Source organism: Culex pipiens, unplaced genomic scaffold (assembly GCF_016801865.2).
Source record: "Culex pipiens pallens isolate TS unplaced genomic scaffold, TS_CPP_V2 Cpp_Un0013, whole genome shotgun sequence".
NCBI lineage: Eukaryota > Metazoa > Arthropoda > Insecta > Diptera > Culicidae > Culex > Culex pipiens.
In genome coordinates this window covers 98,879-241,697 of record NW_026292830.1, presented here as the reverse complement: position 1 = coordinate 241,697, position 142,819 = coordinate 98,879, and the positions used below count along the sequence as shown (strand labels likewise).

The window sequence follows — 142,819 nt, the reverse complement described above, 5'->3', positions numbered from 1 at the left end:
AATTCAAGAAATTCAAGAAATTCAAGAAATTCAAGAAATTCAAGAAATTCAAGAAATTCAAGAAATTCAAGAAATTCAAGAAATTCAAGAAATTCAAGAAATTCAAGAAATTCAAGAAATTCAAGAAATTCAAGAAATTCAAGAAATTCAAGAAATTCAAGAAATTCAAGAAATTCAAGAAATTCAAGAAATTCAAGAAATTCAAGAAATTCAAGAAATTCAAGAAATTCAAGAAATTCAAGAAATTCAAGAAATTCAAGAAATTCAAGAAATTCAAGAAATTCAAGAAATTCAAGAAATTCAAGAAATTCAAGAAATTCAAGAAATTCAAAAAATTCAAGAAATTCAAGAAATTCAAGAAATTCAAGAAATTCAAGAAATTCAAGAAATTCAAGAAATTCAAGAAATTCAAGAAATTCAAGAAATTCAAGAAATTCAAGAAATTCAAGAAATTCAAGAAATTCAAGAAATTCAAGAAATTCAAGAAATTCAAGAAATTCAAGAAATTCAAGAAATTCAAGAAATTCAAGAAATTCAAGAAATTCAAGAAATTCAAGAAATTCAAGAAATTCAAGAAATTCAAGAAATTCAAGAAATTCAAGAAATTCAAGAAATTCAAGAAATTTAAGAAATTCAAGAAATTCAAGAAATTCAAGAAATTCAAGAAATTCAAGAAATTCAAGAAATTCAAGGAATTCAAGAAATTCAAGTTATTCAAGAAATTTAAGAAATTCGAAAAACCCATTCAACTCCAAATATTTATAAAAAAAATCAAGAAATTATGAAAAATAATGAAATTCAAATCAAAGTTCAAATTTAAAAAAATCAAAACAAAAATCAAGAAATACATTTTTTTTTTAATTCAGACCAACTGTTCCAAGGTTCATGAAATGCATGTGGTTCACTCTCGTTATTTGTAATTTTTTCACCAGCAAAATAGTAAAAAACGAGACAAACTTCAAGACTTGACGTCATTCAGCAAGTCATTCAGCGACATCGTCGTCGAGGACGGCTCCTTCCGGTTTCCCTTCTCCCTCTGCCACTGCTACCGCCACCGGGATGAATTATTCCAAGTCGTCAGCAAAGGAAGAGAGAGCGTCCGGAAACGCATCCGACGGATGGGTCTGGTCCGGGGGTCATCCGGGTTGGTCGCCGAGGGCAAAATGAATTATGCAATCATTATCTGGAATAATAAATAACAACGGCAGCGTCTTCGCAGGTCCTCAAGCTCTGGCGACCCTTGAATCCGGCCAGCTTGGGATGAAAGCGGGGGAAAATTTCCCATGACCTAGTGCGGTCAGTGCTGGCCAGTCATCATCCGGAGGAAAGTTTCCAAATGACGAGCGAACAGAACGAGCTGAAAAGTTTTTCGAAGCTTTTCTTCTTTTCTGCTTCAAGTAATAATATAAATAGCGAAAACTGCGAAGAAAAATGTTTTTCGAAATCAGAGGTGGTTGCTTTTGCCTTCTCATCAGAAACTTTGAAAGAATAACAGTTTATGAAGCACTATAATTTTATTCGCTGAATTTAACAGATTTTACTTAAATTGTAAAAATTTAACAGGTCAACTGTGATATTCTAGTCATTAGCGTCAATTGTGTTATCTTTCGTCAACCTGATCTGTTTCTCAACTCGCATTAACTTTATAACCACTCAAGTCATACTCAATATGTCATTTTGGGGAATCACCTTTGACAACTTATGGTACGTTCGTTTGAAGAGCCGGTGCGGCACTGAGTGCCGCACTCGTCGGTGCCAGTTTTGGTTCAATCGAACGTCATTTGTCAGTGTGCGTGGAACTCGCATGAAACTGAAAAAATATCGAGTGCGGCACTAGAGTTTCAGTTCCAAGATGGCGGCGAAACTCGTGCGGAACTAGCGCGAGTTTCTTCAAAGAAACACTTTGACAGCTCTGAGTGCGGCACTCAGTGTGGAACTAGCCATCAAACGAACGTACCATTAGTATCGATTTAAATTTGGCCAACTGTCATCGAAATCAACTGTGTTTTGTATCATTTAACATGGTTTATTTATGCAATTTGGTTAATCAACTGTGACAATGTTGTTATTGTTGTCTGTTTAGTCAACTGTGCTCAACGAAGATTTTTTTAAAGAAATATAAATTGGAAGATAAAAAACTTAAGAAAACAGTCGGCATCAATCCCAAAAACAAATCCCCGACTTTCATTTCTATTCATGACCCACAAACAACTTCCGAAGCTAAATTCCCGGCTCCATTAACAGGTGCTAACAGGTGGCCCGACTAATCATTTGCGGTTGATCCAGTCCCGAAATACTCCCTCCTCTCCTTCAAACCACTCCTGTGTCCATTTCCGCGAGCTTTCTGGTCTGGATTAGACCTCCCGTGCTCCAGGAAAGTTTTAATGGAAATCCTAAACTTGAATCCCACTTGCGCGCGCCTGCGAGGTATGCAATCCGCACGACACCGTCAAAAATTTCCTCTCCAAACTCCTGGCAAGGTATAATGACAAGTGATAAACAAATCAAAATCCGCTTAAGCCATCACGAGACAGAGAGAGAGAGACTCAAATTACGCAAAGGAAGAAGAATTTTGGGTGATCCAGTCACCAAACTCTACGCGGTAGAGTGAGACAGAGAATCGTTGTATGACACCGCAAAGCGGCTTAAACTGCCTCCTCGACGGTGACGTGAGATGACAACTTTTGGCCACACCCACGCATGGACGACCCACCGCGGCGCGGAGGGAAACGCTGGGAAAAACTTCATCAGCATGAGTAAATATTTGGAGATTAATTTTCGGGTGGAATTAATTCAATGATACGGACGATGCGTCCGACGGTGTGTGCTCTACAACGGTGGTCGTCGCCGGGAAAATCACGAGGTCGCATTTTCCGTGAAGAACAAGGGGAGGGGGCTTTGAAGTGATTTGGTGCAGAATTTTTGGTCCAATGGATCCGTGTCAGTGGTGGGTTGGACAGTGTGACTACTGACTTCTGATACGGACTTCAAACAGAACCTGAACAACGAACCTACTATAAAACTCAACAACCTCAACAACCTCATCAACCTCAACAACCTCAACAACCTCAACAACCTCAACAACCTCAACAACCTCAACAACCTCAACAACCTCAACAACCTCAACAACCTCAACAACCTCAACAACCTCAACAACCTCAACAACCTCAACAACCTCAACAACCTCAACAACCTCAACAACCTCAACAACCTCAACAACCTCAACAACCTCAACAACCTCAACAACCTCAACAACCTCAACAACCTCAACAACCTCAACAACCTCAACAACCTCAACAACCTCAACAACCTCAACAACCTCAACAACCTCAACAACCTCAACAACCTCAACAACCTCAACAACCTCAACAACCTCAACAACCTCAACAACCTAATCGCATTTCCTGAACCGTGTCGTCACCCTGTCCGGCAGCTGCACAGCCAGGGCGGCCGTGTTGAGTCCCCGTTTCGGATAATGCAAATGTTGAAACCAGACAATCTTCCCGGAGCTGGCCCGGCATGGCCCATCCCGGGCAGGTGGTACGGCACGAAACATTCATGTACTCGTATCTCGTTTATTTGCCGTGACGCAGGCCCCCGTTCTGCCGGCCCAAAACTGTGGGGACATAAATTTGCCACCAAATTGACAGGCGCAGCTCGCAATAACAAACTGTTCCACAACGACGACGACGAGTGTGAAGTGATGAGTCTACAAGTCTAGGCGCTGGCAAGTGTGCGCCGTGTTGTGGTGAAGATATGTTTTGGCAAGCGAATTTCGTCCCGGGTTTCGTCACGTCAAGTGCATCCCGGCGATGGAACCGTGTTGTGTGTGTGCTTGCTGGCTGGCAGTGCCACACTCTGAGGGAAGAGGTATCAATATCTGCTGCTGCCGAAACAAAATACCAATTTCACCGGCAGAATGCAGCAGCAGCATGTTGGTTTTCGCTTGTGTCAACGAAAATTTGATTAGAAATCGTTAGGACAGGGTTTTGGGCGGTGTAACGATGAATGTTGGAGAGTTTGCGCGAAAGTTGAGAATCGGACCGAGCGTATCGATTGCATGGGACGGTGACACTTGGAAAGCTTGGTGCAATTACAGCTGTTTGATCTGCTGCTGACCGGATGTTGGTTTCTGGTGCAGCAGATGGATTTTGGATTAGCATTGAGCCGAAATATTGAAGATTTTTGTTCTTCTTTCAATCAATGTTCTGTGATGTGTCATAACTAAACGAATAGCTACAAAACCTTCACTCGAATGAAATTTTTGCATAACTCACTAAATATATTGAAAAAAAAAAAAAAATACCAGAGATAAGAATGTTACTGTGTTGGCGATGATGACAAAATGTTCACAGTCAACCAATGTTTTGAAGCAGAAATAGAATACAAGGAACAGAATAAAATTGTTAAAAATTCTAAAAAAATGATTCAAGTTTTCGTTGTAGCATTTGTAAAAAAATGCATATTTATTTGACAAAATTATTACAGTTGACATAAATGTTTAAAATTTATGAATATTAAAAACTATCACCAATAAATCAAAAAAATTAAATCGAAAAAATAAGCAATTTTGACAAACTTGGTAATAAATTGGATCCTTAGGGGCTATCCATAAACCACGTGACAACTTTAGAGTGCGGAGAATTCGGCGATTGTCCACGCTTCAAACAAAATATTTTTGTATGGAAAATTTTCCACATGGAAAATTTCAAGAAAATTACCACGTGGTTTATGGATGGTCCTTTAAGACTAACGTCAATTTTAGCGTACAACTATAAAAGGCCTGTCTGAGAAAAAAATACATTTTCTTAATTTAATCACCATTTAATCAACTGTGGCTCACTGAAACAAGCTTTCCAACAAGATACTTTCTGTCAAATTATAACAGTTCAGTGAATATTCAAAGAAGATCATTTATTAATTAGTTGATCATACTGATCATTTTTACAACTATCCAAAGTAGACCAAATATATAAATTTATTTTTAATTAAAAAAAAGTATCAGCCTTGGCCTAGATACTTTTTGTTAAATTACCACAAATAATAGAATTTTTCAAGGAGATCATTTTAAAAAAACTAACTTAATCCACCTATGTGGTTGATGCCTTCCTTACTTTTTACCAAAAATGGGTAATATGAGTGGTTTCAGCTTTTTCTTTAGATCCAGAAAAAAAGAAAACAATATATAACTGATGTGGTGATAACTCGATACAGGGTTGTCAGTTCTTCAATGTTTTTAACTCATTGGAAAGGCCTTTCATTTACCTAACCAACGATGGGTCGGATGATGGATCCGGACATAGTTTACATACATTTAAGTGAGATCCGGCTTTAAAAAAGTACATAAATATCACTTAAGTGGTCATAACTCGAGACAGGGTTGCCAGATCTTCAATGTTTTGGACTCTTTGGAAAGGCCTTTCAATTACCGGATGATGGATCCGGACATAGTTTACATACATTTAAATGAGATCCAGCTTTTAAAAAAGTACATAAATATATATAGACATAGTTTACTTACATTTAAGTGAGATCCGGCTTCAAAAAAGTACGTAAATATCACTTAAGTGGTCATAACTCGAGCAGGGGTTGCCAGATCTTCAATGTTTTGGACTCATTGGAAAGGCCTTTCAATTACCTTACCAACGATGGGTCGGATGATGGATCCGGACATCGTTTACATGCATATAATTGAGATCCGGGTATTTGTGAAAACACATTTTTATACATAACTTTTGAACTACTTATCGAAACTTCAAACAATTCAATAGCGATGTATGGGACCCTAAACCAAGTCGAATGCAACTGGTTCGATCAAAATCGGTTCAGCCAGTGCTGAGAAAACTCAGTGAGAATTTTGGTCACATACATACATACACACACACATACACACCCACATACACACCCACATACACACACACATACACACACATACTCACACACATACACACACACACACACACACACACACAGACATTTGTTCAGTTTTCGATTCTGAGTCGATATGTATACATGAAGGTGGGTCTAGGAGCTTTTAATAAAAAGTTCATTTTCAGAGCAGGATTATAGCCTTACCTCAGTGAGGAAGGCAAAAAGTTAATTAAAAATGCAATGATCATAAATTTCACCACAGTTGACAAAGTATAAAAAGAAGTTAGAAACAAAAAAGTTAAAATAGGCAATAATCATACAAAGCAACAAACAGTTGACAAAATTATCACAGCTTTAAAAACTGAGGACTATACACTTCACATTAAATCACATTTGTATTACAAGCAAATCATCATTTTGGCATAGAACTACAGCCTGAAAAAGTCCATGCAATTCTACCGAAACGTGAAATAACGAAAATTGTTAATTTTTGGTGTCTTCAGAAGAGTTGTCTGAGCAAACCTTCAAAAATCAGTTTTTTTGAACGTAGCAATTCAGGGTTAAATTTAAGAGAAAAGTGATGTTTGGGATAATTTAAGAGCTTTAAAAAACAAACATTTTTATTTTCTTACAAATCAATTTGGATTTAATGGTCAAAAGTTACAGCCATTGTAAGGTAAACAATGTGCAGATTTTAAACTTTGATATCTCGAAAAGGCACCGGCCAAATTTCAAACGCCTAGTTGAATTCGAAAGGGAAGATCCAGCACTACAAACGCTGAAAAAATCCCAGGGGTATTTTTCTTGAAACTCGAGATATCTTCATTTTAAAATATTTAATTTACAAGGGAAAAGTGTATGGAACCACCCTAACGAAATTCAAAAAATGTCTTACTATGTGTTTCCCATGCAATTTTGCCTACTGAATCTGAATCTGCCCTCAGAATTTATCCAAATTGATAAAATATCGATTTTTGGTCATATTTTGGGTTTTCATGTAAAATTACCAAATAAATTTGCAATTTTGCGATCATACAAAATAAATATCTGAATAGGGATTTTTCGATCGATTTTTGTGTCTTCTGAAAAGTTGTAGATTTTATTGAGGACTAGCAGGAAAAAAAAAAACAATCCTAACAAATACTCATTCCTCATAAATCCTTATTTTACTAATAGTCGGATTTGCAATATAAGTATTTTTTAATTTTCGATTTTTTAATGGTTTTTTTTATAGGACTGAAAAGACATCTTAAAGTTACTTCCAGGTTGTGATTTACGCCAAAAATTGTAAAAAAAAATAATGAGGCAATATGACTTCTTTGACGTGAAATTATTTGGATGAAACTCAACAAAAGAGAGGATTTCTATGGAATTTCCCCAAATTTTTGTGAGCTTGGGTACAATTAGAGCATTGAAGACAATTTGTTTTTTTTTTAAGTGTCAATAAATTTATATATTTGGCAAATAAATTACACAAGGGTAATTCTCTACCAACTCACACGAAATCGGGAAAAGTTGCCCCGACCCCTCTTCGATTTGCGTGAAACTTTGTCCTAAGGGGTAACTTTTGTCCCTGATCACGAATCCGAGGTCCGTTTTTTGATATCTCGTGACGGAGGGGCGGTACGACCCCTTCCATTTTTGAACATGCGAAAAAAGAGGTGTTTTTCAATAATTTGCAGCCTAAAACGGTGATGAGATAGAAATTTGGTGTCAAAGGGACTTTTATGTAAAATTAGACGCCCGATTTGATGGCGTACTCAGAATTCCGAAAAAACGTATTTTTCATCGAAAAAAACACTAAAAAAGTTTTAAAAATTCTCTCATTTTCCGTTACTCGACTGTAAAAATTTTTGGAACATGTCATTTTATGGGAAATTTAATGTACTTTTCGAATCTACATTGTCCCAGAAGGGTCATTTTTTCATTTAGAACAAAATTTTTCATTTTAAAATTTCGTGTTTTTTCTAACTTTGCAGGGTTATTTTTTAGAGTGTAACAATGTTCTACAAAGTTGTAGAGCAGACAATTAAAAAAATTTTGATATATAGACATAAGGGGTTTGCTTATAAACATCACAAGTTATCGCGATTTTACGAAAAAAAGTTTTGAAAAAGTTACTTTTTGCGTTTCTCTTTGTTTCGTCGTCCGTGTCTGTCGCGGGTGACCATGAACGGCCATGATCGATGACGACCAACTCTTTCAAAACTTTTTTTCGTAAAATCGCGATAACTTGTGATGTTTATAAGCAAACCCCTTATGTCTATATATCAAAATTTTTGTAATTGTCTGCTCTACAACTTTGTAGAACATTGTTACACTTTAAAAAATAACCCTGCAAAGTAAGAAAAAACACGAAATTTTAAAATGAAAAATGTTGTTCTAAATGAAAAAATGACCCTTCTGGGACAATGTAGATTCGAAAAGTACATTAAATTTCCCATAAAATGACATGTTCCAAAATTTTTTACAGTCGAGTAACGGAAAATGGGAGAATTTTTAAAACTTTTTTAGTGTTTTTTTCGATGAAAAATACGTTTTTTCGGAATTCTGAGTACGCCATCAAATCGGGCGTCTAATTTTACATAAAAGTCCCTTTGACACCAAATTTCTATCTCATCACCGTTTCAGGCTGCAAATTATTGAAAAACACCTCTTTTTTCGCATGTTCAAAAATGGAAGGGGTCGTACCGCCCCTCCGTCACGAGATATCAAAAAACGGATCTCGGATTCGTGATCAGGGACAAAAGTTACCCCTTAGGACAAAGTTTCACGCAAATCGAAGATGGGTCGGGGCAACTGCTGTGTGAGTTGGCGGAGAATTACCCACAAGATAAGTTAGTTGATAAAAAAAGTTGTTTAAATTATAATACCAAATTTTTAACAGCAATTGACATAGTTTAAAAATCAAAACTTATGGAAAATTGATCGTTCCAAACTTTTTTGTGATTGTCCTTCAGAAACTGTCAATCCAATAAAGATATTTTAAAGTTTGTCAGTAAACTTCTCTAGCAAGTTCTGCAGACTTTTCCTCCACCAACTGACTCCTTTCTCGAACTGATAAATCTCCCCCACAGTTGACCCCACCATCTATCTATCTCACCATCATCGCTGTGTGACCTCCTCCAGAAAGCCCTTACACATTGATGCAGGTCGTCGTCGTCGTCGTCAAGTTGAAGGTGATAAATTTCCCGGCCCGCCCCGCTCTCGGAAGCCCAACTCTGTGTGGACAACGTCCGCAAATTATTGCCCGCAAGTTTTTCGGGCCAAACTTTTCCGCCCCGTCATCGGGTTTACACATTGACCGTCCAGGCAACCTGCCAAGTGGCATCCCCCCAGCCTTGAGGGAAAGTGGGATTTTCGGTGATTGGCCACCGTCGGCCAACCTGACAATGGGCCACCATCAATCATTGGGCTTGTTTATGCGGCATCACACGGTTGTGGCCAAGGTGTGTCCCTTTTCCCCCGGGGGGGGGGGGGGGGGGGGGATTTTACGGGTGATTGTGAGTAATATGTTTGCATTTTGGGGTTCTGGATTACAAGGGTGGGATAACCCTCAACTGTATTTTCTAGACTTCTTATCATTTTTTTTTTGCCGTTCCCACAGTTGACATCGTTGATAAAACGGCTAAAATTAGAAAAGCTGTGTCAAATGATCACAGTTGATACTTAAGAGTTGACACAGACGAATTGACTGTCACATTAAAAAAAGCTTTAAAATTTACCACAGTTTACAGATATCAATTATCATAGTTGATAATTTTATCTCAATTGACTAAAAATGGAACATTGAGAACAATTAAAGAAATACACAGTTGACAAAAACATAATTGATTTGCTGTCACAGTTGACTAAAATCAAACGACTGTGGGATTTTTTTTGGGTATTTAATATCACCACAGTTGATAAAATTTTCACAGTTGACAAAAAAATCGACTGTTTTTTAAAGGTAGCCAATAATAGAACGCCAAGGGTTAATGAAGCACCTTAGCACCGACCATTGGTGCCCTTTCGGACAACTTGTCGAACCACTTGTCGATAATCGTACATCGTTTGGGCGCACTCACACACAATTCTCTGGACCCTTATTCGTCCAGAAACTTTGGACGGTGCCAGAATAGTTCGAGATGCTCGCGCCGGAAACGGAAGCGAAAATACATTATTTATGGTGCATCCCTTGTTGCGAGTCGATGGGAGGGGGAGGCGGAAAACTTCGGATGACTAAACTGAGAACTTTGGGAAAAGTGCAGTTTCGAGACAAGTTTGGCGGCGTGGGAACAAATGGGACAAGTTTGCAAAATATGACATTTTACGGTTCGTTACGTTTCTTTTTCTGTTAATCAGCTTAAGTTAGCTTAGTTCGTTGAGTTTGTTGAGTAAGATTTTTTAAATTTAGATTTTTTAAACATTTACAAAGTTTTATCGAATTTATATGCAACAGCCAACTGATTTCAAAGATTTTTTATAGATTGCATCCTTTTCACAGAATATATATCCAAATTTGCCACAGTATATTTACATGCATTTTTTTTAAATTAAATTAATTGTTTTGGAAATCATTTGTTTACATTAAAAAATATTACTTTTTCAATTCTGCTGTTGTAAAATTGTTATGATATAGTATTCGAAGAAGCCTAGTTCTTAGTTCAGCTAAGAACTAGTAAAAAACGATTTCCCATACACCTGCAACAAGACACTTTTCCACTCCCAATCCTCAAACAACTTTTACCCAAAACCAGGTTCCGCCTCTTTGCCTGCGGTTGGCACTTCCTAGCTAGCCTCCTTGGCACTTAGCATGGTTTACCAGGCGGGGGCCAAATAGCACTAAATTAAGGCTAAATGTTGACGTCGTGCACTTTTGGCTTGTTTCGGTGGCGGTGAGTAAACTGAACAGTTTCTCTCGGGTTTCGGGTTTTGCGGGCTGAGAGCTTTCGAGGATGGGATGCTTCGTTTTCCCTGCGAGGAAATTAAGCCTTTTTCGGGCATGAATTGTGGGCAGGTTGGTAAATTTGTTGCCGGTTGCCGGGGTTTGTCTTGGTTGGGTTTGGGGAAATGTTGCCTAAATTAAGGCTTAATCAAGTTGAAAGACAAAACGAAACGAAACTATTGGCACTACGCCCCCCGGGGCATGGCCTTCCTCTAACGTGGGATTTCTGCTCCAGCGCCTCTGACGAGACAGGAGAAACCGGGACCGACGTTTTACTTCACCATCCGATAGAAGCTCAGTGGATAAGGCGGGAATCGAACCCGCGTCTCATAGCATCATCGGGATCGGCAGCCGAAGCCGCTACCCCTGCGCCACGAGACCCACAAGTTGAAAGACAGTGTGTTCTAAATTTGCTCTTCAATTACGGACTTCAAGAAGCATTTAGGCAGCATTAACAACTGTTGTTCGAAAGTAAGTGTTTAGTGTTCAAATGTTCAAGTGTACAAGTGTACAAGTGTTCATGTGTTCAAGTGTTCAAGTGTTCAAGTGTTCAAGTGTTCAAGTGTTCAAGTGTTCAAGTGTTCAAGTGTTCAAGTGTTCAAGTGTTCAAGTGTTCAAGAGTTCAAGTGTTCAAGTGTTCAAGAGTTCAAGTGTTCAAGTGTCAATTTAGTTAGAACTATAAGAACAAGTATGTCTAGTTCAAGCAAAACAACATGCTTCAAACAATTCCGGTTGAAAGTTCCCACGTCCTTTCAAGCGCAATTCCCGGTTGCACCCTTGAAAGTTTAATTCCACTCGATTTCTAAACTTTCCATTCAAAATACTTGTCATTTAACGTAAGCTCGCGCCACTACTCCAGAACTACAATCCAACAATCCATCGCCGAGCGACCCCAAGAAGGTCGTGCTGGCTCGAAAACATGAAGAATGGAAATCAATTCCAGCTCGAAAGTTGCAACCACTCAAGTGGCTCCGTGGAGCAAAAGTTCGCCAGGACTAGAGAATAATTGCTACCAAGTTGGTAATTGCACAAAGTTGCTGTGGGGGATTTCTCCCAGTGCGTGTGCAAAAGTTGCTCGTTTCCGACTCTCTCCGAAATGTCACAGTTCAAAAATGTTTCCGGTGCCAAAGTTGGAGGTTCCCGGGTTAGCGAGATTGATTCAAATTATTCGACACGGATTTTACACGGGTTTTTAGTTTGTGAGATGAGTAGCGCGTCCCCTTGAAAAGGGGTTCAGTTGTATATTTATGAGCCATCGAAGCTTTTGAACGAGGGCGACCGGGAGGATTTATGGACGAAGGACGGGCGTGGAAAACAATTGCAAGCTGAGCTTTTGCGCCGCGCGCGTGAAAATCTGTGCCCGTGTGTATGGAGGCAACGTGACAAACTTTTAATTAAACGACCGATCACACAAATAACAAACAGATTTGAGGGGAGTGGAGAAAGGGGTGTTTTTGCATAAATACTGGGCCGGGAGCGACCTAACGACCAGTCGTGCTGAAAGGATCCTTGTCAGGATCACGGAAGCAGCGCTGTATGGAGATGTAACCGGGATTAGGAAGGTTCAACAATCCAACTCTGCAACTTAACAACTCAACAAATAAACAACCTTAACAACCTCAATGACTTCAACAACCTCAACAAACTTAACAACCTCAATGACCTCAACAATCTTAACAACCTCAATGACCTCAATAACCTGAACAACCTAAACAGCCTCAATAGCCTCAACAACCTCAACAAGCTCAACGACCTAACCAACCTCAACAAATTTAACAACCTCAAAATAAATAAAAAATAAACTCAACAAGCTCAAAAACCTGAACAACCTCAACAACCTAAATGACCTCAACAACCTTAACAATCTCAATAACCTAAACAACATCAACAAGCTCAACGACCTAAACAACCTCAACAATCTTAACAACCTCAATGACCTTAATAACCTGATCAACCTCAACAGGTTCAACAACCTCAACGACCTAACCAACCTCAACAAATTTAACAACCTCAAAAAATAAAAAAATCTCAGCAAGCTCAAAAACCTGAACAACCTTAACAACCTCAACATCCTCAACAACCTTAACAAGCTCAACAAATTCATCCATCTCAACAACCTTAAATAACTCGATAATCACTGTTTAGATTGTTAATCGATAAAATTATCGTCGATAATATTATCGTCTGACAATAACGATAGTGGTTATCGTTATCGTTACTTCGATAATTCTATCGGCGATGATGTTATCGCCGATACTGGACGATAGCTAATTTTATAAAATCTTTCTTAAATAAATTTATTCAACCATATCATTTTAAATTTTCAATGCTTTCACCAAGAATATATATTTTTTTAAATCTAACAAGTTTCAAAGTAAAATATGTACTCAAAATTGTTCACAAAATTCCGTATTTTTTCGAAAATACTCAAATTTTCATAATTTGCAATATGGGTATCAAACGAAGCGAAATTTTGTATGCTTTTTCACTTTATTAGAGTTTTTTTTGAAAATACTGAAATTTTCACAAAATACCGTATTTTTTGAAAATACTCAAATTTTCATTATTTGCAATATGGGTATCAAACGAAGCGAAATTTTGTATGCTTTTTCAATATATTTCAGTTTTTTTGCTAATACTAAAATTTTTCTCAAAATACCGTATTTTTCGAAAATACTTAAATTTTCATAATTTGCAATATGGGTATCAAACGAAGCGAAATTTTGTATGCTTTTTCACTTTATTAGAGTTTTTTTAAATGCTAAAATTTTCACAAAATACCGTATTTTTCGAAAATACTCAAATTTTTAAAATATGCAATATGGGTATCAAACGAAACAGAATTTTTAATGCTTCATACATACATTCAAATTGTGTATGCATCATATCATACACAATTTTGCGTCGTTCGATACCCAGATTGCACATTTAGATAATTTGAGTATTTTCGAAAAAATACGGTAATTTGTGATATTTTTTCACTATCCAAAAAAAACTATATAAATATGAAAAAGCAAACCAAACTGTGATTCGTTTGATACCCATATTGCATATTTTGTAAATTTACATATTTTCGAAAAAATACGGTAATTGTGATTTTTTTCGCATTGTTGAGTACATATTTAACTTCAAAACTTTCCATATTTTCAAAAAATATGTTCTTAGTAAAAGCATTGAAAATTTAACATGATATCACTGACGAACTGACGTGCCACGAGCGAACCACTTTTGACCGCAATTGTCTTCTTCTTGATTGGCATTTTTTGCTTCTAGCGAACAATCTGTCAACCGATTTTTCTCTCTTCCCTCTCTTCACTAGATCTCTTTTCTTGCTTCGCGCCAATGTTTACATGCAATATATTGTTGAAGTCAGCATAAACTGTCACACGCTTTCGCCGAAAACGAACAGGGCGCTCCAAAATCGTTCTGAGCGCATACTTTTTTGAAACGACGCAGATTACAAATTGAAGCATAGCCACAATATCAAAAACACGTGTGGGAGAGAGAATTAGTTCAGCGAACCTGAAGGTAGATGGAGTTGGTGATCGCTGAAGAATTTGCGGTCAGAATTTTCTCAAAAATATGTATGGGGTGGCACGTCAGTTCGTCAGTGATGATATGGTTGAATTAATAAATTTAAGAAAGATTTTAAAAATGAGTTATCGTCCATATAATTATCGAAACAACGATAACGATAGAACTATCGATCGTTATCGAGCCTCGATAATTGTATCGTTAACAACCTTGGTCACTGTGATGAATTGTACCAGTTTGGAAGTTCTCATTTTTTTTAAGGGATATGAACTACTTTTCTAATACGGACTTCAAGTCACACTTAGGCAGGATGTTACCGAAGTGTTTTGAAGTGTTTTGGTGAGTGATTTGATTTTGTTAATATTCTGTTAAGGACAACAAGAAGTGACCATAGAAGTGAATACGACAAACTGTGCTTTCATCACTGTAAACTCTGTCACCCTCCGTGTTAAAGTCAGTCAACAAAGTGTACTCCGTCAACCATACAACTGTCATGCAGATCCGCTGGACCAGTCTAACGCCACAACCAACTAGTACGTACCCGAGTTACTGCCCATTAGGGGGTGCAAAAACCGACACCGCGAGACGTTGACGCTGGTTTTGTTAAACCCCATCCCGCAGGGATTCGCTTTTGCCGGAAGGACGTGGCTGCTGCCACGGCTTTAGTTGGATTTGAATTGGAAATTATTGTAATCGGAACAAAAACGTGTCCCACGTGGCCTCAAACGAGCGTTGGTGTGAAGTATGGTCGTCCCTCGGGATCTGTGGTGGAAGTTTTTGTGTTCCGGAAGTGTTGGTAGTGTTGGTAGTTGGGGTGGTCGGCAAAAAGCTCTCTGTCATTACTTGGTAGCGTGAACAGCGTATAATTATTTGCGAGCTGGTTGTGTTTTTCCCAGTAATGGAAAAGCATCTGCTGCTACTGCGGCTGCAGAGCGGAAACTAATCTGGTTCTGTAATTGGCGTTGAGATGTTGAAAACAATTGGTTCGATTGCGGAGTTCAAGTGGGTTGGCTGAAGTTTTTGCTAGAAATTGGCATATTGCTGAAAATTTAAATTTTGTCACGAATTACGACTATCAAAACGAGGTAATTTACGCAGATTTAAATAAACTAGAAATTGGTTCAATTTAAGGTCAAACCAGACATTTTGACGCTGAACTTAGGTTGGTTAGATAAATCTTTTTTTTTTTAAACTTAAACACCAACATTCCTCACATCCATAATTGGCCATCATTTACGCTTCGGAGCATTAACGATGACCCTTTCTCCATCATTCCGCTCGAGAGCTACCGAAAGGAATCCCACAATTTCCACCCGGAGGGGCAAATGAAAGCGCTCACCTAGACCAAAGTCCGGTGATAAAAATCAAAGGCAGAAAAAAACCCGAAGCAAATTCCATCACTTTCCTTTCAGGAGGTTGTGGTCACCATGCAAGACCGATGTCCTCCTTTTCGTCTGGAAGTCATCTCGAGATCATCGCCACCAAAAGACACACAAGAACGTACAAAAAGAGTGACGGAGGAGGTGCTGTGGTGCACGTTGCCTACCTTGCAGGCGAAATTCCCTTACTGAAAACAAGGCCTGAGAGTGACTTTTTCAGTGCCGAGTTTCATCCTGTCCTGTTTTCTGAATGGAATGTGTCCTCTGACACATGCACATGCTCCTTAAGTGTTGTATGAGCACGTGTGTGTGTGACTGCATTTCAAAGGGGCCACTTCCTGCAGGTTTGCCTTCCGCTTTATGATAAATGATGCTTGAGTTCTTACCACTTGTTCCGGCGAGGGCAGAGCTTTATTACCACGATGAATTCAAATATTCCAGATTTTTCACTCTCGTTCTTTCTCCTTTTCAACCAGAAACCACCTACATTTTTCCCTTCATTTTCACCCATCAGAGAGAGAGAGCAAAAAGTCTGCTCCAGCTTTTCTTCTTAGCGCACTGGTAGCGGTGGTGGTGGTGACAAACTTCCGGTTCCCGGTAATTACAATCCAATTACGGAACATGTCAAAACCACTATATTTTGTCGTGGAATTTTTTTTCCAGAATTTTTTCACTCAACTCTTCTCTCTTTTTTTGCCCCAGCTGCCATTCATCGACAGAAGCTCTGGTGCAGCTGCTCGAAGAGCGTGAGCTTTTGTTGGCAGCATAATAAGCGCGATGAAGAATACGCAAAGGACCACCCTGTCACTCGGGGGAAAGCGAGGAAAATAATAATCGCTTCTTTTTTTGCTGTGGAAAAAAAGCAGTGGCGGAACGATGGAATGATCTGGCCAATTTGTTTGTGTTTCTTATTACAACAATTTTCTCAGCAAAGAAAATTATGTTACAAAAATTGTACAAGAATTAATCTTAAACACTTTCAAAAAATGTCCACATTCTTTAAAGATTAATATAAAAAATAAAAATTAATGATGCAATGTGCAATGGCAATTTCACAAACTTTAAAACGATTAGAAATCCATAAACTAATAAAACAGCGTTTGATCTGAAGTTTTCATTTTTTTTTGTAAGAATAATGTATTTGATTATTTGTAACAATTAACAGCAATAAGTTTGGAAATTTAAAATGTTTCAAAATTGGTAATGCTAGGAATAATTGGATCCATTATTTCGAATGTTGAGGTGGTTAATTTGCAAAAGGACATTTTGCGACAAAAAAATCAAAACTCTAAACCGTATTTGAGTTTTCAGGTTTCTCGGGTTCACATAAGATGGTGAAAAATTTTAAAAGTGAAGAAATGTGTCACAAAAACAGGTTGATAAGCTGAAATTTCCGCCAAAAAAAAAAAGATTAATTGGCGGTGTTCGAGCCTTTGGATTGGCGAGAAATTTTGACAAGATTTCTAGGAATTTTAAGATTTATAAATATTGGTAACAACATACGATTATCTAAGACATTCGGAAACATTGCACTTCAGATAATCTATTCAAGAATAATTTGATTTTTGTTGTCTTTTTTGGGTCATTGAGCTCAAATATGAACCCCAAAATGTTCTGAAGTGATTTGGAAATTTTAAATCCAAGATGACGGTGAAGAAATATTGAAAAAAATGCATTAATTTGGTAATTTAAAGGCAATCACCATTCAAATTTGACTAAAATGAGGTTGAAGAACGGTAATTTGATGGTAAAATTTCTGAAATATTTGTTTTTTGTTCCTGATTTCATTATCCGAAGTCTAATCGGATAGTCAAAAACTTCGAGGTTCAACTGTTTTGAGAAAATAAATGTGGTAATAAAAAAGGCAATCAACCAATAACATTTGACTAAAATGGGGTAGCAGATTTAAAATTTTATGTTAAAATTAAGTAATAATAATAATTTGTAAATAATTTGCATAAAACAAAAATTAAGATATGTCTACCATTAAGCAAAAATCCCGATTTAAGAAAAAAATAATCAAAAAATTCACACATATAAAAAAAACATTTAGTAAGAGTATCTTTGCACGATCTTACAAGAAACCTTCTCATGAATCAAAAAAAAAAAAAGTTCAGTTTTGGGTCAAAAGAAACACTAGAACTGATTTTTTTTTTCAGATAAAGACAATTTTTTTTAGAAATTGGAATCCACAAGTAAGAATAGTAGGAATAATAATAATAAATCTCGGATTTAGGTTTTTTAATCAAAATTTAAATCACACATCTTATTTTTCAATATAAGACTAAAATTAACCCCCCCCCTCCCTTCAAATCGGTCTGGAAAATCAGGGTGCAAAACAATATTTTTTTTCAAAAAACTTCCAAATTTTAATGGAAATAGAAGTCTTATCAACAGAAAACAAATTGAAATGCATTTTCCTGTGTTTAAAATCGTACTTAGCATGTCTGCGATCGATCAAAAATATTTTGATTTTTTGTGAAATTCCGTAGCACTGTTATGCAAAAAGTTTTTTTTCAGCTAAAAAAAATGTTCGTCAATACTTAGATATTTTGAAAACTAATGATAGTAATACAACTGGGCAGATGTAAAATGCATTTTAAAACTCTTTTTTCATTAAAATGTTAATGCTATGGTTTGTTATTTCAATTTTTATTTTTTTAGCCCGCTCCCCTTGACTTTGGCCAGAGTCTAGGGACATAAACTTCAAAAAATATTTGCAACGGCCTAAAACTTGTATTGAATTATTGTTTATACCATTCTTTACTTTTCAGTTTTAAAATGTGTGATCGTCGATTTCTACTGTTAACGCCTCTAGCTTCAATCTCATAATTATAAAACAATTTTTCATCTTATAAACAGGAAATCTAGACTTTGTCTCAAGAATAAACTGTTAATTTATAAACAAATTTTCAGACCTGCCATACTTTATGCTGTGCCGATCTGGACAAGCTGTTGCTTAACCAGGAAGAAAAAACTTCAGAGGATTCAGAACAAAATTCTGAAAATGATTCTGAAACTTCTTCCCTGGTTCAGCACCAGTGAACTTCATCAATTAGCCGAAGTTGACACTTTGGATGTTATGTCCAATAAGATAATTGATGCATTTCGTCTTCAGCTGCATTGATCCGCTCTTTATATAGTTTATAAGTTAGTTTTCAGGTATCCCTTTTCCCTTTTGTACATGTAGGACCACCTACATTTGAAATCACTGAATAGCGAAAGCTACAATATTCATGAATAAATGAAAGTTGCTAGTATTTAAAATTGAGGTGAAAAGTCATCGATTGTGATTGGGCACTCATTAATATTTTAACTGAATGAATGTACATGGAAAAGAAAATCTGAATAAATATAAATTAAAAAAATGACCTTTTTACAATGTTTCAATGGATAAAAAATAGTCAGACTTGGTTTACCGGAGTATCATGATCGTGTCTAGATTTCATGATAGAAAATTTCAAATGGTTTTTTAATAGGGGAAAGTGGGGCAAGACGACCATACCATATTACAATTTTGATATTTCCAGTATGAGGAATTGTTGCTAGCAATGCAATTAGTTGATTCTACTACCACATAACCGCCAAAACGACGTAAACACCACGGGGTATAAGATTGTACGACATTTTTTTTCAAAACCTTTGTTTTCTTATAATATTTGGAAAGTACAAAATAAGGCTTAGGGTTCGTTTTAAGGCTCATTTTATCAAAATGAAATTTTTCCTAGATCAGTAGTGTCCCTACCAATGATTTTCACCTATTATAAAGTATGTTTTATCATTTCGTTGTTTTTGTTGAAGGCTTTAAAAAAACCTTTTTTAAGTGGGGCAAGTGTACCACATGGATTTTAAGTATGGGAAAAATTACGAATTGTTGCAAAAACATATTTTATTGGGATATTAATGCATAAAAATACTTAAAAATGATGATGAATTATTTAAAAAAAATCATGCAAAATATAGCGATAGAATTAAACATTACCATTTATCTACTACATTTTTTTTTAATATTATTATTTCATCTAAAAATGAAGAGAAAGTTTCAAATACATTGTAATCTGACGTCTCAAATTGATAACAGTTAAATTGTTAGCAAATTAACATGCTATTTCATGCATTGCTCCTCTTGCCCCAACGGGTTGTTCGTCTTGCCCCACTAGTTGAGTAGAACGTACTGAAAATCAATAATTTTAGGATTTAATTTTGATCTTGAAAAACAGGATTTTTTAGAAACTTGTTCTACCAAAGTTTTAGTCAAGATCTGGGATATGATAACTATCAAAAACTCCGACAGATTTTTTACGTGTTTAATGGGTTTTAACGAGCATTTCCTTATCTTGTTACATTTACCCCACTTTCCCCTACATTATTATATTTATTATATTTAAACTTCAGTACGTCACTGCACCCCAGTTTGGTCCCAAATCCCCTTCTCCCCGTCCCCCCTCAAAACGTGTTCACTGCATTCTTGCACGCCCCCACTTCAGGAAGTGAGAGAAACCTCTACCCTCGCCATCTGGCTGCGCTGGCCCTCCAGAGAGACTCCGGTTCCTGTCGACCGTCAGTCAACCAGTAGAGTTGATTCCCTCGTCTCCCCCCACAACACTTCTTTACACTGTGAATGCAGCCTTTTTTGTGTTGCAACTCTTTCCTGCTTCCTTTCTGGGGTGTGTTTGCAACACTGCATTCAGTGTTGAGATCTTTCGGTGCTTTCCTTGCCAGAAGCAGCCTTTTTTTCGTTTCGTTTGTTTCACCCGAGCACAACAATAAATGGAGTGCAAATGGTCGACGACTCCTTCATTTTACCACCGACTCCCACCCCCGAAAAAAGAACCATTTTCTTTACAATTTCCATACTGCTATGACGTCACGTCACCTTTTCCGCTGCAGCCCCTGAATGTATGCAGCACGAAAGGACCGAACTACAATGGCTGGCTGGCCCTCATATCACCACTGCTTTGGTGATTGTGTTGAAAATTATTATTCATGCAACTCTGCGGAAAATACTTTTGGAAACCTCCAAATCTCAAAAAGGGTGTTTGGAATTGGTGACATTTAGCAAAAATTGTGTTGATTAAATTAATTAATTCAAAAAACGTCTGTTTTTGAAAGTAAATAAAAACTCACTAAAATTACAATTTAAAATCCAATCCATTTTCAAAAGTGATCTCAATTTTAATTGGGCTTGAAATTTGAGCAAACGCATAAAAAAAATCTAGGTATTTTGATTATATTTTAAAAATTGCTTGAACTTAGTAAAAATACTATACAAGATTCTATCACGGGAAAAAATCGAAAGTTTACTCTGCAAACATTCATTTCTGGTATACACAATAATATGCTTAAAAAAATAAAAAAATAAAAAATCGATAGCAACAATAATCTCGAAAACAGTCTCAATCTGCTCCGAATAAAGATTGAACAATAAACATAATTTATTTGAAGAATTTTTGGTTTGAATTCTTTTCCTCTAATCTAGAGGAGAAGTTAAAAAATAATAATTTATTAACCAATTCAATCGTTTTGTGACAAACGAAGATTTAAACATAAATTTGTTTAAAAAGTTGCCCAATTTTATCCTCAAATATACATAATTGTACCATCTGTGATACATTCTTCTCTAAAGATAGTTATTTTTGCATTATTCTTAATTCTGGATGCATTTTTGGAGATTTCAAATATTTTTAAATGTCTGCATTTTTTTTTTGTGATTTTTATGTAGTGTTTAATGATTATTTACAAGAAGAAATAACTTACCCTCGAACGTCCTCGTGGTTGTGGATACTGTTTGCAGGGGAAAAAATGGACGAAAAAAGATGCAGCAATTAGTGACATTTTATGAAATGGATTGTTTGAGTTTTTGTTATTCTTTACAAACAAATGAAAAATGGAAACTGTATATATTTGGGTGGGAGATACGTGCCACACACACACACTTACATGTTTACAAACAGTTATGGTACATTTACAGTAACAGTGGAATTGGGTGCAGGAAATCAAACAAAAATTAAATTTGAGAAGCTTAAATAACAAAAAAAAACAAGATTGTTGAAGAAGGCAATAAAATACATCAAGACAAACACATTATATTATGAGCTTTGGGTTTGAAGCAAACAATATTTTATAAAACACGATCTTTTGGATTCTTTAAATTTTTAAATTGAAGTTTGAAATGGGGGTATGAAGGCAGATATTACAATAGAAATCATTTGAAACTGAATTAAAAAAGCTTGAATCATATAACTTCAAAAAAAAAAATCCCAAAAAAATGCCTTAAAATATTTCTTTAAAGTTCTTTCCAAACTTTAAATTCACACTTAAAACAATCTCACAGAGCAGACGTCTTTCCTCAGCCTCATTGGCTCACTTGCTCTTTACGGTTTTATGACACTTGCTCAAATTGCAGGAAAAGCCTTTTCGTCCCATTTTCCCCCCACATTTCATGCCCTCCCACCAACACACACGCCCATCACTTTTATTCGGAATGAATTGCACCCAAATTGACACTCGTCCTGGCGGCCTGGCGCGCTCGTAAAGCTTGCCTTTATCTTCCCTCTTCCAAAAAGTTTCCGAAAAGACGTGTGAATATGACCCAGAGACATCAGGAAGTGGCCCCGCACAGAAATGCATCGTTTTGACGTTTTATGGCACTCTTCCTCAAGCCATAACTACTTTTACCTTTCGACGACGAATTTTCCCCTACTTCATCGCGCACACGTAAAAGTTATTATTCGCCAACTTTCACGTGCCGTGTAATGACTGATAATTGATAATTTCCCCCACCCGTCTGCGTGGTTGCTGGTTGGTGACGTGGAAAACCACCCCCTCCCCAAAATAAGGTTTTCCACAAGTTTTTGCCTCCCCCCCCCCCTTGGCAAAGAAAAGCCACCAACGACGGAAAAACTTCTCCGCGGTGTGTGGTGGCGCCTTTTATGGTGAAAATTATTGATAAAAAAAGTTTACGACGCATCTTTTCACACCGGAGACATAAAAATAAATTCTGCTCTCTTGCTCGGCATAGTAACTGTCACAACAACAGCTTGCTTCTTAAGCCTCACTCTCTCTATTCAGAGAGCTGGTGGTTGTGTGGATCAGAAGAAAAGGTCTACAAAAAATTCTCCAGATTATGAAAGTTTTCTTTTTCAGATTGCACTGAATGTTTTTAAATAAGTTTCAAAATCCTAGACTTTTTTTATGAACTGAATTTATTTCCAAGGATCTAGAGTTGGAATCGAAGTAGTCAAATTCTGAGAAGTGCTAGTAGGAGTTTCGCCAACTCTGTAGCAGGAAGTTTTTGTTTGAGTCAGAGTCGGTGGATTCGTATCTATTAGTCTTTTATCTCAAAAAGCCGGAGTAGGAGTCGCTGAATCTCAAGAAGCCGGAAAGTGGAGTCGGAATCGCTTTAACAGAAACCTTACTCCACTGCCCTAAATATTATGAAAAGATTCCAAATTTGTTTTTCTACGTTTCATGAGCATTTATTAAATAGATCAAAATCACGAAAATGTTTACAATTTTTACAATGATGATCATATTTTTATTTAGGTTACCATTTCTTAGAAGTGTTATTGGTATGAATTTCTCAACAGAATTAGAAATTAATTCAAAAGTTTAATTCCTTTCAAATTTTCCGCACAATAAATTATATAATACTCACGTCTGTTCCTTGAAAAATATCATTTAATTAAAAATATATAATTTTCAAAAAAGAAACCATCAAACAAAAAAAAATATGTCAAAATCTTGTAAATATTCGAATCAGGGACGACAATATAGCTTTTTATTGTGAAATTTAAACTCCAGCGATAGCAATGAGGATTATCAGAGTTTTAATATTATCGTCAGTATTATCTATCAAACGACCATCTACGACAGGACTGCCCACGAAGCCATTTCCAAATGGCTCAATGATTAGCCGTTCATGAAATATTATTGAAATAAGTTGAGTGTCTAAATTAAAATATAAGGGTATTTCTCTACCAACTCACATGAAATCGGGAAAAGTTGCCCCAACCCCTCTTCAATTTGCGTGAAACTTTGTCCTGAGGGGTAACTTTTGTCCCTGATCACGAATTCATTTTTTGATATCTCGTGACGGAGGGGCGGTACGACCCCTTCCATTTTTGAACATGCGAACAAAGACGTGTTTTTCAATAATTTGCAGCCTGAAAAGGTGATGAGATGGAAATTTCGTTTCGAAGGGACTTTTATGTAAAATTGGATGGCGATGGCGATGATGGCGTACATAAAATTCCGAAAAACGTATTTTTCGTAAAAAAAATAAAAAAAGACAAAGTTTCTAAAACTCTGCCATTTACCGTTACTCGACTGTAATTTTTTTAACATGACATTTTAAGGGAAATTTAATGTAATTTTCGAATCTACATTAACCCAGAAGGGTCATTTTTTTATGTGAAAAAAAAAATAATTTAAAAAATTTAGTTTTTTTTAGCTCTGCAGGATTATTTTTTAGAGTGTAACAATGTTCTACAAAGTTGTAGAGCAGATAATTACAAAAATTTGATGTATAAACATAAGGGGTTTGCTTGTAACATCATGAGTTATCGCGATTTTACGAAAAAAAAGTTTTGAAAAAGTTATTTTTTGCGTTTCTCTTTGTTTCGTCGTCCGTTTCTGTCGCCTGTGACCATGAAAAGCCATGATCGACGACGACCAACTTTTTCAAAACTTTTTTTTCGTAAAATCGCGATAACTCGTGATGATTAAAAGCAAACCCCTTATGTTAACAAATCAATTTTTTTGTAACTGTCTACCCTACAACTTTGTAGAACATTGTTACATACTAAAAAATAATCCTGCAAAGTTAGAAAAAAACAAGAAATTTAAAAATGAAAACATTTTGATCTAAATGAAAGAATGACCCTTCTAGGTTAATGTAGATTCGAGAAGTTCATTAAATTTCCCTTAAAATGACATATTCCAATTTTTTTTAAAAGTTGAGTAACGGAAAATGGCAGAATTTTACAAACTTTTTTACTGATTTTTCAATGAAAAATACTTTTTTTTCAGAATTTTGAGTACGCTATCAAATCCCTTTAACACAAAATTTCCATCTCATCACCATTTCAGGCTGAATATTATTAAAAATCACGTCTTTTTTCACATGTTCAAAAATGGAAGGGATCGTACCGCCCCTCCGTCACGAGATATCAAAAAACGGATCTCGGATTCATGATCAGGGGCAAAAGTTACCCCTTAGGACAATGTTTCACGCAAATCGAAGAAAGGTGGGGCAACTGCTGTGTGAGTTGGTAGAGAATAACACATAAGCTTAAGATCAAATGTTAGAGCAGTATTAAAAAAATAATAACAAACATTTATTTGTTTTTTTTTTCTTATATTTCTATTGCTTGTGAAAAAAAAACTTGAATTTGTTGACTATAAATGTAAAGAAGAATCTTGTAATTACATTTTTAGCAGTTTGACTGTGTTTTCTTTAAATTCAAGTTTAAGAACATGCATGAAACTAATATTTAAAGAAAACCAGTAAGCAAGGCTGCTAAAAATGAAAAGTTTCAAATCAGGTAATAAAAATATTTTTTTTGTTGAACTTCAATAATTTATAGAAATTTGTAAAACAATGAATTTTAAATTGTAATTTTTTTGAAATCATTTTAAAAATGTTTAAATTAAGATGCACAGCACCGCAAACAATTGAGGTCCAATAAATCCTGAAAAAGTTAATATGCAGCGACCGCAGAAGTTTAAATTATTTTAATACATTAATGATTGCATGGTATTTTTTACAATTCAAAATTAAAGTAACTCGAAAAATGTTTTAAAAGTATTAATTGTCTTTGTTTGCAATACTTCTTTATTGTTATTTTTTTTAATTTTTATCAAGCATTATTACCGACCCACACCTTTTTTTGATTCGCACCCCTGATCTTCGAAAGATTCTTTTAGAAATTGAACATAATTTCCATTATAAAACGAAATAATTAAAACAAACCAATGTTACAATTAAAAGTTAAGACATTATTTTCCGTTTACCGAAAAATTTGTAGATAAAACGGGAGTTCCCTAAAATTCAAGCGGAAGCCTCCTTTTTTGATTTTTTTGCGCCGTGGTATTGATGTTGTGCAGAAAAAAATGATGGAACTAAATATGATTTAATTTAAATCAATTTACTATTCATGTTGAATTTATCAGATGGTCTAGAAAATTCAAGTCAAGCAAAACAAATTTTGCCTGATGAAAATAAACTATTAAATTTAGTTAAGCGTTTAAAAGATTTATTGGTGATATATCATTTAGAATGGTATCAACCCATTCCCGCCAAACGACAAAATTTAGATTTTTTTTTTTTCGTTTTTGCTCACCATGACCGAATGAGATGAAAATTGAATTGATATTTTTAAATAAATATCTTAAATAAGATTGTTTATGTAAAACAAGTTAGAGACCCGAGATATTGAAAAAAGCTTTGCTATTTTGTTCAAGAGCTCAAAACAGTAAGACACGCAGACATTTTAAATTTATTGTCCGATTAAACAGATAGCTTATAACATATTCTCATGAGATCGTATGATGTTTACATGCAGTCAAGCCATTAATTGATTCTCACACTTATTTTGACCATTAACGTTGCTCTCCTAAACAACTTTGTTTCAAAAAATTAGTCAAAGCCAAGAACAGAACAGTTGTCAATAATAATAAATATCAGGCTAATCCTGAATTTGCTAATAGTGTTGAACAGAGCTTATTTTGCGAAGATTTTTAAACCTCCACACAAATTATTATTTTCAATAAAATCCATGAATAGAGTTCTTTATTGCTCACCAATATCGTTTTTCAAGACAATTTACGCGTGTTCAAAACATATTTTATTTTGAAAAATATGAGTTAGTTATTCATTTATAATTTCAGCCTTTGTACAAAGATTAAAAACTTTGTGAACATCCATAAAATAAAACTGGTTTGTCCTAAACTATATCAGTTTAAAAAAAGACAGTGTAAATCATGATTCAAACATAAATAAAAGACTTATTACTTTTGGATTTGAAAAGAGCTGAGGTATTATACGGCATTTGAAAATTTGTGAAGTTTTCAAAATTCAAAGTCCTATAAACATATGAAAGACAATAGCTTATAGGTCCTGGATATTAAAAAGTACCTAAATACTGAAAACAAATCTTCAAGGATTTTTCTAGTTACATTTTTAAAATTAATTGCTTTTGTATAACTATTCTTTTGATTCATTGGTGGCAATTTAAAATAAATAGCTTCTAAATCCAGGAACCAATCAGATTAAGATAAAATTGTACAAAATGGAAAGTTAAACAACTAAACCTACTGAAAATCCAGGGTCTTACTTGACAAACCCAGGCCCATTCTCAATAACGCCACCTTAAGCACACAAACACTTGGCCCCGCCGATTTCCTTCCCGGGCATCCCTTCCGGAAGTTGATCTAACATAAATTATCAACCGTTTTACGCAAAGATGATTTAGGAGTTGGAGCGATATTCGCCACCCATATGCAAGTCGTTTGGCGGAAAGGTGTACCGACGAAGACGGAGCATGACTTTTGCAGAAGAGTCTCCGACTATGGTGGGGTGGGTCGAAAATAGGTCATAAATTATTGATATTCCTTCGTTGAGTTTTGGTACTTTGAAGCTGCGAAGCTTGCGAGCTTCTTGAAACTTGTTGTTGTTGCTGTTTGTTTCCCCCTTGGGGGAGAATTTTCTCTTTGTTTGAACAAACAACTTTGCCACGCAGTTGCAAGAAGTCGGGCTGCGATGGATTACTATTCCAAGCCGGTGATCTTCTTCTTGGGAGCTTTCGGGTTTTTTTTTTTAATTTATATTTATTTTGATTTTCTCTTCCATGTACATTCATTCAGTTAAAATATTATTGAGTGTCCAATCACAATCGATGACTTTTCACCTCAATTTTAAATACTAGCAACTTTCATTTATTCATGAAATATTCTAGCTTTCGCTATTCAGTGATTTCAAATGTAGGAGGTCCTACATGTACAAAAGGGAAAAGGGATACCTTAAAACTAACTTATAAACTATACAAAGAGCGGATCAATGCAGCTGAAGACTGCAATGATTTTTGTCGAAATGCATCAATTATCTTATTGGACATAACATCCAAAGTGTCAACTTCGGCTAATTGATGAAGTTCACTGGTGCTGAACCAGGGAGGAAGTTTCAGAATCATTTTCAGAATTTTGTTCTGAATCCTCTGAAGTTTTTTCTTCCTGGTTAAGCAACAGCTTGTCCAGATCGGCACAGCATAAAGCATGGCAGGTCTGAAAATTTGTTTATAAATTAACAGTTTATTCTTGAGACAAAGTCTAGAATTCCTGTTTATAAGTGGATACAAACATTTAATATATTTGTTACATTTAACCTGGATACTTTCAATGTGATCCTTGTAAGTAAGGTTTTTGTCAAAAGCAAGTCCAAGATATTTCACTTGATCCTCCCACTTTAAATTTACCTCATTCATCTTTATAATGTGATGACTTTTTGGTTTAAGAAAATCAGCCCTTGGTTTGTGAGGGAAAAAATAAGTTGAGTTTTTGCAGCATTTGGAGTAATTTTCCATTCTTTCAAATAAGAATTGAAAATATCCAAGCTTTTTTGTAATCTTCTTGTGATGACACGAATGCTTCTACCTTTGGCGGAGATGCTTGTATCATCAGCAAAAAGTGATTTCTGACATCCTGGGGGCAAATCAGGCAAGTCAGAAGTAAAAATGTTGTATAAAATTGGACCCAAAATGCTTCCTTGAGGGACGCCAGCACGTACAGGTAGTTGATCAGATTTGCTGTTCTGATAACATACCTGCAGAGTACGATCCGTCAAATAATTTTGAATAATTTTCACGATGTAAATCGGAAAATTAAACCTTTTCAATTTCGCAATCAAACCTTTATGCCAAACACTGTCAAATGCTTTTTCTATGTCTAGAAGAGCAGCGCCAGTAGAATAGCCCTCAGATTTGTTGCTTCGAATTAAATTTGAAACTCTCAACAACTGATGAGTAGTTGAATGCCCAAGGCGAAATCCAAACTGCTCATCAGCGAAAATTGAATTTTCATTAATGTGCGTCATCATTCTATTAAGAATTATTCTTTCGAATAATTTACTAATAGATGAAAGCAAACTAATGGGCCGATAGCTTGAGGCTTCAGCAGGATTTTTATCCGGTTTTAAAATCGGAACTACTTTGGCATTTTTCCAACTACTGGGAAAATATGCCAAATCAAAACATTTGTTGCAAATTTTGACCAAGCTACTTAAAGTTGCTTCAGGTAGTTTTTTAATTAAAATGTAAAAAATGCCATCCTCACCAGGAGCTTTCATATTTTTAAATTTTTTGATAGAGCAATTCCAGCCCAAAACAGGAATTTTTTAGGTACTTTTTTCTCGACCCTCTCCGATTTCAATGAAACTTTGTAGACATGTTATCCTAGGCATATATAAGCCATTTTTGTGTATATGGAGCCAGTAACACTCGATAATGACATTTGAGAAGGGCGTACGTGTTTTCAATATTTTTGTATTTCGTAATTTAAATATTGCTGTATCTCGAAGCCGTTGCATCGTATCAAAAAGTGGTCAAAGACAAACTTGTAGGAAATTTGACGGGCTTTCCGAAAAAAATACACTGAAAGAAAAAAACACTCAACTTTTATGAGATTTTTTGATTTTTAAGTTTAAAAGTTAAATTTGAAGGTGAGCCCACGATTTTTTTTCGCTCAAATTTTTTGTGAAAATAGCCTAAGATGTTACAAAAAGACTCACAAAAAATGCAGGATGGAGCAACTCACCTAAAAAAATACAAAAATCATTTACTGAAACTGTTTTTTTGAAAAGTGCTCTAAACGTCAAAATTTTCAAAAACCGAATACGGGAATCGATTCCTTAGACAATTTTACATTAAAGTCTCCATATTGACCATTGTCCTAAGTCCAATCCTTGTAAAGTTACAGCGGTTTTAAAAATAAATATGTTGAAAAAATAGGTTTTTTGATGGTTTTTGGCAATTTCTATATGACGGACTTGATTTTTCAGTTTCGAAAATATTTTTACCGAAAAGCTCGTCCAATTTCCCATAAGTTTGTCTTTGATCACATTTCAATTGGATGTATGGGCTTACAGATACAAGCTAATTTATTATCCAGGTTACTTTACTACACTGAAAAAATATTATGTTTTCAGTTATGAGCAATGTAATTAGCTTATATCTGTAAGCCCATACATCCAATTGAAATGTGGTCAAAGACAAACTTATGGGAAATTGGACGAGCTTTTCGGTAAAAATATTTTCGAAACTGAAAAATCAAGTCCGTCATATAGAAATTGCCAAAAACCATCAAAAAACCTATTTTTTCAACATTTTTATTTTTAAAACCGCTGTAACTTTACAAGGATTGGACTTAGGACAATGGTCAATATGGAGACTTCAATGTAAAATTGTCTGGGGAAACGATTCCCGTATTCGGTTTTTGAAAATTTTGACGTTTAGAGCACTTTTCAAAAAAACAGTTTCAGTAAATGATTTTTGTATTTTTTTAGGTGAGTTGCTCCATCCTGCATTTTTTGTGAGTCTTTTTGTAACATCTTAGGCTATTTTCACAAAAAATTTGAGCGAAAAAAAATCGTGGGCTCACCTTCAAATTTAACTTTTAAACTTAAAAATCAAAAAATCTCATAAAAGTTGAGTGTTTTTTTCTTTCAGTGTATTTTTTTCGGAAAGCCCGTCAAATTTCCTACAAGTTTGTCTTTGACCACTTTTTGATACGATGCAACGGCTTCGAGATACAGCAATATTTAATTTACGAAATACAAAAATATTTAAAACACTTACGCCCTTTTCAAATGTCATTATCGAGTGTTACTGGCTCCATATACACAAAAATGGCTTATATATGCCTAGGATAACATGTCTACAAAGTTTCATTGAAATCGGAGAGGGTCGGGTACAACCGATTCCCTATTTGACATGGAATTGCTCGATAATAGATTTTATTTCATTCAGATCCGTATTAAAAACATCATCTGATGAAAACTGTTGTTCAACAATATTCTGAAATTCTATTGAAATTTGATTTTCAATAGGACTCAAAACATTTAAGTTGAAATTATGAGCACTCTCAAACTGCTGAGCAAGTTTTTGAGCTTTCTCCCCATTAGTTAATAGAATATTATCACCATCTTTTAAAGAAGGGATTGGTTTTTGAGGTTTCTTAAGAACCTTTGAAAGTTTCCAAAAAGGTTTGGAATAAGGTTTAATTTGTTCGACATCTCTTGCGAACTTTTCATTTCGCAGGAGAGTGAATCTGTGGTCAATAACCTTTTGCAAATCTTTTTGAATTCGCTTCAGGGCAGGATCACGAGAACGTTGATACTTTCTTCGACGAACATTTTTCAGACGAATCAGAAGCTGAAGATCGTCATCAATAATGGGAGAATCAAATTTGACTTGGACTTTAGGAATAGCAATATTCCTAGCATCCAAAATTGCATTAGTTAAAGATTCCAAGGCTGTATCAATATCAGCTTTGGTTTCTAAAACAAAATCATGATTTAAATTGTTCTCAATATGATGCTGATACCTGTCCCAATTAGCTTTGTGGTAATTAAACACAGAACTATTGGGTCTGGTAACTGCTTCATGAGAAAGTGAAAAAGTTACTGGAAGGTGATCAGAATCAAAATCAGCATGAGTCACTAAAGGACCACAATACTGACTTTGATTTGTCAAAACCAAATCAATTGTTGATGGATTTCTAACAGAAGAAAAGCAAGTTGGCCCATTCGGGTATAAAACCGAATAAAGACCAGAAGTGCAATCTCTGAATAGAATTTTACCATTGGAATTTACTTTTGAATTATTCCAAGATTGGTGTTTGGCATTAAAATCACCGATGATCAACAATCGAGATCTATGCCGAGTAAGTTTATTCAAATCCCCTTTGAAATAATTTTTATTTTCCCCAGTGCATTGGAAAGGCAAATATGCAGCTGCAATCATAATTTTCCCAAAAGAAGTTTCAAGTTCAATACCCAAACTTTCAATAACTTTTAACTTAAAGTCACGTAACGTACTATAAGTCATACTACGGTGGATAACTATTGCAACTCCACCGCCATTTCGATTCATTCTGTTATTGATTATAACTTTATAATCTGGATCACTTTTCAAATAAGTGCCAGTTTTTAAAAATGTTTCGGTTATAACAGCAACATGCACGTTATGAACTCGTAAAAAGTTGAAAAATTCATTTTCTTTCGCTTTTAAAGAGCGAGCATTAAAATTCATAATATTGATGGAATTACTTAGATCCATGATTAAACTTCAGGGTAAGAACAACATCATTCGCAAATTTTAATCCAATCTGGATAGCTTCCATCATGGATGTAGCATTACTCATTGTTTGAATCAAACCAAACAGTGAGTTTTGCAAAAAAGTCATTTTTTCAAACGTAACATCGCCGAGATCAGAAGATCCCAAAGCGTTGCCAGCAGAAAAATTTTCAAATGAAATTTGAGGTACCTGCCCAATTTGAAAATTGGTAGAGGATTTAAAATTCGTGGATGAACCCGAACCCGAAACGACGTTGGCATAAGAAATGCCATTGCTGTTACCTAACTTTTCCACGGTAGGGGTATTTCTAGCATTGTTCGAGTGAGACAGTACGAACGTTTGATTTAAAGATGCAGGTACAACCTGACTTTGAGAAAATTTCGGTTTGGATTTCGGCTGATGCTTAGCACGAGAATCCAAAACCTTTTTTCTGATGGGGCAATCCCAGAAATTTGATTTGTGATTTCCATCACAATTTGCACATTTAAATTGGGTGACTTCTTTCACGGGACAATTGTCCTTGTCGTGAGAAGAATCCCCGCAAACCATGCATTTTGGAACCATGGCGCAATGATCAGTACCGTGACCGAATGCCTGGCAACGCCGGCACTGGGTCAGATTCTGGCCATTACCGCCATGTTTCTTAAAATGTTCCCACTTTACCCGTACATGGAACAAAAACTGAACTTTGTCCAAAAGTTTCAAATTGTTGATTTCATTTCTGTTGAAATTAATCAGATAAAATTGTGAAGTCAAACCAAAGCGAGAAATATTCCCGTTTGATTTTTTCTTCATTGGTATTACTTGGGATGGGGAAAACCAAGCAACACCTTAAGTTCGTTTTTGATCTCATCCACCGACAAGTCGTTGGAGAGACCTTTCAGGACCGCCTTGAATGGACGAGCATTCTTGGTCTCATACGTGTAGAAATTGTGTTTGTGGTTTTTCAAATAACCAACAAAAGTTTGGTGATCTTGTAAAGATTCCGTCAACAAGCGACATTCTCCTCTTCGACCAAGCTGGAACGAAACCTTCAAATTGCAAGTTTCCTTGCAATTCTTCAGTTGCGTTCGAAAGCTGGCCAAATCGGAGACGGAAGTCACTACAATTGGCGGAGCCTTTACTCGTTTCTCGACGGCAGTAGGCTCAGTACGAGGAGAAGGATCCTTGTCAACAGTTTCGGATAAAACACCGAAACTGTTTGCCAATGGAATTGGAGGATTGACCTCACTTTCAGAATCAGAATCAGACCTCGGATGAGGCTGTTTTCTTTTTCTGTTTCCGTTAGCCGATTTAGCGTTCAAACGCTTCACCGACGTAACGACCAAATCTTCAGAAGATTTGCGTTTACCTTTGTTTTGACGCATTTTGCAAGCAGAGTTCTCTTGAAAAGATGGCTTTGTTTGTAAAATACAACAAAATTTCAGGTGGGGTTAGTCTTGAAAAGACTGTTTAGAATTTTGGAAAATAATTCAGGTAGTCTTTAAAAAGACTGTGAATTTTTTTTTTGAAATAACTCTAAGCTTAGGTAGTAAAAAATACCGCAGCTCTAGTGTCCGTTCACCTCGAAGGTTCGCAAGACACTGAGCTTTCGGGGGTGTTAAATTGTTTTACACCATTAATGGCAGTTTTTCGACGTCGACGTCGAAGAAGAAGTTTTCGGGTTCAACCTTATGATGTATGGAGAGGTGGCGAAACTTGCTGCTTTATGGGACGGAATGGACGAAGGAGTCAATCAGTTGACCTGAAAATATGGCGACGAGTTGGGCAGGGTAAAGTGCTAAAATTGAGCACGTCTGGCTGGCGATTTATGACCATGCCGGGACGGTTAAGATTCTACTGGAGATAGAAGTGGCATTACATAAATTTCCAACTGTAACAATGTGTTTTGGTTTGGAAAATTGATAGCTTTTTACGAGGGTATCCCGTTGTTTAATGGGAAGTAATTATGAAACTGGAAGTCTCTCAAACTATTAGTCAACATTAGCCTTTCAACTTCATCAACACTGAGTTAAACTCTTAAAATCTGCTGAAGTTAAATGTTGTCAAAAGTTTAAAAACTCTTTGATACTTCTCTAATAAATATTTGTACAAAAACTTCGTCTGCTAACTCTTCAAAGTTGTTAAATTTGTTAAAAAATCTGCAATCCTAGAATATTTCAAAATAAGACTTTCAAAGTGCTTATTAACTGACTAACTGAATCTGTAAAACTTATACATTGCATTTTTATGAAAGCCTTCAAACTTTTAATGTTGCAAAAACTTCTCATTTTTTTCATTATTTTCTACATCATCAACTTTTTGGTCTTAGGTGATCGCAGCAATCCTTGGTCGCGGTTGGTTGACAAGAATTTGCGCTCCGCGTTTTTTTTGGTTTCTCCTCGTTTCGAATTTTTCATCGTGACGTTTTACGGTTCGCGATTTTTAGACTTTCCGGCGGGACAGTTCCGTGAGAAGTTCTTTCGGTAGTGTAGTGGTTTTGAGTAGTACCAGAATTCAGACGGATTTTTGCAGGTTTTCATGTGATTTGGGTGTTGTGAAGAAGTGACACTTTGATGAGAAATCTCGGTCACCGAACGGAGTTTTTTGAAGCCATTTGTTAAATTTTGGTCAGAAATTTCTGCCGATACAGGAGGTAGCCTTCAAGAGAAAAATGGGTGGATTTTCCAAGTTTTTATTGTTGTAAAGTTGTGAAAATTGCTGAGGAAAATGTTGAAGGAGTTGAGTAGTGAGTGAAGGGGGCGGGAGTAGGCAACGTTTGCTGAGATTGGCGGCTCGATTTCTGAGCGGCTCAAAATACAGGCGGCTCGAGAAGTCGCCGGATTCGTGACGAAATAGTGAATGTAATCGCTGCCGGTTTGGCGGATGATGCTGCTTTTCGGGTGAGAAACTTCTGATTGGAAATATGGAGCAGCCGTGACTGACTGGTTACGGTGTTCGCTTTGTAAGCGAATGATCCTGGGTTCGATTCCCATCTGCTCCAAAGGAGAAAGATCAGGAAATATGAATTTTTGAAACTCTAAACATGAACGAAACATCAAAGTCGCTCGAACCGGGGTTCGACCCCCGTCCTTTGGATTGGTAGAATTAGGAATACTACTACTACAAACTATATACGTGCTGGGTCTTTGTCCATTTGACAAGGACTCGGAAGTGCTAAATAACGTTTGAATCCGATTGATGCAAACGTTCTTTAGGGCGGGGCTTGTCGATTCAAGCTGAAGTACCTCGCGCACGGCTAGCCTGCGTAGAAATGGGTCACCGAAGCTCGGCAGAGCTAACACCTGCCAAATGCCTATGCGAGTTATTTGCATGTATAGGATTTAAAATCTAAAATACATGGAAACAACTCAATTTGTAAGAAGCGACTGCGTGGTCCCATTTGGTTGGTTGCACACACACACACACACACACACACACACACACACACACACACACACACACACACACACACACACACACACACACACACACACACACACACACACACACACACACACACATCAACTTTTTGGTCTTAGGTCTCATAATCTTGGAAAGTCTACACAGTTTAAATGTTTGTATTTTTCAACTCAACACATTTTTTTTTTTCAAAATTTGAGAGTTCCAAAATTTGTCAAGTCTTCACTGTCTCTCACCGCTCAAATGTCTCCAGTTTTCACCATTCATATAAATGGCATGACATGACAAACTACCACAAAAGAGGCCCGGAAAAGCTTCATTTTCCCACCCCCCTCGTCGTCGTCGCTGTCATCACTCCCACCCTGAACCTGCGCTCCATATGCTTTAATATAAATATTTCCCGTTGAGCCGTGGTGCCAATGACGAAAATGCATCATGCCAATCTCTTTTCCCCCGAAAAACGCAAAAAACATGCACCTGCTGCTACTCACGCAGCTTTTTTTTGTGTATTATTTTTATTTTGCTCACCACATACTCCGACCACGAGGATATTAAAATTAATTCGGGGAGTGTGGGATTCTTTCCGCGTTTTTTTATTTTGGAAGAACCCTGCTTTTAATTTAAAATTCTGGCACATTTTTTAACATTTAATTTTTTCTCAGCGATTTTCAGCAAGATATTTGTAGTCTTTGAAGAATTCTAAATGGAGATATTTCAAAACATGTCATACGAGATTTGATACATTCAGCGCATTCTGATCAAATGGGCAACTTTAAATAATTTTGATTTTTGAATATTAAATTTTTAACTATAATCATTTAAGGGGTTACATACATGTAGAAAATCACAAAATTTCATATTACAGAAAATTTATTGAATCCACTCAAAAGATGATTTTCAATCACTCCTGAAAGTTTCATGAAGATATTACTTGAGTAAACTGAGTAAGAGACAATTTTAACCTCAACATTTTGCCGTGCATAAAGCGGACTGTCAATCTTTCTGAGCGTTTTTCTCGAAACACCGAGTTGATAACGGGTGCCACGATATCTCGAGATGGGATGGACCAAATTGACTGAAATTTGGGGTGAAGACTCTCAAGACATATCCCGTGTGCATGACGAAGCCCGATTTTGAGATTTTGTTAAAAAAAAAATACGACAATCAAAAACTGTAGATTTTTTATATGAAAAAAAAACAAAAATATTTTTATCTTTTTTTTAAATAAGTTTTTTGAAACTACTGACTTCAAATAGCTATATCTCTGCAATGATACAACCAAATGTCTATAAATTTGTTTTGATAATAGATGAAAATGCATATTGTAATGCCCTGATAACAGATTTTAAATAAAATTAAGTGTGTGCTCACACCAACCTCTAACTTTTTTGTCGATTTACATGTATGTAACCCCTTTATCATAAAATCATAAACAGTGGTCCAAAGCGTCTCAAAAATGATAGAGGCCACAAGTTGGAATTCAGTGAATTAACGTCAAAAATAGATGTTTTGCGATTATTAGGCGATTTTTCATTATAAACTTTTTCATCAACGAAGATAGATCCCAGTGCAAATTTTGGATCGAGTGTCGTGTCGATTCAGGCTTGATATCGAACCAAAAATCTCAACGGGGAGGGGAAGTTCAAGCCAAAGTAAAACCTATACTTTACTTTAGCAAAAAGAAAACCTTTTGGAAATTGAAAGGTAATCCCAATTAATGTAAAATTTGTTTTAAATACTCGTTCATGGTCTGGACTATGGATAAAGAAAGAAATTTTGGATATATTTGGAATCGGAAAATGTTCGTGATGGTCGCAAAATGAGCTTTAATTTTTTTAAAGGGTAAGTATATTTACACGAATTGATTTTGTCAAAATTCAACCATTTTATCATCGAAAAATGTTGATATTCAAAATCTAAAAAAAACTATCAAATATTTGAAATTGAAGAATGAAATATTTCAATTCAAACAAAGATAGAAGTAATGTTTTCTTTGTTTAAGGGGTAACTTGACTTGTCACGCTGCCAATATTTTTTATGCTTTGATTTTTTAGATTATTTTTAATGATGGATATCAAAAATCCAAGAATGTAAGCTTGTTGTATACATGTTTGTGAATATTTGGTGAAAGTTCGATGCAATTTGGATGATTTTTAGGAAAACTGAGTGGTCCATAAACATTGTAGTTTTGAAATATTATTTTGCTTTTACAACGCAAGTTTCCCGTTATGAACCTAACAATATGGGTATCAAAATTTATGATTTTCAAGCACCAACTCAAAACTGGAGTTTGGGAACGCTTTGGTGGCCACTGGCAAACCCAGAACCGGTTCCGGAGAATTCCGGGGAACCTACGGAGTGGTCAATACTTTATCAAAAAAAAAAACAGCAAAACAGGATTCAAATTAAAGCGCATCCAAAATCATTCTCATTTATGATCACCAGAACCGATATTGGAACGATCTGGCCACTTTGAGACCGATTCCAGATACCCCGGTGGAACCCCGGAATACCACGCAGTTATTCCCAAATTATTTTTCTTCAAGCTATATGGGTGTCAAAGTTCACCTTTTTCAATATGGAGATCATTCATACAGTCCAAAATCATTTTTGGACCGACCTGGCCACTTTGGAACCGGTTCATGCAATGCTAAACGATCAAAACATCAAAATATTTGAGATCCAGCCTTGCATAGGTGTATAAATAACTTAATAACTTATGTTCCTATATTTTTTGATAGGGTTGTCAGATCTTCAATATTTTCTCGTTGGAAAGGTCTTTTAAATACCTTTCTTAAATTGTATTGCATGACATATTTTCTTACAAAAACCACCCTTTTAACAATCTTCCGGACTTAAGTCGAAATCGTTTTTAGCATAATTTTTGTAGTACTTTACAAGACTTGATAATTTTCTACAGCGACTTATAGGTCACCGAGACCGATCGAATCAGCCCAAAACCGACAATATCGGTTCAGCCAGTGCCGAGATAATCGAGTGACAATTTTTCGATCAACATCCTACCACACACACAGAAAATGATTCTGAGTCGAGAAATTTCTGTGATATCTAGCTTTTAGGTTTTGGTGCAAAATATGTTTGTACACCTTTCGAAAAATTAACATAAATAAAGTTATTTGTTGACAAATCACTATAAATCCAGTCTCCTAACTCCAAATAGGCATCCTTGACTGATTAAAAAAATAATTTGGATTGAAAATAAAGTTTACTAACTACGTAGTATTAAAGTTTGTATAACTCTGGAAATTCTATATAAAACTTATCTAAACTTAATTTTGCAAACTTTCAATTTAACTAAATGTCAATATATTACCATAGAATTGCTAAATAAACATTCTGGAGTGGGTATAACACCTTTTTAGGGGTCTTTGTATCGATAGAATAGATTTTTCGTTGGAATTTCGTACCAACCTGGAATTACGTCGTCGGAAAATCCGCCGGCATCCAATCCAGTCCACGATTCACAAGTCAACCTATGTGGCATCGGAAAGGGCATACAATTTACGATCTTTTGATACCCATACACCTAGGTTTTCTATTAAACCCACGTTTTTAAATACCTAGGCAAAAACGTTGTTATGGTTTAGTTTGAGCAACCTACCAAAAATGTATGGAATTTCGTAATTTTTGTTCTCGTGGATCAAACTTACTTTTTGCCCAGGTATTTAAAAACGTAGATTTTAAAGAAAACCTAGATGTTTGGGTATCAACAGATCGGAAATTGTATGACCTTTCCGATTCCTCATAGGTTGACTTGTGAACAGTGGACCGGTTCGGATGCCGGCATATTTTCCGACGTCGTAATTCCGGGTTGGTACGAAATTCCAACGAAAAATCTATTCTATCGATACAAATACCCCCAAAACGGTGTTATACCCACTCCAAAATGTTTATTTAGCAATTCTATGGTAATATATTGACATTTAGTTGAATTAAATGTTTGAAAAATTAAGTTTAGATAAGTTTTATATAGAATTTCCAGAGTTATATAAACTTTTATAATAAGTAGTAAATAAACTTCATATTCAATCCAAATTATTTTTTTAATCAGCCAAGGATGCCTATTTGGAGTTGGGAGACTGGATTTATGGTGATTTGTCAACAAATAACTTTATTTTTGTTAATTTTTTACAAACTTTTTTTTCACCTTTTTTGATTTTTGTAATAGTATTTGTTATATAATTTTTTATAGAAATCATCTTTTCATGAGTTTTTTTTTTGCAAAATGTTTGGCATGAGGTTCTGAACAAAACGTATTACAAAGTTTCTGTCAAACTTTAAATTTTTTACATGTTTCATCACAAAGTGTACATAGTGCCCAAGGGGTGTAAATACTTTTTTTACATACTGTAATAATGAGTTGAAACAAATATTTATTCCCAAACAACACAATTTCAACCCTTTTGCAAAGCGTTACTAATAGTTTCTAATTGTCGCTGACCAACTCATTGACACGAAAAAAAAGGGTTTGGCCATACTGCAACAAATAACTCTTCCCATACTCCCACACACAAACAAACACTGAGTTCCACTCTGACAGATTGATTAGTTTTAATGACATGTGAAAGCCGGCGGCAAAATTGCGTGAAATCCGCTCCAAATGGAAGCAGCTAAATTTTCAACACAACAAAAAAAGGTAATTTGCACCGACTGCTATGTTTGCACGAGTGTGTGTGTGTGTGTGTGTGAGCGGGCAAACAGAAAGCCAAACAAATTATGCGTTGTGGTTTAACGTGTTTTTTGTGCAAATACTGTCAAACCACACACTGTTGGATGCACCGTAGCGAACCTTACCTCCAATCAAGTTGAAAAAAGAGTGAAAACAATGGTTTATTATAAACTGTTGAAAGTTTATGAAAAAAATCGGTTGGGGTGTTCATCAGGTGAAAACTTATTTTTTAAAAATTGTTTAATTTTATTAATGCCTTAATCGCATTTCCGCCCAGTTGACATAATCCGACGCGGATTTGCCCAACTGACCCTTTTCCGCAATGTTCATGGCTAATACCCACATAAATCGCTGCCAAGCGCGTGGGGACGAGCTTCATCACGTGTGGTTGCGCTACTCAAATTTATGGTTCACGTGAACTTTTGATCTCACCTCCACTAATGAGCTAGTTCCAATCACAATGCGGTTCAGGTGTTTTGTTTTTGTTCCGCTCAACACGCTCATATATATTTTTTTCTGAATTTTCCATGATACTGCATAATGTTGCCCCAGCGTGCATCGAATTCCAATTAGAAATTCAGTGGCGTGTGAAAACCATTTTACACAGAATGCGTGCGGGATTCAAATGACCCCCCCCCCCCTCCCCTCCCGTTTGCCGCAGCAGCAAGTGATTACTTTTGTGTCAAACAATTTTGAAATTACACCAAACGGGTTCCATTATTGGGTCCGTGATCAAAGTGTGGTCAGCCTATTGTTTATTGCTTTTCCGGGATAACTGACCTTTGTGGTTTTGTGCTCGTAATTGTCAATTTGACCAACGGAGATTGCAATCACTTTTCATCATTTCAAAATAATCTTCTATGATTTCAATAGAGCAATTCTAACCCAAACCCGGAGTTTTCCAGGTATTTTGTACATGACCTCTCCGATTTCAATGAAACTTTGTAAACATGTTTTCCTAGGCTTACATAAGCCATTTTTGTGTATATGGAGCCAGATGCACTCGGAAATGACATTTTAGAAGGGCGTATGTTACTTAAATATTTTTGTATCTCGCAGCCGTTACATCGCATCAGAAAAGGTCAAAGAAAAGCTTGTAGCAAATTGGACGGGCTTTTTGAAAAAAATGAAAGAAAAAAAAACGCTACTTCTATTTTTTTTTTTATTTTTAGGTTAGAAATTTAAACTTTCAGGTGATGCCACGATTTTTTTTCGTTCGATTTTTTTGTAATATCCCCTAAGTATTACGAAAACCACTGTCCTAAGTCCAATCCTTGTTATGATACAGCGGTTTTAAAAATAAAAATGGCTGGACATTTTTATTTTGTGGTTTTGGACCAATTTTAAGTGACAAACTTGATTTTTCAGCCTCGTAAATATTTTTACCGAAAAGCTCGTCTAATTTTCCATAAGTTTAGGTAGCTAATTAAGTGACGCTTAGAGAAATTCATTTTCATCGGTTCGAATTACTTGTGAGGCTGTATCTCAGAAACTAATTGCCCGATTCTCAAAGTTCCAGAGAGAAAACTGTAGGAAGTTTTCACTTTTCTTCAAAAATATTTTCACTAGAGGTGCTTTTTTCAAATAAATATTTTTTTAAATAAAAAAAAATTAAGGAAGTGAAAAATAAATGACCAAAAGAGTTATAACTTGAGAACGGTAAATTTTATCAAAAAATTATAACAGTTCTATTCGGTTTGTAATTTCCAAAATCTCCAAAATATTTTCCAAAAACATTTTTTTCAAAAAATCAAATCTCTCCAAATCTCTCCGGTCCCGGTGGCATTTTTCGAGACGAGATTTGTCTGATCACGACTTCCGTCGGAAGGGAAGTAAATGTTGGCCCCGGACTAACCTAAAGGTTAGGTCGTTAGCTCAGTCCAGGTGTAGGAGTCGTCTCCCTGGGTCCTGTCTCGGTGGAGTCGCTTGTAGGCAGTTGGACTAACAATCCAAAGGTCGTCAGTTCGAATCCCGGGGTGGGTGGAAGCTATGGTGTAAAAAGAGGTTTGCAATTGCCTCAACAATCAAGCCTTCGGACACATAGTTTCGAGTAGGAATCTCGTTATCGAGAACGCCAAGGCAATGCTGTAGAGCGAATAATTTGATTTTTGATTTTGAATTTTGAAACAAAAATTCGGACTTTTTTCATATAGGTACCTATTAAAAGTGATTTTTAGTGTTTTTTGTTCATATTATTCATATTTTCAAAAAAAAAAAACACTGTTTAAAAAAAATATATCTCCTATATCAGCTTTTACACCACCGTGCAATATGGCTTAAAAGTTGTCATTTATAGTAGCCTTAAACAAATCAAATAAATAAAATAAAAATTTATTTTATATTATATAAATAGTGAATATAAATTAAATACAAAAATTAATAATTTTTTCTAAGTAACTATTTTTTCGAAAAGTTCAAATCATAACCTACAACTTTGTCCAAGACATCAAATCGATCAGAAAATGTCTTCTCAAGATACAGAATTTCGTAAACCTTCAATACCCAATCTGTACGACCAGCCCCCAAAATTGTATGGTGTCTTGTATGGAAATTAACTCGTGATGCAAAATGACTTCTTTTGACATAGGGAATGCATGTACAAAGTTTCATCCAAATCGAAAATTGAAAATTTGGAAAATCGAAGCTGGAACTATTTTATTTTTCAATCACTATTATTTTTTGATTTGAAACGTTAAAAGTGAAAAATTATTAAAAGATTCCGGTTAAAAAATATTTGTTTTTTTCAATAAATTATAAATACAATAGATTTTGTCAAACAGTTTGCCTATTTTTTAAATAATACAGTCCAGACTCGATTATACGAAGGCCCTGGTAACATTTCACTTCGGATAATCGAAACACAAAAAAATAACTTTCGTTGTCTTATTTTTCATTGTCGAGCTGAACTATGGCCCATTAACTATTCTAATTTAGAATTTTTAAATCCAAGATGGCAGCCAAAATTGCGATGATGAAATAGTGAAAAAATGTTTTTTTTTTATTCATAAGGCAATCAACCATTCAAATTTGACTAAAATGGGGCTGCAGAATTCGAATTTGATGCAATAAGCAAGAAAAATGATTCAGTTATCCAAAGTCCCATACAAACCTTTGGATAACCGAAGATTCGGATACTCGAGTCTGGATTGTGATACCAAGTGTTACAAAAATTATTATAAATTAAATTTTTTCGAATCTTTTTTTAAATAATTTATTCCCTTTTGCTAAAAATCAAGAAAACAGAAAAAAATACTGATTGGTTAGTGTGTCGTTTGCTGCGTGTTTGAGATATTTTAACAAAATATTCTAATATTTCAAAATTTCAGAAAACAAAGAATTTTTTTCCCAATTTTATTACAGATTTGGAAAGATAATTTATTTTCCTACATAGAAATGTCTTGTAGAATAAACAATATTGTACCTGTGCTTCCCCTGAATTTAAAATGTAGCGTGACGGGACAACATCGTAAAACTGGACTTTTAAAAGGCACATCAAAATAATCGCTACAGTTTTGCCAGTTTGATTTTTTTAAACTTTTGTGCTTCTTTGATAATTACAAATTGATAAATGAATCTTTTGCTACTTGAACTGAATGAATTGGTTGAAATTTGAGTTTTGCCAGACATTTCTTTGCGTGACGGGACAACGAAAGGAGCAGATTTATGAAAAAACTCCTCTCCCATTCAATGGCTTGCAGACCTTATTTGGTCAATATTTTTGGCTTTAAAGGTAAGAAAACGCATTTAAAGCACATTGCAATTATTGAATCATAATAAAAATGAAATCTTTCATTTAAAAAATCACATTGAAAATTGAAAAAAGTGACATTTTGGTGTAGCTTCGCTAAGAATCGGTCAAAAACAGTTTTTGGCATTCATATCAAGCTGATTCTAGAGTGCTGTGACATTGCCATAAATTTCCAATGTTTAAAGCATGAGCTGTGATCATAAAAAACAACAAATATTTCAAATAATTTGAAATTAGTATACAGTATTTTTTTTTCCAAAATCAAAATATTGTCAAAGGGTAAATTTTAATATCGACCCCGCTCAATTCCCTTCTGCACAAATATTTGTCCATTATCAATTGTGCCATACATTCCCGCGCACAACACAATGGTCGTCAAAATCCGGTTCATCCGACGTCCATTGAATTTTTTCTCCACTCAAAAACGAAAAAAATCCACTCAGTTTCGAATAACGCAATCCCAAACCAGAGCGCACAAACTCGAAAAGCTTTCGATGGATAAATAAAATGAAAGTTTATTATATTACAAAACAAAGCGTTTGCAAGTGGAGGGAAAAATGGGCCGAAAATATCGAAAATATAAAAAAGTTTCATATTTCAGGTGCATTCGTTGGTGGAAAAGGGAGAGCTGGTGGTGTTGCACCGGATGCAATTTCGGGCCATCATTTATCGCCGCTCCCTTGCCGAGTAACAAAAAAATATGCACAGTTCTGACTTATTGATGGTTGCCAGTTTTTTTTTTCTGCGGTGCCACTTCGTCATACATAGTTTCATGCACTATTATTTTTATTCTATCGCGTTTGGTGGCCGCTAGGTGGTGCTGCTGCACTCTGCACTCGGTGGTGTTAGTGTGTGGCGGCCAGATCGCATCGTTGCGTTCGGTAATAAAGTTTTAATTAAACTGGTAATTGATTTTTTACCCTGCTGCCTTTTTGTGCGTCCGTGTGACGTTCAAAAGTGCGGCTTTTATGAAACATGAGGACGACATTCTAGCTGCGATGCTCTGTGGTGGCTGAATATATATTGACAGTTTTTGTTGTGTGCGGTGGGAAATGAAAATCGATTTTGTGAAATATTGAGTGAATAGAAAAAGAATAAATTTTTTGTCTGCCAGAGATGCCAGATTTTTTTAACATTATCTTTTCCATTTGTTTTAAAATTAACTTTTAAAACTCAAAACGTTAGTAGCCTTTCAAACATTAAACAAATACAACAATCAGCACAACATCATCTTTCATTTTATATTTGTTTTCTCTTAACATTTAAATGACTCCATGTATCAATTTTCTGAAAAAATGCAATTATTGTATTTGTAATTATTGGTGTGTGTAAATTGAACAAATTGCGTTTATGACCAAACATCTCACCAAAGAAAAGGTAAAGGCATCATCACTTTCAAATTTTTTTAATGGCTTTACACCTTGCCCATAAAGCGTCCATTATGCATGACTGAAAAAAGCTCAACCTTCTCAAAACCCTGAAAAAAGCCAAGAAACCAAGTTAACGTGCACCCCTCCCCCGTCAAAGCTCGTCCCCGTAAATGTTTACTTGTTTGCACGCGTGTTCAAAAGCGAAGGGAGCCCCTTTGCAAGACATCCGACAAACACAACAGGAAAAAAAATGAATCCAGCCAGAAAATGGGCCCAGAAACGACCCTTAAATATCAGCGCCAATTTTCAATCTTCTCACACCAAACGACGCTTTGGGAGGAAAATGACGGCTACTGTTACAGAGAGAGGACACATATGGTCGGGAAAATAAACAAACTTTTGAGAGTTTTTTTTTTTTTCAGATGGAGACACTGTAGAATTAATGATTGAAGTATCAAATTGGAAAGATAGCTAAATAAAATTTAAAACTTTCTGAATATGAAATTAATTTTTTTAATGTCAAGAAAAAGTTGAAACTGTTTTTAGATTTTTGGAGACATTTGTTAAATTTCATTGTAAAGAATAAAAAAGATAAAATAGGAACTTTTTCGAGTTAGAGAAATATTTTTATGTGGAGACTTCGAGAAATTGTAGACATAATAAACATCTAGCAAATCTTTAAAAAATGATATGAAAAGGGGATTAAAACAATCAGTTTATCCTGATATTGCCTAGGATGTTTATACTCAGTACATGCTGGATGCACTGTTTGTTACAACCCTTTTTTGGTCCTTGATTTTTTTTGTGGATCTTATTTTGAGAAATTTTTGAAACTCTAAAGATTGGATTCTTTCTTGTGATCTTGTGACACGCTTCCTGTTAAAAGATAGGACGTTTCACAAATAGCACACAAGCGACGATATACTTTTTCGTTTAAAAGTGTAGGATAACTACCCAATCAAAATAATTACATGCTCTTGTTACAAGTTAGAAGTTTTAAGTATGAGAAGAGGGAATAAAGGTCAGTATTAAAATTCAATGTGTCAAAAGGTAAATAAAGGTTTTGTATGGTAATTAACTAATCTCTAACATCAAAATACCGGCTGAACCAGAGCTAAGACTTTGGAAATCATGATAATTAACAATTTCGATTACATTAATTCAATTCAATTCGGTTTTATTAGTGAATAATCAAGTTACAATGAGTTCATTTAGGTACATAACAGAGTTTTGGTGTTCCTTTCAGCTGTGTTTTACATCGTAATTCAATCGAAAAATTATTACTTATATCTATGGAATAGACAAGAGTAAAAAAAAGTTTTCGATCACATTAAAATTAATCAGAAATCCTGATAATTTTCCAAATATTTTTTCACAATTTATATCGAAAAATTGGCGATGTCGAAGATGCGTATTTTAATAACGAAAATTTTGGTACCATAACATGTATAGGTCATCGCTGAAATTTTTAAGTTATCGCAGTTTTAGTGAAAAAAGTTGATTTTTTGCCGATTTCGTCATTTTATGTTTTTGCGCGTGGCGCGTCGAAAAACTCAGTTTTTATTTTCAAAAAATCATATCTCGGAAACGTACGGTTCGACATCGCCAATTTTTCTATGTAAATTGTGAAATTTTCCGAGGAATCCGATAACAATATTTTCAGACATAGGCTCTTTGGTCCAGACACGGCCAAAACGCCATTTTAAGTTTTCATATGACTTTTTCAAATGTTAAGCTAGATTTTTGAAACTTCTTACTATTTTTCTCAAATAGTCAAACTAACCACCTTTTTTTGCGTCTAAGACAGCTAAAATCGGATGAAATGACGCGGAGGTATGATTTTTTGAAAAAAGAGGTTTTTGCGAAAAATGACGAAAATTGCCATTTTTCAGACCACCCTAACACGGCGTAGGTCACCCTAATGGCCAAACAAAAAAAAATACGGGTCTAATTATTTTGGCCAAGGAACCCCCAGAAAAATTTTGAGCCTGATCGGAAGACTTTTTTTTCGGTTTAGGCTCTTTTCAAATGGAATTGCTGTATAATTTGGTCTAAAATATGAGATGAGGAAAAATTTCTATTTTTAGACTTTTTCAACAATTAGGCATGATTTAAAAATTTAGTAATTATTTTCATTCATGTGACAATATTTTGAAAAAGTTTCAGTTTTAACATTGGAAATAGTTTCCGAAATATTTATCGTCAGTTGAAAATTGTAGGCTTATTAGGTGACCATTAGACAAATTAATTTTAATTCTTAGTTTCTTTGAAGAAAAAAATTTAATCTCAAAAAAGCTTGAAAATCGGAACCGGAAAAGCAGTAACTTTTAAAAAATACGTTTTTTGGGAATTCCAAAAATGTTTTTTTCTGTAAACCTATTTTTTCTGAAAAGTCCTAATCTGGGTGCTGAAAAGACAGAATGCGTAACGTGATTTTCGAATGCTCCCTACTGCTCCTCACTACTACAACTGCACCACAGCTGTAAACATAAACAAAGTAGAAGGCTATGTTCAAGCTCAAGCGTGACATATTTTTTGCTGCTGAAGTGAATTGTTTTGAAACATTTTGGATCTGTTGATGTTGATGTTTTCGATGAAAAATTAAGTGCATCCCACTTTTTTCTTCGTATACTAAACGATGGGCGGCCAAAAGAGGCCTTTTTTGTTTTCCACGTGATGAAAAATTGTGTCAAAAGTGGGTGGAAATTCCAGAACCAGAAGAGCAACCGAATGGAAGTTCCGAGATTATGTATCTTTGATGTGCAGTGATAATATCGGAGTAAGATTATCCAATATTATTTGGCAGGTACCATTCATAGTTATTGATAATTCGTCGCTAACATTTCAAAAAGCGTCATAAACATAGGTTTTGCGTGAGACATAGCGATTTTGAAATGTTAGCAACGAATCATGCCAATCTCGATTTCAACCCTCTTCTTAAGATGTTTTGACTTCGAATACCTTAATAGCTCGACGCCATCGACTTTTTTTATTCCTGACAAAATAAATTATAGATCGATCACAATACTTGCCACTTCTTGGTATTATTTTGCGAACAGTAAATTGGTTCCGCTTTGACAGTTCTAAATTGAGGCCGCTTTGCGGACAACTATTCTGCACCCAGGTCCTAATGATAACCTACAACTTTGCCGAAGACATCCAATCGAACAGAAAATCCTTTCTCATGATACAGAATTTCATACATTTACATACCCATTCTGTATGACGAGTCCCCAAAATTGTATAGAGGCTTGTATGGAAAAAATAATGATGCAATATGGCTTCTTTCGAATGAGAAATGCATGGACAAAGTAAACAAAAAAAAAAGTCGATATGCGAAATCGTAGAGATTTACTTCTGTTTGTCTTTGGCATCAATTAGTAAAATTATCGAAAGATTAATTTAATTTTTGTTAACTATCCGGGTATCCGAAGACAATGCTCGAGTCTGAACTTTTTTTTAAAGGTAGAGTTTGATAGCAGTTTTGTGTTTGTAATTTCTGCAATTTCAGAAGAACAATGCAATAAAAATAGTTAAATTAATTTAATTGGGTCTAAAATTCAGTTATTTTGCTGATTTGCAACTTGACATTTTTTACAACCACAAATACTAACCGTTAATTTTGAAACTACTTTTGAAAAGTTAAAATACTGTTCTTTAACAGCTTGTTCCAATCATCACAAAATTGTGACTTTCTGATTTACTTTTGTTTTACATCAAAAAAAGATATTACAAATAGTTCTTTAAAACAATCAAATTATTCGCTCTACAGCTTTGCCTTGGCGTTCTCGATTGCGAGATTCCAACTCGAATCTAGGTGTCCAAAGGCTTGATTATTGAAAAAAAAGTAATTTTTTCCCAGTTCCTGAGGGGAACACCCTTGAAGAGTATCGGGGCTGGCATTTACAAAGCGGATTCAGTGACAATGTTAACATGTTAAGGTTAATGTTAACATTCCATAGGTCGCCTCCCTAAGGTTAAGGTCCAGTTTGTGACGATACACTACCTTCCCTTTACTAAGCAATCGATTCCAGAAGGGAAAAGATCACCAGTTGTGTTGGTCCGAGCCGGGTTTGAACCCCGATCTACCGCTTACGAGGCGGAAGCGTTACCACTGGGCTCGGTCACTTGATTATTGAGGCAATTGCAAACCTCTTTTCACACCTTAGCTTCCCCGGGATTCGAACTGACAACCTTTGGATTGTGAGTCAAACTGCCTACGAGCTACTCCACTGAGGCAGGACCCAAGGAGACGACTCCTACACCTGGACTGAGTTAACGACCTAACCTCTAGGTTAGACCGAGGCCAACATTTACTTCCCCGTCCGGCAGAAGGCGTGATCAGACAAATCTCGTCTCAAAAAATGCCACCGGGACCCCATGGGATCGTACCACGCTTACGCCTACACCGCGGGTCCCGACAAAGATACAAAAATACACCCCTACACCACGAGTCCAGGCTAAATTATTTTATATTTAGTTCTAAGGAGTGCAATTGTACATAAGTATTAACATTGGGCAATTTATTTGATGCGTTTCGTCAAATTTTCCGATACATTGTCAAAATCATGGTACGGAAAACTAAAAAAAAACAAACTTCCTCTTGATTTTTGGAAATTCTTGAGAATGTTGCAATAACTTTGGGAAACGGGATGTATATTTTAACAATGAATTATTTTTTTCCCTGTGATATAAATTTCATCAGGTAGATTGGTTTAGAGTAAAATCTATTTTTGTTTGCTTATTCTGCTGATTATTTATTATTTATTTAAATTTTTATAATTATAAAAATGTTATGCTTTATCTGAAGTTTGTGTTCTGGAGAGTTTTTAAGCTTGTCGAAATTTGGGATTTGCATAACAAATCCCTTTGCGCCTAAGCGTATAACTTCACCTACCAAACACCCTCTCAAAACGACCTACGTGGTGACCCAAAATCGGGGCAGACCCCCGGAGGACAAATTTTCCCGGAGATGGCGCCTCGGAAGTCAGCGACCAGACCAGACCCACATGGCCACCCCGTAATGGCCGCACCGCCCCGCTCATTGCGTTGTGATATTTACGATTATGATTATTGTTATCGTTCGCGTTTTTTGTGCCGAAAATTGGAAGTTTCTAGCAGTGAAGTAAGAAAACACGTGTGGGACGAGCTCGAAGACAACGCCGGGGCACGTGTCGGAAGCTGGGGTGCGCCCCCCTAGTCGAGGGTCATGATTTATGAAAAATGATAATGGAATGTTGCGATAAAACGTGGCAAAGTCTTCGGGAGGAGATAGCGCGGTGGAGGTTCCGGTTTAGGAAGGGGGGGGTGAGAAGGTGGTCTCCAGATGGGTCGTTTTGAAGAATGTGATTTTTTTTGGTTACAGAGGGCGATGTTTACCAACTAGCTGGCAATTAGTTGGCGAAGTGATGTCTCAATCTGAGTTTGGAGATTTGGTCACAAAATCAATTGGTGAATTTACTGACCTACAATTTCAAGAGATTTTGTTTAAGCTTGAGATATTTCAAAGTAGAATAACTAAACTTAACAAGAGACTCCAATTCCTTTGTAGTAAAGTTGGTAACAGATGTCAGTAACTTGGTCATCACTGAATGACAGTGGATTCTGTTTTGGGTGTATGAAGATTGAAGTCTCCTAGAATATTTTGGAGACTTGGAAACTTTTTATAACTAGGAAACTTTGGGCGTACAAAAATTCTCTATTTTAGCTGATTGATTGTTTTGTTTTCTAGACAAAATCCCCACCCCAAAACAAACACCGGAAAAGCACCAAGTGTCAAATTTCCGACTCTTGATTTGCACAATAATTGTGCGTGCATGTGATCGTACTCCCCCTCCCGATGATAATGTTTAATAGTGGTGAGCAGCTTTCTTTTATGACAATGCGGGGGTCGTGAAATGTGAAAGTTATTGATGCGTGTGTTTCTCTTTTTTGCCGCTTTCTGTTTTTGTTTATTTTGCCAACTCATCTGGAAGGAACAATGAGACGAAGGGGAGTGGGGTGGGGAGAGCCCATCATCAGCATCGCCATGATTGGCGGTGGAGGAGAAGGAGAAAAAAAAACACAAAAAAATGTGGCCACAGGACACCCGTGTGAATCGGAGCAATGTGTTGTCCTCGGGGGTGGGAGGTGAGGGGGTGGGTGGCCACGTGGCCCCTTGATGAGGGGGCGTTAGTTGGATTTTGTTTCGCTGCCGTTGGGAAATAAAAATAAATTGGAATTAATTCAAATGCACGCGTGAGGAGCGGGGGATTTTCGTCGTAAAAATGGACAACAAAGTGCGAGCAATTGCGTGTTTGTGGGTAAGTTTGGGAGAGCGATATCGGACCCAGTGGTAACGCTCTGTAATGGTAATTGATGATTGTGAGGATGACCATTAAGGTTGGAATTAACATGAGATCGTATAATGAAATCATGGAAATTGTATAAAATAGTATGATTATAATTTTTATTTCAGCTTTTCAAAAATAATTTTATCTTAATTTTTTGTATCTTTTTTGGAATATTCTAAAATCTATTCATTTTGGGAGCCTAATTGATTCTTTATTTTACACAGTTACAAAGATACTATTTTACTTATTTTTCATAAATTATACACATTTTAAGAGAGTTTCCATTCCACTCGAAGATAGAAAAAGAGAAATTTGCATACATGAGATCTCAAAATTCAAACCATTCATCCAAAACTTCAAATCAAGATTATTAAATATTAGGTGATGACTAACGTCATGATTCGAAGTACAGACACTTAGTAGCATATCATTTTTGTTATAGCTGACAAAAAATCACGTAATAAGTTGGAAATGAAGAAATATCATCAGGATGTAGTATTAACAGTAAATTTTAAAAGAATGCAAGCAAAAAATGTCTTTTCTAACAATTTTTCATCAGAATTTGAAAGTTAAAATGACTTATTGTGCTTCGAATCCCGGACACTGATAAAAGCTGATTCGAAATCCGGACACTTTTGCTTCGAATTCCGGACACTCGTTTTTGCTTATGAATCGCACAAATTTGGACTGAAATGTTAGTGAATGGCATTCCTTAGGTCTCAAATAAGCTGTTAACGTCAAAACGATCGATATTTTATATAAAAATTACCTTGAATTTAAGGAAATCAAAACCATGAATTTCTGCTTTGCCTTCCCGGTGCTTCGGAGGCCTATGAAATATTTCACGTGAAATGTTTCACATTTGAACACATTTGAAAGACCCTGAAAAATGTATTCCAAATTACCAGGTTAATCTAATGATAAATGTTCAGAAAAACTTTTCATACTTTATTTCAAATTTTCCTTCAATCATTTAATAATTCAGCAATTCCCCACGAAAACAGCATGATTCGATAAAAAAGTTTTCCGATCGGGCTCAAAAAATTTCTGGAGGTTCCTTGGGCGAAATAATAAGACCCGTATTGTTTTGAATGTCCATTAGGGTGACCTACGCCGTGTTAGGGTGGCCCAAAAAATGTCATTTTCGTCGATTTTCGCAAAAAAAAAACACATTTTTCTAAAAATCAAAACTCCGCACCATTTCAACCGATTTTAGCTGTCTTGAAAGCAAACGAAAGGGTATTATATAGGATTTTAAGGAAAAAAAAAAGTAAGATGTTCCAAATATCTAGCCTAACATTTGAGAAGGTTGAATGAAAATTTAAAATGTTGTTTTAAAGGTCTGGGGACCAAACAGCATATGTCTGAAAATATTTTTATCGGATTCCTCAGCATAACATATCAAAAAAATGTGAAGTTATGTTTTCAATATTCCGAAATAAGATTTTTTGAAATACATAAAAACCGAGATTTTCGACTCGCCGCGCGCAAAAAAGGGAAAATTACGAAAATGAAAAAAAACACCTTTTTTACTTAAACTACGATAAATTTAAAATTCAAGCGGTGACTTATACAGGTTTGGGTACCAAAAGTAGCGTATTTCAATTACAATTAAAAAATAGAAATTTAATTAAAAATAAAAATATAAAAATGGAATAACGAGCTTTAGTCTCAATATTTGAATGCAAAAACTGTTTTGAAATGCATTTACACTAGACACTAGTTCAGTAGTGTGGCAATCAATACAGAAAATATAAGATTTACGCAAAAAAAAACTTTGTGGTACATCGAAAATTTCCAAAAAAAGGTGCAGGTGGTTATGTTCTACATGACCAATATGACAAAGAACTTTGTACAAAACTCCTAAAAAATATTCTATTTTATTTTATATTTTTAAAACATTGCCTATGTATTTAATCCTAAATAATTTATTCCTATAAAATGTTTTCAATCTTTGGCACCTCTGTGGAAATAAATTGCCAAAACACGAAAATATTGCCAAAACAAGTATGTTTCGGAAAATGTCCAATCAAAATGGTAATTTTCATGTCCAGTATCAAAAACCATGAATTTTGATTCCCATATTGCCCCAAGTTGAATAGTTCGATTAATGTCCCTCCGGTAGAACCTTCCTCCAAGGGAATGGCCACTCCGAGTGTGGCCAATCCAGTCAAAATGGCCATTTTCATTACAAGTTTCAAAAACCATGAATTTTGATACCCATATTGCCCCAAGTCGTATGGTTCGATTAATGTCCCCCCTGTAGAACCTTCCCGAGGGCACTGGCCACTCCGGGTGTGGCCAATCCAGTCAAAATGGTCATTTTCATTATCAGTTTCAAAAACCATGAATTTTGATACCTATATTGCCCCAAGTCGTATGGTTCGATTAATGTCCCCCCGGTAGAACCTTCCCGAGGGCACTGGCCACTCCGGGTGTGGCCAATATCCTATAAATGTGGTCCCAAGCCCATTGCCCCAAATCATTCTGGTCCGGTGACCGTCCTTACAATCTTCATAAGAACAGAATTCCTCCCAATTTAGTGCACAAACTGTGTCTTTCAATGTGTGCGTGTGTGTGTGTGAGCAATAAAATTACCACCGTGGATCCGCCTTTGTCGAAACCTCGTAAGGCACTGAAATTTTCTGAGGCTATCTGTTAGCTTAAATAGTTCGCATGAAATGTGGCAACAGTGGTGCAACATTCTCGCGTGACAGTTCCACGAAAACAGGAGAGGAGGCAAAATTTGCACCATGTTGCCACATTTCATGCGAACTATTTAAGCTAACAGATAGCCTCAGAAAAATTCAGTGCCTTACGAGGTTTCGACAAAAGCGGATCCACGGTGGTAATTTTATTGCTCACACACACACACACGCACACATTGAAAGACACAGTTTGTGCACTAAATTGGGAGGAATTCTGTTCTTATGAAGATTGTAAGGACGGTGCAGCGACCTCAAATTTAAATCATTAAATTTGTCCATTTTTCGATCCTCACCACAGTTCTGACCATGCGCGCTTACGCAAGCATAAATAATTTTACCCGTCGACTCGCGTTGCGCGACAAATAATTAAGCTTATGTACAGGTGTGGATCATGAGTCATCCTCACCTGAAAAGCCCTTTATTAAATTTCGCCAATTGTTAGGCAATCAAAAAAATGGTTAAGCTTTCAATTATGAATGTGCGATGTTATTACACAGGGGAAATTGAGGGTGTGGCTTAACCAAATTCATTGGCATGTTTGTTCAATGGAGAATTCGACCTTCTCATTATTGACCAACATTTTGAGAATGTTTTAGGAACATAATTTTGATATTCCAATAACATAATTTAAAGTTTCACGACAATGGTTCGAACCCATGACTTCCGATTTTGAGGTGTACTCACTACACCATACGGAAAGTCATGAAGAATTGCAGAGGTCTGCATAATTTAATTCATGAGGTTCATCGATGCTTCTCATCGAAACGGACCACTTTTAGTAGAACAAAATTTAGTAGAGTTTTCGGGGACTGACTATAAAAACCCCAAAATTCTTGAGGAGGGCAGTTAGTTCCAGTTAGTTCCAGTCAGTTCCAGCCAGTTCAAGCCCAGTCCAGTTCCAGATCCTGAAGAAGCCCCAGACCAGCCGGACCCGCCAGCAGCCACCAGTAGCAGAGGCCCCAGTCCAGCCGGACTTAGCGGTGGAGGCCGCAGTCCGCCGGGACTTAGCCGCTGGGAAGAGTCCGCCGGGACTTAGCCGCTGTGAAGAGTCCGCCGGGACTTAGCCGCTGTGAAGAGTCCGCCGGGACTTAGCCGCTGTGAAGAGTCCGCCGGGACTTAGCCGCTGGGAAGAGTCCGCCGGGACTTAGCCGCCGTGGAGTCAACCAGGGACGTAGCAGAGTTCGGGTCTGGCATGGCTCGGCGAAGAGGTCTGGAGGACAAGTCTGGCTTCAACGTAGAGAATTGGCTCGACGAAGGTCTTAATGAAATTAGCAACAAAAAGTTGAGTGATGTGATCGTGCGCGTAAAAGTTGAGAGTGTTACCGCAAAAAAATGTAATCTTTAAAAAAATGTAATATACAAATAAGTGAAGTTTACTGATCTGTTTTGGCTCTACAAGTAAATATCACAAAAATCCTGAAAGCCTAAACCGCTCGGGCCGTTCAGGTGGTGACTAGCGGAAAGCAACGCTGTGTGTGTTTGGACACGCCATTTTGATTGGACAAAACCGAGAGTTGAAAATGTGACTATGTGTGAAAATTAATGAACAAAATGATTTCGCGAAGTAACAAACAGTTAAAATAGTGTAAAAAAAAAACGTTAAATTGAAGAAAATGTTATGTGAGGAGTTCTAAGATGGAAGCAAATATGCAGAAGTACGAGATGGAACCAAAACGGGCTCGACCAATGGCAGAAGCATCGAAAATTTCAAAACCGGCCAACGATGGACAACACTAGGGATTCAACAATGACGAGATCATCTGGATCAACTGGAGACGAAATTCGGCCGCATCGGACACCCAAGAAGACGACCATGGAAATCTGGCAGTTTAGGGTGAGTAAACAAAAGTTATACCGAAATTTGATGTAAATAGTTAAAAACACGCTTAAAAGGGTGCACAGCAACCAAGGAAGTTGTTGTCTTCTTATGCCAAAATTGACAAACTTACGGACCCAATCCTGCACAAATCTGATTGTAAAAACAGGCAAATTTTGTTGTAAATCACTTAGTAGACAGTACTTTAGGGGATGAATAAAACATTATATCGATAGTTCCCGTAGTTTCGAAAATACTAAAATATCTGTAACAAAAATCTTGGTGCAAAAGCTCTTGTTGATGTGCACCGTTAAAGATGGCGAATTTGGAGATGACGGATTTAATCCAGCTTATTCCAGAATTTGATGGGTCATTAGACTCACTGGAGCAATTTTTAATATTAATAGAATATTATGCTGATCAAATTCCTGAAGGCGAAGATCAAAGTAAATTTTTAAATGTTGTTTTTATGAAACTAAAATTTAAAGCAGCAGCACGTATTAACCGAATTTATGCAAGCACTTGGGAAGAAACCAAGGCAAATTTAATTAGAGAGTTTGGTATCAAAACTACTTTTGGTAGTATAATTGAACAAATTGAAACTCTGAAACAAGGACGGGATGAATCATTTAAATCATATGCAGGAAGAGTTCTTGACATAAAATACGAAATCATAAAAATTGATCAAAGTTACAACGAAAATTCATTTACAGCTTATTGCTTAAAAAGCCACTTTATAGTTGGAATTATAAATAATGAAATCAAAGCAATTGCCACTAATAACCGTCATATGAAGTTGGAAAATTTGCTAGAATTTTTAGAAAATGAACGAATTGACAGAGAGTCTTTAAGAACTCTCGAACAAAGGTTACTTGCTAGTACTGAAAATTCAAACCTTAATTTTGACAGAAAATTCAGAAATTTCAGGAACAATAAAAATAAAAATTTTTATCAAAGAAATCATTATCAAGCTAACAAATTTTATGAATGTTATAAAACGAATACTGCAAAGAGCACTTTAAAACGAACTTATACAAATAGTCGACGCAATAAAAATCAAATTCCAAATAATTTTAAACTGCAATTTAACGAATACATTCCACCACATGAAACATTAAAAATCAATTTCAATAATGATTCAATATTTTATGCAAATATTGCTACCTTGGCAAATCCAACAAAATTTCACAAATTTATAATTGACTCCGCATCATGTAACAATTTTGTAAGATGGGATGTGGTTAGTAATATGCGTTTAACTAACATTGATTTCAACGATAGAATTTCCATTAGAGGGGTTCATGGAATAGCAGAAGATACAGTAGGATCTGTAAATATAATTTTATTGATAGGAAATTCAAAATACGAGGAAAAGTTTTACATTTTGAAGCATTTTGCTGATGTTGCAATTCTTGGAGCACATTTTCTAAGGAAATACACCTTATATATTAGTCAAAGTTTCGACAACATAGTTTTACGAACGCCTGACACAAATAATATGCAATATAATAATCATGAAATGACCAATTTATTTAGAATCAATGACATTGAAAATATAAACAAAGTAAATATGGCATGTATTGAAGCAAATAGTTATGACAATTTTAATACAAATTATGATGAAAATAATGGAAATAATTATGATAATGACAATGGCTGCAATGGCAGAATCCAACCGTGCATTGAAGAGTATTATGACGATCAAATTGAAATTGATGATGATAACCAAGATTACCCAAAAGAGATGAATTTAGAAAATGATCGGGATTATGATGTGATTGAAAACATGAAGCATGAGAAACTTACAGGCAATGAAAGAATGAGAAAAATTTATGAATTGGTTAAAACAGACCACTTGAAAGGCGATATCAATCAAGAAATTAATAATATTTTGAATGATTTTAATGAAATATTTTATTTAGAGGGTGACGAGTTGACTTATACCAATTTAACCATGCACGATATAGAAACAACAACTGATATTCCAATTAATAAAAGACAATATAGATTTCCTGAAGCTACCAAGAAACACGTTGAAGAACAAGTGGAAGAAATGCTAAAATTAGGGATAATACGCCCAAGTAAAAGTCCGTGGAATGCACCGGTATTATGCATCCCAAAGAAAGACTTAGACGCCGAAGGCAACAAACGCTACAGAATTGTAGTGGATTTTCGAGACCTAAATACAATTACTAAACCATTTGTGTATCCTATACCGCTTATTAGCGAAATTTTGGACAGTATTGGAGAAGCTCGACATTTCTCAACCATTGACTTGAAATCAGGATTTTATCAAATCCCAATTAACCCAAAGGATGCTGCGAAAACCGCTTTTTCAACTTTTTTAGGACATTATGAATTTTTAAGAATGCCAATGGGACTGAAAAATAGTCCATCAACATTTCAAAAATTTACATTCACACTTATTTATGAAATACAACCAGTTAATGCGTTTGTATATTTGGATGATATTATTGTATTCGGTAGAACTATCGAAGAACACAATGAAAATTTATATAAAGTTTTGAATGCATTACATGAACATAATTTAAAAGTTGAACCATCAAAATGTAAAATTTTACACAAAGAAGTCAGATATTTGGGTCATATTATTAATGAAGAAGGTATTCGACCAACTAGTGAAAATATTGATACAATCAAAAACATGAAAAGGCCGCAGACGATTAAAAATGTGAGATCATTTTTGGGAACTATTAATTTTTATGGAAAATTTATTCCAAACATTGCAGATAAACGTAAGCCACTTAATGCATTATTAAAGAAAAATGTGAAATTTATTTGGACACAAGAATGTGAAAATGCTTTCGAAGAATTAAAGAACTATTTAATTTCAGAACCAGTTTTAGTTAGACCGAACTACAATGACAAATTTGTTTTGACAACTGATGCTAGCGATTATGCTATCGGAGCAGTTCTTACTAATGAGAAGTCAAATGATCACCCCATCGCTTACGCAAGTCGTGCGCTTATCGGGGCAGAAAGAAATTATTTTACTATCGAGAAGGAACTACTAGCTATTGTTTGGGCAGTAGACCACTTCAAACATTTTATCTATAACCAAGATTTTATCGTTTACACAGATCATAGACCGTTGGTAGCTCTATGGCATTTGAAGGAAACATCACCAACTTTGACAAAACTTCGTTTGAAAATCCAAGGCATTGGATGTGAAATTCGTTACAAGCAAGGAAAGGACAATGTGGTTGCAGATTTTCTCTCACGTTTAAATAATGATGAAATTCATGCAGATGATAAACAGGCATCAAAATTAGTAGCAATTACAACTCGTCAACAAGCAAAACTAAATAGACAAAATATTTCAGATAATCAAAACTCAACAAATACTCAAAACAGACAGAATTCATCTAGAAACAATACTAATTGGAATAATAATATGAATAGACTTCAACAAATTGACATAAATTTAGATAACGACGATGATAGCAACGATAAAACATTTACCTACAAGGATTTCCAAGATACAGATATCGATTTTAACGTTTTAAAATTTTCTAAAAATATTATACCATTTGAACAAGCCGAAGCTACATTTATGATATTAAACAGTGTTACGGTACACAAAGAATTGAGTAAATACATTGACCTTCCACATGGTATTAAGGATTACACCAATGAAAATATATTTGTATTCCCGCAAAAGAAAATGTGGGGTTTAATTTTGAATGGAACATATCGTTCAGCAGTTAAGAATGAAGAATTTTTCGATGGTTTATTTAAAAGCTTTAAAGATTATCCTGATTTTGCTAAAGATGCATCAGTTATACAAATTATTTCTCATAGAATATTTAAAACAGAGTTGGAACTAAACTTATTACGATGTTTTGCAATGAAATTTTCAAAGTCATTTACACTGTATGCAACAGAAAATGAACGAATTTATGTAAAGCCAGAAGACAGAGATCAAGTGCTCAAAGATTTTCACGACGCACCGTTGGGTGGTCATGTTGGAGGTAAACGAATGATTAAAAGAATGAGTCCTCTATTTACATGGGAAAATATGCGAAGAGATGTTTTGAATTATGTAAAGCAATGTGATTCCTGTCAAAAGAATAAAATATGGCCAGCAAATAAAATGCCAATGAAAATTACGACAACATCGTATGAACCCTTTGATAAAATTTATATGGATGTGGTTATGTTACCAATTTCTAATAATGGAAACAATTGTGGACTTGTGATACAAGATGATTTAACAAGATTTTTGATTGTAGCTCCCATGGAAAACCAAGAAAGTACTACTGTTGCTAGAACTTTTGTTGAAAACTTTGTTTGTAAATTTGGAGCTCCTATGGAAGTTGTAACCGATCGAGGTACAAACTTTGTAAGCAAATTATTGCAGCATACATGCAAAATATTACACATTAAAAAGATCGTCACAAGTGCATATCATCCTCAAGCTAATTTAGTTGAGAGATCAAATAGAGAGTTAAAAATTTATTTACGAAATTTTATTGGCAAAGATCCACAATGTTGGGATGAATTAATACCATATTTTATGTTTGAATACAACACTACAGAAAATTCATCAACTGGATATTCTCCCTATGAACTTTTGTATGGAAGAAAAGCTACAATACCAAGCACAATTTATAAAATCAATGATTCAGATTTAAATTATGACGACTATATTTGTTCAATGAAAGATATATTCAAGGATGCTCATGAAACTGCTAGAAACAACTTAATATTGTCAAAAGAAAAGAGAAAGGAAATTTATGACAAAAAGACAAATGATTGGGTACCAATGTGGGGAGATAGAGTTTTGGTACAAATGGTACAAACAGGAATTGGTCAAAAGTTACAAAATAAGTGGCGAGGCCCGTACGATATCGTTAAATTTAACAGCGATCAAACGACCACTATTAAAAATGGTAACAAATTTGAAGATGTACATAATAATAGACTTAGAAAATATAATGATTAACATAACACTAAATGATAGTTCAGAATATACCCGTATGAAAATACATTTAACTTTTTTTTAACAATATATATTGAAAATACCTTGCAATTAAATACTCCAATACAAGATAAAATATTTTAAAATGACAATTACAGTACAATTAAATGGAATATAGATAAAAATTATGATGAATAAAATGAATGGCATAGTACAATAAACGATTAATATCAAAAGACTACAATGAATGAAAATATGTATTTTAAACACGGGATTATTTATGTATATTGAAAAAAATATATATAAAAAAAAATTATTGAATTGATATGATTGATGAATAAGTAAAAAGAACGATGATTATCAAGAGAATTCAATGAACCAAAATATGTGTTACAGAAACCGGATTTTTTTTAAGATATATAGAAATATAAACATGAAAAATATATGATTTATAGGTTGATGAATTAGTTGAAAAAATAAAATAAATAAAAAGATTATTATCAAAGAAATGCGCAAACCAGATGAATGTTATGAATTGGAGATGAAAGATAATTTTTATAAATGATTGAATTGATGGGGTTTAAACAAGAAACAGATTAAGAAAAATACCAGTACGGAGCTTATACATTTTTTTTGAAAAAAAAACGTGAAGCGATTATGATCAAATATAAACATAATAATGAAGCAGTGATGAAACACGTTAAAACAATTAAGAAGCTGTTGGGTTGCAATGTTTGGGAATATACTAAATTGAGCTGAAATAGGGTAACAGGGTTGAAGAAGAACAATGACGAATTTAATACTGAGAAAAAAATATACCATGACTAAGCAATAATTAAATTTCATCGACAAGCAAATGAAGATAGTGTGATTATTAAATGTTCCAAAACAACATGTATGCAAGTAAGAATGTGTGTGAGAATAATTGGACAAGGGAAGGCCACCCAGAATGCTTGTTGAATGTAAACATGTGTTTTATAATTTACTTAACAATGGATTAAGAATATATTTTCAGATTTTTATACGCTAATACGAAGGATTTACAGGAAACCATTGGAAGACGATCAAGAAGACAACAATTTCAACAAGGACGAATATGAACTACAGCTCAAGGAAAGGTAAAATTTGTGAGTATATCGTGGGGAATCTAAAAAGATCGAAAAGAACGGTATAAGTTCCGATCTAGGGATACATAAACTGATAAAGCAACGCCAAAGGGGGAAAAAAAAGTAGACAATTATACTCTATGGGGAGAGTTTTTATGTCGAATAAAGCTTCAAAACAGTTGTAATCCATGGGGGGATTCAATATGTTAATAACATTTCAAAACATTTGCACTTTACGGGGATAGTCAAATGATAATTAAAGGGAATGGATAAATAATGCTTCAAGGGAAAATCAAGGGATAAATAATGCTTCAAGGGATTTTTAAGGGATAAAATAATGCTTCAAGGGAAGAACACCTTTAAACTGATAAAATTCAGTGGGAAAAAATCAGAAAATTTCTACATAGATTATTGAACCAAATACTTTCGTGCTAATTCAGATTTATTACGAATTGCCCAAATAAACGAATTAATTTAATTGGTTTGACAAATTTGAAAACACAAAGTGATGTACAGATTTCATAAAAAGTTGGAAGAACAGAAAGGATATTTCAACATGCGCAGTTTTGCAATGATAAGATGATAGGATGTATAGATCAATGAAAAACTTTATAGAGTAATTTTTTTTATTCAGATATAAAAATAATAGTCAATTAGAACTGTTTTTTTTAGTATTAAAAATAATAGAACTGATTTCATATAAATATCAACAAGATTTATAAGATTGTAAGTAAATTTGAATTTCAATTTTGCACAGAAATTAAATGATAGATTCCTGAAAATTATAAAATATTGTTCATACGAAGAAAACAAGTTTTAAATTTTTGTGGGAGAAACAAAACTAAAAACTGAAGCAAAATATGGCAGAGACGGGAGACGAAACACAAGGATCGACGCGTTCGTATGCGGAGAGGTTCTACGCGATAGTATGCAGAAGTTTGTGATGGCAAGATGGTGAGTGGCAAAGTCAAGCGAGATGTTGGACAGGTAACGGTGTTGATGTTGTCGTAAAAGGTCATATCAATGAGGATCAAGTCGAATTATGACACAATTCTAGTAACGAGACACTCACGTAAAACAAATTACCAATCGAAATGTGGAATTAAGCGAAGCAAAGATGATTGAAATGCGAAACATCAATTATGCAACAAAAATGCAAGTTGAGATCATACTGCACGTCTGAAACTATTGAAAAGAAGAAGTTCATGATGAACAAATGATAACATAATCCGATGTCATTAATTTACAAAAGCCAAAGTTGCAAATTACACGAAAAGATAATTTTGGACAAACAACATTTCCTAAACATTTGGAAAAAGAATTACATCAACCGATATCAATAATTTGAGATTGTCAAAGACACAAAGCAACTGGAAAAGTCAATTTTGGACAAAAATACTGGATTTACGAACAATTCACAATACTCAGCAAGTGAAAAGTCAATGCACTCTCAAAATTGACCACAGTCAACTCACAGTTGAGTTATGAAGCATAATTCATGATGGAAACGACAATTGCACTAATCGGCGAAATTCAACACCTTAGCCTCGAAAACTGACAAAATGACCAAGTCACTGCGGAATGAATAGCCTCACGATAAAGACGATTTTTGATGGAAGACGACAACGATAACAACCAGCCAATCAACACAGTTCTACAACAGATTTTGCTTACAGTGGGAAAAATGCAATGATTTTTTTAGGAGAGATAATGAAAACTATTTTCAAATGCAAGTTTATTTAAATCGGTTTCAACGAAAATATGTTTACAAGAGAAGTTCAAAACAGCAATTCAAGTCATTTAACAGGACAGAAGATCTAAAAAGTAATGAAAATAATCTTACAAGAGAAAAATCAAAAGAGCAATTATAATTATAGAACAATTTACAAGAAAACACAAGAAGAACAAATTGTAAACCGCGCGATCACTACACCCGACAATATTCTTTCCATAGATGATCATTTCTTTCAGACGATCATCTAGCTGATAAGTGTGGGGGAGATTAACCGAACCAATTTTTTTTAAATCAGTTTTTTATAGCCAGCCATTTATATTTTTTATGATTTTTTGCAAAGTTTTTTTTTCACAAATCAAATTATTAATTTTGGGAATATTCTTCCAACCTACAAATAACTTTCGATAGATGTTCTTAATGCTTTTCAAGTATACTAACATCTAGCTGGTAAGTGTGGGGGAATGCAGCGACCTCAAATTTAAATCATTAAATTTGTCCATTTTTCGATCCTCACCACAGTTCTGACCATGCGCGCTTACGCAAGCATAAATAATTTTACCCGTCGACTCGCGTTGCGCGACAAATAATTAAGCTTATGTACAGGTGTGGATCATGAGTCATCCTCACCTGAAAAGCCCTTTATTAAATTTCGCCAATTGTTAGGCAATCAAAAAAATGGTTAAGCTTTCAATTATGAATGTGCGATGTTATTACACAGGGGAAATTGAGGGTGTGGCTTAACCAAATTCATTGGCATGTTTGTTCAATGGAGAATTCGACCTTCTCATTATTGACCAACATTTTGAGAATGTTTTAGGAACATAATTTTGATATTCCAATAACATAATTTAAAGTTTCACGACAATGGTTCGAACCCATGACTTCCGATTTTGAGGTGTACTCACTACACCATACGGAAAGTCATGAAGAATTGCAGAGGTCTGCATAATTTAATTCATGAGGTTCATCGATGCTTCTCATCGAAACGGACCACTTTTAGTAGAACAAAATTTAGTAGAGTTTTCGGGGACTGACTATAAAAACCCCAAAATTCTTGAGGAGGGCAGTTAGTTCCAGTTAGTTCCAGTCAGTTCCAGCCAGTTCAAGCCCAGTCCAGTTCCAGATCCTGAAGAAGCCCCAGACCAGCCGGACCCGCCAGCAGCCACCAGTAGCAGAGGCCCCAGTCCAGCCGGACTTAGCGGTGGAGGCCGCAGTCCGCCGGGACTTAGCCGCTGGGAAGAGTCCGCCGGGACTTAGCCGCTGTGAAGAGTCCGCCGGGACTTAGCCGCTGTGAAGAGTCCGCCGGGACTTAGCCGCTGTGAAGAGTCCGCCGGGACTTAGCCGCTGGGAAGAGTCCGCCGGGACTTAGCCGCCGTGGAGTCAACCAGGGACGTAGCAGAGTTCGGGTCTGGCATGGCTCGGCGAAGAGGTCTGGAGGACAAGTCTGGCTTCAACGTAGAGAATTGGCTCGACGAAGGTCTTAATGAAATTAGCAACAAAAAGTAGAGTGATGTGATCGTGCGCGTAAAAGTTGAGAGTGTTACCGCAAAAAAATGTAATCTTTAAAAAAATGTAATATACAAATAAGTGAAGTTTACTGATCTGTTTTGGCTCTACAAGTAAATATCACAAAAATCCTGAAAGCCTAAACCGCTCGGGCCGTTCAACGGTCACCAGACCAGAATGATTTGGGGCAATGGGCTTGGGATCACATTTATAGGATATTGGCCACACCCGGAGTGGCCAGTGCCCTCGGGAATGTTCTACCGGGGGGACATTAATCGAACCATACGACTTGGGGCAATATGGGTATCAAAATTCATGGTTTTTGAAACTGGTAATGAAAATGGCCATTTTGACTGGATTGGCCACACCCGGAGTGGCCATTGCCTTGGAGGAAGGTCTTCCCGGAGGGACATTAATCGAACTTTTCGACTTGGGGCAATATGGGTATTAAAATTCATGGTTTATGAAACTGGTAATGAAAATGACCATTTTGACTGGATTGGCCACACCCGGAGTGGCCATTGCCTTGGAGGAAGGTCTTCCCGGGGGGACATTAATCGAACTATTCGACTTGGGGCAATATGGGTATCAAAATTCATGGTTTTTGAAACTGGTAATGAAAATGGCCATTTTGACCGGATTGGCCACACCCGGATCGGATTGGCCACACCCGGAGTGGCCAGTGCCCTAGGGAAGGTTCTACCGGGGGGGACATTAATCGAACCATACGACTTGGGGCAATATGGGTATCAAAATTCATGGTTTTTGAAACTTGTAATGAAAATGGCCATTTTGACCGGATTGGCCACACCCGGATCGGATTGGCCACACCCGGAGTGGTCAGTGCCCTGGGAAAGGTGCTACCAGGGGGACATTGATCGAACCATACGACTTGGGGCACTATGGGTATCAGAATTCATGGTTTTTGAAACTGGTAATGAAAATGGCCACACCCGGAGTGGCCAATGCCCTGAAGAAGGTTCTATCGGGGGGACTTTAATCGAACCATACGACTTGGGGCAATTTTGATACCCATATTATCCCAAATCGTATAGCTCGGTAAATGTCCCCCCGGAAAGACCTTTATTAAAGGCAATGGCCACTCCGGGTGTGGCCAATCCAGTCAAAATGGTCATTTTAATTACCAGTTTCAAAAACCATGAATTTTGATACCCATATTGCCCCAAGTTGTATGGTTCGATTAATGTCTCCCCGGTAGACCCTTCCCGAGGGCACTGGCCACTCCGGGTGTGGCCAATCCAGTCAAAATGGTCATTTTCATTACCAGTTTCAAAAACCATGAATTTTGATACCCATATTGCCCCAAGTCGTATGGTTCAATTAAGGTCCCCCCGGTAGAACCTTCCCGAGGGCACTGGCCACTCCGGGTGTGGCCATTCCAGTCAAAATGGCCATTTTCATTACCAGTTTCAAAAACCATGAATTTTGATACCCATATTGCCCCAAGTCGTATGGTTCGATTAATGTCCCCCCGGTAGAACCTTCCCGAGGGCACTGGCCACTCCGGGTGTGGCCAATCCGGTCAAAATGGCCATTTTCATTACCAGTTTCAAAAACCATGAATTTTGATACCCATATTGCCCCAAGTCGTATGGTTCGATTAATGTCCCCCCGGTAGAACCTTCTCGAGGGCACTGGCCACTCCGGGTGTGGCCAATCCAGTCAAAATGGCCATTTTCATTACCAGTTTCAAAAACCATGAATTTTGATACCCATATTGCCCCAAGTCGTATGGTTCGATTAATGTCCCCCCGGTAGAACCTTCCCGAGGGCATTGTCCCAAATCATTCTGGTCTGGTGACCGTCCTTACAATCTTCATAAGAACAGAATTCCTCCCAATTTAGTGCACAAACTGTGTCTTTCAATGTGTGCGTGTGTGTGTGTGTGTGAGCAATAAAATTACCACCGTGGATCCGCCTTTGTCGAAACCTCGTAAGGCACTGAAATTTTCTGAGGCTATCTGTTAGCTTAAATAGTTCGCATGAAATGTGGCAACAGTGGTGCAACATTCTCGCGTGACAGTTCCACGAAAACAGGAGAGGAGGCAAAATTTGCTAAGTGCTCTCAGCCAATCAGCAGCCGGAATTTTTCCTGCATTCATTTTTTATTTTCATCTTAACTTTAGAATACTTTAACAAAGTTTTATCAACTTTGTAAGGTAGTCTACTTGCAATTTAAGACTTCCCCTTTCGTTTGGTGGATAAAGCATGCAGATTGCTTGAATTGGGTGGAAGATATAAGCGTTTAAACAATTACACAAATCGTTACACTTTCGCTTCGCGAAATTTTGGATTGACACCCGTAGACAGTGCCCTTAGGACAAAGTTCTTTGTCAAAAAATCAAGAAATGTTTGAATAAACAAAAACATCTTAAAAATGACTCTAAACGCAGGGAAATCCAATTTACATTGATTTCAGCTTATTGCACTTAAATTTGCATTAAGCTTTTAAAGTTTTTTGAAAAAATATTTTTTGCCCCCTGATTTTCGGCCGATTTTGAAGGGGGAAGGGGGAGGGGATGACAAAAACTTTTAAAAATATAAAAATATAGCCTAACTCAATTCAAATACATCATCGGCTTTTAAAATAAAATAAAATTAATAAGTGTTTTTTAAGGCTAATATACATATAGCATATAGCTTGGCAAAATATCTATTATAACCGTATTTATAAATCTCAAAATCCTTTTTATTGAAATCAGTAAATTCCGAAATGTGAGCCTTCTTACATTTATTTATATTTTTATGGCGTCTAAAGACCAAATCATAATTTGCAATTGTGGTTTGGTTGAGCGTCTCTTTGTGTGTGTGTGTGGTCCAATCCAATACCCGCTAACCGGTAGCGAAATTATGGGAAAGTATAATTTGTATCAGACTGTGTATATGCCGCTTATCTTATCCCGGGTAATAGGTGGTGATAGCCCTCGCGCTGCTTCCAACGACCCATTTCAGAATGACAGAGCTCCTTGCGGTCCAATTCCGAGGTCGCTGGGCATTGTTTGGCCCCGCCTAAACATAGAAGCAAGCATCTGAAGGAAACTCGATCTATATTTAGACTTCCAATCCCGTCAGGCAAATCAGGGATCAGCGCGTATTTAATATGAGAAGATAACTTGTTTCAACACTACGGATCATTTCACTGCTAGAGTGTAAACCTTCTGATGGCTTAGCGTCCCAGACCACCAATTCAAAGGCGTGAGTTCGAATCCCACCTGAATTGTTTTAGTTTTTATTCATATTCAAATTCCTGATTCCGAATTTCAAAGGTACCGACCGGGATTTGATCCCTGAACCTTCTGCATGGGAGACAGAAGCCGTAACCATTAAGCCACGGAGTCGGTTGAATGGGACGTGGTTCTCTGTATGGATTTTTGCGAGATGAGAGCAGAGGACAACAATCATCTCAACGTTTCCACTTTACCCGGGCTAACGACCGGCAGTTCCAGTTCACGATGATTTCCCTTCATATGTTAAAAACCACTTATGATTTTGGCACATATTCCGTTTGTCAGCGTTTCCTGTCATTACTGGCGGGAAAAATCTACCTGGAATCAGCTGTGCAGACCTCATGTGTGACAGGAATGCAGGTTGAGCGACTCCCACGACAGTGGTTTGGTTGAGCGTCTCTTTGTATTCATAATAATTTTCAAACTCATAAGCTAAATAAATCAAATGAGCCCGAAAAATAAAGGAGATTTTTTTTATTGAAATAAAGTCTGAAGAGTATTTTTAAGAGGCAGTATTTGTAAATATTGCTCGGTTTGTTCTAGAGGTCGTATCGAGGTGCTCCGATTTGGATGAAACTTTCAGCGTTTGTTTGTCTATACATGAGATGAACTCATGCAAAATATGAGCCCTCTACGACAAAGGGAAGTGGGGTAAAACGGGCTTCGAAGTTTGAGGTCGAAAAAACATGAAAAATCTTAAAATTGCTCCCATTTGCGTAAAACTTGATCAATTCCAACTCTCTTAGATGCATTCGAAAGGTATTTTGAAGCACTTCAAAATATTCCATAGACGTTCAGGATTGGTTTGACTTTTTCTCTTAGGTTTTGCAAATTACTGTCAAAAATTGATTTTTTTAAAACCTTAATATCTTTTTGCAACAGCCTCCAACATCCATACTTCCATAGGTCAAAAGATAGGTAATTTCATGCACTATAAACCTACGGAATTAACTTTTTGGCCAATCGCAGTTTTTCTCATAGTTTTTCGATGTTTCTAGAACATACATTTTACAACGTTAGTTTTTGCCCTGTAGGCCGCCATAGCGTCACTTTTTGGTCTCAATTTTGTCATATTCGGAATCCTCGGACAATTTCACGTAAGTTAGAAGTATTGGAGTTGAAACCTGACCTGTTACACATTGGTGAAAAACTCGCTCTTAAGCATGTTTGGGCTGATTTAAAAATATTTTGATTGAATTTTATTTTTTGTTGATTTCCTGGCATGTAATTTCAATTTTTATGTATTCTAAAATTATTCGCGGCTTTAATAATCTTGTGAAATTATGGCCGTCCGGGAGTCATATGGATGACCCTGCAGGAATAAGTTGTCTCTGTACATTTACTGTGTGTTTCGCTCAGTACTTGTACAGAGCCAAATTAGAAGGCTAAAAGACTTGATCACACACACATACTTCCTCAAATGGCCCTTCGCTGACTTAGTTTTCCGTCCTTTATATCTTCTTCTATGACTCTTAGTCGACCTATCCACCTAAAATTTCATTATCTTTCTTCTAAAATTTGCGTCAGATTTCACCGATAAAGACCGATTAGATTAAATTAACATCAGTTCTCGGTGACCAAAACAATATGGGTCATTCCACCTGAAGTGTGCAAGAAAAAATGCAAATTTGAAAATTACCATCTCCGATTCTGCTCAAATTTGATAGAGCTGTTGAGACTATCAAAACATGCAAAAATCCCGAATTTCATCCAAATCGGACCACCCCCTCCATTTTTGTACCCTCCCAAAAAATCGACTTTTTGGCGATTTTTGAGCGAAACCCCTGTCTTCAAACGACGATAACTCAGGAACCACAAATCTTAGAGGGTCGGTCTTAGACTCAATTTTGAAGGAAATTGGACGTAGAATCCGTTTCCGTGATCAAAATTTAGATTAAAATTTGTTTTCTACCTGTATTGCGCAATTGAAAACATTAAATGGCCGTATCTCAAAACAGCCCTATTTATTTTTTAAATTTGACCTCACCATCGTATTCCCCGTCCAATTTTACATAAGAATCACTTATCGACAGAAAGGAATATGTTTCGTTCCAGAGATATCGAATTTTAAAGTTTTTAGTATTTGAGATTACCTAAATTAGCTACACTCGCCGCATATGCTAGAAGCACTCAGTGATCAATAATTACTACCTGGTTATTTATTGAATTAAGATTTCAACCCAAATAATCATTAGCAAAATAATCATTAGGCAAAAATGTAATGTACACCACTGTAGGAAACTGCTGTATACGGTGAATTTGTGTGCTAGCCCACAGTACAAAGCAAGAACGACACGCAATACAGGGCAGAATGGAATTCCCGCAGAGCTAGCAGGAAATTGTAATTGATCTTGTAACTTAAGAAAAAGTGTACGATACATTATCGTGTTAAAAATGATGAATTAATATGAATAAAACTCTCGTGAAGCATGATTAAGGAGGAGGATTTCTGGAAAGTATAAAACTGGAAAAAGGTAAGAAAATCACAACGATTAATCTGATTTATTATCTAGTTGTGTTATTATTCAGTTGTGTTCATTTCGACACCGTCCGAACAATAATCTTTTTTTTGTTTGTCAATCATTTCGAAATCTTGGAAGACGATACAGCTGCTATCCACATGTATCAGAAGTATATGGTATTGCTTTTGAAATTAAATGTACCAGAATTGAAAAAAAAATCATCAATTATTCTGATGAAACACATTATAAAAATCGGTTTAATATGATCAATCTTTCAAACCCTAAGGCAGAATTTGGGGTTTTTGCTGAATGGCACTATTTTGCTACCGCACATGGCAAAAGCTCTAGAACCCATGAGAATTATTTCATCTACTACAGCCAGCTCTACATTTGTTCTCGTTTCAAATAAAAGAAGAAATAAAAGAAATAATTTGATAAAGTGGGAAGAAATGAGGAATTAGGAAAAATATGAAAATAATAGAATAATGATAAATTTTCGAAAATTGTATTGCAAATAAATATTAAAAGTTCAAATTTTACTTAATATGGTTCAATGACCGGGACCGTGGTGTAGGGGTAAGCGTGATTGCCTCTCACCCAGTCGGCCTGGGTTCGTTCCCAGACGGTCCCGGTGGCATTTTTCGAGACGAGATTTGTCTGATCACGCCTTCCGTCGGAAGGGAAGTAAATGTTGGTCCCGGACTAACCTAAAAAAGGTTAGGTCGTTAGCTCAGTCCAGGTGTAGGAGTCGTCTCCCTGGGTCCTGCCTCGGTGGAGTCGCTGGTAGGCAGTTGGACTCACAATCCAAAGGTCGTCAGTTCGAATCCCGGGGTGGATGGAAGCTAAGGTGTAAAAAGAGGTTTGCAATTGCCTCAACAATCAAGCCTTCGAACACCTAGTTTCGAGTAGGAATCTCGCAATCGAGAACGTCAAGGCAATGCTGTAGAGCGAATAATTTGATTTTGATGGTTCAATGACACTGAGATCAGGAAAAATAGTGCATTAAAAATTACCCAATAAATATTCCTTAAACAAAAAATAGATTGTTCAAGGTATTGATTATCTCAAAATCGTATAAAATTGAAAACATAATTCATCTTACAGAACACCAGGTAGTTATTATTGATCAGCATGACTGAGTGCTTCTAGCAGATGCGGCGAGTGTAGATATTATAGGTAATTTCAAATACTTAAAACTTTAAAATTCGATATCTCTGGAACGAAAAATATTCCTTTCTGTCGATAAGTGATTCTTATGTAAAATCGGACGGGGAATACGATGGTGAGGTCAAATTTAAAAAATAAATAGGGCTGTTTTGAGATACGGTAATTTAAAGTTTTCAATTGCGCAATACAGGTAGAAAACATATTTTAATCTAAATTTTGATTGCGGAAACGGATTCTACGTCCAATTTCCTTCAAAATTGAGTCTAAGACCGACCCTCTAAGATTTGTGGTTCCTGAGTTATCGTCGTTTGAAGATAGGGGTTTCGCTCAAAAATCGCCAAAAAGTCGATTTTTTGGGAGGGTACAAAAATGGAGGGGGTGGTCCGATTTGGATGAAATTCGGGATTTTTGCATGTTTTGATAGTCTCAACAGCTTTGCCAAATTTGAGCAGAATCGGAGATGGTAATTTTCAAATGGTGTTCCGCTTCAGGAGGAATGACCCATATGGGATTAAATTTTCTGCAAAAAGCGTGGACGGGGTAAAATGTACCGCTCTGAAGCTTTTTTGTAAAAACAGCGGTGTCATCTAGTGGTGACTAGTGAAAACTGCTTTTACCCGCTGCATTTTGCCCCATGTTGTGGTGCATTCTGCCCCGTTGTTGTAGTGCATATTACCCCGCATGGTTGTTTGAAATGAATCAAAAATGTTTTTAGAAATTTGATATTTTCGAACAATTTTGAGGTTTTTAAAGACTTTTTTCACATGGATGACGAAGAATAATAGTTGTTTTAGAACATCGAACAAAATTCTTCCACAGTAATGCTGTAATGGTTGAGAAATCACAGTTTTCCCTTAGGGGGTGCATATTACCCCTTCTCCCCCTAAAACGCGAGTGAGTAAACACAACAACGTGGTTGGGTATGTTCGGCTTTGAAAGTATCAGGATGAAAACAAGGGCAGCGAAATTTGAAGCGAGAAGCCATGATTTCCTAAAGTCACAACAGACTGTTTTTAACAGTGTTTTGAAAAAAAAAAGATAGTTCATAGAGAATTTGCAGCAAAGATAAAAGACACATGTCGCCACCTATTCAAAATCAACATTTTTATAAAACTTATGCCGGACTCGGTTGAGAAAAATTATTTCCGACAATTTGGGGTACAACTTTCCAACATTTGTTTGATTTTTCTATGAGAAAACTGTAAATTTAGAAAAAGATAGTAATTTGGACTATTTCGCAAGAAAGTCTGTCAAAAATCAATAAAAATTGTTAAATATACGTTAACACATCTGTTATCAACTATATAACTGTTTATTTCATTGTTATATACGGGAAAACTATTTTTTTCGTGTTCCAAAACATGTTTTTTAAAGCAAAAAGTCACAAAAAATGATGTTCATTATTTTGAAGCAAAAAAAAATTCTCGTCTTTTGCAACCAGTTTCATTAAGATTGATGCAGGGAACCATGAGAAATAAGCGATTTTGTTCTTCAATCCAGCAGAAAGGAATACGATTTTTGGCAAGTAACCTCATTTTGGCGCCACCTACATTTGAAGCACAGTCGCGCTGCAAAACCTCAATCTAACATACCAGTTTATAATATGAGAATGATATAAGTGCTCCCCACAAGATGGCGTTAACAATAACAATTTTTCATGACAGGTAAGTAACTCAGTTTCACTTTCAAGAAAAACAATAGCGTAAATATTATTTTACAAAAGAAAATACGTTGTGATATTCCGCTCAGAGAACCGACGTCCTTTACCAAAACAATAACAAAAGAAAGAGACAGGGAGACAGTGTGCAGGCAATTGATCGCAGCAGAATCAAAACAAACACAAATCGTGCAACGCAGACAGGGAGGGAGTCACTCACGCGAAAACAATAGGAGGAGCAGTTTGACAGATAACTCAAACCCAAGAAAAACCAAAACTGAGAGTGAGTGGTTGCAAGAGAGAGAGAATGCGGATTTTTTTTTGGTTGTTGCGAGAAAGAGAAGGAAACACATACCATTCGATCGTGATCATAGTCATAGGCGCCACTGTTACTGTAAGCGTCATTTGAGTATGATTTGCGTGTGCGTGTGGCATTTCTGTAGTAGTAGTTGTAGTTGTTGTTGTTGGAGTGTAGTAGTGTGTTGGTGGTGGAGGTGGAATTGGATTTGGTGGTGAAGGTAGTAGTAGAAGATGATGAAGTTGATGGTGAAGATGGTGATGAGGCCCTGGACCGATAGCGTACCTTGGCGCCGACCTCTCGCGTCGAGATGCCCATCTTCTCGTGGTGCCGCAGCTGCACCGGGTAGATGATCTGGTAGAAGTTGCTACCGATCCGGTCCACCAGCTCCTGGTTCTGCTGGTGCTCCTTCAGCAGACGTTCCACCTCACCTGTGGGAGGAGAGAGAGAGATAGAGAAGGAAGTATAATGAGTTACGAGTGCTCACCACAAGATGGCAGTAGCTAGAGAATTAATTTTGACAGTTACCCAGTTAAAAGTAAACGGGTTGAGACCTACCCTTACGGATTGTTATTTATTTAAACCTTAATTACAAATGGCATGTTCTGTTGAAATGTTCCAGTGTTGCCATCTCATAGCATTCACCAGAGGCAGAGATTTATGATCCCACCAGTCGGCGACAGCGAATATCTAATTCTAGGGGACACTTCTAGCATCCTCTTGGCATGTTAACAACCCTGCCCCTAGTTTCGTTTGTTTATCGCTGACGTGTACATGACATTTACAAAGTGCTCTTAAAAGCAGATGCATGTCGGGGCCAAACCTTAAACCGGGGTAAACCTTCGGAGGCCTCCGCTCTGGAACTGTTTTCAAGGACTTTCAGGCTTCGCAACTCTCAATGAGGAATGGAATTTCATCAGATTTTACGACTAATTTGGCTTTTGTACAAATTATTTGAATTTAAATATTTTTGAGATTTTAAACTAAGAAGTGTTTAACATTCCTGCTTAATCATGAAGCAACTCTTAACTGTACAAAAAACCTTAAATTTATCCTCCCTCCCTTTAAACTAAGCCTCATCCATAACCGGCGGCACGGATTAAACTTTTACATCGTCTGAGGACCTGAGAACCTTTGACCGCACTCCATGTCGTATCTCACTTTGGAGGAAACTTTTTTTGCCTCACCAACCCTCCTTCCGACCCACCCTTCACCGTCTGACACCACAAAAATGGTGACAATCCTTTCCCGTTTTTTTTTTCTCTCGGCCACAGCGCAAAATGCCCTCCGGCAGTTCCAAACCCCAAATCCAACACCCACCCAACCCGGTGTCAAAGAAATTAACTACTTTGTCCCGCCCGGAGGCCGAATCTGGCGACGTGGCAGTGGCGTTAGAACCTGCCCACCGGGTGGCAGTAACTTTTCACGGGGTCATGCGGTGGGTTGGTTTGGGTAGAAGCTGGAAAATGCAGGTTTTTCAAAATTGAAAGAAAATTTGAACTAAATTTAAAGAAAATTGAAAGAAAAATGGAAGACAATAAGAAGAAAATAAAAAGAAAATTTTAAGAAAATTTGAAGAAAATTGAAACAAAATTTTAATAAAATTGAAAGAAAATTGAAAAAATATGAAAAAAATTGAAAGAAAATTTAAAGAAAATTGAAAGAAAATTTTAAGAAAATCGAAAGAAAATTGAAAAAAAAATGAAAGAAAATTGAAAGAAAATTGAAAAAAAATTGAAAGAAAATTGAAAGAAAATTGAAAGAAAATCGAAAGAAAATTGAAAGAAAATTGAAAGAAAATTGAAAGAAAATTGAAAGAAAATTGAAAGAAAATTGAAAGAAAATTGAAAGAAAATTTAAAGAAAATTGAATGAACATTGAAAGAAAATTTTAAGAAAATTGAAGGAAAATTGAAAGAAAATTGAAAGAAAATTGAAAGAAAATTGAAAGAAAATTGAAAGAAAATTTAAAGAAAATTGAATGAACATTGAATGAAAATTTTAAGAAAATTGAAGGAAAATTGAAAGAAAATTGAAAGAAAATTGAAGGAAAATTGAAAGAAAATTGAAAGAAAATTGAAAGAAAATTGAAAGAAAATTGAAAGAAAATTGAAAGAAAATTTAAAGAAAATTGAAAGAAAATTGAAAGAAAATTGATAGAAAATTGAAAGAATATTGAAAGAAAATTTAAAGAAATTGTAATAAAATTGAAAGAAAATTGAAAGAAAATTGAAACAAAATTGAAACAAAATTTAAAGAAATTTAAAGAAAATTGAAAGGAAAATGAAAAAAATTTAAAGAAAATTGAACAAAAATTTAACGATAATGGAAAGAAAAATAGAAGAAAATTGAAAGAAAATTTAATGAAAATTGAAACAAAATTGAAACAAAATTGAAACAAAATTGAAACAAAATTGAAACAAAATTGAAACAAAATTGAAACAAAATTGAAACAAAATTGAAACAAAATTGAAACAAAATTGAAACAAAATTGAAACAAAATTGAAACAAAATTGAAACAAAATTGAAACAAAATTGAAAGAAAATTGAAAGAAAATTGAAAGAAAATTGAAGAAAAACCGAAAAAAATAAAGAAAATTGGAAGAAAATAATAAAAATTAAAGAAAATTTCAAGAAAATTTCAAGAAAATTTCAAGAAAATTTAAAGAAAATTTCAAGAAAATTTCAAGAAAATTTAAAGAAAATTTAAAGAAAATTTAAAGAAAATTTAAAGAAAATTTAAAGAAAATTTAAAGAAAATTTAAAGAAAATTTAAAGAAAATTTAAAGAAAATTTAAAGAAAATTTAAAGAAAATTTAAAGAAAATTTAAAGAAAATTTAAAGAAAATTTAAAGAAAATTTAAAGAAAATTTAAAGAAAATTTAAAGAAAATTTAAAGAAAATTTAAAGAAAATTTAAAGAAAATTTAAAGAAAATTTAAAGAAAATTTAAAGAAAATTTAAAGAAAATTTAAAGAAAATTTAAAGAAAATTTAAAGAAAATTTAAAGAAAATTTAATGAAAATTTAAAGAAAATTTAAAGAAAATTTAAAGAAAATTTAAAGAAAATTTCAAGAAAATTTAAAGAAAATTTAAAGAAAATTTAAAGAAAATTTAAAGAAAATTTAAAGAAAATTTAAAGAAAATTTAAAGAAAATTTAAAGAAAATTTAAAGAAAATTTAAAGAAAATTTAAAGAAAATTTAAAGAAAATTTAAAGAAAATTTAAAGAAAATTTAAAGAAAATTTAAAGAAAATTTAAAGAAAATTTATAGAAAATTTAAAGAAAATTTAAAGAAAATTTAAAGAAAATTTAAAGAAAATTTAAAGAAAATTTAAAGAAAATTTAAAGAAAATTTAAAAAAATTTAAGGAAAATTTAAAGAAAATTTAAAGAAAATTTAAAGAAAATTTAAAGAAAATTTAAAGAAAATTTAAAGAAAATTTAAAGAAAATTTAAAGAAAATTTAAAGAAAATTTAAAGAAAATTTAAAGAAAATTTAAAGAAAATTTAAAGAAAATTTAAGGAAAATTTAAAGAAAATTTAAAGAAAATTTAACGAAAATTTAACGAAAATTTAACGAAAATTTAACGAAAATTTAACGAAAATTTAAAGAAAATTTAAAGAAAATTTAAAGAAAATTTAAAAAAAAATTTAAAGAAAATTTAAAGAAAATTTAAAGAAAATTTAAAAAAAAATTTAAAGAAAATTTAAAGAAAATTTAAAGAAAATTTAAAGAAAATTTAAAGAAAATTGAAAGAAAATTAGAAGAAAATTTAAAGAAAATTTAAAGAAAATTTAAAGAAAATTTAAAGAAAATTTAAAGAAAATTTAAAGAAAATTTAAAGAAAATTTAAAGAAAATTTAAAGAAAATTTAAAGAAAATTTAAAGAAAATTTAAGGAACATTTAAAGAAAATTTAAAGAAAATTTAAAGAAAATTCAAAGAAAATTTAAAGAAAATTTTACGAAAATTTAAAGAAAATTTAAAGAAAATTTAAAGAAAATTTAATGAAAATTTAAAGAAACTTTAAAGAAAATTTAAAGAAAATTTAAAGAAAATTTAAAGAAAATTTAAAGAAAATTTAATGAAAATTTAAAGACCATTTAAAGAATTTTTTTAGAAAATTTAAAGAAAGTATGAAGAAAATTTAAAGACAATGTAAAGGAAATTTAGGAAAATTTAAACAAAATTTAAAGTAAATTTAAAGAAAATTTAAGGAAAAATTTGAAAAAAATTTTAAAGAAAGGTGTAAAAAAATTAAAGAATCTTTGAAGAAAACCTTAAAGTGTACAGGAAAATTGATAAAAATAAAAAAATAAAAGAAACTGTTATAAAATTTTAGGAAAATAAAAAATTAATAAAGAAGGTTGAATGAAAATTTAAACTTAATTTAAATAAAATTAAAGAAATTGTTGAAAAAATAAGAAAATTTCAATGAAACTAAATATTAATTCGAAAGAATATTCAAAAGATTTGTTTCTTCAAAAAGACAATCACACCGTTCCAACAGTTCCGTCTGCCAAACCCAAATTTTATCACCTATCCAGTGTTGCCATCTTCTCTCTCCCTCGTACCAATCTCGCAGGGGGTGTCTCGAGTTGTCATCCAGCAGCAGCAGTTGTAGCACTAAAAAGGCTGCAAGTCGGCCCGAGAAAAAATAAACTTTCCGATGCCCCCGAGCTAGTTCCCAAATTTTACGGGCTTACCCTTGTCACTTTTGAGGTTTTGGCCACAATTTTTGCGGATGAAAGGATGGATGCTCTGAATGGTGTTTGTTTCTTTGGTGGGGGTGGCAACTCTGTTTTTTTGCTCGAGACTCCGGAGAGAAGTTGTGGGAATGGAAAATGAGACGTTAAAATTTAATTACGCATCCTTTTGCTCGAATCGAGGTGATGGACCTTTTTTTGAAGGGGAAGGCTACTTTTTGTTTTCGGGGAGACCAAACCAGTTTGTCGAGGTTTTTGTGTAGTTTTCCACCACATTTCATCGGAGCAAACCACTTTTGTGTGCTCTAGGGCTGAGGACACGTAAATGTGTGAATTTTAGGTAAATTTGAGACAAAAAGTCAAGAATTGTTTTCAGGGAGTGATTAAACAGGATTGAAAAGGTGTTTGATAGAAAGATCTTATCAGCCATCTATTTGTGAACATGTGCAACTAACATGAAAAACTGTCAAACCTTACAGGAGTTTTATGGTGAGTGCGGCTCTGTTTAGCTGCTCTTCGAAAACTTGCTAAATTCTATTTGTCTCATCAAATCTCGTTAAACTCACTACACCTTATCCCCTCTAACACACAAACGCACAATCAAGGAGGTGAGAAATGTCATCCTGTTTCAAGCTTTTCGGGCATTTTGTCACCCTTTGATGTGGTTAAGGCCTACTAGACCAAGATGATTGCCATTTTCGTGCTTCCGAAAGTGGCTCCGGGGCCAGTGTCGTGCTTTCCGGTCCCGGGAAGGAAAACCTCAGCTTTTGCGTGTGACACATTTTAGAGGGACGAAAAGGGTTCTAAAGTGTGAGTTTAATGAGGACCGAGCGGATGTTTGTATGTGTGGGCAGAGCTTTCTCCAAATGGTACCCAGCTGGAGCACTAAAGTTATGAAAGCCACTTCCGGAAATTTGACCCACGAGTTGACTTCCGGGAAATTAAGAATGAGTTCTCTCATTTTTGGTGCTAATTTAAAAGTGTTAAATTTGCCTTTAAAAACTCAACAAAATTAATTTGTTCCGAAAAGCAAAATAGCAGAATTAACAAAATTAATCAAATTAACAAAATGAACAAAATGAACAAAATTTACAAATTAACAAAATTAACAAAATTAACAAAATTAACAAAATTAACAAAATTAACAAAATTAACAAAATTAACAAAATTAACAAAATTAACAAAATTAACAAAATTAACAAAATTAACAAAATTAACAAAATTAACAAAATTAACAAAATTAACAAAATTAACAAAATTAACAAAATTAACAAAATTAACAAAATTAACAAAATTAACAAAATTAACAAAATTAACAGTCTGGACCCGAAGCCTGATTTTTCTGTTACATTCTTATTGGAATTCCATATAAACTGTAACGGGGATTGCAGGCACCGGGTCCTGACTATTAACAAAATTAACAAAATTAACAAAATTAACAAAATTAACAAAATTAACAAAATTAACAAAATTAACAAAATTAACAAAATTAACAAAATTAACAAAATTAACAAAATTAACAAAATTAACAAAATTAACAAAATTAACAAAATTAACAAAATTAACAAAATTAACAAAATTAACAAAATTAACAAAATTAACAAAATTAACAAAATTAACAAAAATTAACAAAATTAACAAAATTAACAAAATTAACAAAATTTACAAAATTAACAAAATTAACAAAATTAACAAAATTAACAAAATTAACAAAATCAACAAAATCAACAAAATTAACAAAATCAACAAAATTAACAAAATTAACAAAATTAACAAAATTAACAAAATTAACAAAATTAACAAAATTAACAAAATTAACAAAATTAACAAAATTAACAAAATAAACAAAATAAACAAAATTAACAAAATTAACAAAATTAACAAAATTAACAAAATTAACAAAATTAACAAAATTAACAAAATTAACAAAATAAACAAAATTAACAAAATTAACAAAATTAACAAAATTAACAAAATTAACAAAATTAACAAAATTAACAAAATTAACAAAATTAACAAAATTAACAAAATTAACAAAATTAACAAAATTAACAAAGTTAACAAAATTAACAAAATTAACAAAATTAACAAAATTAACAAAATTAACAAAATTAACAAAATTAACAAAATTAACAAAATTAACAAAATTAACAAAATTAACAAAATTAACAAAATTAACAAAATTAACAAAATTAACAAAATTAACAAAATTAACAAAATTAACAAAATTAACAAAATTAACAAAATCAAACTCAGAAAAAAAATTAAAGCTCGCAAGACGATGCCACTGCTGAAGAAAAAATCTGTCTAATTATTCAAATGTTCACATCTCCTTGTCTGTGCCAGGTCCCACACGAATCCATTCGTTTCGCACCGCACCATTTCTGCGCAAAACTCGTTATAAATTTCCGCTCGCTGTCCCCATTTTCCAAACGCGTTGTTCTGTATGTTCATTATCGTGTTGCTCCTCCAGAAAAGTCAATTTGAAGCATTCATTCTCCCCCTTCTCGCAGTCAAAGAAGAAGCCAGCCAGGGTGAGAAATTCTTGAAGATCCTCAAACAATGCAGCGCGCAGCATAGCACGCGGGGCAGAATCATTTTCGCGTAAATGGCTTTATTTTCCTTTAATTTAATTACCGTTTTAGCGAAATGGAAATTAAATTAAAAGTTGCTCTCGTGGCGTGGGTGGTATTATTATGCTGAGAGGGGGTGGGGCGACATCTTACGGTGCGTTTAAGAAGTTTTATTTTTTCGGGGGGAATGCAAAGATTATCTCGACTTTTGGATACCTAGAAGTTCATAACTGTTGACTGTGCATGGCCGTGGAAATAATTTTTCTTTTTCGAGAAATTAGAAAATGTTTTAGAAATTAGCATCTTTAAATATTCTTTTCCAAAATTCTTTTCCGATGAATCTCAATATTTGGCAACACTGTCTCAAAAATTGTTCAAATTATTATTATTATTCACAAGATCAGAACGAATCACATTTTTGAAATACCTGGACTGAACAAACTACAAAATAAAACAAACCTTTCAGGTTTTCCTTATTTTTCCTCCCAACGTAGATTTTCTCGGAAAACCCGTCCTCGTCGGTCGTAGGAAAATTTTCCCCTGTGGCCAGCCGGGGCTCATTTGATGTGGTTGACTTTCCAGCCCCGGTTGTGTTGCTTTTCGGCTTTGGCATTATGAGTATGAACAACAACAAGCAGGACGATTTTCCCACGCTGAAGTGGCCACGGGCGAACGGAAACTTTTGATCCAAAAACAAGCCAACGATCGTGGACACTGCTCTCCCCACAAGCATTTTGGGAAAGTTTTTTTTCAGTTGTTATTTTTTTTTTTGCTTTTCATGCTGAGTTTTAACGTTTATGTTTTAGCCCGATTGATGTCTTTTAATTACCAGTCTCGGTAATCGGTCGATCACGAGAGGAGAACTTTTCGAGGAGTGCCATGTTTTGCGATTTAATTGTCCGGTTTAAATCGTCAGCATATTTTATTGTTCGATTTCAATTATCCGGCAAAAAAGTCAACCAGTCACCACGTTATGAAAGCTCAATTGGTATCCAATTTGAGCATGAGCATGAGCATGAGCATGGTTGACTGCCAATGAGCTGCTACTCCGTTATTGACAGATCAGCTGAAGTTAAACAATGAATCAAAAATGATCAGTGGGAGCCAACCATCCGTTCACTGTTTAACCTCTGAAGATCCCGACTTTATTAGTCAATACCGGCGCCCTCCCAAGAAGCCTGCAGTTCAACGAAAGGGAGGAATGTTAGTCCGATAGTTGAAGTTGCAGACTCATCAAGCACACAGTTTTTCGCTATATACTTGTTGATACCGCTTGAGACCGTTGAATCCACAGCATCTCCTTCAAGCATCACGTGATTATTATTTTTTTGGGTTAGTAGGATAAGGTATTGGCTTTTCGATGCCTCCCGAGCTACGATGCTATGGGGAGGACTTTCATAACAGACCCGTCGGCGAGCCTTCCGAGCAACGATGCTATGGGAAGGTCTTTCTGGTCAACACACAAAGTCACTCACACACAATTATTTCACTCCACTATTAGTTAATCCAAAATGTCAGTGCGTCTTTCGATCATTATATAGAAATGGCTTTTTCACCATAAAAAATAAAACCTTATTCGAAAAAAAATATACACAATTTACCCGACGCCGTGCCTTCCGATCAACGATGATATGGGAAGGGCTTTGAAAATCACAAAACAATTAATTAAGATCACAAAAAACCCAAGTAACATTTTTTTCCAGGAGTTCTACAAGAGCTCTTCAAGATAGCTACAGCATAGCAGTTTGGACCGCGGTAGGATAAAACTCCCTTCAAGTACTCTTCCAAACTCCTGAAGAAGTTTTGAAGAGAATTTTATCCTACCGCGGTCCAAACTGCTATGCTGTAGCTATCTTGAAGAGCTCTTGTAGAACTCCTGGGAAAAAATGTTACTTGGGAAATCACAAAAAACACCAATTACTCAACAAAAATAACGCTCAAGACACAAATAATTCAGTAAGTCATGCTATTATTCGATTACCACAATCACTCACCCAATACGAATAGCGACACAAAAGCACACAAAAAATTAACCTGCATAATCACGATTTCGCGTCCCCACTTCCAGCGCACCAATGATGCTATTATTCGATTACCACAATCACTCACCCCATACGAATAGCGACACAAAAGCACACAAAAAAATTAACCTGCATAATCACGACTTCGCGTCCCCACTTCCAGCGCACCAATGATGCTATTATTCGATTACCACAATCACTCACCCCATACGAATAGCGACACAAAAGCACACCAAAAAATTAACCTGCATAATCACGACTTCGCGTCCCCACTTCCAGCGCACCAATGATGCTATTATTCGATTACCACAATCACTCACCCAATACGAATAGCGACACAAAAGCACACAAAAAATTAACCTGCATAATCACGATTTCGCGTCCCCACTTCCAGCGCACCAATGATGCTATTATTCGATTACCACAATCACTCACCCAATACGAATAGCGACACAAAAGCACACAAAAAAAATAACCTGCATAATCACGTTTTCGCGTCCCCACTTCCAGCGCACCAATGATGCTATTATTCGATTACCACAATCACTCACCCCATACGAATAGCGACACAAAAGCACACAAAAAAATTAACCTGCATAATCACGACTTCGCGTCCCCACTTCCAGCGCACCAATGATGCTATTATTCGATTACCACAATCACTCACCCCATACGAATAGCGACACAAAAGCACACCAAAAAATTAACCTGCATAATCACGACTTCGCGTCCCCACTTCCAGCGCACCAATGATGCTATTATTCGATTACCACAATTACTCACCCAATACGAATAGCGACACAAAAGCACACAAAAAATTAACCTGCATAATCACGATTTCGCGTCCCCACTTCCAGCGCACCAATGATGCTATTATTCGATTACCACAATCACTCACCCAATACGAATAGCGACACAAAAGCACACCAAAAAATTAACCTGCATAATCACGACTTCGCGTCCCCACTTCCAGCGCACCAATGATGCTATTATTCGATTACCACAATCACTCACCCAATACGAATAGCGACACAAAAGCACACCAAAAAATTAACCTGCATAATCACGACTTCGCGTCCCCACTTCCAGCGCACCAATGATGCTATTATTCGATTACCACAATCACTCACCCAATACGAATAGCGACACAAAAGCACACCAAAAAATTAACCTGCATAATCACGATTTCGCGTCCCCACTTCCAGCGCACCAATGATGCTATTATTCGATTACCACAATCACTCACCCCATACGAATAGCGACACAAAAGCACACCAAAAAAATAACCTGCATAATCACGTTTTCGCGTCCCCACTTCCAGCGCACCAATGATGCTATTATTCGATTACCACAATCACTCACCCAATACGAATAGCGACACAAAAGCACACCAAAAAATTAACCTGCATAATCACGATTTCGCGTCCCCACTTCCAGCGCACCAATGATGCTATTATTCGATTACCACAATCACTCACCCCATACGAATAGCGACACAAAAGCACACCAAAAAATTAACCTGAATAATCACGATTTCGCGTCCCCACTTCCAGCGCACCAATGATGCTATTATTCGATTACCACAATCACTCACCCAATACGAATAGCGACACAAAAGCACACCAAAAAATTAACCTGCATAATCACGATTTCGCGTCCCCACTTCCAGCGCACCAATGATGCTATTATTCGATTACCACAATCACTCACCCCATACGAATAGCGACACAAAAGCACACCAAAAAAATTAACCTGCATAATCACGATTTCGCGTCCCCACTTCCAGCGCACCAATGATGCTATTATTCGATTACCACAATCACTCACCCCATACGAATAGCGACACAAAAGCACACCAAAAAATTAACCTGCATAATCACGATTTCGCGTCCCCACTTCCAGCGCACCAATGATGCTATTATTCGATTACCACAATCACTCACCCCATACGAATAGCGACACAAAAGCACACAAAAAAATTAACCTGCATAATCACGACTTCGCGTCCCCACTTCCAGCGCACCAATGATGCTATTATTCGATTACCACAATCACTCACCCCATACGAATAGCGACACAAAAGCACACCAAAAAATTAACCTGCATAATCACGACTTCGCGTCCCCACTTCCAGCGCACCAATGATGCTATTATTCGATTACCACAATCACTCACCCAATACGAATAGCGACACAAAAGCACACAAAAAATTAACCTGCATAATCACGATTTCGCGTCCCCACTTCCAGCGCACCAATGATGCTATTATTCGATTACCACAATCACTCACCCAATACGAATAGCGACACAAAAGCACACAAAAAATTAACCTGCATAATCACGACTTCGCGTCCCCACTTCCAGCGCACCAATGATGCTATTATTCGATTACCACAATCACTCACCCAATACGAATAGCGACACAAAAGCACACAAAAAATTAACCTGCATAATCACGACTTCGCGTCCCCACTTCCAGCGCACCAATGATGCTATTATTCGATTACCACAATCACTCACCCAATACGAATAGCGACACAAAAGCACACCAAAAAATTAACCTGCATAATCACGACTTCGCGTCCCCACTTCCAGCGCACCAATGATGCTATTATTCGATTACCACAATCACTCACCCAATACGAATAGCGACACAAAAGCACACCAAAAAATTAACCTGCATAATCACGACTTCGCGTCCCCACTTCCAGCGCACCAATGATGCTATTATTCGATTACCACAATCACTCACCCAATACGAATAGCGACACAAAAGCACACCAAAAAATTAACCTGCATAATCACGATTTCGCGTCCCCACTTCCAGCGCACCAATGATGCTATTATTCGATTACCACAATCACTCATTCCATACAAATAGCGACACAAAAGCACACCAAAAAATTAACCTGCATAATCACGATTTCGCGTCCCCACTTCCAGCGCACCAATGATGCTATTATTCGATTACCACAATCACTCACCCAATACGAATAGCGACACAAAAGCACACCAAAAAATTAACCTGCATAATCACGATTTCGCGTCCCCACTTCCAGCGCACCAATGATGCTATTATTCGATTACCACAATCACTCACCCCATACGAATAGCGACACAAAAGCACACCAAAAAATTAACCTGCATAATCACGATTTCGCGTCCCCACTTCCAGCGCACCAATGATGCTATTATTCGATTACCACAATCACTCACCCAATACGAATAGCGACACAAAAGCACACCAAAAAATTAACCTGCATAATCACGATTTCGCGTCCCCACTTCCAGCGCACCAATGATGCTATTATTCGATTACCACAATCACTCACCCCATACGAATAGCGACACAAAAGCACACCAAAAAATTAACCTGCATAATCACGATTTCGCGTCCCCACTTCCAGCGCACCAATGATGCTATTATTCGATTACCACAATCACTCACCCCATACGAATAGCGACACAAAAGCACACCAAAAAATTAACCTGCATAATCACGATTTCGCGTCCCCACTTCCAGCGCACCAATGATGCTATTATTCGATTACCACAATCACTCACCCCATACGAATAGCGACACAAAAGCACACAAAAAAATTAACCTGCATAATCACGACTTCGCGTCCCCACTTCCAGCGCACCAATGATGCTATTATTCGATTACCACAATCACTCGCTCCATTCGAATAGCGACACAAAAGCACACCAAAAAATTAACCTGCATAATCACGACTTCGCGTCCCCACTTCCAGCGCACCAATGATGCTATTATTCGATTACCACAATCACTCACCCAATACGAATAGCGACACAAAAGCACACAAAAAAATTAACCTGCATAATCACGACTTCGCGTCCCCACTTCCAGCGCACCAATGATGCTATTATTCGATTACCACAATCACTCACCCAATACGAATAGCGACACAAAAGCACACAAAAAAATTAACCTGCATAATCACGACTTCGCGTCCCCACTTCCAGCGCACCAATGATGCTATTATTCGATTACCACAATCACTCACCCAATACGAATAGCGACACAAAAGCACACAAAAAAATTAACCTGCATAATCACGATTTCGCGTCCCCACTTCCAGCGCACCAATGATGCTATTATTCGATTACCACAATCACTCACCCAATACGAATAGCGACACAAAAGCACACAAAAAAATTAACCTGCATAATCACGATTTCGCGTCCCCACTTCCAGCGCACCAATGATGCTATTATTCGATTACCACAATCACACAAAAGCACACAAAAAAATTAACCTGCATAATCACGACTTCGCGTCCCCACTTCCAGCGCACCAATGATGCTATTATTCGATTACCACAATCACTCACCCCATACGAATAGCGACACAAAAGCACACCAAAAAATTAACCTGCATAATCACGACTTCGCGTCCCCACTTCCAGCGCACCAATGATGCTATTATTCGATTACCACAATTACTCACCCAATACGAATAGCGACACAAAAGCACACAAAAAATTAACCTGCATAATCACGATTTCGCGTCCCCACTTCCAGCGCACCAATGATGCTATTATTCGATTACCACAATCACTCACCCAATACGAATAGCGACACAAAAGCACACCAAAAAATTAACCTGCATAATCACGACTTCGCGTCCCCACTTCCAGCGCACCAATGATGCTATTATTCGATTACCACAATCACTCACCCAATACGAATAGCGACACAAAAGCACACAAAAAATTAACCTGCATAATCACGATTTCGCGTCCCCACTTCCAGCGCACCAATGATGCTATTATTCGATTACCACAATCACTCACCCCATACGAATAGCGACACAAAAGCACACCAAAAAATTAACCTGCATAATCACGATTTCGCGTCCCCACTTCCAGCGCACCAATGATGCTATTATTCGATTACCACAATCACTCACCCCATACGAATAGCGACACAAAAGCACACAAAAAAATTAACCTGCATAATCACGACTTCGCGTCCCCACTTCCAGCGCACCAATGATGCTATTATTCGATTACCACAATCACTCACCCAATACGAATAGCGACACAAAAGCACACCAAAAAATTAACCTGCATAATCACGACTTCGCGTCCCCACTTCCAGCGCACCAATGATGCTATTATTCGATTACCACAATTACTCACCCAATACGAATAGCGACACAAAAGCACACAAAAAATTAACCTGCATAATCACGATTTCGCGTCCCCACTTCCAGCGCACCAATGATGCTATTATTCGATTACCACAATCACTCACCCAATACGAATAGCGACACAAAAGCACACCAAAAAATTAACCTGCATAATCACGACTTCGCGTCCCCACTTCCAGCGCACCAATGATGCTATTATTCGATTACCACAATCACTCACCCAATACGAATAGCGACACAAAAGCACACCAAAAAATTAACCTGCATAATCACGACTTCGCGTCCCCACTTCCAGCGCACCAATGATGCTATTATTCGATTACCACAATCACTCACCCAATACGAATAGCGACACAAAAGCACACCAAAAAATTAACCTGCATAATCACGATTTCGCGTCCCCACTTCCAGCGCACCAATGATGCTATTATTCGATTACCACAATCACTCACCCCATACGAATAGCGACACAAAAGCACACCAAAAAAATAACCTGCATAATCACGTTTTCGCGTCCCCACTTCCAGCGCACCAATGATGCTATTATTCGATTACCACAATCACTCACCCAATACGAATAGCGACACAAAAGCACACCAAAAAATTAACCTGAATAATCACGATTTCGCGTCCCCACTTCCAGCGCACCAATGATGCTATTATTCGATTACCACAATCACTCACCCCATACGAATAGCGACACAAAAGCACACCAAAAAATTAACCTGAATAATCACGATTTCGCGTCCCCACTTCCAGCGCACCAATGATGCTATTATTCGATTACCACAATCACTCACCCAATACGAATAGCGACACAAAAGCACACCAAAAAATTAACCTGAATAATCACGATTTCGCGTCCCCACTTCCAGCGCACCAATGATGCTATTATTCGATTACCACAATCACTCACCCCATACGAATAGCGACACAAAAGCACACCAAAAAATTAACCTGAATAATCACGATTTCGCGTCCCCACTTCCAGCGCACCAATGATGCTATTATTCGATTACCACAATCACTCACCCCATACGAATAGCGACACAAAAGCACACCAAAAAATTAACCTGCATAATCACGATTTCGCGTCCCCACTTCCAGCGCACCAATGATGCTATTATTCGATTACCACAATCACTCACCCCATACGAATAGCGACACAAAAGCACACAAAAAAATTAACCTGCATAATCACGACTTCGCGTCCCCACTTCCAGCGCACCAATGATGCTATTATTCGATTACCACAATCACTCACCCCATACGAATAGCGACACAAAAGCACACCAAAAAATTAACCTGCATAATCACGACTTCGCGTCCCCACTTCCAGCGCACCAATGATGCTATTATTCGATTACCACAATCACTCACCCAATACGAATAGCGACACAAAAGCACACAAAAAATTAACCTGCATAATCACGATTTCGCGTCCCCACTTCCAGCGCACCAATGATGCTATTATTCGATTACCACAATCACTCACCCCATACGAATAGCGACACAAAAGCACACAAAAAAATTAACCTGCATAATCACGACTTCGCGTCCCCACTTCCAGCGCACCAATGATGCTATTATTCGATTACCACAATCACTCACCCCATACGAATAGCGACACAAAAGCACACCAAAAAATTAACCTGCATAATCACGACTTCGCGTCCCCACTTCCAGCGCACCAATGATGCTATTATTCGATTACCACAATCACTCACCCCATACGAATAGCGACACAAAAGCACACCAAAAAATTAACCTGCATAATCACGACTTCGCGTCCCCACTTCCAGCGCACCAATGATGCTATTATTCGATTACCACAATCACTCACCCAATACGAATAGCGACACAAAAGCACACAAAAAAAATAACCTGCATAATCACGTTTTCGCGTCCCCACTTCCAGCGCACCAATGATGCTATTATTCGATTACCACAATCACTCACCCCATACGAATAGCGACACAAAAGCACACAAAAAAATTAACCTGCATAATCACGACTTCGCGTCCCCACTTCCAGCGCACCAATGATGCTATTATTCGATTACCACAATCACTCACCCCATACGAATAGCGACACAAAAGCACACCAAAAAATTAACCTGCATAATCACGACTTCGCGTCCCCACTTCCAGCGCACCAATGATGCTATTATTCGATTACCACAATTACTCACCCAATACGAATAGCGACACAAAAGCACACAAAAAATTAACCTGCATAATCACGATTTCGCGTCCCCACTTCCAGCGCACCAATGATGCTATTATTCGATTACCACAATCACTCACCCAATACGAATAGCGACACAAAAGCACACCAAAAAATTAACCTGCATAATCACGACTTCGCGTCCCCACTTCCAGCGCACCAATGATGCTATTATTCGATTACCACAATCACTCACCCAATACGAATAGCGACACAAAAGCACACCAAAAAATTAACCTGCATAATCACGACTTCGCGTCCCCACTTCCAGCGCACCAATGATGCTATTATTCGATTACCACAATTACTCACCCAATACGAATAGCGACACAAAAGCACACAAAAAATTAACCTGCATAATCACGATTTCGCGTCCCCACTTCCAGCGCACCAATGATGCTATTATTCGATTACCACAATCACTCACCCCATACGAATAGCGACACAAAAGCACACCAAAAAAATAACCTGCATAATCACGTTTTCGCGTCCCCACTTCCAGCGCACCAATGATGCTATTATTCGATTACCACAATCACTCACCCAATACGAATAGCGACACAAAAGCACACAAAAAATTATCCTGCATAATCACGATTTCGCGTCCCCACTTCCAGCGCACCAATGATGCTATTATTCGATTACCACAATCACTCACCCAATACGAATAGCGACACAAAAGCACACAAAAAAAATAACCTGCATAATCACGTTTTCGCGTCCCCACTTCCAGCGCACCAATGATGCTATTATTCGATTACCACAATCACTCACCCCATACGAATAGCGACACAAAAGCACACAAAAAAATTAACCTGCATAATCACGACTTCGCGTCCCCACTTCCAGCGCACCAATGATGCTATTATTCGATTACCACAATCACTCACCCAATACGAATAGCGACACAAAAGCACACAAAAAATTAACCTGCATAATCACGATTTCGCGTCCCCACTTCCAGCGCACCAATGATGCTATTATTCGATTACCACAATCACTCACCCCATACGAATAGCGACACAAAAGCACACCAAAAAAATAACCTGCATAATCACGTTTTCGCGTCCCCACTTCCAGCGCACCAATGATGCTATTATTCGATTACCACAATCACTCACCCAATACGAATAGCGACACAAAAGCACACCAAAAAATTAACCTGCATAATCACGACTTCGCGTCCCCACTTCCAGCGCACCAATGATGCTATTATTCGATTACCACAATCACTCACCCAATACGAATAGCGACACAAAAGCACACCAAAAAATTAACCTGCATAATCACGACTTCGCGTCCCCACTTCCAGCGCACCAATGATGCTATTATTCGATTACCACAATCACTCACCCAATACGAATAGCGACACAAAAGCACACAAAAAATTAACCTGCATAATCACGACTTCGCGTCCCCACTTCCAGCGCACCAATGATGCTATTATTCGATTACCACAATCACTCACCCAATACGAATAGCGACACAAAAGCACACCAAAAAATTAACCTGCATAATCACGACTTCGCGTCCCCACTTCCAGCGCACCAATGATGCTATTATTCGATTACCACAATCACTCACCCAATACGAATAGCGACACAAAAGCACACCAAAAAATTAACCTGCATAATCACGATTTCGCGTCCCCACTTCCAGCGCACCAATGATGCTATTATTCGATTACCACAATCACTCACCCCATACGAATAGCGACACAAAAGCACACCAAAAAAATAACCTGCATAATCACGTTTTCGCGTCCCCACTTCCAGCGCACCAATGATGCTATTATTCGATTACCACAATCACTCACCCAATACGAATAGCGACACAAAAGCACACCAAAAAATTAACCTGCATAATCACGATTTCGCGTCCCCACTTCCAGCGCACCAATGATGCTATTATTCGATTACCACAATCACTCACCCCATACGAATAGCGACACAAAATCACACCAAAAAATTAACCTGCATAATCACGATTTCGCGTCCCCACTTCCAGCGCACCAATGATGCTATTATTCGATTACCACAATCACTCACCCAATACGAATAGCGACACAAAAGCACACCAAAAAATTAACCTGCATAATCACGATTTCGCGTCCCCACTTCCAGCGCACCAATGATGCTATTATTCGATTACCACAATCACTCACTCCATACGAATAGCGACACAAAAGCACACCAAAAAATTAACCTGCATAATCACGATTTCGCGTCCCCACTTCCAGCGCACCAATGATGCTATTATTCGATTACCACAATCACTCACCCCATACGAATAGCGACACAAAAGCACACCAAAAAATTAACCTGCATAATCACGATTTCGCGTCCCCACTTCCAGCGCACCAATGATGCTATTATTCGATTACCACAATCACTCACCCCATACGAATAGCGACACAAAAGCACACAAAAAAATTAACCTGCATAATCACGACTTCGCGTCCCCACTTCCAGCGCACCAATGATGCTATTATTCGATTACCACAATCACTCACCCCATACGAATAGCGACACAAAAGCACACCAAAAAATTAACCTGCATAATCACGACTTCGCGTCCCCACTTCCAGCGCACCAATGATGCTATTATTCGATTACCACAATCACTCACCCAATACGAATAGCGACACAAAAGCACACAAAAAATTAACCTGCATAATCACGATTTCGCGTCCCCACTTCCAGCGCACCAATGATGCTATTATTCGATTACCACAATCACTCACCCCATACGAATAGCGACACAAAAGCACACAAAAAAATTAACCTGCATAATCACGACTTCGCGTCCCCACTTCCAGCGCACCAATGATGCTATTATTCGATTACCACAATCACTCACCCCATACGAATAGCGACACAAAAGCACACCAAAAAATTAACCTGCATAATCACGACTTCGCGTCCCCACTTCCAGCGCACCAATGATGCTATTATTCGATTACCACAATCACTCACCCCATACGAATAGCGACACAAAAGCACACCAAAAAATTAACCTGCATAATCACGACTTCGCGTCCCCACTTCCAGCGCACCAATGATGCTATTATTCGATTACCACAATCACTCACCCAATACGAATAGCGACACAAAAGCACACAAAAAAAATAACCTGCATAATCACGTTTTCGCGTCCCCACTTCCAGCGCACCAATGATGCTATTATTCGATTACCACAATCACTCACCCCATACGAATAGCGACACAAAAGCACACAAAAAAATTAACCTGCATAATCACGACTTCGCGTCCCCACTTCCAGCGCACCAATGATGCTATTATTCGATTACCACAATTACTCACCCAATACGAATAGCGACACAAAAGCACACAAAAAATTAACCTGCATAATCACGATTTCGCGTCCCCACTTCCAGCGCACCAATGATGCTATTATTCGATTACCACAATCACTCACCCCATACGAATAGCGACACAAAAGCACACCAAAAAATTAACCTGCATAATCACGACTTCGCGTCCCCACTTCCAGCGCACCAATGATGCTATTATTCGATTACCACAATTACTCACCCAATACGAATAGCGACACAAAAGCACACAAAAAATTAACCTGCATAATCACGATTTCGCGTCCCCACTTCCAGCGCACCAATGATGCTATTATTCGATTACCACAATCACTCACCCAATACGAATAGCGACACAAAAGCACACCAAAAAATTAACCTGCATAATCACGACTTCGCGTCCCCACTTCCAGCGCACCAATGATGCTATTATTCGATTACCACAATCACTCACCCAATACGAATAGCGACACAAAAGCACACCAAAAAATTAACCTGCATAATCACGACTTCGCGTCCCCACTTCCAGCGCACCAATGATGCTATTATTCGATTACCACAATTACTCACCCAATACGAATAGCGACACAAAAGCACACAAAAAATTAACCTGCATAATCACGATTTCGCGTCCCCACTTCCAGCGCACCAATGATGCTATTATTCGATTACCACAATCACTCACCCCATACGAATAGCGACACAAAAGCACACCAAAAAAATAACCTGCATAATCACGTTTTCGCGTCCCCACTTCCAGCGCACCAATGATGCTATTATTCGATTACCACAATCACTCACCCAATACGAATAGCGACACAAAAGCACACAAAAAATTATCCTGCATAATCACGATTTCGCGTCCCCACTTCCAGCGCACCAATGATGCTATTATTCGATTACCACAATCACTCACCCAATACGAATAGCGACACAAAAGCACACAAAAAAAATAACCTGCATAATCACGTTTTCGCGTCCCCACTTCCAGCGCACCAATGATGCTATTATTCGATTACCACAATCACTCACCCCATACGAATAGCGACACAAAAGCACACAAAAAAATTAACCTGCATAATCACGACTTCGCGTCCCCACTTCCAGCGCACCAATGATGCTATTATTCGATTACCACAATCACTCACCCAATACGAATAGCGACACAAAAGCACACAAAAAATTAACCTGCATAATCACGATTTCGCGTCCCCACTTCCAGCGCACCAATGATGCTATTATTCGATTACCACAATCACTCACCCCATACGAATAGCGACACAAAAGCACACCAAAAAAATAACCTGCATAATCACGTTTTCGCGTCCCCACTTCCAGCGCACCAATGATGCTATTATTCGATTACCACAATCACTCACCCAATACGAATAGCGACACAAAAGCACACCAAAAAATTAACCTGCATAATCACGACTTCGCGTCCCCACTTCCAGCGCACCAATGATGCTATTATTCGATTACCACAATCACTCACCCAATACGAATAGCGACACAAAAGCACACCAAAAAATTAACCTGCATAATCACGACTTCGCGTCCCCACTTCCAGCGCACCAATGATGCTATTATTCGATTACCACAATCACTCACCCAATACGAATAGCGACACAAAAGCACACAAAAAATTAACCTGCATAATCACGATTTCGCGTCCCCACTTCCAGCGCACCAATGATGCTATTATTCGATTACCACAATCACTCACCCAATACGAATAGCGACACAAAAGCACACCAAAAAATTAACCTGCATAATCACGACTTCGCGTCCCCACTTCCAGCGCACCAATGATTTTTTTTTTTTTCTTCACAACTTATTTTTATTAGGTCCTTTTAGGTGCTACGACCAGGTTAGGACCGAGGATCAAAAATACAACAAATAATAAATAATAAAAAAAAACGTAACTGAATCAGATGATCATTTTCTCGTGCCATGTGTCAGCAAGTGTGCGATCACGTCAATCTGTTCCTCGGGTGTCTTGCACTGCCTCAAGCGAACTCTGTATTCTCGGTAAATGGCCCACAGCTCCGACTCGCTGTACAGCATCCGTTCACCTTGTTGCTCCTTCGGGGTTGCACCGGCGTCGGCGCCAGTATTTCCTTGACTTCTTCCTGCGGGACGAGGATGTTTATCTTCCGGTACCGCTCCAGGTAGCGGAGGAAAATCCGCCGCGGTAAACACGGCTCCTGCAGGAGTCTGTTTGTCCTTCTTCCATGCTGGCGGAGCGCACCAATGATGCTATTATTCGATTACCACAATCACTCACCCAATACGAATAGCGACACAAAAGCACACACAAAAATTAACCTGCATAATCACGACTTCGCGTCCCCACTTCCAGCGCACCAATCACCTTGAAAGCTCAATTGGTATCCAATTTACAGAAAAAATCTCCGTTCCGATCCATCGAATATTTCACAATTTAATCGGTTTAATCAATATCTGTGAGCTCCACACCCACGCATCCCCTCCTCGGGAAATCCCTCCAACGCCAAACCACTTTTGCCCAGTTGCCCAGCGGAAAACAATTTATGTCCAAAAGCGCATGAGCCCAGCCAGCATGAAACGTATAGGTAATATACAATTAGGCCCAGGTTCTGGATCCGGCGGTGTCCGGTGGTAACTCTCGCCCATGATTTGTAGTAATTGAAATTAATTATGAATTTATATTATTGCGATTTCAATTACACCGGTTCCGGTCCGGTACGTTCATTTTCGGTAGTGCCTTCAGCAAAGGATTAGCAGGAGTACCTGCAGCTAAAATAATGAGGCCGCTGTTGTTCGGCTCATTTGCGTCGCTATCGTTCGGGAGTGATTAAATTTTCAACCACTGTGGTTTAACTTCGTTTAGATTTGGAACTTTTGACCGCTTGTCGCAATAGGAAACCACTTTTAATTTTTGACAAATATTTAAACAAAATTTACTAACAAGAAAATGTGATTTCAGCGAGAAATCTGTCAGTAATGTGATGAAAATCACACCTAAAAATGTGTTATTATATTGAAGTGTCCTGTAATTGACGATTTAGCAAACCTGCAGGGACATAAAAAAGTATTTATACATTCAATAAACCCTTTGAGTATTGCATAAACCCAGCAATAGCCAATATTTTGATGTACTGCTTGTTGCTTTACAATCGGAACCAAATAATTTGATTTAAAAATTATCTAAATTGGAAAGTCGAAAAAAGTCGAAATATTTTGCAAAGTGTTTGTTTAGAAAAACGTTCAATGAGTTAATCTTGTGCAAGATTTGCCAATGATTTTGATAAAAATTATTCCAAGTTTTTGTCCTTCAAATGCTTCTATAAAAAAAAAACACTTGTACAATCGATTGCAAACTATTTTAAAAACATTAAATGCTTTATCCTTTATCCTTTTTATGCTTTTTTCTTCTTTGCACTGTCAATTGTCGTCTAAAACCGGTTGTGATCCATTCTGACCACTCTAATGCTTTCCAAAAATTTTAAATATATATTTGAATCCTCTTATCGAAAAAAAAACCTTTAACACTGAGGTGGCCAAAGTTTTTGACTGACGGGCCAATATTTAATTTCAAAGACTTGCAAGCTATATTTAAATTATTTTTTTTAAAGATTTTTTGTAACAGCAACATGGTTTTTAATCCAAACATTATTACAATAAATCAGAATTATAACTATTTCATTAAAAAAAATTCAGGTCTATGGAACTCAATTCTAATTAAACTTACTTAGGCCGTTGCAAATATTTTTCAAAGTTTTTGTTTCTCGGCTCTGGCCGAGGGGGGGGGTGGGCAAATAACAAGCCATAGTCTTAACATTTGAATGCAAAAAGTGTTTCAAAATGCATTTTACACTAGTTACGTTGTTTGCAATCATTAGTCTTCAAAAAATGTAAGATTTGACGAAAACCAAAAATATCAACGAAAAAAAACTTTTTGCGATGCTAGATCGAAAATTTTCAAAAACTCAAAGAAACATGCTGAAAGTGATTCTAAACGCAAGGCAATGCATTTTAAATTGATTTCAGCTGATTGCACTTGAATTTCCATTGAAATTTTGATGTTTTTTTTTGAAAAAAAAAAACAGGATTATTGATAACTATGTTTAAAAAGGTGTAAATTATGTTAAATTTTTTTTGGGTCATTTTTGAAGATGAAATAACATTCAATAAAAAAAAAATTGGCAACAGTTTTGCTTTTAAATGTTTTTAGTTATTTTTTATCCGATTATTTTTATTCTAGCCAAACTTTCAAAATTTTCAAGTATAAATATTATATACGCTTTATACATTATTACAGGTACCACAATTTTGCCAAAATGATTTTAATCTTTACAAAAAAAATTTCCCTCAGATTTATAACTTTTTTCATATTTTGGTACCAAACTTCAAATTTTGCTAAATGTCTCAAAGTGTTCTATATGAATGAAAATACAAAATAATCTTCATACAATGTATTTCAAATAGTTTAAAAAAAAAATAAAGAGAAATAGTTGCAAGGAACACCATATCTCTATGAAACAGCCTATCACACAAGATGTAAAATTGTTATTTCGGTAAATAAAATGAATTGAATTGAATTGAACAATAGTTTACAATCAATTATACAGTTTTTTCAATGATGATTTCGATTTTCAACAATTTTTTTTTGATACATTTTTTTAGGAATCTTTGAAACTCGAAACGTGAAATGCAATAAATAAATAAATACATGCAAATTCAAACAACACAAAATTTTCACCGACTCACAAATCGCACGTTTTTTGAAATTTGTGTATTGGGACATTACAGATGTGTTTTAAAGAATGTCAAACATAATTGATAAAAAAAACAGAATTATTTGGAATTATTGAAAACTTAAAAAAACTGTCCTTATAAAAATTCTATGCGCCCTTCTGGCACGTGATAAGGGACTATAGTTTTCTCTTATTACAAAGCATTTCAATATTTTAAATACACAGTAAAAAAAATCATGGTAATATTACATCTGGGAAGGGGTACATCTTTTATTCCAGAAAAAAAGTGTAATAATACATCTGGATTTGTTTAATTTTACCACTTTTCTGGTGTAATGACACTTTTTCAGTCTAAATCGAGGTAAAATTACATCATATAAGAAGTAATATTCAACCTTCTAAAATTAAACCTTCCAAATTTACACATTTTTTAACTGTGTATGTTGGGGATATCAGCTGCGCTAGTTGACAGATTTTGTCCCAGTTCCAGTTCAAAGCAAGAGATAATCTCAAATACGATTCACTGACAGATTCATGAACTCCTCCCGAAAATTTTGGCATTTTTCAGGTAATCACCGTCCCCTTAAAACAAACGACTTTATCTGGCCACGGAACCCTAATCAACTCCCCCACACACCTCCTTTTATCTTGTGCAAACCAAAATCACAATCAAACTAATCCCAAGTCAACAAGACTACAACCACACTCACTGCTGCCTGGCCACAACCGAGCTGGCCATCGGGATCTGAATAATTAAACGGCTTAATGGCACGGAACGGCGCCGCTTTAATATCACTTTAATTTCCTTCATCACGCGAATCTCCTGCGGAAAGCTGACTCGATTGTTGGGTGGGGGTAGAGTCCATCATTATGACCTTTGAGGATGGTAGAGGGGAGGGTGTTGGGAGGGAAAGCGCAGCAATAAAATCTAATGAGAAATTAAGGAAAAAACGTCCTCGAAGGCAAATAAAAAGCGACTTTGCTTTTGTTTTGACCCACTCCAGCGAGTCCGGTTTTTTGTGCCTCTCCAAATGTGGACCAATTATAACGGAGGAAGCTTCGGTATCTTCCCACCAGATGTCGTCCCGGGAGCGCGCTTGTTCATTTTTATCTTCCTTACTCCTCGGAATGATACTCTATGGCCATCGGCAACTGTCTGTGCACTTTTGGCTTAGCAGCTTCTTCGTTTTTTGCTCTTATTGTTCAGCTTATGCTTTATTACGGCAATTTGTCATAAATGAATGATTTCTTTATGGCGGAAACGGTATAAAAATAGTCCTTCTTTTATGGAGATGTTTGGGCATCTTGGCAGATGCGGTTGGTTTTCCGGTCAGCGAATTCGTTCGTTGTATTAGACTATTGACCGGAAGCCCTCTTAATTAATATTAATATTTGAATTGTATTCAACGAATAGACAAATTGACAAATTGACAAATTGACAAATTGACAAATTGACAAATTGACAAATTGACAAATTGACAAATTGACAAATTGACAAATTGACAAATTGACAAATTGACAAATTGACAAATTGACAAATTGACAAATTGACAAATTGACAAATTGACAAATTGACAAATTGACAAATTGACAAATTGACAAATTGACAAATTGACAAATTGACAAATTGACAAATTGACAAATTGACAAATTGACAAATTGACAAATTGACAAATTGACAAATTGACAAATTGACAAATTGACAAATTGACAAATTGACAAATTGACAAATTGACAAATTGACAAATTGACAAATTGACAAATTGACAAATTGACAAATTGACAAATTGACAAATTGACAAATTGACAAATTGACAAATTGACAAATTGACAAATTGACAAATTGACAAATTGACAAATTGACAAATTGACAAATTGACAAATTGACAAATTGACAAATTGACAAATTGACAAATTGACAAATTGACAAATTGACAAATTGACAAATTGACAAATTGACAAATTGACAAATTGACAAATTGACAAATTGACAAATTGACAAATTGACAAATTGACAAATTGACAAATTGACAAATTGACAAATTGACAAATTGACAAATTGACAAATTGACAAATTGACAAATTGACAAATTGACAAATTGACAAATTGACAAATTGACAAATTGACAAATTGACAAATTGACAAATTGACAAATTGACAAATTGACAAATTGACAAATTGACAAATTGACAAATTGACAAATTGACAAATTGACAAATTGACAAATTGACAAATTGACAAATTGACAAATTGACAAATTGACAAATTGACAAATTGACAAATTGACAATTGACAAATTGACAAATTGACAAATTGACAAATTGACAAATTGACAAATTGACAAATTGACAAATTGACAAATTGACAAATTGACAAATTGACAAATTGACAAATTGACAAATTGACAAATTGACAAATTGACAAATTGACAAATTGACAAATTGACAAATTGACAAATTGACAAATTGACAAATTGACAAATTGACAAATTGACAAATTGACAAATTGACAAATTGACAAATTGACAAATTGACAAATTGACAAATTGACAAATTGACAAATTGACAAATTGACAAATTGACAAATTGACAAATTGACAAATTGACAAATTGACAAATTGACAAATTGACAAATTGACAAATTGACAAATTGACAAATTGACAAAATGACAAATTGACAAATTGACAAATTGACAAATTGACAAATTGACAAATTGACAAATTGACAAATTGACAAATTGACAAATTGACAAATTGACAAATTGACAAATTGACAAATTGACAAATTGACAAATTGACAAATTGACAAATTTACAAATTTACAAATTGACAAATTGACAAATTGACATTAGTTGAATAATCTAATAAGAACTTCGCAAATTAACAAATAAATAATACAAAGGTATAATATTACTTTAAATGCTTGAGTTAAATAATATTTTTTCTTTTTTTGCTCCCATTCAAAAGACATGCAAACCTAATTATTTTATACAACTTCCGAGAAAGCTTGTCATCCGTACTAATTGCGAAGCTAAATATTTGCAATTCCAATCGAGTGCACCGGCACAGAGAAGGCATCGGCAAATTATTTAATTGCGACTTTTTATTTCTCCCCTCCTAACAAGCCATCGTCGTCAACTTTTCGATCTGCTTCGAAGCAGCAAAAAATAACCACTTCCTATTTCTGCCAAACACACCAACATTCCGAATCGACGACGGCAAGGTACATATTTATTCATTTTATCAGCACAATATTTGGCGCGCTTTTTCCTTTTATCCGCGGTGGCTTAACGACTTTTCCGGGGGCGATTTTCGACGACAATGGCGGGTGTTTCGATAGCCGGGGGAGGGGAAATTATGGTTGTCATTTTGCTGCCGAGATGTTTTCGACTTTCTCCTTCCCTCAATCCTGGGGAGTGACAAGTTGTGATGTTGACTTTTTCGATGATTAGGATTTTTATTGTTGTTGTTGATTTTTACGTGGAGGTTGAAACGACAGGAAAACAATGTTTTGATCATAAAAGGTCATGGGATGACATTCAAACTGAAGTGAATTTCAAAAACAAGTTTCAAGTTTCGAGTTTTGAGGATTTAAGATTCACGATTCATGATTAATGATTTATGATTCATGATTCATGATTCATGATTCATGATTCATGATTCATGATTTATGATTCATGATTCATGATTCATGATTCATGATTCATGATTCATGATTCATGATTCATGATTCATGATTCATGATTCATGATTCATGATTCATGATTCATGATTCATGATTCATGATTCATGATTCATGATTCATGATTCATGATTCATGATTCATGATTCATGATTCATGATTCATGATTCATGATTCATGATTCATGATTCATGATTCATGATTCATGATTCATGATTTATGATTCGTGACTCAAGATCTACGGAGCCGGGCTTCAAACTGAGTGCACGATTCCTTAAATTGATTTGTCCTAAAACACGCATAAACAACCTTCCAATTCGGCTCAACCTTTTGTTTGCAACACCAAATCGGATGTGTCTCGTTTCCCCCCTTTCCCACCCTCCCTAAGATTACTCCAGCATAATTTTATTATCCCCTTGTTTGTTCCTGTTTAGGGTACAAATCCCCACCGATCCATCCAACTCTGCTGAGCTCAACTCAACTCCCACTTACAGAACTTCGTTAGGCACTCAGGCTTTGCGGGGCTCAATCCCCGGCCGGTCCTCGTCTGTGATGCGTTCGTCCTTCGTCCCTGGACCCCGCACTCCCCAACAAGGAATAATACCTTTCCTGAGCCGATTGTTGAACAAATTGATGAACAACCCTTGTCCCAAGTTGTACGCAAGAACTCAATCCTTTTTCGCTTCACTCCGGAGGTATTCTACCGGAGAGAACTTTTCCCTTCTTCTCAGGTTGGTCGCGGAAAGACGACGGAGGAAGGGGGGTGATTAGGGAAGACAAAACCCCTCTCTGAGGCAGTCCCTTCTGAACCACTCCGTCCAGGGAGAGAAGAATTCCTCGGAACAAAAAAGGTCACTCCTCGCTTGAGCAAAGCCACTCCGACGCTTCTCGCAAAGGTATTCCCAGGCGAGTGGAACCGATTGGCAACGTCCAGGACGCAGGATTTACTGCGTCCGGACCGGCGTCGGACTTCTCTCGTCGATATGTGGCAATTTTGTGGCTTCGCAGGAAGGTCTCTCGTGTACCACCTTAATCCTGTGGAAAATGTGGCCCAGACTGTCCCGAGGTCGAGTCTCACTTTGGCAAAGCTGAAAGTGGGAAGCCCGGAAAATAAAATCAATTTATTTTCGGCTTCCGTGAAATAAAATAAGGATAAATCCTTTCGGGGGGGGGAGGGAATATACTGTGTGGTGGTCACTTGCGTTGAACGATTGAGGGAAGTACGGTAGAGATTTTTAGAAAGATAAATGAAAAGTTTTTGTTAAATCAGAACATTGATATCAAATAAAAACTGAAAACAGAAGATTTAATTGAAAACCAAAAACTGGAGTGCTAAAAAAAAAGGCAGAGTTAAAAGCTCAACACAGGAAACTTCATCATAATCATTTAAGGTTAAGTATGCCCCATTTTCATAATGCACCGAACCGATTTGTTTGAAAAGAATTCTGAACCCTGGCATCTTCCTTGCTTCCGCTTGCGGTATGTAACCAGTTGGTTAGTTAATTAGCTGGCAAAGTCCAACTTTCCTCGTGCTCTCTTTTTATAACTTGTTTGGAACTTCTAAGTGAAAAAGGCGCAACAGATTTTTCTGGTGCTTTGCCTTGCGCTTTAAGGAAAGGTTGTGAAATCACTCGAAATGAGTTTTTTCAACTCAACTCAACTCAACTCAACTCAACTCAACTCAACTCAACTCAACTCAACTCAACTCAACTCAACTCAACTCAACTCAACTCAACTCAACTCAACTCAACTCAACTCAACTCAACTCAACTCAACTCAACTCAACTCAACTCAACTCAACTCAACTCAACTCAACTCAACTCAACTCAACTCAACTCAACTCAACTAGACTCAACTCAACTCAACTCAACTCAACTCAACTCAACTCAACTCAACTCAACTCAACTCAACTCAACTCAACTCAACTCAACTCAACTCAACTCAACTCAACTCAACTCAACTCAACTCAACTCAACTCAACTCAACTCAACTCAACTCAACTCAACTCAACTCAACTCAACTCAACCCAAGTAACTTTTTTTTCCAGGAGTTCTACAAGAGCTCTTGAAGATAGCTACAGCATAGCAGTATGGACCGCGGTAGGATAAAATTCTCTTCAAAACATCTTCAGGAGTTTGGAAGAGTACTTGAAGAGAGTTTTATCCTACCGCGGTCCAAACTGCTATGCTGTAGCTATCTTGAAGAGCTCTTGTAGAACTCCTGGAAAAAAAATGTTACTTGGGAACTCAACTCAACTCAACTCAACTCAACTCAACTCAACTCAACTCAACTCAACTCAACTCAACTCAACTCAACTCAACTCAACTCAACTCAACTCAACTCAACTCAACTCAACTCAACTCAACTCAACTCAACTCAACTCAACTCAACTCAACTCAACTCAACTCAACTCACAAGTGTGTATTGCAATATCCGGGAAACGGAAGCGAGTTTCATAAATCGGGTTAAAGCATCTTGTAGTGTTTGTTAAGTATAGCAAAACGTCATCATTAACTCATTTTCGACCAAAATGGTCTATGTCACAAGATAGCACACAGCTGACGAAATACTGTTAAAATAACAGAATGTGTTATGGAATCTTCTTGAAAAATCTATTTTTGCATAAGAGTTCAATAACAGTTTATGTTATCATAAAAAAATTGTTATTGGTCTGATATTGGTTGAAAGCCAAAACAACTTTAGAATAACATTTTTTGTTATGGAAGGATACCGCCAACTGTTATTGGGATGATCGGAGTTGTTAAAATAATAAAAAATAATAACAAAGATTTGTTCGAAGAACAACTAAAAATGTTATAAGTCTGTTATTACAATAACAATTCAATAACAAAAAAATCATAACGACGAATAACAAATGTCATTTGCCTGGTATTTTAAAATATCAAAAAATGTTATTCCCAAGTTATTTCCGTCTGCTCGGGATGACGGTATATTAAGATAGAATTTCCAATCGATTTGGTGTCTTCGGAAAAGTTGTTGAATATAATTAGTTCTTTTAAGAAAAAAAAAGTTGGACTGTAAAAAATACTCAAAAATTAAAAATAAAACCATATTAATGATTGGACCCCAAAATATTTTATTTCACCACCGATTTGTTTTTTTAATGTAGTTTAATTGAAAATTCAGTCAGAATCATAAAATGAGGAAAAACATTTATTTGTAGACCTTTTCAAAAGTTATGTTTGATTTTAAAATTCGGAAATTGATATAAATTCTATTGTGCCACTAATAAAATGTCCCAACTTTTTTAAAATATTTTTCGGATATGCTTTTACTTCAGGAAGAGTATTTTTAAAATGCAAAAAAATAAAAGAAATTGAAAATATATAGGCAAATTAGCCTTGAGAACGGTCTATTTTAGGAAAAAAATAAAATAATATTCGATTGAAAATTCAATTAGGTTTAAAAAAAAGTTTTTAAATAAATTCTTTGTTTTTTCAACATAAAAAAAAAATCCAAAAATTAATATCTCTGGAACCAAATATTGTCCAACTATGGCTCAAAAGATGTCGTTTTAAGTCTTCTAAAACAAATATTAAAATAAAAAAATACCTTTTTTTAGAAATTCAACTTTTGATACTAAAAAGTTAAATAAAATCTCGATTTTTTCCGTAAATATAAACAAAAGTCGATTTACGAAGATGGAAAGAACTATTCTCGATGTCTTCTCAAGAAGTTTAATGAAGCTACAAATTTCCATGTAAAAATCAGTTAATCAAGACAGCTGTAACTGACTTCGCAAAACACAAGAAAACATCAGCTCTGATTTCCTAATTTATGTCGAAAGTCAAACAACAAGTCACCTCAGATTGGTCATTTTCTTCGGAGATTCTTTGCTAAAAGTATGGAGGGAGTGACTTTGTTTACTGAAAGTTACTGAAACGCAACGTTAGGCTCCAGTAGAGCGAGCTTCAAGTTGGCGGAAACGACTGTGATGGATGGTACCGTCAAGTTTGGAAACAGCGACGACAGTTAGGCGAATTAAAAGTTTGCAAAGTGGATGAACAAGAAAGGGGACAGTGCTGAACTGAGAGATTTAGAATATTTTAATTAAAATTGATACCTTGAGTTGCAAATGTAAAACTGAAAATTTAAATATTTCTGAAACCGAGTTAAAATTTGTAGGCTATTTTGCTAAAAGATAAACGTTGAAATTTGAAGAAAAAAATTAAGAAGCCTTTGAAAATTCCTATGATGTTCTGTATTTTTTAAACCGCACTGTTTAAGCTAGCCATAAAATTCGCAAGAAACTGAAACGCCATCCAATAATAAATAGACATGCCAATTTAGGAGCCCCGACAAAATGTCATTTCCCCTCACCCAAGTCTACAAATTTAACATTTTTTCCCCTCAATCTGACGATAGGTAAAACATAAGAAACAAAAAAAAATGTTCCGCTCACTTCCGGCCACCATGCCGTCCATCCGTGACCAGTGATGAAGATATAAAACAAAATCAGATAAAAATCTAATGATCCTTGATGAGATTGGAGAATTCATGGCACGGATGCGCCGCTGCTCTTCGACGACGACGACTGTTTGCATTTCTCAGAGTGAGGGAGCAGAAAAAAATAAATACGCGATCCTGAATGCCTGCAAAACCCAATTAAACTTAATCAGCATGCTGCTGCTGCTTTTTTGCCGCGCTCGAGTTGCGATATAAAAAGTATATCCACCTGAGCTAATGAGATAGTTATTATTGGAAGCGCAGCGTTTCGTTCCGGTGTCATCGAGCGAACACAATTTAATTATAAATCTGACTACAAACAAGACTGGACGTTAATTTGAAGCGGAAATAGCGTACTTTCAGGCGTAAACATCGTAGATATAAAAATAAAGTTAAGCAAATCTAAAACTTTAAACCAGAAATTTTGAACTAGAACTGAACTGAAACTGACCTGAACCTGACCTGATGCTTATAATATTGACAGCCTATTGACGTATAACATACCTGAAATCATTTTTTGTAGTTATAACTTACTACCACTCACATTTCACATCACTTGTACTTACCTGTAAACACCTCAACATGTGATTGAAATCGCTCGAGCTTACCAGCACCTTGAAGTCCGTAATAGAAAGCGCACATTTTAAATCATGCCTTACACCAGCCTGTGGCCTACTTTCAGGCGATAACCCCTTAGTATACAAATTCCAACCGCTTCCCTGGAAAGCAATGACTTGCGAGATCCATTCCAGGGGGCCAATCTTGTACAATTTTACGATAATATGTCAACTTGAGCTTCCGGTTCCTCCCCCCCCCCCTCCTCCTTTACAACGGAGACTGCTGTTGTCACTTTCACAAAACGTCCGACCCCAAATCCATTCACCGCATCGTTATCCCCCGAAGGGACTGGTCTGGACGTTTTTTTTCCTTCTTCGTTTCTTCCTGGTTGCGGACTTACTATCTAGCCATGCCAGAAAACGGCAGCTCGTCCACGTGTGAGGGGTTGGTGAATTTCTATGGGAAATTTGCTTTTAGCACATTTTACCCCAACTTCCCTCCATCTTTTTTTTCTCTCCAAATGAACACCAACAACCCAGGGCAGGTGTTTCGTTCCGTCGAAGGACGTCGATCGAGGGGATGTTGTCTCTTCTACCGCCGTTACGCTCTACTTTATATTCCGGGCCACGGGTGTGGGACTAAAGAAGCTTACAGTCAATCATTTCCCCGTCTTCCCGCTCGCGTGCTGCGTTCCCAACTTTCCATATCACACCTTATCATTGCAGCTGGGAAGGTTGTGTGTGAGTGTGCGGGCCCTTAAAATGTTAAGGGTAAGGGGTGCTGTTTCTGGACTCGATTGGAATGTTTTCAGGCGAACGAGCCATTTCGTTGTTTAATATCACATTGTTTCTCAAGATTGTGTAAAAGCTTAACATTAAATTCTGACTGAAATTCCTTTTCTATTGCGGACTTCAAACCATAATTAAGCTTCGCAGTATTCAACAAAAAATTCGAGTATCTTCAGGTAAGTACACGTGGTCTGTGTAAGAAGTGTAAATCGTGAATGTGATGTGAAGCAGAAAACATTGTTATTACAGGTGAGTAATCTTTAATTTCAAAAAGCCAGTGTTAAAAAAAAGATTCTATTGAGTTTTTAAAAGTTAAGATGCACTTTAATTTGGTTCAGGACAAGAGCGAGTTGTGGCGCTATAACCACGGCAAATAGTGTCCAGGGCATTCGTGGAAATACAATGTCCCATCCCAGAGGGTCCCGGAGTACCAAACCTTCTTAGCATGGTGCTCCCAACGAATACAAATCAGTGCTCAAACTCAACCCAATTACGAGTCATCTCTGCGATACGGCTTTACGCAGTAGGCCTGGCCGCTTTAACGCTTGTGATGTTTCAATGCATTCTAATGCATTGGCGCACTACAAATGTTAATAAATCACAAGAAGAGTGCTAGGCGTCATCTAACCTAAGGCACTCTCCAGGATCCCTTCGAAAGATTGGCTGCGCTAGGGTCTGATTAGATTAGATTAGATTAGACTTTAATTTGGTTCAGGACAAACTTAACAGATTTAATTTAATTCAGTTACAGTTGAGTTTTTTTTTGCATTTTTATTGAGGAACTCTCGCACCATACTTAAGTTGAAACGGGACGCTAGTTGTTGTTGGGCAACTTCTGTTCAACTGAAATCTAAGTTTGAGCTCGACAGATTGTTTGCTGTATTTACATTCATCGTCTGCAACAGACAGAACTTGTTCAAGTTACGGCATTTTCCTTAGAATTGTTTCCACAAACTCGAGTCGTAGTCTGGGAAAAGAATGAGTTTAGTTAAAATTTAAAAAAATGTCTGTTCTGAATGTGCTTTATGAATCTTTTTTTTAGTTTAAATAAATATTATTCTAACCATTCCGAATGAAAAATTTGGTAAAAATATTTTTGAAATATTGTAATCGACTCAAGCTTCTTTGCTTTGAATTTAATTCTGTTGAGTGTGGCAGCGTTCTTTTATTACGTAACGAAGTTTGGGGGAAGGGGGGGGGGAGTCAGAGGCCGTGTTAGGCTCCATATCAAATATTTGAATTTTGTATGGAAATTTTGATACGAGGCGAGAGGCAGACCAAAATCAATTATTTTGCTTTTCATCATAAACTTTTTTATTGCATTTAAAAATAAATGTTAATAGGAGGTTTAATTAAATTTCCCTTTAAATTTGCATAAACTGTTAGAATAAAATTACAAAACATTGCAAAAACATATGTAAAGTCTTATTTATTTTTTGAATTTCATAATTAAAGTAAAAAACCGAATGAATTCATAATTTTATTTTAAAATGTTTTTTCAATATTAATTTATAAATAGGTTATACCATAAAACACACTATATTTAATGTTAAATATTTAAAAAAAATGACAATAAATCCAGCAAACATTCTACACTCTCCTTTAAAATGAATCAGGAGGGTTAAAATCAAGACCAAAAACATTTTTAAGCTTTTTTTTAATGAAAATTGGAGTGTAATCAACTGAAAAAAAATGCATTCAATTGCTTCTACAAAAATCATTACAATATTAGTGAATTTAAATGTTTACAATGCAACAACAAGTTTTTTTGCTGCTAAAAATATCTCTTTGACCTTTTTATAAAACGAATTACTGTAACTGTGAATTTTACAACATTTCTTTCTTTAAAATATTTCAATAGTGGTTTGAAATTTAAATGTTTACATTTTTTTTACTTTTTGCCCTCCTCTCAACCTCAAAAGACGTAAACTTTGAAAATAATTTGCAGCAATCAAGTATTATTTTAGTTTTTTAAACTTTTGAAATTTCTAAATTATTTGTTATCTAAGATATTGTGTTATTAAGAGTACCGTAAAACGGGGTGACTTTGACAGCCGGGGTAACTTTGATAGGTTTGCGATTTTACCGCAAAATGAAGAGAACTATTAAAATATGTACGAAATTGTTGAGAATCATACTGACCGTGGTAGAGAATTGTTCAAAGTACCTCAAAAAGCACTTTTCATAAAATTTTGAAAAGTTTTAAAAGGTTAGTTAACTATAGTTAAGAAAATGTTGATGAAAATCATTTTTTTAAACTTCTCAAAGTGTCATGATTTTCTCAATGAACATGATTTTGAATCGGAAAACGGAATGCATTTTCGGATTCTTTGGACAATTTTCCATTAGGAGAAGGTTAAATAAGTTTGCAAACAATAAAAAAAACATGTGTTTTTGAAACACAATTTAATAAAATCTCCAAATTTATAGGCAATTTCAGTTGAACAAATTTCATGTAAAATGTGAAAACTTGTGATTCATGCTTCGAATTCAGTATAAAATGCAATATAAATCGATAATTTTATAAACAAAACTTGTTTTAACAAATTTCAGGCAAAATTCCGACTTTTTAACAATTTTACCTGAAATTTATATGTATTTTGTTAAAAAGCTTATAAACTTAGTTAACTAAATATACACATTGATTTTTTTTTCTTAAAAACTATATCAGCTACTTTAGTGATGGTACATTTAACGTACAAATAAAATTTGAACACCTTAAATATGATTTTAACAAGAAAAACTATGACTATCAAAGTCACCCCGGAATTTAAAGTAAGAATTTTTAACGTAACTATTTTTCTTAACACTATTGAAAAAACTTTTTTCCAAAATAGTGCATGAACTTTTTGTGGCCTACCCCAGTACATGTTTTAAAAATAATAATCTTGAAAAAACCCGATTTAATCCCACCTGGGGTGAGATAGAGCCTTTCTTACTAAAGAATATAACAAAAGTAGAACTTCTTCTTTAAATTCATAACAACGACTTTGTTTATTTATAACGTCAGAAAAAAAGAAAGTCTAATGATGAAAGCAAAGTATTATAAATGATATGCTTTTGAAAAGAAATTAAAAACTCAATTTTCACCAAAAGAATATTTGTAATCGTACATATTCTTAATCAAACAAGAGTTTATGACAAACGCGAGCATAGCAAACTTCCCATGCGTCAGTGACAACGCACACCGCGGTTTTGGTTTTCTAGCTTCGGTCGAGCCCTTTTGTGTGTTGGTATTTTGGTTCATCGTACCATCGTACCGAACAAAGCAGGCGTAAAGAAAAACCGAGGTAGGGGAACTATTCCCTTTTTCAGCCTATTTATATTATCGGCCTATCAGCACTTTGCTCATGACTGGTCCAAAGTAATAAATAGCTCAAATAAAAGTGAGCAAACAACTCTCCATTGTTGATACACTTGAAAAAGTTGATTTAATAGCGGAAAACGGCAAAAGTGATGATAATTGGTCGAACGGCTTAGATATAATTAAAATGGGTATATTTCCCCTACAAGTGAACCGCGTGTGCCACACGGTGCAGAGAAGCTCGCCATTCAGCTTCTACACACTAAATCGCGACTACCTTAAGTAGAAAGCCATTGGCGTCACCAGCATTGAAAACTTTGAAAACGATATAAACGATGAAAAGCTTAGAAAGCTCCTATTGGAATCCAATGAACCCTGTTAAATAAACTTACGACAAATGAAGTCTACATTTAGGCGATTTTAGGAGCGCACGGGAAACAAATTGATTGTAGCCGGATTAATGTCCTATGTCACAAAAGTTTTTGCATAAACATTGGACAGTTATGCAAAAAGGCATAGGGCAAAAGAAAACGAAAAGCTACGATATATTACACGTAGTAGGAAACATCGGTAGACAAGCTACTACAAAACGAGTATAAGTCGAGCCACAAAATAGATGCGCCAGCATTCTTGCGCCAGTGTTTGAAGCTCAACTTGACAACTTGTCGACTTGGCGACGAAGCGTCGAATGTCGATGCAGTGTGATTTTTTGACGATTTTTCCGATTAAAATTCGTGCTGAATCGACATATTTACGAAGATGAAAATGACGTCCAGCCTTAAAGTAAAACCTATACCTTTCTTTAGTAAGAAAGGCAAAAAGTAAATCGCTCTAAAAATTGATCCGGATTGCCGATAGATGTCAAATTTGTTTCAGATGCTCACTCATGGTCTGTACTATGAATGTAGAAAAAAATTTCGGATAAAATCGGAAATAAAAAGTGTTGGCGAAGGTCACCAGGTGGGCTTTTACCTTTTTTTAGGGATTTTTTTTCTTTTGGTAGGTTAATCAAACGGCTCTAACTCCAGAACCAGATTATGGATCTGGATGAAAATTTGGGAGGTTGTAGAGCTCGAAAAATGCAATTTTTGAGATAAATAAAAGATATGAAAATGAAAAATTTTGACCATATTTTCATTTGAAAACTGTGTATTTTGTTGAAAAGTCTGGCCGCATCCGAAAACAGATGGATATTTCGAAATTCGGTCTCAAAATGACCCTTGTTCAGCACACCAGCTTTCAAATGCACTTTTAACAATCAAAATCGAAAATAGGGGAGCCGAGGATTACGTGACACAAAATTTGGCAAAAATTTTACCACACACGGACATCACTCGAACTCCACGGAATTTATTTTCTCAAAATTCGAGGGTTGGAGATAGACGAGTTCTGTCAAGGTGAATCGATAGAGCGTCGAAAATCGATGCAGTGTGATTTTTTGACGATTTTTCCGATTAAAATTCATGCTGAATCGACATATTTACGAAGATGAAAATGACGTCCAGCCTTAAAGTAAAACCTATACCTTTCTTTAGTAAGAAAGGCAAAAACCTAACCTGTTCGAAAATATTCCAAAAACAAATTGAAATCCTATCAAAGTCACCCCGGATTACGGTACTTACAAAAGTTAAATACCGACAATTTTTGTGAATATATTGATTTCAATGTGAAAACTAAAACAAAGTTACTTATCTTTCGAGTACAAAGTATAAACAAAATATTGCAGAAAATTTTCTAATATTTTCGATACAATATATTTCCAGAATTTTTGTCCCTCGGCTCAGAAATTTCTTATTCTTGGAAGAATCGCTCTTTTTAAATTTTACGGCTTTTTTGTTTGTTTTTGTTTTCAAAGAAGAGGGGAAAATTTTAAGCGAGTTGTGGCGCTATAACCACGGCAAATAGTGTCCAGGGCATTCGTGGAAATACAACGTCCCATCCCAGAAGGTCCCGGAGTACCAAACCTTCTTAGCATGGTGCTCCCAACGAATACAACCAAATCTCGGAGCGTATGGTGGTGTGTCCCCACGCTTCTTCCTCCCCTGTCGATTCAGAATTGTGTTGTTGTTCGAACACTCAGTGCTCAAACTCAACCCAATTACGAATCATCTCTGTGATACGGCTTTACGCAGTAGGCCTGGCCGCTTTAACGCTTGTGATGTTTCAATGCATTCTAATGCAATGGCGCACTACAAATGTTAATAAATGACAAGAAGAGTGCTAGGCGTCATCTAACCTAAGCAGGGATGGAATAATCGCAAAAAAATCAATTTCGCTTGCGAACTTTCTTCACCCGCGAAAGAGAGAGGAGGCAAATCACGCAAAAGAAAATCGCTCCCGAACTTCTCCAAGAAAATCAATCTGTTGATGATTTTTTGTGAATTTCCTTGTCAGCACCACTTAAACATATTTATTTCAATTTGTTTATACACATTGCCCATCTATAAAATGTGACAGGTCATTTTTCAACGTGTGACGTTACACTTGCAAGTGTAGTAGTGAAAAAGATGTTCCGCCGAATAATCAAGATGATGATTTTTTTAGATTCTTTTTACCGATCTTTCGTGCGCGAGAGAGGAGAGCCATGCTCCTTTCGGATTTTTTCTCTTGATGAACGTCCAGAGATTTTCTTTTGATGATGATTATTCCATCGCTGAACCTAAGGCACTCTCCAGGATCCCTTCGAAAGATTGGCTGCGCTAGGGTCTAATTAGATTAGATTAGATCAAAGAAGAGTGCAAAGTATTTGCATAAATGATGAAAACAATGCATTTTCACAAAATTTATTTGTTCGTAGTTTAAATTTTTTGGTTTTGTTATTTTAAATAAAAAACATTTTCAAGTGTACTGATAGCCATTTCTTGCTTTTCAGTTATAATTTATAATATTCTTCAAAACAAAACATAGTTTGGCCTTCCACACTGAGAAAAGGCTATAAAATTACTCGGAAAATTATCATTTTAATTTGACCGCCTAGACCCACCTTCACTTATACTCATCGACTTTCGACTCAGATTCAAATTCTGAACAAATGTCTGTGCGTGTGTGCCTTCTCTATTATGGACTTCAAACTATACTTAGTAGTATCCAAACAGGATTTGAATATATTCAGGTAAGTACAAGTAGTCAGTGTGTGTGAGTGAGTGAATCGTGAGTGTGATGCAAAGTTCATAAATTATGTGCCATCAGGTATGTATAATATTTCAAGTGTCAAAGTGATTCTCAATGTGGGAAATGGTATGTCTCAGTTTGAATTCAGTTCAGTCTCAATTATGTTTCAGTACAGTCTAGTTTCAATTCACCTTCAGTTGAGTTTCAGTTCAGCTTCAGATTTTTTTTTCGTTTCAGTTCAATCTAAGTTAAATTTCTGTTCAGTTTTAGTTAAGTTCCATTTCAGATTCAATTCAGTTTATTTTCAGTTTAGTTACGATTCTGTTTCAGTTTAGTTGCTGTTCGATCTCAGTTCAGTTATTGTTCAGTTCAGCTACCCTAGTAAGAACCATTTCACCCACAGCATTATTTTGCATCACTTGGTTGAGGTTTACCGTGTGTTACAAAAACGACTCCCCGACCGCTAAGCGGCCGAGTCTAGCAGCAGTGTGTGGCAATAAATATTTCAAGCTCGTTTCGCTGCACCAGTCACTTCAGTCTTTACCTGTTTCGTCGAGGAAAGCCCGGAAAACCTTTTCCTGCCTTCGCTGCTCGTTTCCTATCTCATTTTGATCAATTTCTTAATACACGAACGCGCTTGGCTCCACCCCACACACCCACACTCTTCTCTGAGTTCTAAAATGGCCCCATCAATATTCATCGTGAGCACACGTGAACGTGGACTCGTACGAGTCCATTCAAGACCCTCCCGCCGGAAAGAGTGTCGGAGTGAGAGAAAGCTGGTTTTCCCTAAATTGGACGGATGGAGGTCCGATTTTATGGCGGTTTGGCACTTAATTTAAATTGAAACTTGTTTCACAGGTGCTTGCAGTGCGAGGGTGGATTGGGAGGAAGGAAACTGTCCGGAACTAAGGATTATTAGGATTGAAGCAAGGATTATACTGTTTTGTGTGAGAAATTATGACTCTATTAAATACTGCTTTTTGAAATTTTCCGTTTTTGGAAAAATTTAACCAAGATTTTTTTTTTGGTTTTTACTGCAAATTGCCTTCGTTGTCTTTTCCAAGTCTCTTCATCCACCTTCAACGACTCTCAAAATCGATACATGTTCCTTTTCCCAAAATCTGCTCATCGAAGCACCTAACCACCTTAGCATTCTCAACACGTTCCGGTGCATCATTATAAAAATGTCTTGCAAAATGTGGGGCTCCATCTGGGCTCTCCACCCACTCTGCCTTCACACACACAATGTATTGCCAGAAGAGCCTCCAGGCAAAAACCTTAGTCTGAGCGCTTGATTTGCTGCCGAAATGTGGCCAAATTCGATAAGCGTTTCATCGCTTCATCTTCTTCGACCTCCTCCGCCGCAGTTCTTCATCGAACAGTTAATGAAGATTTTTATGAGACGAACAAACTCAATTTTCCGCAGTTGCTACAAGTCTGGAGTTTTTTTTGAAAAGGTCCTATAAACAAAATTTCAATTTTTTGCTTTTTGGGTGTTTTTAGAACCGCCTTGAGTCAGGGGTATTCAAAAACACCCAAAAAGCAAAAACTGAAAATTTTGTTGATAGGACCTTTTCAAAAAAAACTCCAGAAGTCTTCTCTCTCTCTGCAGAGGAGTTCATAACTTGATCAGACTGGATTATTGGCGTGCGCAAGACAACTTACCAACAGGACTCTCCTCGTTCCAGAACGAGTCGTCCAGAGTGTAATCAGCTTCTGCGAAAAAAAAAAGACAGAAAAAACGAGATTAGTACATGTTTTTTAAGGTGGGCTTTGTTTTCGGGGTCTTGAAATAGTGGGACACTAATTCAACAGATTTTATGGGTGTGGTACTGGTTTACGACCTGCGGTCGAAGAATTTCACGTGAGCATGAAAGCTCGGTGAATTCCTGCACGTGAGCTGATAACCCTGTGCCGGGTTAGGGTTTCAATTGCGGACTTCAACGAGTACCGTAAACCGGGGTGACTTTGATAGGATTTCAATTTGTTTTTGTAATATTTTCCAACAGGTAAGGTTTTTCTTAAGATTATTATTTTTAAAACATGTACTGGGGTAGGCCACACAAAGTCCATGCACTATTTTGGAAAAAAAAGTTAATGCAATAGTGTTTAGAAAAATAGTTGGGTCATTCTCTACCAACTCACACGAAATCGGGAAAAGTTGCCCCGACCCCTCTTCGATTTGCGTGAAACTTTGTCCTAAGGGGTAACTTTTGTCCCTGATCACGAATCCGAGGTCCGTTTTTTGATATCTCGTGACGGAGGGGCGGTACGACCCCTTCCATTTTTGAACATGCGAAAAGAGAGGTGTTTTTCAATAATTTGCAGCCTGAAACGGTGATGAGATAGAAATTTGGTGTCAAAGGGACTTTTATGAAAAATTAGACGCCCGATTTGATGGCGTACTCAGAATTCCGAAAAAACGTATTTTTCATCGAAAAAAACACTAAAAAAGTTTTAAAAATTCTCCCATTTTCCGTTACTCGACTGTAAAAAAATTTGGAACATGTCATTTTATGGGAAATTTAATGTACTTTTCGAATCTACATTGACCCAGAAGGGTCATTTTTTCATTCAGAACAAAATTTTTCATTTTAAAATTTCGTGTTTTTTCTAACTTTGCAGGGTTATTTTTTAGAGTGTAACAATGTTCTACAAAGTTGTAGAGCAGACAATTACAAAAATTTTGATATGTAGATAAGGGGTTTGCTTATAAACATCACGAGTTATCGCGATTTTACGAAAAAAAAGTTTTGAAAAAGTTACTTTTTGCGTTTCTCTTTGTTTCGTCGTCCGTGTCTGTCGCGGGTGACCATGAACGGCCATGATCAACGATGACCAACTTTTAAAAACTTTTTTTTAATAAAATCGCGATAACTCGTGATGTTTATTAGCAAACCCCTTATGTTTACATATCAAAATTTTTGTAATTGTCTGCTCTACAACTTTGTTGAACATTGTTACACTCTAAAAAAAAACCCTGCAAAATTAGAAAAAACACGAAATTTTAAAATGAAAAATTTTGTTCTGTCTATTCCATAGTTATAAGTAATAATGTTTTCGATTGAATTACGATGTAAAACACAGCTGAAAGGAACACCAAAACTCTGTTATGTACCTAAATGAACTCATTGTAACTTGATTATTCACAAATAAAACCGAATTGAATTGAATTGAAAAAATTTTGTTCTAAATGAAAAAATTACCCTTCTGGGGCAATGAAGATTTGAAAAGTACATTGAATTTCCCATAAAATGACATGTTCCAAAATTGTGTACAGTCAAGTAACGGAAAATGGGAGAATTTTTAAAACTTTTTTAGTGTTTTTTTTTTTTGATGAAAAATACTTTTTTTCAAAATTCTGAGTACGCCATCAAATCGGGCGTCTAATTTTTCATAAAAGTCCCTTTGACACCAAATTTCTATCTCATCACCGTTTCAGGCTGCAAATTATTGAAAAACACCTCTCTTTTCGCATGTTCAAAAATGGAAGGGGTCGTACCGCCCCTCCGTCACGAGATATCAAAAAACGGACCTCGGAAGAGGGGTCGGGGCAACTGCTGTGTGAGTTGGCGGAGAATTACCCAGTTACGTTAAAAATTCTTAGTTTGAATTCCGGGGTGACTTTGATAGTCATAGTTTTTCTTGTTAAAATCATATTTAAGATGTTCAAACTTCATTTGTACGTTTAATGTACCATCACTAAAGTAGCTGATATAGTATTTAAGAAAAAAAATCAATGTTTATATTTAGTTAACTAAGTGTATAAGCTTTTAAGCAAAATACATATAAATTTTAGGTAAAATTGTTAAAAAGTCGGAATTTTGACTGAAATTTGTCACACCTAGTTTTGTTTATAAAATTATCGATTTATATTGCATTTTATACTGAATTTGAGGCACGAATCACAAGTTTTCACATTTTACATGAAATTTGTTCAACTGAAATTGCCTATAAATTTAGAGAGTTTTTATAATTGTGTTTCAAAAACACACATTATTTATTTTTTACAAACTTTTTTTAACCGTCTCCTAGTGGAAAATTGTCCAAAGAATCCGAAAATTCAATCCATATTCCGATTAAAAATCATGTTCATTGAGAAAATCATGACACTTTGAGAAGTTTTAAATAATGACATTCATCAAATTTTTTTAACTATAGTTAACTAACTTTTTAAACTTATCAAAATTTTATGAAAAGTTCTTCTTGAGGTACTTTGAACACTTCTCTACCACGGTCAGTATGTTTCTAAACCATCCCTTACGTATTTTAATTGTACTCTTCATTTTGCGAAAAAATCGCAAACCTATCAAAGTCACCCCGGCTTTCAAAGTCACCCCGTTTTACGGTACCTTGAAGCAGAGTCGCGACTTAATGTAGGGAATTTGGATTACAGAATACAATATCATTAAAGAAGTTTTGTTAGCAAAGCTAGGTTTAGTAGCACATAGTACAAAATTGTGCAAATTTTGTTAATTTTGTTAATTTTGTTTATTTTGTTAATTTTGTTAATTTTGTTAATTTTGTTAATTTTGTTAATTTTGTTAATTTTGTTAATTTTGTTAATTTTGTTAATTTTGTTAATTTTGTTAATTTTGTTAATTTTGTTAATTTTGTTAATTTTGTTAATTTTGTTAATTTTGTTAATTTTGTTAATTTTGTTAATTTTGTTAATTTTGTTAATTTTGTTAATTTTGTTAATTTTGTTAATTTTGTTAATTTTGTTAATTTTGTTAATTTTGTTAATTTTGTTAATTTTGTTAATTTTGTTAATTTTGTTAATTTTGTTAATTTTGTTAATTTTGTTAATTTTGTTAATTATGTTAATTTTGTAAATTTTGTTAATTTTATTAATTTTGTTAATTTTGTTAGAAAATCACAAGAAAAAATTATATCGAGACAGATTGATCAAAATAGTTAATGTTAAAATTTCCCAAAATTGCGTCAAAAAAGTCTTCGAACTTAACACATACAACTTTTTTACACTCAACTTACACTTCTCCGCAGAGGGTTAGTCCCGCACTAAATCGTGTGAACTACGGCAGCCCAAAAACCGCTTTGCTAGTTTCCTTTTTCATTAGAATCAATTATCCTTTGCAGCCTCGGAACAAAACTCCACTATTTGGCGTAGTTTGCCCTCAAGGCAAACCACACCTCAACAAAAAATAACGACAAACCAAAACGAAAAAAAAGGTACAATTTCCTCTCACGAGGCTTTGCATACTCCCCACGTCTCCCCAACACCGTTAGTATATATACTAATAACGACGTCGATTTCAGCAGCAACGCCAGGGCGACGGTGGCGGTGGTTTAATCGGCCGTAATAAAACGAACAGATTTATCGTCACCGCGTGCACCGTCACAATAAACTGTTGCCAATCAGGGGGTGGTTCGCGGGCTTTGTCGCGCTGCGGCGATTTTGGGGGAGAAACCATAGCGCCACCGCGCTGTATTGGTCCCTCGGGGATATCGACGGGGGTGGGGTGGAAAATGTGAACTCGATAGCTTGCCGCTGCAGGGATCAATTTAAATTTTCGTGCCGCTTGATTAAGCACGATTTGTCGAGTTTGGGTTTGAGTTTAAATCAATTTTGTGTTAAATTTCTTTGAACAGAAAATAAGCAGGTTTAGACCCGCAAAGATTCAAGTAGCGGACAGGTTTAACAAGGTTTTTAACGTCGATTACTTTTTTAAAGGGTTGCCTCCTTGATTTCAACACCAAGTCTAGTCTCAAAGTCAAATTCTCAGCTCTTGTCTTAATAAATTTCAATGTTCAACTGTAAGAACAACCTTAAAAAGCAAAACTGCGGAGTCAGGTAGCTTCTGAAGCAATTACGACTTCAACTCTAGCTTCTGAAAATTTAGCAACTCCCTTAATTCAACACTGTAATTCCAGCTTTCTAAAAAAACAGAGTCCACCGATTTCGCCTCTGACTCCAAAAACAACACTCATACAAAATTGTTGAATTGTTATTTGACTTGGGGGCACCTTTACCGACTCCGATTCCGATTCAGCCCTGCACAAAGAATCATTTTACAGCCCAGCTCAGTACCAAAATTAGTTCCAAATGTTAAGCTCCAGTCACAATTGTTCAGCTCTCAAGTTCAGCTCCAAAAATTTGGCTACCAAAGTCAAATCACAGTTCAACAAATTTGGAGAGCTGGAGTCGGTGTCAGCAGATTCTGAGAAGTCGCTGAATCTGCAGTTGCTGAGGATTCATCTACTTCGGCTCCAGCTTTTCAGAATTTGTCGAGTCCGACTCCGACTTCAACGCCGACTCCATTTCCTCAAAAAGACTCCGACACCAGTTGCTGAAGATTAAAGGATTTAGCTTCTCAGAATTTGTTGACTCCAACTCAGACTCTAGCTCTCCAAAAATCCCCACCTTTACCGACTCCGAATCCGCCCTTCAGAAAGAATCAATTTACAGCTGAACTCAGTACCAAATTTAGATCCAAATGTCCCGCCGGGTCCCGCCCGTGTGGATCAATCAGGCCGAGCACTGGACTCACAATCCAGAGGTCGCTGGTTCGAATCCCGTGGCGGGCGCTCTAAAATTATTTGTGTAAATATGGGAATTCGGCGCCGTCGCTCCGTGCCATACTTTCATACACTTAGGAGCCCAGGGCGGCGAAGTCCTTGTAGATAAAAAGGAAAACACTAGTGGTTGGTACTAGCAATGGTGGCCGGCAGCTATAAAGTCAACTTCGTTTTTATGTTAAGCTCCAGTCACAACTATTCAGCTCCCAAGTTCAGCTCCAAAAATGTGGCTACCAAATTCAAATCACAGACCCAGTTCAAAATATTTCGCTTTAAAACGATGAGTTGCCACGTTCAGTCCAAAAATCCAGCTCCCAATTCTAATATCATACTGTTCGGTCATTCCAAATCCAAATCCAAATGCAATGATTGAATGTTCAGTTTCAAATGTTGAACTATCACGCTCCCATGTTGAGCCCAAAAAGTATAAGTTTCATAATAAAATTTCAAATCTAATTCCAATTTTAAAATCCCATGTTCAAATTTTAAAACTCAGCTCACAGACTCAACTCATAAACACTTTCCAAGCGTCTAATTACCATATCCGGCTTTAAATGTTTAGCTTCATAATCTTCAGTTCCCTTTTCAGATGACAACATTCAACTCTAAAACTCACTTCGTGAAGTTCAGCTCCCAGACTCCCAATTCCTTTTCCAAAGGTCGATCAATTCGTGCTTGCCATTTCATTAGGGCACATAACTTTTTTAGGCTAGAGTGTGTCCCTTTCACACCTTTAGTATACTGTCATTTGAGGGAAAGGGATACACTATTGTTTACAAAAGTTATGTGCCCTTTTGAAATGTTAGGCTCCAATTATCAAATCCAAATTCAGCGCTAAATGTTCAGCTTCACTAGCTCAACTCTGAGAGGTATCGGTCAATCTGAAAGTTACGAGCTCGTAATCAATTTCCAGATTGTAACTCAAATGTTCAACTCCCAGATTCGATTCTAGAATCTCAACTGGCAATATAACTAAGCTTCCATGGTTCAGTGCCTAGAATCTGCTCCCAGTTTCTTTTTCCAAAACCAGATTCAGCTCCAAATGTTCATCTCTCAACCGAAAAAGTTCAGCTCTTAGGTTGAGCCCCATAAGATTTCCTCGCTGAATATCTGATCCAGTTCCAAATGATCAGTTCCCTTGTTCAGCTCCAACAAAGAAGAACTCTCAGGACATAGTTCTAAACTCATATCCAAATCCAAATGTTTAGTTTTCACACTAAGAATCAAATGCTCAAATCTCAGAGTAACCTATCGGTAAAACTGGCAATTTATTTTGAAGTTCATTTCGTGGCAAATTCCAGAAATCTTAAAAATGAAATGACTTTTTTTCGTTGTGCTTCCATTGAATTGCTCTGAGGTTCAGCTCCAACATTCAGGTCAAGTCATTAGTTCAGTTCTCAGGGACAGTTTCAACAAAAAAACACTCTTATATTCAAATTTTAGGTCTAAATCCTTATGTTCAGTTCACATGTCCAGCCTCAAACAGTAAACAGTCAATTTCAAATTTTAGTTTGATTTGTTCACAAAAAGTGATGGCAGTTCAGTTCCAAAATTTAGATCAAAATGTTCTGCTTTGAGTTAAAACTAATCAATTCTCATTTGCAAAACTTAGGATAGAAAGTTCAGTGCGAAAAGATCTATAAATTCAGCTCCCAGTTTATATCCCTTCATTTTTGCCTTCCTCACCTCACTGAGGCAAGGCTATAAAATCACTCAAAAATTGAACTTTTTAAATAAGCCTTCTAGATATACCTTTACGTATACATATCGGCTCAGAATCAAATTCTGAGCAAATGTCTGTGCGTGTGGATGGACGTAGAATTTTTTTTCTCACTCACTTTTCTCGGAACTGGCCCGACCGATTTTGTCCGGATCTATGTTTTTGGATTCGCCTTCAGGTCCTTTAAGTCTTTTTTTAATTTCATCCGGTTTGGTGCAGTACTTCAAAAGTTATGTTAGAAAAACTGTTTTGGTTGATACTAAAAAGGGTCATTATTTACATAATTTGAAAGCTCCGGTGGATAGCTTTCCGCTTTCCGCTCAGCGCACGCCGTGCACGCACACAAACACTGCAGTGCTTTCAAATGAATAATTAAATTTATCATAGATGGCAGCACTCAGATGTATAGTGTCTTTACTAAGTAAGCGTTAGCCAAAGCTTTCAGGAGGAAGGCAGCAACCACCTTCTGGTGGATTAAGTAACGTTTTTTAAAAAAGATTTAGTTCCAATGGTTCAGATCTCTCTGAAAACGTCTTGTGGCACTAATCTACAAATCCAAATATTTAGTTTTCATATAAAATTCCAAATACTCAGATCACAGAACTCCTTCGGGTTACTCTAAGGTTCAGCTCCCACATTCAGGTATAATTGTCCAGCCCTTTGTCTCATCAGTTCACCTATGAGCTGAACTGATGAGACAAAGGGCTGGACAAATAGTCTCAAAAGATATGCTCTCATAAGGAATAAACCTTACATTTTATTGAATCAAATTATAGGTTAATTCTTTTTGTTCAGCTCCCAAATGTTCAGTTCCCATGTTCAGCCCCAAACATCAAACAGTGTTCTATGTCAGAACCAAAAGCTTAGTTCACAAAAGCAATAGCTGTTCAGTTCTAACATTCAGATCCAAATATTCTGCTTCTAGTTACAATTAATCAATTTTCAGTTGCCAGACTCAGGATAAAACAGTGTTTCTCAACCTTTTGTGTTCCATTCCCCCATTGGCTGATTTCCAAGAACTTCATTACCCCCCTCCCCCCCCCCCACCCTTCCTTCACGCTTTATTTTGAAGTTATTGGTTTCAATGCACAAATATTATCATAAATTTTAGATGTTTACAGAATGATTGCAATTTTCATAACAAATTGAAGCGTAAACTACGAAATAAACTAAAGAACAGACAACGCAGGTTTGATTTTTTAAATGCGCTGTGGTTTACATTTGCTGTCCATTTTTATAAGAACGCAAATTTCACTTAAAGATTTCTAAACATTAGTACATTTTTTATATATTTACAAGCTTTTCCCGGCAAACTTCGTCCTGCCCTTTTTTTGGTTTGTTTCAAGTAAGCAATAGGTTGTCTATTTTTTTTTTCTGTTACTCTATTTGTTCTGTTTCTCTGTTACTGTACGGGTTTTATCCTTATCATTATGATTTTTGTACCTCTCGAGTATTTTTGTCCGACTGGATTTTTGCACGGATTTTTTCCTATAGATTGCTTTTGTTCGGAATTTTGTGTTGTCATTTATTACTTTTTTTCTTTTTTTTTGCTAAGAACAATTTTTGATTTCATTGTGTTTGTTTTTTTTTAGAATGTTTTGGCATTTCGATGCCTCTGTGCTCTGATGTACTAACTGACTTTTGGGCCAAAATGAGTTAATGATGACATCTTTTAGCTAATTAAATTCCCTACAAAACGCTTCTAAGGGGTCGTGCATAAACCACGTGGTCTCCTTAGGGGGGGGGGAGGGGGTCCGAAATCCGACCGAAAAAAACCATGAAAAGCCATGGGGGGGAGGGGGGGGGGTCGACGGCTGACCACGTGGCCTTTAAAAAAAGTCTTTTCTTAAAAAAAACAAAAAAATACGCGCTTTGAATTTACTTACATGCATACATTTTTTGTTACACTTCAAAACCATACAATTATTGTGTTTAAAATTATTACTTATATTTCAATGTCATAATATTTTCCAATTCAATATTGAATAATATATTTCGGCAGATTCATATCAATACTTTGAGCCTGTTATTGAATGTACACTTTTTAATACTCATGTAACTACGTCTTGCAAAAGTTTAAAAGCTGTTAAAAAATAAAGTGACAGTATCCAAAGTTAATATACCCTAAAAAATGCGTACCAAAATGCAAACACAATTTCATTTTTTTGTTGATGGTATCAAGTAGCTAAAAATGTGCTTGCAAATTTGCATTGAAAGTAGATGTAGTCTTCGATAGTTCTATTTTGGAACAACTTAAAAAATAAATATTGCTGACAATTTTATAAGATTTTCGTAACAAGGCAAAAAACTAAATATGTATTATAAATGAAGTGTCTAAAAATGATTCTCTGCGAAAAAAAAATAATTTTCAAAGTCTCAGATCTTAGCTAATTACCGTAGCTGGTCCTATAAGTGATCGAAGAATCTTAATCGAAAGATTTCCTTTTGACACTTAAAACAAACTCAAGATATCTTGTATCTCCTCTCTCATGCAATATTTTTTAAGTGCAAAGAAACTAAAAACCCCAATTTCAGGATTATCGCGCAAAATTTCAGTTTCACTACCTCATTTGCAAGTGAAACGTCTAACATTAAAAAATAACCAGTAACGAAAAAACGAACGATACATACTTTAAGATTCACCAAAAAATTTGATGAATATTTTGGTCTAAAATATATTCCTTATTTCATGGGTTACACAATTCGGAATGTTATATTACATAACATTTCATAAAATACACGTTTACTATCCATCGTCAAAGTTGTATTTTTTTTTGTTTTTTTTTTTATGTTAATAGGGACCATCTCTTGAGCCAAAGAGAAACATGGGCAAACATTTTAGATTTTTAGAGTAAAAAAACGAGCTTCAAGCAAACATTGTTTTTGTTTCTCAATTAATTTAAAGATTAAAAAAATAGGGGCCAAAGGTGCCCTTTCCTGAAAATATTAGTTTTTCTTTAAGCTGAGAAAATATACTATACCCTCAACTTCATATTTGAGATAAAACCACTTAAATATATAGACACATTAAAATAATTTAAGTTTTAAAGAGTCACTTAATTTTTAAATGCCGATATCAATTTGTGAAATAAATTTCAATACAATGCCGTTAAAGATCAACATAAATAAAACTCCTTAAAAAAAGATGGAACGGTATTTTCAACTCGCTGGTTCTCGGGCATAACTCAACCAACCGGGACATTTTTTTTCGAGTGAATTATAAGGATGTCTAGATGATCCTTAAATTTTGCAGAACTCGATTTGATAAAATCTGTAATTTATGCGATCAAAAACATCGTTCCAACTTTTGTTTGCTCTAGTAAAAAAAAAATCGCCCGAAAATCCGCGGAGACAAGCCCGAAAACCTGTGAGTTGAAGTTACCGTTCCAACGTTTTAGGGAGGCTTTGGCATCCGTGTATATTGGACATGCGTTGGGCGTCCCAGTGGTAATAATTTCAAAGATATTGAAAAGATTGAAAAATTAACTTATTTAATTTTTTTTTGTATTTATTTTGAGGTAATATCTCAGCAACCAAAAGTTAGATCAAAAATCTTAAATCGTAGATAATTGATAATAATAATAAATTTAATTGAAAAAAATGTAAAATAAATTCCAAATTTTAGCTCAATCTTTTTTAAATTTATCAAAACACGTAGTCGATAGCAAAATCAATTTAAAGTAAGAGTAAGACTTAAACAATTTGGATGTCCATGACTAAAAGAATGATTTTTAGCGCGTTGTCTACAACTTTTCCAAAGACACGAAATCGATTTTCGAGCAATTCTATACAAAATCGGTCTTTATTCTTAAATTTTTATTTTTGATTTTTTTAATCCGTCTGAAACCTTTTTTTGGTGCCCAAGCCATTTTGCATCATTAGTTTGTCCATATAGTTTTCCATACAAATTTGGCAGCAATGAAAATTAAAAAATCTGTATCTTTTGAAGAAATTTTTGGTTGATTTGGTGTCTTCGGCAAAGTTGTTGGTATGGATAAGGACTACACTGAAAAAAATGATAAATGGTAATTTACTTTGCTGATTTTTAATTTCACTTTTTGTCACTAAAACATGATTTGCAAAAAAACACTATTTTTATTTATTTTTTAATTTTGCCAACTTTTCAGAAATTTCCGGAACGGGCAAAAAATCGTTGCTTGAGTTATGAATTTTTGAATCAATACTGATTAAAAAAAAATCGAAATATTGACCGCAACTTAATTTCAATTTTATTTTTCGATGTAAAATCGAATTTGCAATCTAAAAGTACATTAGTGAAATTTTCATAAAGTGCACCGTTTTCAAGTTATAGCTATTTTTAGGTAACTTTTGCTGCCCATGTTTGCCCAATTTTGAAAAAAAATATTTTTGAAATGCTGAGAAAATTCTTTGTTGCTTTGTTGCTGAGATATTGCCATGCAAAGATTTTAAAACAGAAAAATGGATGTTTACTACCCAAACAACCCATAATTTTCTTATGTCGATATCTCAGCAACTAATGGTGCGATTTTCAATGTTTATAAATAAAACTTTCGTGAAATTTTCCGATCTTTTCGAAATCAATATTTTCAAAAAAATTAAATTAAGACTAACATTTCAAAAGGTCGTAATATTGAATGTTTGTCCCTGTCTTTGATTCTTGTATGGAGAAAAAAATTACATTGCTCGACTTTTTTGGACAAACTGAATCATTGGAATCAATCATGCTTAATTAAAAAGAAAAGTTGCTTTAGTTTGGATTTTTATGAATGTTTGGAATAAAATAAATATTAACTAGGAGCTTTCATAATTAGATATTTTCCTTAAAATAAGATGAAAATATTTTTTTCCTGAAACAAAAACTTTTCTATTTAATTAATTTCGATTTTAAGAAAATATTTAAAAGCGCATTTAAATTAAATCATGAATGCTGTTTATATATCAAAATAGCTTTAATTCTTAAAGCATATTTATTGTGGATGCAATTAATTGCACTGCAATTCCATAATTTTGAATACATATGTTTTACTAAGTTGCTTGTTTTGTTGAGAGTATTTTTTACTTTCTGTACCATTTCAATAAATTGTTATACTGTTATTATTTACCTTAAACTTTGTGATATCATACTTTTTTCACACTTTTAAGTGAATTTCTGTTTTTTTTTATATATTATTAAATTGGTTTTAATGGTGTTACAGCACCTACACAAATTAAAATGTTTTCTATTTGACCCAATGTCACCCCCTCTAAAGGGTGAGTTTGAGTTAATTTTAAAACGATTGGCATTTATGAACGGTGTGATTATACTAGCCATATTCTGGGAAAACGTTGGTAAATTCAGGAGCATTCCCCAACATTATTTATTTGTGTTAAAATAACAACAGTAATTTCTTTTTTGACCAAAAGTCACCACCACTGACGGTACATCATTTGTGGATAAACATTTTTGAAATCTATACTTATTTGGTTTTTTAAAAGATTTTTCACCTGGGAGGAAAAAGCCACGTGGCCATATAGGGGGGGGGGGGGTTGGCGGCAAACCACGAAAAACCATGAGGGGGGAGGGGGGGTCAAAAATTCTCCAAAAAAAGGCCACGTGGTTTATGCACGACCCCTAACAGATCTGAAAAATTCGTTTCCTATGCGGAGATATCGCCCTGCAACCATTTGTACTAACTGACATTTTCGAACGCATCATGGATGTGCTCTCTTATTTTTCATCATGGCTTGACCTTTTGAAAACACGCAATTCCATAAAAATACGATTACACTATAATATTATGGTGAATTGCCAGGTGTCCTTACTAGTTTGAGCAATATTATGGAGCACTATTTTGGAAGGCAATTAGCACATGTGTGCACATTTGGATACGTGAAGAAATTGTAAGTTAGACGAAGTGTGTCAAATAATTATTTAGTGGCAGAGTTTTTTTAATTGGATGACCCCTAAGTGTGACATTGGTAGGTGGATGTTATTGTTACGTAGTTTTTGGATTGGACGACCCCCGCAGTTGTTCTAAGTGTGCACAACGTCTTAAAAATGTTTTAAATTGGATATTTTTGTTAGGCTTAGTGTGAGATTAATTAGTGGATGTTATTGTTACATAGTTTTTTTTAATGGATGACCCCTGTAGTTGTGCTAAGTGTGCACAACTACTTGCGGGGTTTTTGAATTGGATATTTGAGTTAGGCTAAGTGTGATATTGGTGAATGGATGATGTTGTTACGTAGTTTTTTTTATTGGACGACCCCGGCAGTTGTGATAAGTGTGCACAACGACTTAAAAAATGTTTTAATTGCGGTGTATTACGGTGTAAAGAATGCTACGATGAAACGAATGTTGCGGTATAACAATGTTACGGTGTAACCATACTACGGTGTAACCATACTGCGGTGTAACGAATGTTACGGTGTAACGAATGTTACGGTGTAACGAATGTTACGGTGTAACGAATGTTACGGTGTAACGAATGTTACGGTGTAACGAATTTTACGGTGAAATTTATGTTGCGGTGTATCGAATGTTACGATGTAACGAATGATACGATGTAACGAATGATACGGTGTAACGAATGATACGGTGTAACGAATGTTACGGTGTAACCATACTACGGTGTAACGAATGTTGCGGTGTAACCATACTACGGTGTAACCATACTACGGTGTAACGAATGTTACGGTGTAACTATACTACGGTGTAACGAATGTTACGGTGTAACCATACTACGGTGTAACGAATGTTACGGTGTAAAGAATGTTACGGTGTAACGAATGTTACGGTGTAACGTATGTTACGGTGTAACGAATGTTACGGTGTAACGAATGTCACGGTGTAACGAATGTTACGGTGTAACGAATGTTACGGTGTAACGAATGTTACGGTGTAACGAATGTTACGGTGTAACGAATGTCACGGTGTAAAGAATGTTACGGTGTAACGAATGTTACGGTGTAACGAATTTTACGGTGTAACGAATTTTACGGTGAAATGTATGTTGCGGTGTAACGAATGTTACGATGTAACGAATGATACGGTGTAACGAATGATACGGTGTAACGAATGATACGGTGTAACGAATGTTACGGTGTAACCATACTACGGTGTAACGAATGTTACGGTGTAACGAATGTTACGGTGTAACGAATGTTACGGTGTAACCATACTACGGTGTAACCATACTACGGTGTAACGAATGTTACGGTGTAACCATACTACGGTGTAACCATACTGCGGTGTAACGAATGTTACGGTGTAACCATACTACGGTGTAACGAATGTTACGGTGTAACCATACTACGGTGTAACGAATGTTACGGTGTAACGAATGTTGCGGTTTAACGAATGTTGCGGTGTAACGAATTTTACGGTGAAACGTATGTTCGGTGTAACTAATGTCACGGTGTAACGAATGGTTCATGGTTCACTAAACCAGGATTGAACCAAAAAGGGAGGTTTAAGCTGAATCAATAGGTGAACCTAGCCTAACCGGTTCATTTGGGAACTCTTGTTGTGCACACTTAGCACAATTGCAGGGATCGTCCAACCCAAAAAACTACGTAACATAACATCCACTAGCCAATGTCACACTTAGCCTAACCCAAATATCCAACCCAAACACCCTTCAAGAAGTTGTGCACATTAAGCACAACTGCAGGGGTCTTCCAATCCAAAAAACTATGTAACAAAATCATCCACTAACCAATCTCAAACTTAGCCTAACTCAAATATCCAATTCAAACCATTTTTAAGTAGTTGTGCACACTTAGCACAACTGCAGGGATCGTCCAATCCAAAAAATACGTAACAACAGCATCCACTAACCAATCTCACACTTAGCCTTACCCAAATATTCAATTCAAACACCCTCCAAGTAGTTGTGCAAACTTAGCACAACTGCAGGGGTCGTCCAAACCAAAAAAAAACACGTAACAACATCATTCACGTAGTTGTGCACACTTAGCACAACTGTAGGGGTCGTCCATGTTCAAAGACTAAGCATTGATTTTTTTTGAGCACTTTTGTTCTATTCGATACAAACCAAGAATCCATTGCAAGAGACACACTTGTTCTAACTGCAATCTACCATAACAGTTCTAGGGGTTGTGTCCTGGATATCTCGCATTTCTAAAAAGGTCGTATGACATGATGGAAATAAAATAAACTAGCTCAAAGTTTTAACAAAATCTTTTTCTTCTGTTTGTAAGCGTAGATCTATTCGGTTTTCATCATACTTGGTCTTATTGAAGCTATTTCATGGATTGTCATACTTATATTTATGAAACCTTACACTTAACTAAGTTTTTTCTTCATAAAATTCAAGTTTTAACGGTAGTTGCTCTCAAAAACTGCAATTTTCACACTAAATTTAATGATAAACAAGTATATTAAAAAAGTATTGTTGAGAAAAATGTTCCTTAACTAGCAACAGTTCAAAGTTACCACGCAAAAAACATTGAAACAACAAATAACTACTATTTTTACAATAAAATGACTCTGCGCACTTTTGTACCAAGTGCCACGTTGGAAGTATACACGACTCTGCCATCGAAGAAGCATTTTAGCTCAACTGCAAAATTCGCCCTGTGCACGTTTGTGCTAACTCATACAAATCACTGTTCAAGACACACTTGTGCTAATTGCAAACGTAATTTTTTTTCGTAATCTCTCTGCCAATTTTTTTTTTGCATTTCAAAAGTTTTCATATTTTACCATGTCTTTAAGTTATGTCAGGAGCATACTTTAAAATTATTAGGACAATTGTTTGTCGAATAGTTTCCCAGAAACAGTAATTCAAAGTTAAAAAATCGATTTTCTCGTAACCACCAAAATGTCAGTTAGTATAAGAGAGCACACAAGCATCGATTTGTTGAAATTTGTTTTGCAAGTTTGTCTTTCCTTTTTTTTTTTTTGCCTGTTAAAGTTTCGATGGACGGAAAAATGCAAGACGTTATGATATCCAGTGAGTTGAGATTATTTTCTGGCTGTACGTTTGCTTTTGAAAACCGACAAATGTTCATGTTAATTTTACAAAGTTTTGAATGTTGTTAAAGTTTTAGTTCAGCAAATTGCTGCTTTTTTAAAAGTGTTTTAATGCGTGCTAGATATAAGCGCTCTGATATCAAAGTTAATTGTTTTCTTTTTTTTTATTCCTAACTGTTTTCATTTTGAAGTCTCAATTTTCTAAACTTAATTAAATAATTTCTCAACAGTGTACGGCGTTTGTTATTCCTAACTCTATTCCTTTATTTCTTTTTATTTCACTCATCGCTCCTTTTTTTTCTTTTTCTTTTAAATAGAATATCTTTTTCTTAAGCTACTTTTTTTTTCTTCTTAAAAAGCAGCTTTGCATTTTAAATTCCTTTTCTTTGCATTTTTTTCCATTTTTCATTTTTTTTTCTATTTTGTTTATTTACCTGTAAGAGTTCAATCTAGAGCAAAAACTGCAAGTTCTTTATTTTCTTACTGTCTGCACTTTTGTGTGAAAAGTGGGCTAATTGTGAGTTTTGCCTATCTAACCTCAATGAGGATTTTTTTTATAAATCGCTCGAAAATTAACATCTTTTTTTCACCTCCTACATACAAAAAAATATTTCCGAATGTTACATCTTTTATGATGTAACACTTTTGCACGTCGTTAATCATTTTAATTTTAATGCAATTTGATGTAAATTAGCAACAAATTATACGTAAAACATGATATTACGTGTGATTCAACCGTTTTCGTCTTATCTCAAGTTTACATCAACTGAGTTTACATGTGATTCATGTTTCCGTGTCGAGTAAATTCACATATTATTTTCTGTGTAGGTCCACCTTTACGTATGCATATCGACTCTTAATCTAATTCTTTGCAAATTTCGGTGTGTGTGGTGGCAGTTTATTAAAATAATTGCACTTGGCAAAATAGATGTTTTGATTGGATTCCACAAAGTGAAATGCTTCTTTATCTTCTTTTTCAAAAATCCAAAGATTTATATCATTTACCTCAGTCAGCTAAAATTCTCTTCGAAACCACCTCTGGAAACCCCAAAAATCTTCGGTGGCTAGTAACCATTTTTTAAGCTGGTCATATCCTGAAAATATGTTTAATTTCTCGTCAAATGCACGTGAGTATATCAAATTTTGTAAATTTTCAGCAAAGTTGCAGCATTGATATTTTTCGTGATGTTACTACGCACCCTTTTTATAGGTCTGCGTTGTAACGTTACGAAATGTTAAGCTTTTGCAAAAAAAAAAGGAAACTGTCTTTGTTTTTTTTTTACTTTTTTTACTTTCTTAAAGCTTATTTGCATTTTCAATCCGTTTTCTTCGTTTTTAAATGAATCTGTTATTTGTAATATTTTACCTTTTTTCAATATTTCTATCCTGTTGGCTTTTAATCACTTATTATTAAACTATTTGATTTTTCTTTTTTTTTCGTTCTGCCGGCACTTTTGTGTTTAGTTGAAACTTTTTTATCCTTCCTTTTTCCATAATTTATGTCATGTTTTTTTCGAAACCTTTTTTCCATTTCTATTTTTTCCTTTTTTTGTTCCAGACAATGTTTTCATTTCCTTTTCATTTTTATGTCGTATTCAGCCATTTTCTTCCTTATTTGCATTGCATTTGTCCTGACTTTTTTTTCTTTTTTTTTTCTTCTCAAACCTAAAATAAATGATAATCTTTTAATATTTTTACATATTCGTCAATACTCACAACTATATCATTAAATTAAACTTTGCGGCTTTTTTTTTAAACTTTTTTCCTTTTCACATGAAACATTAAACCTTTTGACATTTTGTATTTTTTTTTTCTTTGAACTTATCTTGACGCCTCCTATGATCATAATTTCTTTTTTTGAACCGTTTCCCGTACAATCGGCGGATTCTCCGGAATCGGTCCCAGAGTGGCCAAAGTGTCAATAAGTTAGCGTATAAACCTTCCTTGAGCTTATACGAACCCAACGCAGCAAAGAGCGCTCCGATCCGACCTTCCGTGTTCAACTGATGCGCGTTCGAACAAAACCGTCGAAATTTTTTATATATATAGATTTGAATGAATTAAAAATCGCAGAAATTTAGTAAGTTTTTTTATTATCTTTTTCTTACTTTCGGTAACCCCTTAACTACAAGCAAAAATTGTTCCAAAATGGATTATGATGTAACACACAGCTGAAAGGAACTCCAAAACTCTGTTATGTATTCCAAAAGAACTTATTGTATATTGATAATTCACAAATAAAACCGCATTGAAAATTGAAAATCGCAGAAATTTTCATTTTTGATATTTTGTCTTTAACTGCTTTAACTTTAACTGCTAAATCTAACAAAAAATATCTCATGACAGTTTTATTAAATTTGTTTCTTTTATTTTCACTAAACTACTCTTGTTCAATATGCAATTCAGTGTTCTGCTTATACTCTGATCGATTATAAAAATAATGATAAAAATGCTTGGAGTGTTTGGAATAAGACAAAAACTCAGAAAAAAATATTACTTGAAAATATCATTTTTTTTAAGCTTGCAGGTTTGCTACCTTCACAGCAATTTGTAAAAAATTAAAATCTCTAAAATAATATTTGAAAACCTAACTTTTTCTGAAGAACTGTCCAATTATTGCTCGTCTCCAAACAAAACACAAATGCCTGAGAAATATTGAAAAAATCGTTTTGTATTGTTCCAATAAATGTCAAACTTCACAGATGAAGTTGAAACTTTTTAAAATGGAATTTTAGGGAAAAACTAATGTCGTTCTAGCTTATCAAAGAAAGTGATAGTTGCGTAGAATCGTCAAATAATGCTTTATGTTTTTTTTTGAAAATACGTTTAAAGACATTCAATTTCTCTTGAATCCTCATTCCCCCCCTAGAATGGCCAAATTCCCCCCAGGGGGGAATTCCTCACCGGTTGAGAAACACTGGGTTAAATGTTAAGTTTTAAGAAGTCTATACATTCAGCTCCCAGGTTCAGCTCAATTATATTGTTCGATAGGTTCAGTTCCAAAGGTTGCTCTGTGCTGTCTTGTAACACGTTTTATCTATTAACAGTAGACGTGATGATATGTTCAGTTTTTACGTTCAGCCCCAGTCAATATTCTGATCATGGCCCATTTTGGATTCAATTCCAAATATTCAGCTCCCAAATTCAGCTACATTTACCATTCGAATTTAGAGCTAATCCCGATTCTGAATAGATTCAGGCAGGCAGTTCCCCGGACATAACGCTCCCTCAATTTCCGTTCCCACAATCCAATGTGAATATTATCGGAAGTAATTGTTCGAGCAGGGTCCAAAATATCCCGCAAAAAATGCCTTCCCGCATTGCACATATTGCAAAATCTCATCAAACTTCCCATGATCATCGCGGACAAATTGGGCCCCGGAATCCGCAAACTCAAAATGCCAACAAATCCCATTTCGCAAATGCCCGTAGGTTCACGCAGAACCCCCGGAGAAAAACATTCTTTTATCAATTCCAGCTCATCGGTCAGTAGCAGCCGTGTGGCCACCGGCCACGACGGAACCGACCAACAGCTGTTCCGTTTTCCGAAAAAAAAGTGTCTCTCTCTACTTCAGTTGAGCTCCCGACTTCAATCAAGCTCAGGCCTTGTGCCGCAGGACGCGTCGTCGTACGGAAAAGCCAGCAAACAATTTCAATTAATGATTCTGCCCGTTCTGCCGCGTTCGGATGACCACGGCGCGCGGCCGGAATGCATTTTAATGCGACCACGGCGATCGTCCCGTGGCAAAATTGCAAAATGACATGTCCCACGCACGGCCCGGGTGAAACCACCGTAAAAAGCACGGTTAATTACGGGTCTCACGGTATCGGAGGCGGCCATACTATGTCATGGCGCACGGAGGTTTGATGACTCGACGGATGGCTGACATGGCCGAGTCACCTTTTGTCGTTGACAGTGGTGTTTTTTTTGTTTCTGATTGGGGAAGTTAGTTGCGATGAAAGTGGAACAAAACGCAATTATTTTTCGAGGAAAAGCTGAAAGCTGTAAATTTTAGTTTTTTTTCTGGGTTCAGTTTTAGGTTTTTGAACTAATTGCAGTTTACTATGTTCAGTTCAATGTTCAATGATCAATGCTTAACGTTCAACGTTCAGTGTTCATTCACTATCCAAAGTACAATGTTCAATGCTCAATGTTCAATATGCAATGTTCACTATTCAATGTTCAATTTTAGATGCTCAATGTTCAATGTTCAATGTTCAATGTTCAATGTTCAATGTTCAATGTTCAATGTTCAATGTTCAATGTTCAATGTTCAATGTTCAATGTTCAATGTTCAATGTTCAATGTTCAATGTTCAATGTTAAATGTTCAATGTTCAATGTTCAATGTTCAATGTTCAATGTTCAATGTTCAATGTTCAATGTTCAATGTTCAATGTTCAATGTTCAATGTTAAATGTACTACATTCGATGTTAATGTTCAATTTCTATTTTTTTCATTTTCAAGATTTATTGTTCAAAGTTCAGAAAACAGAAAAGCAGAAACACCTCCGTGTACGCACGAGAGCAAGCAGCAGTCAAGTGCTCAGTGCTCTATTGTTTTTTCGAAATTTTCCGCCGTAGTCTACCGTGATTACCCGCGAGTTTGCTCCTGCAGCATGCCAAAGGCCGGCCGTGGCCGTGGCAGTTCGAGTGCGGCCTCGAAAAACCCGCGAAATTCGTCTACCGGCCGTGTGCAAAAAGGTAAACAAACCAACGCCGTGTCGACCGCCATCGCGCAGGGGAGCGTGAGCGCAGAAGGCATCGACAAAAAGTTACTACATCCCGGATATGTTCCAAGATCACCAGTGCGAACCCGTTCAGGTACTTCCGGTGCCACGACCAACACGTCAACATCCGCCAACATTCCCATCAGGAACGAGTTCCAGATGCTGAGCGACGACGAAGAAAACAACAACACCGACGGTAGCAGCACTACCGACGACGACGAATACGATGGACGTGCACGGAAGAAAGTGTCGACGTCAAAAACGAACAATTCTCCAAAGGAACGTAGACCACCTCCAATCTATGTTTTGGACACGTTGACGGACGATATTGACGAGTTGCTGGAAGGCCTCGGATATTGTCTGAAAATCGGTAAGTCGTCAGTGCAAGTCTACACATTTGACAGCAAGAACTTCGACCTGGTTGTGGAGAAATTGAAGAGTAAAAACTTCAAGTTCTACACATTCGACCCCGTGCAGAAGACTGCCGTGAAGGTCGTCTTGCAGGGGTACCAAGACCGCCCGATCTCCGACCTAAAGAAGGACCTCTCGGGTGCTAGAATTACGCCGCGTGACATAAAAGTCCTCTCGCGGAAGACAACGGTCACAGGTACACACACACTGTACCTGTTGTACTTCGACCGCGGCACCGTCAAAATTCAAGACCTGCGGAAAACTAAGGCGTTGGACGGTTTTTGGGTAAACTGGCGGTTTTACTCAAAGAACCCGACGGACGCAGCGCAATGCCACCGTTGCCAGAAATTTGGCCACGGCTCGCGGAACTGCAACCTCCCGCCCCGCTGCGTGAAGTGCGGTGAAACACATCTCTCGGAGGCGTGCGCACTGCCGTGCAAGGCGGACTTGGGGGACAAGGCAGAGCAAACCAAGGCGCGCATCAAGTGCGCCAACTGTGGAGGTAACCATACCAGCAACTACCGTGGATGCAGCGCACGGAAAACCTACCTCGAGGAGCAGGAAAAGAGGAAAAAGAAAGCAGCAGCGTCCCACCCTCCTCAGCGAAGTACGAGCGTAACCGTGCCGGCTGCTGGTCATCGTACGGTTCCAGCGGACAACCCAGCGTTCCCTCCTGGATGGGGTCGATCGTTCGCCAGCGTGGTCGCTGCCGGTAGCGGCAATGCGGCCCAGCAAGAAGTCACCGGGGAAGATCTCTTCACCCTGCCGGAGTTCTTTTCTCTCGCGGGGGAGATGATGACGCGGTTCCGGACCTGCCGTAACAAAGCGGAGCAATTCCTGGCCCTTGGGGAGCTGATGATCAAGCACATCTATAATTGATTGAATTTTGCTGTGATCTAGTTGTAAGCTTTTTCTATTCCTATCCCCTATCATTAGCAATTGCGTAAGTTTTTTGAAAACTTTTTCTTACTCTTGTTTGTGCATTTAATTAACAGTAACAATTGCTCTAAACCTAATTAAGACGTTACACACAGCTGAAATGAACACAAAAACTCTGTTAGGTTCATAATATTTACAAATTGTAATTTGATTATCCACAAATAAAACCGAATTGAATTGAATTGAATTGAAAAGCAGAAAAGCAGAAAAAGAAGATAACTGGAGTTTTTTTAAAGGTCCAATAAACAAAATTTTGGGTGTTTTTAGTCCCCCATGACTCAAGGCTTCTCCAGAAAAGCAGAAATGCAAAAAAGCAGAAGAGCAGAACTGCAGAGAAGCAGAAAAGCTTAAAAGCAAAAAATGCAGAAATATAGAAAAACAGAAAATCAGAAAAGCAGAAAATTAGTGTTTTCTATTTTTTTTCTTACTCTTCGTAATCTCTTAGTTATAAACAATAATGGTTTCAAAATGGATTGAGATTTAACACACAGCTGAAAGTAACTCCAAAACTTTGTTATGTACTGCGAATGAACTACCGTAAAACGGGGTGACTTTGATAGCCGGGGTGACTTTGATAGGTTTGCGATTTTTCCGCAAAATGAAGAGTACAATAAAAATATGTAAGGAATGGTTTAGAAACAAACTGACCGTGGTAGAGAAGTGTTCAAAGTACCTCAAGAAGAACTTTTCATAAAATTTTGACAAGTTTAAAAAATTAGTTAACTATAGTTACGAAAACGTTGATGAAAGTCATTATTTTAAATTTCTCAAAGTGTCATGATTTTCTCAATGAACATGGTTTTCAATCGGAACACGGAATGCATTTTCGGATTCTTTGGACAATTTTCCACTAGGAGAAGGTTAAAAAAAATTGTAAATAATAAATAATATGTGTTTTTGAAACACAGTTAAAAAAAAATCTCCAATTTTATAGGCAATTTCAGTTGAACAAATTTCATGTAAAATGTGAAAACATGTGATTCGTGCTTTGAATTCAGTATAAAATGCAATATAAATAGATAATTTAAAAGCAAAACTACACGGAGAAAAAACCGTTCTGAAATTCATGAACAAATGTGCATGTAATCGCGTACTTTCGCTGTTCATGAAATCGTGAACTTGTTCATGATATCATGGAGAAAAAAACATGATATCGTGCACATTGTTCACGAAATCGCGAACTGAAACTTATGTCTGAAAAAGCTTTCCTATTTCGTGCTGCTTGCCAACAGAACATGGTTTCGTGACGCCATCTACTTTTGACCTGTTTTGGTCTAGGGAGCTTTCTAACATCTCATGCACTTACACAAATTCAACGCAGTCATTTGTTCGTGTTTGGAGTGGAACGAATTTTGACGTGTTCTAACATGTTTTTGAAGATCAATCCACATAAAGCAATTACCAAACATTCTGATTTCGGACTTTAATATAATTAGTCTCTTTAGATTAAGCTAATTTTGTAATATGTGGGTGTCTACATAATATTTTCATAATTTCACATTACTTTGAAATTGCTATGATTAAATTTGTTAGAAATTTCTAACAAAAAGTCCTATAAGCTATTGTCATTCATATGTTCATAAGTTCAAACAAATGAAGAGGGAATTAAGTTAGCAGTAGGATAAAAACTAAGAAGAATTTTAGAATTTTAAAATTTTAGAATTTTAATATTTTAGAATTTTAGAATTTAGAATTTTAGAATTTTAGAATTTTAGAATTTTAGAATTTTAGAATTTTAGAATTTTAGAATTTTAGAATTTTAGAATTTTAGAATTTTAGAATTTTAGAATTTTAGAATTTTAGAATTTTAGAATTTTAGAATTTTAGAATTTTAGAATTTTAGAATTTTAGAATTTTAGAATTTTAGAATTTTAGAATTTTAGAATTTTAGAATTTTAGAATTTTAGAATTTTAGAATTTTAGAATTTTAGAATTTTAGAATTTTAGAATTTTAGAATTTTAGAATTTTAGAATTTTAGAATTTTAGAATTTTAGAATTTTAGAATTTTAGAATTTTAGAATTTTAGAATTTTAGAATTTTAGAATTTTAGAATTTTAGAATTTTAGAATTTTAGAATTTTAGAATTTTAGAATTTTAGAATTTTAGAATTTTAGAATTTTAGAATTTTAGAATTTTAGAATTTTAGAATTTTAGAATTTTAGAATTTTAGAATTTTAGAATTTTAGAATTTTAGAATTTTAGAATTTTAGAATTTTAGAATTTTAGAATTTTAGAATTTTAGAATTTTAGAATTTTAGAATTTTAGAATTTTAGAATTTTAGAATTTTAGAATATAAAATTTTTAGAATTTTAGAATTTTAGAATTTTAGAATTTAGAATTTTAGAATTTTAGAATTTTAGAATTTTAGAATTTTAGAATTTTAGAATTTTAGAATTTTAGAATTTTAGAATTTTAGAATTTTAGAATTTTAGAATTTTAGAATTTTAGAATTTTAGAATTTTAGAATTTTAGAATTTTAGAATTTTAGAATTTTAGAATTTTAGAATTTTAGAATTTTAGAATTTTAGAATTTTAGAATTTTAGAATTTTAGAATTTTAGAATTTTAGAATTTTAGAATTTTAGAATTTTAGAATTTTAGAATTTTAGAATTTTAGAATTTTAGAATTTTAGAATTTTAGAATTTTAGAATTTTAGAATTTTAGAATTTTAGAATTTTAGAATTTTAGAATTTTAGAATTTTAGAATTTTAGAATTTTAGAATTTTAGAATTTTAGAATTTTAGAATTTTAGAATTTTAGAATTTTAGAATTTTAGAATTTTAGAATTTTAGAATTTTAGAATTTTAGAATTTTAGAATTTTAGAATTTTAGAATTTTAGAATTTTAGAATTTTAGAATTTTAGAATTTTAGAATTTTAGAATTTTAGAATTTTAGAATTTTAGAATTTTAGAATTTTAGAATTTTAGAATTTTAGAATTTTAGAATTTTAGAATTTTAGAATTTTAGAATTTTAGAATTTTAGAATTTTAGAATTTTAGAATTTAGAATTTTAGAATTTTAGAATTTTAGAATTTTAGAATTTTAGAATTTTAGAATTTTAGAATTTTAGAATATTAGAATTTTAGAATTTTAGAATTTTAGAATTTTAGAATTTTAGAATTTTAGAATTTTAGAATTTTAGAATTTTAGAATTTTAGAATTTTAGAATTTTAGAATTTTAGAATTTTAGAATTTTAGAATTTTAGAATTTTAGAATTTTAGAATTTTAGAATTTTAGAATTTTAGAATTTTAGAATTTTAGACAAACAAACACACACACACATCGCCCATTATATGATATTAGTCCGTGTAGAGTGTCAGTGTTACCAACGCACCACGAAAATAAAGGTTTGAACTTGTCAAACCAAAATGTCAAACATGAAAAGAAGTCTGAAATCAATGAGGATTTACTGTGTTTAATTTAATGTAATCAAATGGTTTGGTTGTTTTTTTTTTTTTGTATGCGTATTTAAATATAAAAAATATTCCATAAAACAAATCAAAAGTTTGGATTTAATTTATTTTTTATCGTTGCGGAATATCTGAACGGTATCCCGGTTTCGCGTCTCGTTTTTTCTGCACGTCCCCAAAAAAACTCAGTCGTCCGCCATCGCCTGTCATCAAAACACGTTGAAACGCGATTTCTTGTCAAAGTGCCCAAGTGTCCAGCTGAAATGGACCGTTTTTTAAACATTGGCCACTGTCCTGGTCCCGGTCTATATTCCGTTGGTCAAGATCTGCGTGTGTTTGGTATGTAATTGTCATTTTTTAGATAATTTTATGCTGATGAAGAATATTCTTTGCAGAACAAAAAATAGTTTCTAATCGATCGATTTTCGATGCGTCGATCTCGCAGGAGCGTCTGAAACTTCCGGAGATGCAGGCTGTGGTCTGCCTTCACAGATTCCAAAGGTGGGCGTTGTTTTTGTTTTCCCCGGGGACACGGCGGTGACCGGCCGAAAGTGGAATCGGTCCGTTTCAAGCTCAGTGGGACCGACCGTGGTATCTGGCAGAATCTTCTTCGAGGGAGAGCAGATTTAAGCGGAATCGGTGCTAGAAATTTAAGTGAATGTTATTGTAAAAGATTGTACATTGTAATTACATTTAATATTGTGAATAAAGTCAAATTGTGTGTTGTAGTTTTTTTAAATAAAACAAAAGTTCTCATAAAAACAATATTCAGGAAGCATGAAGTTTGCATTACCCACCGCTAGATGTCAGGGCGAAAGCTTTCAGTGGCAGTGGTGTGAACGATAATCAGATGGCGCTGTTACCGTTTCAAAACGCTTAAAAGCTTTAAGCTTAAAAATTAGGGGATTAGAGAAGCTTAGCATCATGAACAAACGTTCACGATTTGCGTTTTGTTCATGGAAAGTGTTCATGGTACGTTGTCGTACCGTGGAATATCACGTTGTTCCCGATTTCGTGGTACATTGTTCACGATTTTCGGAACGGTTTTTTCTCCGTGTAGTTTTAACAAATTTCAGGCAAAATTCCGACTTTTTAACAATTATACCTAAAATTTGCCGGGTCCGGTGGCGCAGTGGTTAGCGTAGTAGCCTCTCACCCCAGTATGGCCTGGGT

At 35.8% G+C, this 142,819-nt stretch overlaps 1 protein-coding gene and 1 long non-coding RNA gene across 2 annotated transcripts; one reads left to right on the top strand and one right to left on the bottom strand.

Moving 5' to 3' along the window:
• Positions 1-21,137: 21,137 nt before the first annotated feature.
• LOC120429169 (uncharacterized) lies at positions 21,138-120,368 on the bottom strand. The gene is made up of 4 exons (XM_039594381.2): positions 120,221-120,368; positions 116,599-116,649; positions 74,534-74,679; positions 21,138-21,495 (listed from the first exon to the last, which is right to left on the bottom strand). Exons 1-4 carry the CDS (start codon positions 120,366-120,368, stop codon positions 21,448-21,450), a joined length of 393 nt encoding a protein of 130 aa, XP_039450315.1. The 3' UTR covers positions 21,138-21,447.
• On the top strand, positions 54,552-65,507 carry LOC128093723 (uncharacterized). The gene is made up of 2 exons (XR_008212701.1): positions 54,552-56,145; positions 62,072-65,507. It is a non-coding gene; the product is annotated as an uncharacterized LOC128093723 (long non-coding RNA).
• Positions 120,369-142,819: the final 22,451 nt, after the last annotated feature.

What these genes read in the sequence shown, in the direction of transcription:
- LOC120429169 (XM_039594381.2), bottom strand. Translation starts at nt 120,368, where the DNA reads ATGGTTTCTCCCCCAAAATCGCCGCAGCGCGACAAAGCCCGCGAACCA. An exon ending in ACCGCCACCGTCGCCCTGGC is followed by an intron (nt 116,650 to 120,220) that starts GTTGCTGCTGAA and finishes TTTTTTTCGCAG; the next exon opens with AAGCTGATTACACTCTGGAC. An exon ending in GAACGAGGAGAGTCCTGTTG is followed by an intron (nt 74,680 to 116,598) that starts GTAAGTTGTCTT and finishes CTCCTCCCACAG; the next exon opens with GTGAGGTGGAACGTCTGCTG.